The following is a 137,995-nucleotide window of genomic DNA, read 5'->3' on the forward strand; positions in this document are numbered from 1 at the left end:
TCAATCTGTTAGCCGCCATCCATCCTCCAACCGCCTCCAGACACTCACACAGGACCTTCACCGCTCTTTCAGGTCTACCGGGCTGAGGCCGTTGAGGGCTTTCAAGGTCAGCACCAACACTTTGAATTGTGCTCGGAAACGTACTGGGAGCCAATGTAGGTCTTTTAAGACCGGTGTTATGTGGTCTCAGCGGCCGCTCCCAGTCACCAGTCTGGCTGCCGCATTCAGGATTAGTTGCAGTTTCCGGGTCACCTTCAGAGGTAGCCCCACGTAGAGCGCATTGCAGTAGTCCAAGCGGGAGATAACCAGAGCATGCACCACTCTGGCGAGGCAGTCCGCCGGCAGGGAGGGTCTCATCCTGCGTACCAGATGGAGCTGGCAGACAGCTGCCCTGGAGACAGACTTGACCTGCGCCTCCCATCATCCCTGACCACTGGTCCTGTTAGCTAGGGATCATGGGATTTGCCTATGCCTGGCTCAGTTGGCAGAGCACGACAACCCTGTGCCATAGGTCAGAGAGAGAGGCTGTGACCATCCGCCAGGGACCTTCACGGCCGAGTGGTGGAGATTCATCGAATCATCGAATCATAGAGTTGGAAGAGACCACAAGGGCCATAGAGTCCAACCCCCTGCCAAGCAGGAAACACCATCAGAGCACTCCTGACATATGGTTGTCAAGCCTCTGCTTAAAGACCTCCAAAGGTGGAGACTCCACCACACTCCTTGGCAGCAAATTCCACTGGCGAACAGCTCTTACTGTCAGGAAGTTCTTCCTAATGTTTAGGTGGAATCTTCTTTCTTGTAGTTTGGATCCATTGCTCCGTGTCCGCTTCTCCGGAGCAGCAGAAAACAACCTTTCTCCCTCCTCTACGTGACATCCTTTTATATATTTGAACATGGCTATCATCTCACCCCTTAACCTCCTCTTCTCCAGGCTAAACATGCCCAGCTCCCTTAGCCGTTCCTCATAAGGCATCGTTTCCAGGCCTTGGACCATTTTGGTTGCCCTCCTCTGGACACCTTCCAGTTTGTCAGTGTCCTTCGAACCCAGATCTCTCCCAGGTCCTAGTCGCCCACTCCAAGCACCGCACCACCACTGGCTCTCAGTTAATGAAAACAGGCTCCGGGCCTCAAGCCTGCCATTTGTGGAGTGCCGCCCTGCAAAGCGCTCTGCACATGCTCAGATGCCCTCACATTCAGGGCCGAGCCTTGGTGCCCAGAGAACGGTATTCAGACACGAAGCTCCGCCGGGAGAAATGGTTATGTGGGCTTAATTTAAAAAGCCAGGCCCTGGGGTGAGAAGCGGGGGCTCGAACCCTCGACCGGCCGAACCAGTCGGCGGGCCTAATGACGCGGCGGGCAGCTCCTCCTTCGCCTCAGCTGCCCGACTTCGCCTCAGGCCCGGCGGACTACACCTCCCGGCATGCCGAGCGGCGAGGGAGGCGGGCTTGCGGGGCGGGGCCCGGCGCGTCTCCCCGCGTCACGCAGGGCCGCGTCCAATCCGGAGCGGGCCGTTCGGTGAGGTCACTGTGGGTGACGTCAGGGGTCCAGAGAGAGGCTTCGGCAGAGCCGAGGCAGCGGCCGGAGCAGGAGCAGCAATCCGGGAGCGGGAGGGCGCAGGAAGCTGTGAGGGGGGTCAGGAAGCTGAGGCTGAGGAGAGACGCGGAGGAGGGGGGAAGCCCGCGGGGCAGGAAGAGCCGGCTCGTGAAGGGAGGGGCCGCCGAGGCGAGAAGGGCTCGGGCGGCGGGGGGGGGGGAGAGGCCTCCGCGCAGGCGCAGAGCGGGGCTCGGACCCCCACCTCCTGAAGCGCCCCCCCACCTCCCCCAGCGGAAAAGGGGTCCTGACAGGACAAGAGAGGCAGCTCCAGACTCCGCCCGGGAGGGGCCGCCGGCCGGGGGGCCACCATGTCCTCCCCCAGCCCGGGCAAGAGGCGGATGGACACCGACGTGGTCAAGCTGTATCCTTACCTGGAGAGTGGGGGGGGGGTTTCTGAGGGGGGGCGGCAAAGGCAGGTGAAATGGGGGGCAGCCCCCCCATTCTGGAATGTATTGGGGAGCAAGGCACAGACACCCCACCGCACACACAGTTGAGGGGCAGTTAGTGAGAGGCAGGAATAAGGGAGATAAATGAAGACTTTGTTGGAATGGTTGGGGGGCAGGGAGAGACAGGGGGGCCCCCTTAAAAAAACTGGGCTGGGTGTCTTGAATAGAACTTCAGATTGGTGGGTGGGAGTCTAGAGAATAGGTTTCCTTCCTCCACAAGGCCAAGGAATGATGGGGAGAAAGCAGGTACTTTTTTGGGGGGGTGGGTGGGGGGCAGTGCCCTCCACTTGCTGAAGATGAATGCCTATTCCATTGCAGAGAACAGATGAACGATTATTGTTTCTGTTCTGCTTTGCTTCTCTCCCTTTCCCTGCCTCCAGTTCCAGGTGAGGGGCACAGAATCACGGACCCCTTAGAACTGAGGAGTGTACAAAGGTTTTCCTGGAATATGGGGGTTCAGGAGAAAAAGCCCTTCCCTCTCCTTTTCACCAGCAGGAGAATAGAATTATTCTTAGCACCACCTATTAGAAGAAAGCAGCCTTCTCCAGAGTAAGATGTTTAGAATAGGGTTGGAGAGTGAGGGCACCCCAATAATCTTAGGGGAGGGGAAGAGACTTGCAACTCCTGGAGAGTCGTAAATTTTAGCAGCTCCAGGTGATTTTATTTTTTTGTTCTTGTTGGGCTCTAGGAAATGGGGGGAGGAGAGAGATGAGGCACTCCAGGTATAGACAGAGCAAAATCTTTTCTTCCCTCCCCCCCAAAAACCCCAACAACGCCATCATACCATTGAAGGGATATCTCATTTTTAGGTAAAATGAGGCCTTCAGACACCCCCCTTTGAGAAATGAGAACACAGTTGGGGTCCTTTCATTCTAGTATTTTTTAATGGGGGGTTCAGGAACTCATTCCCTACCCTCCTCTTCCTTGCCCCCAAATATAGACCTCTTCAAATCCGTTCTTTCTTCTCTCTCCCCAAAGAAACTGGTTCTTTTGGCGGATTGGGGGGGGGCTGTAGAGGCCTGTGTCTGAAGCCAGACTCTCTTGAGGTGATCAGGACCCCTTGTTGCCTTCAATAAATAAATCCCCTTTGTCTTGGGAGAGGAATCCCAAAATATTTTCGTAGGGAAACAATATAGGCAGTGGGGGGGGAGGGAGAGCACTTATTCTCTGTCTGCCTCAGTAATGATTGTGACCAGAGTCAGTGCTCCCCCCTTTCAGGTATTGTGACAATGCTAGAATAATAATACAACTCCCTCTACACACACTGATTCAGATGTGCTCTCTTTCCCCCTCCCCAACCAGAATTAGTACATGCTTTGTGGGGTGGGGGGCAAGGGGCCAGATTTAGCTGGGGAGAGAAGGGAGGGTAGTTGTTGACAGTTAGCAATCCAGTGATCAGCTTCTGGTGGTGTGTTACTATTTACTCAATCCAGTTTTAGTCTGCTGTTCGGGAAGCTTCTGATGGCAGCTGGGGGGAGGGGGGCAGTTAATGCGGGTGGGAGCACCTGGAGAACAACATTGAAGTAGTAATAGTGGAGAAAAAGAATTGAAATGCCGTAGAAATCCATCACCCATTTTTCCTTTTTTGTGCTGCTGGTTTTGTTTATGTAACACTTCAGTTCGGTGAAGATTTCCTTTTATCCCTTCGTAAAGGATCTGTTTTTGTTTTCCAAATTATGTTTTGTTCTTGCCTCTCAGTAGAATGTTACCTTGTCCCTGTGTGCATATTTGAAGATTGTGAAGCTTCTGAAATAGTGCAGTGAATTTGCGTATAGAATAGGTTTATTAATAGTTCTGTTTATCAGGTGGTGGGGAGGGAAGGAAAGATGGGTTGGCGTTGACATAGCCAACTGAAAAGCGTTCAGATATGTTTATTGAATGTGTTAACCTCCCCCAGGAGAATTTAATCGGGAAGGAATTAACTATGTAGAAGGGTGAGAGGGTTACAAATAGCATTTAGTTTCCAGAGATAAACAAACTTGTTTAGATTAGGCCTGCTGGGGTGAAATTATTATAGTCAATTGTTGACGCTGCTCAGCGAGTTCCCCAGTCTCTTGCTTAACTGTCTGTCTGTACATTTTTAAAAGCACAAAGCCTGTGTTTGATAACTGTCTATAGATTGCCCCTTTAAAAATGTTGTTTTTAATAAATAGGAAGTGGCTTGTGATTGCTGTGGAATCAAAGCTATTTTTATCCTCTGCTTCAGTTGCATATGCATGACATATCCTTCCTCGGATACAAACTTCATTCCATGGTTAATTTTTACTGGTTTGAGGGGGGAGGCTAGATAGAACTCCAGCTGTTCAGTGACAAAAAAGAGAGATTCTCATTATATATAAATTTTGAAAAGGCAGCCGGATTATGGCGCGATGAGGCCCACTGTGACCTCCTGGTAGTGTATCCTTTTTCTTTTTTGCCTCCCCCACCCCCACTTTCTCTTCACTTGGTAGCTGGCATGTTGAAAGATCATAGCATTTTAGGAGACAAAGAGCAGGGGTTGTTTTTCTTAAAAAAATGACTTCATTTGGCTTATTGGTACTGTGGTTGCTCTTTAATTTGATGGTGGATAGGAGAACAGCGAATAGCCTGGCATTCCTCTCCGGTTCATGGTTAGCTGCCGATCCTTCTGTTTGACAAAAGAAACAAACTAAATGGCTAAAAAAAGACCTCAAACCAGAGTTCTTATTATCATTCCTGGTATTTTGAGTGATGTGGACTCACTGTGTCCTGTGAGTGTGATGAACAAATAGGTCTTTTCGTTTCCTGTGGCTTTCCTTCGGCATCTGTGCAGTCAGTGTTTTGGGTATGCAGGCCACAGCAACTGTGACCCAGCCTAGTCCTCACTGTTTACTTGGAAGTCGTGTTGCTTTCATTGGGGGATTGCTCCCAAGTCATTTTGTGCTTAGGAGAGCAGCCTTAATTTATGTCTGAAGTTTGCTCACTGGAATCTAGAGGCGGAGGGGAGCCCAGCGCACCTTCTGGTGGCTTCCAGTAGATGCCTCTTTCCTCCACTTGTGTCCCTTGTATGCTGCTGCTACTTGTAGGAACTGCCTCTCCTGCTTTCAAAGTACCTCTTTGCCTCTCATCTTGATTTGCAGCCTCTGACTAACTTGGGGATATAGGGTGGGGAGCGAAGGCATGGCCCCACAGAAAGTGTCTGCAGCTGTCGACTTAACTGCTCTGACAGGTTTGGTGGGGTGGTGGTGCTGCTGCTGTCATTCCCCCACCCCGTGTTTTGGCCTTGTGTACTCACATCTGTGCAACCCAGAGAGGGAGAGGGAGAGGTTGGTTGGCCAATGTCCTGTATTACATGGGTGAGTTGTTCGCATGCCTAGCTAAAAAGAAACGAACCTCCTCTTGGTAATTGCATGACGGTGATCTGAAACTCTGAGTCACCCGGTTGCTTTTTTGGACGCTTCTCTAAACATTGTGCAAACCTTTGAAAGAAATGAGAAGCTTGTGTGTGTTGCATTTCAACCTTGTGGGGGGAATCGCAGCTCCAGCCTTTTTTTTTTTGGTCTTTGCTGACTTGTTGTTGAGTTCCTTTCTTGCATTGCAGAGTTACTAATAGAATGTGTTGGGGGTTTTAATATAAAAAACAACGACAACTCTCAACACCTTTCTAGTCCTGGCTGGGGTGCCTTTCCTAAATCTCCAAGAACTGGCATCAGTGACCTTAAGTGTGTGATCTTTTAAAGTTCCAAATCTGGAGGGATGCCTCTCTCCTCTTTTTTTTTATGGTTCTTAGCTTCCCTTCTTCCTCCGGAGGAATCCAGGGACTGCTTGTTTTGGAAAAGTGTTTGCAGGCAAAAGGCCTCCGGACAGAGCCTGCGAGTCAGCCGATTGGCTGTTCTGTTACTACCCGGAAACTGAGGCTTGGGCGGAGCAACCCAAACAGCTGATGGAGTGTGTGACAAGAGTCTGTTTATATTCAGGAGCGTGGGGGCTGGGAAGGGGGAGGCCTGGGCTGGAAGGCGTTGGAGAGGAGAGAGAGCAGGACAATCTGTGCCGGGTCAAGGGGTTGCTTGGCGCAGGAAAGGAAGAAAAGTGTCCTGCAAGCAAAAGGAGGTCGCTGTTAATCCAAACTCACGTTAATCCGAGGGACATGACTGGCTGCCAGGGGTGGGACAGGGTTTGGTTTCTCCACTGCCCCCAGATTTGCAATGGTTTTTGAGGCAGTCTAAAGTTTGGGCTGAATGACAGTTCAGCAGTTTTAACAATCTAAAATACCTCTGGGTCACAGCAGTAGTGTGCCTTTAACTTCCCCAGTCTGAACCAGCACCAAGACACGGTTTATTTAGTTTGTTTTTGCCCTTCTCCTGGTGGCTCAGGCTGGTCTTTAAATATATACTGTACAGTGGTACCTCGGTTTAAGAACTTAATTCGCTCCGGAGGTCCGTACTTAACCTGAAACTGTTCTTAACCTGAAGCACCACTTTAGCTAACGGGGCCTCCTGCTGCCGCCACGCCGCCGGAGCACAATTTCTGTCCTCATCCTGAAGCAAAGTTCTTAACCTGTAGCACTTTTTCTGGGTTAGCAGAGTCTGTAACCTGAAGCGTATGTAACCTGAAGCATATGTAACCCGAGGTACCACTGTATATTTGGCCTCATTGACTTGGTCACTTGCAGAGGAATCAAAACGGTCAGAGAGTTCCACAACAAATGGAAAGTTGGTGCAAGATACTGGATTTGTTTTTGCAAGCTTGAAAATGGGGCATCTAGCGTGCCTCGAAAAAGGGCTAGTGCTTCTGTTGCAAAGAAACCGTGCCACATGTGATGAAATGGAGAGGTGTGGAAGTAACTCCACACTCTTGAACTGGCCTTGGATATGGAAATGGGGAGGGGAGCTCACATTGGCAGCTGGGAATGTATCACTGCTTGCAGAATTATGCTGCGTTGGCTATAGAGAACCAAATTCCAGAAGAGTGGCCATGTCAAAGCCTATGAATAGAGAGATTGGGTGTGGATTATGGGAGCTGGAGGCTCATGTCTCATCTCTGGGGTAGTTTTGGACAAGACACAGTTTCTTGGTCTTGGTAACCCCCCTCCATAAAACGGGTGAGAGCAAACACACAGTTTTTGCAAGGGCAAAAGGTTGAAATGTGCTCTGGGAATCTAAAAAATTGAATAAATTACAAGCAGTGAATCCGAAAGGCTGTATAAATGGTAGTTAATATTGAATACCAAACTGCAACTAGAGGTCTTTCTGCCATGAAATCTGTATTATGTCTGATGCACCTGTGACAACTCCAGTTCCAGCAGAATTCCCTCAGATCCTTCGCTGCAGCTTCCCCAACATCAGCACTGTGTTCAGAAAAAATACCTACAGCCTTGAAAAGAGAACACAGGAAACGCGACACTCCATAATTTGTGTGCTTGTGTTGAGCTTGGGTGGACTAGGGAAACCTGAATTCAGACTTTTTGTACGCCACAGACTTGCTTGATAAGCTTGGGCAAGTTTTTTAGCTGCCTTTTCCTGTAATCTAAAACGTTGGTACTAATTTCACTTGGCATTTATACATTTGTGGCAGGTCAGTGTGTTGGATTAACTATAATATATACTTAAAACACGGTTTGTGGTTGTGCAGCCTAATCCTTTGCTTCTCTGCTTGGAAGGATCTCGATCAGTTAGGAACAGAGGAAGCTCTCTTCCCCCTTCAGGGGACTTAGATTTCTAAGGAAGCGTGTGTGAAATATTTTGGGTGGGGTGAATGGCTCTGTCCTATCTGAACCTCACAGGTCTCTAATACAGTGAGGCCTCGTTCTCTGTGAGGTGCTAAATATGTGTCTTGAGTGGTATACTTCAGACCAGAAATGGGGGCTCGCGTGGTTTGATGCTGCTCAGTACAAACAAAAACCCCTTCACATAGAAAACAACTGTTTGGGGGGAGAAGGTAGACTACAATTCTTCAACCTGATATGCTCGTTTCTTTGTGAAGGGAATCTCTTGAATGGAGAGTCATTGAGTCACGTGAGTCCCCATCTGAAATTGTACGAAATGCAATCCAGGCGCACGTTTATTGCCCTGGTGAGAACCTATGCTAGGCTCTAGCATGAACACTGGTTGCTGCTTCATTGCTTCATCTTCCCTTTCCTCCAAGGATCTCAAGGCATACAAGATCTTCCTAATCTTATCCTAGGTTAAGCTAAAAGATGGTGAGCAACCCATGCCAGATCTCGCTGGTCCCAGCCTCTGACACTGAAATTGGGACCCATATGAAATGAAGCGAAATCTTTTTTTGCGTATTAATTTTTAACCCATGCTGGATTATATAAAATACACCCTCCCCCAAAAAATCCCATACCTGCGTAGCCCCCGCATTTAACAGCTGTTAAATTCCTGCCCAGACAACAAGGTCTTTGGTGTGTACAGACTTCGATTCGTTTTGGCTTTCAAAGCTCTCAGGGTACATCCATGGCATTTAAAGCAAACAAACTGTCTGCCTTCAAAGGCAGTGTTATGCTGAAGTTTTCGGATGAACAAAGAAGCCATGGAACAGGAAGCAGTTTACTGAAAAAATAACTTATCCTGGTTGTTATAGGGTAGTCAGCTCTGGAAATCTCCTGATTCAGAATGCAAAGTTAGAAACCTGGTGGAATGCTTGTTGTTGTGATTGGTCTTTTTATGAACAGATGCAAAGCTGGGGAAAGGAAAGATTGGGGTGGGGGGAGTCATATGTGTGAAACATCCTTTGAAGGCTTCATCACAGTTGAGGTGTTCAGAATTAATGTTCAGATTCCCCCCACCTCCCACCCTTGTGTGGTGCTATAGTTGATTGTGGTGACACAAGATACCCCTCTTAACGCACAGTTTGAGTGAGTCACACTTTGCAATCCGGTCTTTATTTTTATTTTATCCAGGAAAATAACCATGTCACTCTGTAGCTGCAGAAAACCCCAAAGTATTCAGAATGCTGGTTATGAATACCTTCCATAAACACTGGAGCCTCCATATCTCATTTTGAAAATACCGATATTTAAATGAACTGCAATTTGCATAGGTTTTATATATACCAGGCAATTTTAAAAGCTTATAGTTTGTTTCATGGAACAGCCCAAGTAAGGATTTGTTTTGGTAGTTTTAATTTAAGTCATTTAAACCCATTTTTTCTTGTCCAGACACAGGCAAATCACATATAACGTGGCAAATCTTAACTGTATTATCTGAGTCGTTGTTTACAACAATATCATAAGCATTGAACACCATTTCACAGAGGGACAGCTGTGATTAAAAATTCATATTTTTAATCTGCAATTAATGAGTTGCCTGAGCATGTTGATTAATTGCTTATGTGATATCCGCTGTGCATAAACGATAGCTTTCCAAGATCTTACCTTGTTGCTTTCAGAAATAAACTTACTAGGCTGTGCTGAGTTCCTTGCTTATGTGGAAGGCACAGGGCTTTGATTTTAAATTCACTGTCTCATTGTTGCTTTGTCAGTTTGATTGCATAGCCCATTGAAGCTTAGTCTTGTAACACAGACTTGAAAGAGTGCTGCATCTACTTATAATATCATTAAAATGGTTATGTGGTGCTGGAGCTGCCTAATATGAATTGGCTTAGAACAGCTTGCAATACAAGGCCTTAGCAAGGCTTTTCATTCTGGTCTGCCTTATAATAAGGGCTTGTTTGTGTGGATTCAACTTAATTAACCAGTAGAGCTGAAAGCAAGAACTGAGTTAGCGCAATTAATGCATTAAGCAGATTTCAGAGATATGAAATCTGTTGGGTTTTTGTGGTTTTTTTAAAAAAACCAGTTGGAATTGAAGGGTCTCTAGCTAAGACATTACTCACCGAAAGAGTTGCACAGCTCAAGTTGAACAATGTTTGCTGTGAACCACGCTAAGATCTACAGATGAAAGGAAGTATACAAATTTAATAAATAACAATAATCATAATAACAAGTAATTGCAGATTGGACTCAAAATACATGACCACTAATATCCTAATATTCTTTCTAGCGGGTGGGTTGAAAGCTGGCTTGACCAAACAGTATTTTTACCCTGTTGTCTTCTTATTATGCATTAAGAATTAACATGCCGGGTCTAACCACTCACTGACTTGTTGGCAGATGATGACTTTGAGAGGCTCACATGCAAGATGTGGCAGCATCAGACTCCTGTCTCTTGGTAAGCAGAGATGTAAAGAAAGCCTGCCATTTTCTGTTCGCATTTACTGGGGCCAGAAGCTGTCTGCAGATCCATCTTTTCTTTTCTAAACAAGTGGTGGTCAGGCTTCTTCCAAGGAATGATTCGGAAGCTTTTTGGGGGCGCGTTGGCAAGGTCACTTAAGTCGGAAGCTTCTCCGAAAGAGAGACTTGTTGTCCATGCAGTGCCCTATTGCCTTTGAGCTAGAATTTGGATTATTCCGTGGTGTAGCCATTCCTTTATCAAACTGAGGACGAGGGTGAGTCCCTGGGGGAAGGCAGTTGTTCCATTCTGCTGTGCTCACAAACATGGTCATGGGCAATGGAGACAGGACAGATTCCTGGTGAATAATGTAATGGATTGTCCTGGGTGCCACAGAGAAGCGAGTAGTGCTGATAAGAACAAGCAGAAAAGTTTGGACTCGTGGCTTAGTGGGTGAAGTGGAGATCAGTTCTGCTTTAGCGTGTTCTGGTATTACCTGTATGGCTCCTGAAAACTAGGAAAGACCAAACTGGAATTAAATAGCTTGGAATGGAGACAGTTAAGTCCAAGTCTCATTGATTAAACAGATCAAGTGCACTGTTGCCTTACCATTAAAAAAATAAATCATTCAATTACACATTTTTTAAAAAGCTGTGCTGCTCAGAGCCCTTATACCAGTTAGGCTCTGGTTACGATGCGAGATCTGCCTCTAAGCTTGTAAAGCAGGGGTGCCCAAACTTTTTCCAAAGAGGGCCAGATTTGATGAAGTGAACATGCATGAGGGCCGACAAAAGTTGTGGGGATTTTTTTAGGATTTTACCCCAGGACATATACTGCCATGGGATTTAATCGACCGGCAGGCCGGATCAGGCCCCTAAAGCAGACTTTGGACATAGCTGTTGTAAATCATTTGAAGTTGGCTGTGTCAATGACTTTGCAGCTCAATCAAACTTCCCTCTCCTGATGGACCTAGTGATTTGGGCAGCCGCTGCTCCTTAAGAGGGCACTCACTACCTTAAAGGTAAAGGGACCCCTGACCATTAGGTCCAGTCGTGGCTGATTCTGGGGTTGCGGCGCTCATCTCACTTTACTGGCTGAGGGAGCCGGCGTACAGCTTCTGGGTCATGTGGCCAGCAGGACTAAGCCGCTTCTGGCAAACCAGAGCAGCACACGGAAACGCCATTCACCTTCCCGCCGGAGTGGTACCTATTTATCTACTTGCACTTTGCCGTGCTTTCGAACTGCTAGGTTGGCAGGAGAGGGACTGAGCAACGGGAGCTCACCCCGTCGTGGGGATTCGAACCGCCAACCTTCTGATCAGCAAGTCCTAGGCTCTATGGTTTAGCCCACAGCGCCACCCACGTCCAACTCACTACCTTGCCTGTGTATAAACACGAGTTGTTCTGGAGCAGTGGTGGGAATTATTAAAAAAACACACAGTTTAATACTAGTTAGATGACCCACTTCGTGGAAGCATTTGTCTCGCATCTCTTTAGGGTCTCTGGATTGTGTTTCATTGCCCGTGAACATCCTCTTTAAGTCCTGGGACCTGATTGCAAAGCTCAGCGGCTTGGCTTCTGTTATTGCTAATGTAGCTGTGTTAAGGTGGGGGGAAATGGGGGACGGGTGAGAGAAGAGAGGGGGGAAATAGCTGAGCTCACTAAAGAGAGACTCCTGAAAGGCCTATTCATGAAAGTGAGGCCTTGAAGTTTTCTGTGTCCTTGCCCTGTTGCTATTATGGTGGCTTTTCCCATGCCTCGCATAATGATGCTGAAGTGGTTTTGCTAAGACGCTCTCTTGCTCTCAGGCTGTGGGTGTCAAACGGCTTTGCCAGCCCCAGCGCTAGTAGTCGGGGCACGGTCACAGTGTGGTGACCTTTGGTCAACAATATGGTAAGGTTTTCGAAGCACTGGAGGGTTTTCAGGGGGGAGAGATTTCTAGAAAAGAGTAGTTTAGACTCCCATCATTGTGGGTACCTAAGTAAGATAGGGCTGCGTCTGCCAGAGCTTATAAGCTGAACCATTGTTCTACCAGTGGTAATTGGGGGGCCCCAAGTTGATCATTAATCTGAAGGCCTGGGTGCCAGAACAGCACTTTTTTCAAGTGCTGTGTGCCCTTGGCTCTCATTAATTGGGGGTGGGGGTGGGAGGACTCTAGGCAGGGGTGTGCCCACAGCAGATTTTAATGTGATATTGTCACAGTTGATCTAGAGAACAAGGGAGCTATAACAAGGTGAAATGAAATTGCATTTGTATGTATGTGTTGTTTTTAAATGGTCCTGTTCGGGAGTGTGCAGGTTTTCAAGCTATATACATATTTTGTTCACCAGGCCAGATTGAAAGATGGTGACTGCTTAACTAAAACGTACTTCCCATGTAGCTAAAGGTAAAGGTAAAGGGACCCCTGACCATTAGGTCCGGTCGCGAAGGTCTCTGGGGTTGCGGCGCTCATCTTGCTTTATTGCCCAAGGGAGCCGGCGTACAGCTTCCGGGTCATGTGACCAGCATGACTAAGCCGCTTCTGGCAAACCAGAGCAGCGCACGGAAATGTCGTTTACCTTCCTGCCAGAGCAGTACCTATTTATCTACTTGCACTTTGATGTGCTTTCAAACTGCTAGGTTGGCAGGAGCAGGGACCGAGCAACAGGAGCTCAACCCGTCACGGGGATTCAAACCACCGACCTTCTGATCGGCAAGTCCTAGGCTCTGTGGTATAACCCACAGCGCCCCATGTAGCTAGAGATACTAATATACAGTATTGGCCCGAATATAAGCCACACTCCCCCCCCAAAAAAAAAATTCTGACAGTGAAAAGTTAAAGTGCGGCTTATATTTGCGATCTTACGCTGCCGGGAAGGCGGTGTGTCTCCCCCCCCCCCCAAGGAAGCAGCCCAGAGTGTGGGGTGATGGCGGCAGTCCGCCGGCCGCTCTCAAGCCTCCCCCGGCACCGGCTTGTGGAGGGAGTGCTGGGAGGCGGTAGTGTTAGAAGGCGAGTGTGCGGCACACTCAGAAGTCGGCGCCGGCCCCCCGCCAGGGCGGTAAAGCCGGGAGACGGGCCACACCCCCAAATAAGCCTTGAATTTTAAAAATGCGGTTTATTTGCGGGTGCGTCTTATATTCGGGCGAGTACGGTGTTTGATAATCTAAGGTAGTGAACTGAATGCAAATAGTTTGGCTTGTAAAAGCGCCCAGTAGCCTCAGGAGCTGGAGATTTTGGGTCGTCAATTGCCCTTGCTTAAATACAGAATAAATGATGACAGATTATTAAGCTTTGTGCAAGTTTACGATAAAGAAATGGGGAGTGTTGCAACCCTTAAAACCCCAGGTACTGCTTGTGAGTAGCGATAATAACTTGAGTCAGAAAGCTGGGTTACAGTACTCGTTTCTCCTCCAAAACAGCACTGGGTGGGGGGCAAGACCAAGGTTTCAGGGTGTCTCTGTGTGATGGGGTGACTTGGGCAGGCAGCCCCCACTCACGTTGCATCATCTCGGAAGTAAGTCGACCCATTTCCTCTGTGGACTTGCTGCCAAGTGAAGTCTCAAGAGTGCGTATCTGCAGCAAAATTCCCACAAGGTTTCCCCACGTTGCTTGAAATCAAAGCTGAGGACTCAGGTTTTGTGCTTCCTGTAGCCTTTGCTCCAGGGGTGTATGTTTAGATTACTTTCTCGGGTGCTCAGGGTGAATTCTTCATTTCTTCCTGCAAAGCTTCTGTGATGGAAGAATACTGAAGGCTGTGGCTGAAAAGGCTTTGTACAGACGGAACCAGATTAACCACCCTCCTTGAACCAGTGTGATGCACACTTCTGAAAATTGTTGCTCTGTGGCCCTTATTGGCTACTGAACAAGACAATTATTACTGCTGCCTTCTATTTACTGATTTTATTTTATTTATTTTATATTTTACTTTAATTTTATGCCACCCTTCATCCATATATCTCAGGACAGTTTACAGTATAAAAATACAAAACTCATAATAAAAACAAGAACCATTCCTCTCCAAACCCAATAACTCCCCCCCTAACCCCAGCACTCGCAATTTGCAGTCTTTTATTGCACTTTCTCAATAACTGTGACATAGCTGTCAACTTACAGATTTGAAAATAAGGGATCAGCAGCCAAAATATGGGATTTTCAGGGCACAGGTATGTTCAACTTCTGAGCCCCTCCGAGCCAAAGGCAGAAAGCCCAGCCAGCAGCCGAATGAAACCTCATCAATAAGGGACAGCAGCGGGACATGGCGCTGGTATAAGGGACTGTCCCGCCAAATAAGGGACACTTGACAGCTATGCTCTGTGAGGCAGCCCATGTTCTCATCTGATAGACTTGGGGTGTGATGGCAGAGGTGGAAGTTAGTTAATCTTCCTGGACTGGACCAGATGACAGTCCACTTAGTTCAGCATCCTACTGTTCAGTTGCTCCTGGGAAGCTCAAAACCACTTCTTGTTCTTTCCAAACATTGTAGGGGGAAATGGAGGGGGCACATACCCTACATATGGATGCTCCATTTATAGCTACCACGGGGAGTATATTGATCATAGCTATGCTTTGATTTAATTAAAAAAAACTTAAATCCGAACTTGAAAGCCCAGGTCTCGCAGGTTCAAGTCTGTCTCTGTATCCACTGGACTAGACTGGCTGAACGACTCGGAAGCCCTCCAGCTGATTTCTTTTCCTGACCCGGCTTCATTTTCATTCAACTTTGCAAAAACAATGGAAACTGGCAATTGGAGGAGGGGCCCTCCTGATATCGAAACGGGAGGCTCTGGGCTGGCCGTGGGGCAGTGGCCGCCTGTTGCTAAGTAACGGCATTCTTTGCACCTGTTAATCTTTGTGCTCTCCTGAAATCGTGCTTGACCACACGTCATCATTAAAGGGGACTTAAACAAAAGGTGTTTGCAACTTGTACACAGGGCAACCAGTGAAGCCCTTTTGAACCTCCCCAGTGGGTTTTCCCTTTCTTGGGGATCCAGAGGTGTATCTGAGAATATGGGGTGAGAAGAGGAGAAACTGTTTCGAACCGAGTAGGCTGTTTTCTCTCTTAATTTCCTGGACCTCTGCCCATTCTCTTGGCAAGAAAGATGAAAAGGCACTGTTTACTGAATTGCTTGTGAAGACTGGATAGGGCTGTACAGCTTGTGTGTGTGTGTGTTTTACCAGGACATTGTATACCTTTATTGTCTGTGTGCAACCCCCCTGCTGCTATTGTTTCTTGTTTTCTTGTGGACTCTGGGTATACAACAAGGACACAAAGCACTCACTGGGTGTCTCTCGCGTGCGCAACTAATTCTTTCCTTATTGCTGCTTCTGTTTGGTCGTTTGACCGATCCTAGCAGAGCACTTGAAAATCAGAAAATGCTCAGGGGGACGGTCTTCTGCCGTGTGCCTCTGGGAACCTGTCCCACAGCCGAATAGATGCTGCTATTTCATAGGATGTGCCTGAGATGGTGCAGCCACAACTTCGGCCAGTTTTTTTCTTGGCTCCGATACCTGAAATTCTTCAGTGCTGTCACACCACCGATTTTTCGTCTAGCCAAGACTGTTTGATTTATTTGCCCCAAGACCTTGTAATAGAGGAAGCCATTTGCTCTAAATGTAAATATTCCGATGACGGTGACTTTTGCAGTGCTCCTGTGCATTTCAGCAAGGATAACTTGGGTCCTCATTGTTGCTGAACTTCAAGATCAAAGTCAGATTAATTTGTGTCCGACGCGCTATTGATGTCACCAGTCACTTGTGTTTTGGCTGAGGTGGTGAGTCTCTGTGCCTTCTATGCAACTTGCACTTTTATTAGTCTATACGTTCTGGATAGAGCAATAGGTCTAGGATCTCTTGAGTGGATCACAGAACTGCAGCTCTAGAAGGATCACCTAGTCCACTCCTACCCCTTGCAGCAAGGTATCTAACGCAACCTTTCAGCAAAAATAATCAAAGGCACCCATCTTGGTCCATCAGATAAAAATCCAAAACCCACCATCAGACAATATCTTTATTAAGACAAAGCAAAATTTCGCAATGCTGTGGCAAGCTTTTGAGTTCTTCAGAGCTCAAGATAACAGGCAAGATAACCTCGTGGCTACAACACGCAGCTTAACATTTCGTACGTTCTAAAAATTTTCCATGTCCACTCATTTCCTGCATTGTGTAACATCTTTGCCTCAGCCTACCTACTGCTACACAAACCAAATTCATTCCTGGTTTTGTTAAATGAAAGGCTGCTATGTTTGTCTTCTTCACCACTGTGTCTGCCCAGGAACCCGTGTTTCTCATTTATAGTTTGGAACAGATCCAGGTTACTAGTTGTGCTGTCAAAAGCAGGGAGGAAACATTGCTTCTTTGCCCCAGAATCCTTGGTGCAGCACCTGAGAGGGACGTGTTATCCTACAATCTCCATCTTGGAACTGAATCTGCAGCCTGAGCTCATGGCTACAGCACCCGTCATAATTTCTGCACTTGTTCTATTTTTCCTCATCAACCCCCTGCTTTTTGTAACTGGCACTGCTTGATGCAGAGTGCTGGAGAACCCGAAAGCTGGGTTTGTGACATTTTGGTTGGTCCACGGATGCTTTAGTTGAGATTCCTGCATTGCAGGGAGTTGTACAAGGCTCTACAATTCTTTGATTCCATGATACAGGTATTTTTCCAGGTGTGGAATTCAGAATTCCAGCAAGACATCCAGTTCTCTAGATAAGTGCGAAAAAGGTTCATTTTTAAAAAGTCAAAGGTATGCTTGCATTGTATTTATATTCCGTTCCTTCTCTGTGAAGCTCAGAGCAGCTTCCCCGAAGCCTCTAGCAGCCTATTTGCAAAGGAAAATAAGCCCCTGTTTTCTTGTGACTTCTGCTTGTGGAATCAATTTAAATTGCAGAACTGTCATGAATTGGGAGTAAGTGCATAAACACTTGTGAGTTTGGCTTTTAGCTACTTCAAAATGCTGCTGGAATGTTTTAATGAAGTAGGTGCAGAGGTTGTAAGAAAATGCCCTCTTTCTGAGTCTCGTAAAGATTCAGGTAGCTTCGGAAATCAGACAAACAGCTTCCTGGCCTTGTTCCAGAAGAAGTTGTTTAATTAATTTTAATAATTTCATCTGTTTTAAATGCTGCTAGTTAGAAAGGGTCGCGCGACCTGAAAATCATTGGAGCACCAAGGAGTTATTACGATACGGACATTGACTTGCTTAATTATTGCTTCATATCTGTGTTTGTAGGACAGGTGTCCAGCAGTCGTCTCCCATCCAAGCCTTGATCAGGTCAACACCTGCTTAGCTTCAACAGTGCTGTAGCACTAAGATGTGCTCCAGTCAGCGTGGCTCTTTCATTTGCTTTGCAAACAAGGGGAAATTTAATTGGAAATGTTCTAAGCTGAGGTGGAAGTAGGAAGAATTGTGAGGTGATACTAATCATCATTAGGGACTCGGGTGGCGCTGTGGGTTAAACCACAGAGCCTAGGACTTGCCGATCAGAAGGTCGGCGGTTCGAATCCCCACGACGGGGTGAGCTCCCATTGCTCGGTCCCTGCTCCTGCCAACCTAGCAGTTCGAAAGCACGTCAAAGTGCAAGTAGATAAATAGGTACCACTCCGGCAGGAAGGTAAACGGCGTTTCCATGCGCTGCTCTGGTTCGCCAGAAGCAGCTTAGTCCTGCTGGCCACATGACCCGGAAGCTGTACGCCGGCTCCCTCGGCCAATAAATTGAGATGAGCGCCGCAACCCCAGAGTCAGTCACGACTGGACCTAATGATCAGGGGTCCCTTTTACTAGTCATCATTAATTGCAGGACTTCTTCTGTGCAGATTTGCTTCACGGTCTTCATTTTGTGGGCCTTTGCAATGACTCTGTGAAGTACGTCAGTGCTCCCATTATACAGACGGTGCACTGAGTCGCAAAGAGTCTAGTCCAGGGCCACACAAGGAGGCCATAGTCTCCAGGTGCAAAACTCCAATATTCTGGGGAAGTTTATTCTTCGATGAATTGGAAAAGAGAAGTATGCAAACTCACCATCTATCTGCATGAGCACATCCCACTCTGTTTATGCCGGGCCAGGAATGCAGGTGACATATTTGCAGACTTGAGTCTCAAAGAACGCTCATTCGGCCTATCTTATTTCCAGTGTGAGTGACAGCTTGGTAACGGCCTTTTCTAAACAAGTTGTCTTACCCATTTTATTGTAACTTCCTTCTTTTTCTTAGGCAGCGCTTATCATTGCAGCAATCTCATGTAGACTACTTTGTGAGGTCTGCCTGAAAAGCGGCATATAAATTAAATAGAACAGAATAAAGCCCATATATGCTTGGAAGAAGAGTGGAGTATAAATGCAAGAAACAATTAAACTCTGGTGACGGAGGCTTGTGTGCATGCTATGGGTTACCCATGAATTTTGGAGCTAATGAGAGATGGGATGGCCATCTGTCATGGATGCTCTAGTTAAGATTTCGGCATTGCAGGGGCTTGGACTAGATAACCCGTGGGGTCACTTCCAACTCTACGATTCTATGAGGTTAGGGACCCAGTGGTTCCATAATTACCAGCAAATTCACTACTGACGTGAGATTTGAACCTGGTTTGGTCCCCCCCTTTCCATTTTTAGCTGTTGGGATTATTACAGCTAAAACCACGACTCTTCCACAAACACCTTCCAATCAGGTGTTTGTGAGCTCCGGATTTTGGCTCTCTCTTGTATTTCATTCATGACTTTCACCGCTTAACTGGTCTCCTTTTTAAACCCACGCTTGGGGAAGGTGTGGATCTGTGGGGGGCGGGAATGCAATCTTGCTGACCTTTCCGAAAACCTTCAAACCTGGCCATGCCAAAGATTACACCTGCCAGGTATTGATTACATGAAGCGGCAAGGAGAGGATTAAGCCATACAATGTCTTGGCAGCCTCGTTGCTTAGCTAATGTCTTGGGCTAATGATCTGTCCAGATCAGAGGCGCTCTCGGAATACGCACCTCTGGGTTTGCTTCTATATTTGCGTGAAAGGTTATCTGTGGAAGGGGTGGGTGGTGTAGCAGCAGGGAGCAAGTGGCGTAGGACAATCTGTGTGACTAGGGGCAGCTCACATAGCTATGAGAAGCTAAATGAAACGAGAGATGACGCCGCTTTAGCTTGTCCCATTTCCAAGGAAAAAGAAGGGTACCAACTCTGGTAGCTTCAAAGTTCAAACCTTGACTGAACCTTGACTGAATCAATTCAGACAAATGTCAGACTTTCCTATCCCCCCCCCCATTTTTTAAAAAATAATTTGCGAATTCTGGTGGCTCCCTCACTGTAAGAAGCCAAGTTACAGGGAACCAGATAGAGGGCCTTCTCGGTAGTGGCATCCGCCCTGTGGAATGCCCTCCCACCAGGTGTCAAAAGAGAAAAACAACTACCAGATGTTTAGAAGACATCTGAAGGCAGCCCTGTTTAGGGAAGCTTTTAATGTTTGATGCATTATTGTATTTTAATATTTTGTTGGAAGCTGCCCAGAGTGGCTGGGGAAGCCCAGCCAGATGGGCGGGGTATAAATAACAAATTGTTGTTGTTGTTGTTGTTGTTATAATATCTGGACTACATTTGCCTTACCCTCTTGATTTATTTTGACATTCAGATACTTGAAAACATGCCCTATAAACGCTCCATGTTTTTAACGTGCAAGTACATCTGTACCACCCAAACTACTGGAGTAGGGAACACACCATTAGATTACATTGATAGGCTTGACCCAAAAGCCCTTTCCCCCACATTTCCTGGAAATATTTGTCAGAATTGAGCTGCATTGTTCACAGCAGTGCAGGGCCTCCCCTTCGCTAGGGGACATTTGCAGCACTCTTTGTTGTATGCTGGCATAGTGGCGAATCTAGCAGCTCGACAGCAGGTGGTCTGCCTTTCTTGGATCACATGATTCATGGTGTCCTGGCTTGAACTGACCGCAGTGCAACGGAACAGTGGCCCGAGGAGTATGGAATTAGGTGCCTGAACCTCAGGGGCTCCTGACACACACACAGTTGTGCTGCCGCTTCAGAAGATAATCTGCATCGAAAAGATAACGTTTGCTAACATACGACGAAGAACCTTTAGACTGCAGAGGGGCTTGCCGTTCCACTCTAATTATTTACTTAATCCCGTTCTGTCTGGTATATGTGAGGCACCTAATTCTCTCCCCCCCCCTTTGAATCCAGGACAAAATCATCTGGATATCCCTGAACTAAAATGGGAGCAATTTCTTTGGATGTTTACAAGGCTTATTAAACTGCTGCTGTGCTGTCTTCCTCTGTAGCTACTGCAGACTAATAGCTTAGGCTGGCATCCATCTGTCTCGAGAAACAGTGGAGGTGAAGCCTTTGGGGGTGAAGTCAGATGATTGGAGAGTTGCAGCATCTGCGGTGTCTGTACAGACCAATACGGAGGAGACATGTTTTTTTGCAGCTGTGGCAGATGAAGGTGTCCAGTTGTGCTAATGCACATGCACCGTGACGTTTCTTCTCTGCATTCCCAGTGGCCATTCCTCCTCTGGTCACTGCTGCGGATGCACGGCTGACTGTCTCCAGGTACTGATACCAGGTTCCATGTTTGGAATGAGCTGCCTGTTGAGTGCAACCTTCTCCAACCTGGATTCTCTCCAGATGTGGTTCAAAACATCTGGAAGCCACCATGTTGTGGAGTCTCTGGGACCTGGTGGCCATTTACCTTCAGGCAGTCCTGCTTGTGACCTTCATTTGTGGGACGTTGTGAAAAGCCAGCCTGGTGAATTTGTGTCCGCAGAAGGCTGCCCCAGTTGAACCAGATTCAGGTAGGTAGCCGTGTTGGTCTGACACAGTAGAAATACATTTTTAAAAATTAAAAAAATTGTCCAGTGGCACCTTAAAAAGGTAAAGGTACCCCTGCCCGTACGGGCCAGTCGTGTCCGACTCTAGGGTTGCGCGCTCATCTCGCTCAAGAGGCCGGGAGCCAGCGCTGTCCGGAGACACTTCCGGGTCATGTGGCCAGCGTGACTAAGCGGTGTCTGGCGAGCCAGCGCAGCACACGGAAACACCGTTTACCTTCCCGCTATAAAGCGGTCCCTATTTATCTACTTGCACTTAGGGGTGCTTTCGAACTGCTAGGTGGGCAGGAGCTGGGACCGAACGACGGGAGCTCACCCCGCCGCGGGGATTCGAACCGCCGACCTTGTGATCAGCAAGTCCTAGGCACTGAGGTTTTACCCACAGCGTCCCCACCTGCGTCCCCACAGTAGCACCTTAGAGGCCAGCTAAGTTTGTTCTTTGTATCTTGGTCTTGGTATCTGAAGAAGTGTGCATGCACACGAAAGCTCATACCAAGAACAAATTTAGCTGGTCTCTAAGGTGCTACTGGACTATTTATTTATTTATATATATATATTTCCAGTTTAACCAGGCATGGAAATGCCTCTTGTTCAAGAGTGCACAGAGCTGAACTCAGCTCAGGGTCGTCTTGTGCTACTTTCTCAGGCTCCTTGAAAGGAAAGGCATGTGACGAGCACCAGCTTAGTGTTAACTCTGTGAAGACCCCCTTGCAAGTAATGGTAGTCAGAAGTCAACTGCAAACCTGAAGCAGTGGCCAAAAAAACTTCCCAACCTCTTAAATGTACTCTCAGTGGCAAAGCCAACTTGGCCTTTCTGTAACGAGGAATGCCCGTTAATGTAGTAGCCCTTGTAGAAGTTTCTAACAGTAGCCTTAGAAATAGGTGTGTTTGTTCTTATATTGCAGATTGGCACTTCTTTAATGGTTTCATCTTCTGCAAAACCTGGAAGCTGTCTTGTGTTCCTCTTACCTAACTAAAGCTGCAATGTTCTGCAGCCCTTAAATTTTATAGACTGCCTTCTACAAATCAGCTTGTTAAGGTTGTTTTCTGCTGCTCCGGAGAAGCGGACACGGAGCAATGGATCCAAACTACAAGAAAGAAGATTCCACCTAAACATTAGGAAGAACTTCCTGACAGTAAGAGCTGTTCAACAGTGGAATTTGCTGCCAAGGAGTGTGGTGGAGTCTCCTACTTTGGACAACCATATGTCAGGAGTGCTCTGATGGTGTTTCCTGCTTGGCAGGGGGTTGGACTCGATGGCCCTTGTGGTCTCTTCCAACTCTATGATTCTATGATTCTATGATTCTATTCTAAATGGTGCACAGATAAAAACTTAACAAATTACAAAGCTAGACATGTATTACATAAGTAGGGCCTGCAACAAAGTGTTGCAGTTTGTCCTCCATCCTGAAAAGAGAGCTCCTGTTCAGTATTCCAGCAAGCACCCCCGGGTCTGTTTTTCCTTTTCCATTTGTCACATGGCCTAGTGGGCATGATTGGTACTTATTGTGTTGTTTGTGGCTTTGTTTGGTTTTTAGGTCCCCCTCAGGTATATTCCATGTTTTTTATACTTCCTCCAAGCGTGCCAACGCCGCCCTCTTGTTTCTTGACAGCCCTGCCTTGGCTGCAATCCTGGAGGTTTGCTATTATAAGGAGTTATAGTTCCAGAGAAATACACAGAGTTAAACAGGAAAACAGCAGTGGTGGTTCCTGTTCCGCTAATCGCAGCATTAAGCACCTAGGCCTGGTGAACAAAGAACGCTTACATTGACAGAGCAGTACTGACCAAGAATGGTCAGTGCTGCTATCAGCCAGAGCGGCCTCTCCTGTCCCTGCCATGTGGTCCCTTGAGAACTTTATGCGCCAACACTGAATTTCACTCTGTTGTCATGTAAGGAAGTTTAGCTGCAAGTATTTTTAATGGATTGCGCTATAAAAGTCATACCAATGTTTGGGATAAACTTAGCAGTGAGTTTGCCTTGTCTCAGTTTGGGATGAGTTCTCCCAAGAAGGGAGAAGGGACCCCTGACCATTAGGTCCAGTCGTGACCGACTCTGGGGTTGCGGCGCTCATCTCGCTTTATTGGATGAGGGAGCCGGCGTACAGCTTTCGAGTCATGTGGCCAGCAGGACTAAGCTGCTTCTGGTGAACCAGAGCAGTGCACAGAAACACTGTTTACCTTCCCGCCTATTTATCTACTTGCACTTTGCTGTGCTTTCAAACTGCTAGGTTGGCAGGAGCAGGGACTGAGCAACGGGATTTCACCCCATCGTGGGGATTCGAACCGCCGACCTTCTGATCGGCAAGTCCTGGGCTCTGTGGTTTAACCCACAGCACCACCTGCGTCCCTTTTAAGAACAAGATACCTTGAGCTTAATTCAGGTTGGGGCTGAATCGGCTCATTTTAAAGCTTGCCCCATTCTGAACTCCAGACCTTGCTGTGTTCCTAGGGGTGTCATTTTCCAAATTACCAGGTCTGTGGCCATTTGTGTGTAACCCCCCCCCCCCGTTTTTGCAGGCCTTCTTCCACTTCCGTAAAACATATCTTCTTGTAGCCGCAGTTGGGAAGGGCCGCAGTGAACAGGCTGCTCCTTAAACCTTCATCAGGTCCTAAAGCCTGACTGGTACCCAGCACAAGGACCCTTGCCAATGGATACCAAGCTACAATACCAGGGTTCCTTTCTGCTAGAAAGGTAAATGGGTTTCTCCCCCCATAGGGATGAATTGAAAAGGAGCCATACTTGTTTTTGAGCTGAGCTGGAATTCAATAGTATTTTGGCTTTGATTGCAGTAACCTTAACGTTTCCCACCTGGGAGCATGTGGGGTGGGGTGGGTGCTTCCAAAACTATTCATCAGCTTTAGATTTGGCAAATCACACGCTGTGTACTGGCAGAGGTGTGTGTGGGGGGACAGGGAAGTATAAAAACAAGCAAGAGCACAACTGTGTATCTGACAGCAAGAGCCGAAATCCCTATAGAAAAAGCTGTACTTGCCCCACACCCCTTCTGGCGCTCGGTATGGAACTGGCTAGGGCAGAAGGCTCTCGGCTTTCGTTTTTAAAAATAGCATGTTCCTAGAGCTCATGCTTGGGGGTCCTGTTGCAGGTGCTGCACTTCCCAATCTCTGGAAAGTCCTGTCAAAGCCCTGTGTAAGCGTTGTGTATTTTCCAGTTCCCAGCACAGCTACGAGGCTCATTGCAAAGTACCCACCCGGGCCGGATTGTTGTGGGCAGGTGTGGCGCAGACCCTTCTGTGGAATCCCGTGTCTTGCAACTAAATGCTGCGTTTTATTTGGCTTGGCTTGGCAGCCCCCCTACTAATGCTTCCAGAGTGTGCTGAGCAGCTCTCGGAGGCAAGTCTGATTTTGACAGAACTGTTGCCTCGCCATGGGGGCTCCTTGCCCGTCATTCACACAGTTTTTCTTGAGCGGTGCTTGTGTAAGCTGGTCACATCTACTGGCTTACGCAGGTGTGGTGTAGAATGTTGGACTAGGACCTGGGCGGGTTCAAACCTCCACTTGGCTATGTAGCAACCTTGCGCCAGTTGCAGTCTCTCAGCCTAAACTCCCTCAGGATTGCTGTGAAGATAAAATGGGGAGGGAGGGGACCTGTGTGCCACCTTGAGCTCTTTGGAGGTAAGGTGGGGTAAAGGTAAAGGGACCCCTGACCATTAGGTCCAGTCGTGACCGACTCTGGGGTTGCGGCGCTCATCTCGCTTTACTGGCCGTGGGAGCTGGCGTACAACTTCCAGGTCATGTGGCCAGCACGACTAAGCCGCTTCTGGTGAACCAGAGCAGTGCACGGAAACGCCGTTTACCTTCCCACTGGAGCAGTACCTATTTATCTACTTGCGCTGGCATGCTTTTGAACTGCTAGGTTGGCAAGAGCAGGGACTGAGCAACGGGAGCTCACCCCGTCACGGGGATTCGAACCGCCGACCTTCTGATCGGCAAGCCCTAGGCTCTGTGGTTTAACCCACAGCACTACCCTCATGCCAAGGTGGGGTATTCATGCAATAAATAAAAATAACCTCTGTGTCTTATTGGCAGGCCTGTCCAGGGTTTATGCAGGAAGGCAGGGAGACAAAGCGTGTCCTCTGTTTCCCCACTGTTGGGGAATGGATAATGTTGGTGATCAGCCTACATCGGGCGTTTGCTGCCCAGCTATTAGAGCAAATGCTTGAAGGCCATCTTGCAACTGCTTGGCCTGAGCCATAAATGCCTACACACCTCTCCTCTTGAGCTTACTGGGTTTTGTGTGGTTTTTTTTTTTATAAAAAAAGGATCAGTAGCATATTGAAAAACATTCCTTTTCTTGTCAACAGCTCTTCCAAAGAGGAAGGAAGGGAGGCGGTGTGATGCCAGCGTTCACTCTGACCTTGGAAGTTCAATAGCTATTCTTTTTAGGATGCTGGTCAGGAGAAGAATGTGTGTCTATGTGTGTTTTTCTCATGTTGTGCCAACTTCCTGCCTCCAAACAGTGAGTTCAGTCTGCTTGGCAGGTGCACTGAAGGTCCATACAATCTGGGGGTAAGCCTACATTTTCCAGTGGAACAGCTCCACAGAGGTCTTGGAGAAAAGGGGATTATATCTGTCCATAGAGAATAGGCCTATCATCAACTATCAGCATGGTAACACAATGGAGCCTCCGTCTGCAAGGGATGTATACCCCTGAATCCTAGCTGCGTAAGGGGCAGAAATGTGTGGTGGGATTAGGACTCCATGCTCGGCTTGTGAGCTTCCCAGAAGCACCAAACTGGCCACTATGGGACCCCGGGGCTCTCTCCTTCTGCTCCTCTCTCTCTTCTCCGCTCTAGCCTCACTTCTGTGCCTGTTTACATAGTTGTCCTGAGATAATGCCGCCTTAATTCTCTGCAATCTGCCTTTTTCCGTGACCAGAGGGTTATTCAGGGCCACTTCAGGCATTAATATGTTTATCAGAGCTGCTCTTCAGGTTTCCCAGGCTGGCCCATTTTACGGGAGATATGAGCATCTACTGCTCAAAAAGCTCTGCGCTCTGAAAGGCACTCCACTCCTCATGGACCAAAGGGGGAATGAGAAGGCAGCCATTAATTGATTGGACCTTAAAACGAGGAGCAACTGGAAGCAAACCACTTTGATCTCCTCCCCTCAAATCCTTCATTTTGGAGTTTCTATTAAATATGGAGGCAGGTGATATATTTGGAGCTGGTTTGCTAGAGCCATATCTCGTGTGCACGTATTTTTCCTGTCCCACTGTTGTCGTAGGCTAATCAGGTTTTGCAAGCTCTTCCCCAATAGGGATTCGAAAGCTTGTAAGACCTGTTTGACCAGAGACAAAAGAGATGAGTGTGCACACCATGGAAAACAGTGTCTGAAAAACACTACCTCCAAATAACTCTTCAGGGAAACAAATCATTTGCTTCCCATGATAGCTTTCGGGAAGAATGCATCATTCTTGCATGAGCACTTGGTGGGTTTCCATGAAAGAACCAGGTGTTCACCAGGGCTGCCATCTTTATCTGGAGGTGGGCTCTACGGAGCTGAAACTGCACATTTAATCCTGACTAGTAGGGGGAAAGGGACACGGGTGGCGCTGTGGTCTAAACCACTGAGCCTCTTGGGTTTGCTGATTGGAAGGTCAGGGGTTCGAATCCCCGCGACGGGGTGAGCGCCCGTTGCTCGGTCCCTGCTCATGCCAACCTAGCACTTTGAAAGCACGTCAAAGTGCAAGTAGATAAGTAGGTACCGCTCCGGCGGGAAGGTAAACAGCGTTTCCATGCTCTGCTGTGGTTCGCCAGAAGCGGCTTAGTCCTGCTGGCCACATGTACGCTGTACGCTGGCTCCCTTGGCCAATAAAGTGAGATGAGCGCCGCAACCCCAGAATCAGCCATGACTGGACCTAATGGTCAGGGGCCCCTTTACCTTTTAGTAAGGCAAAAGGCTCTGAGACACTGCCCGGCAGGATTTAAGAAATCTTGAAAAGCTTCTGGGAGAACAGAGGCGCAGAGTGGTAAAGGTAAAGGTACCCCTGCCCGTACGGGCCAGTTGTGTTTGACTCTAGGGTTGTGCGCTCATCTCACTTAAGAGGCCGGGAGCCAGCGCTGTCCGAGGACACTTCCGGGTCACGTGGCCAGCGTGACGAAGCTGCTCTGGTGAGCCAGCCCCAGCGCAGCACACGGAAACGCCGTTTACCTTCCCGCTATAAAGCGGTACCTATTTATCTACTTGCACTTAGGGGTGCTTTCTAACTGCTAGGTGGGCAGGAGCTGGGACCGAAAGACGGGAGCTCACCTCGCCACGGGGATTCGAACCGCCGACCATACGATCGGCAAGTCCTAGGCACTGAGGTTTTACCCACAGCGCCACCCACGTCCCTGAGGCGCAGAGTGAGCTCAGCACCAGTGTCCCCCATGGGTGGGGTGAAGAGACTCTGCTGCTACAAAAGCCCACATCCTCTGTGAACCCTTGTCACTGGGTGGTGGGTACCAGGGTCAAACTAGGCACGGGATGGGGGCCATCTCCTGACCCTTTACCATTTGATATTGAAATCATAACCGTGGGCAGCTTCAGATGTTGTCAGAGCAGTGACGGGAGGTGGGGCAGTTTAATTCTTTCCATCTGAAAGCAGCACGGGAAGGGCAGTTTTAATTAGAGAGAGAAAATGCCCCATTGGGAAAGGCTCCCTCCCCACCATTCTCTACTACTCTGATCAAATTTGCAGTCCCACCACCCCCAAGCTGCATTTCAGATTTTAAAGATATAGGGCGACTGCCTGCCGTCCTTCAACTGTACCTCTACTCTTGAGCAGGAAATGAGAAAGCCGCGCCTCACAGGCTGCTAAGAAGCAGCTGCTCCCCTGCTCAGCTAGAATCTATGGACATTTCCCACAGGTCTCCATGGAGGGGGTATTTGTGTTATTACCATTTATTAAGTTTTGTATCCCTCCCTCCCTTCCTCCCGAAGGAGCCCAGGGCGGCAAAAAAACAAAGCAGCGAAAACAGTGCAATTAGAAACGAAAACATACTCGCGGCATTCGAAACTGTTTAAGAACATCTGCAAACGTGTTAGATCGAAAACATTCTGCTCAGAATAAGAACAATATTCTGCTATAAGACGCACCAGCTGGCTAACTCGAGGTGTCCGCGGACGTTTCACAACAGCCGTCAGAACGTTATCCAGCCGTCGTCGGGCAGAGTTGGAGGCAAATCAATGAGAGCAAGAACCGGGCGGGAAGGGGGGGGCAAGTGAAGGTTGTCCCTGGGAACTGACTTGCAGTTGTCCCCCAGATGCTTTGGGGCTACATCAGCCCCAGCCAGAGCAACCAATAATAATAATAATGGAAGTTTCGTCCAAAACATCTGGACGGCAGGCACCAAGTTGGGGGAAGCCGTTGCAAACAGAGGAATTTGAGGACAGTGACTCTCCTGGCATTGTATTGCATATTGCTAAGAATTTTAGCGATCTCTTTCCTTGGCAAATGGCAACAGCTAATGTAGCAAAAGAATGTTACTGGGGAATTCAGTATGTAGATTCGGTCTGTTTTTGATATCTCCTACCTTGGACAAAATGTACTTTTGTTTCGAGCCTGCAGAAGTTCAGCTCCCCTGGGATATCTCTCTCTCTCTCTCACACACACACACACACGCTTTTCTCCCTGATGTTTCCTTAAAAAACTATTTGTGCATGCATGTGTTTGTTCCCGTTCTTTCACTATTGGGATTCTCCTACCTGCTAAGAATGAGGAAATGCCTCTGAGTTGGTCAGTTTGTGCAAAAGGGAAAAATGCCCAGAGTATCCTGCTGCTCCCACAGTCCCTTGTCCAAGACTGTGTTGGAAGTGGGATGTTGGGTGTACACAGTTGCCCTGAGGCCGTTGGCACTGTTCTCTGGATGAGCAAGCAAGTGGCATATTACAAGGCTGAACCAACTCCCCTGGAGCCGTTGCTCAGGACCAGAGAGGCATCAGGATTAGGAGAACGTCCAGGTCTAAATTCAGAATGGAAAACCGTCTGCTAAAAGCTTGCAGGAAACCTAGTCTTAATTATACAAATCTCCTATTTAGCGCTTAAGATACGGTGGTATGAAATTTATTTAATGCTGTTTTTTTTGTTATTTTTAACCAAGGCTGGCAGAATGAATCGACTCTTATGTTTCCAGCACTTGACAAAGCTGAAGAAATATTTCAGAATCCATTACATTTCTTAGCAGCTAGGTATCTGGGATTTTCCCAGTTCTGGATTTATGCCTTTAACCTGCACTTAGGACTCTCACTTGGATGAATTTAAGCCTTAGAATGGTTGAACTGCTGGTTTTTGGCATGCTGGTTTCGACTTCCCTCGTGGGTTCGGGTAGGGAAGGGAACAGAATCACATTGGCTTAGTCAGATAGTACTGTGCGCAATCAGATTTGCCATTTTTTGTATGTTGTGTTATTACCATGGTTGCCTGTGGACTGTTGTGGCCCTTATGGAAAGACAGTTTATAAATAGAGAAGGAGAGCTTTGTATTGCCCTCGCTGGCTCTGTGGTACAGTGTGGTGGAAGAGAGTAAAATGCAGTTTGCAGTAAGTTTTTGGTGTGTATCAGTCAGAGAGAGAGCGTCATTCAGAGGCTCACACCCCTAGGAAGTCTGCTCGTAGCAAGGACTTGGGTGGGATCTGCCAAGGCAGTAGAAATTATTTGCTGTATCAAACCTCTTGTCAGTGAAAGCTACTCCCTTCAGTGGGGAAGTGGCCATAGCTCATTGGCACTTCACTTACTTTGCATGCTGAGAATCCAGGAATCTCAGACAAATTGAAAGATATTTGTTAGCAGGGCTAGGGAAGACTGCTGGTATGACTATTAATATAATTTCACATAGATCATGGGTGGGAAACCTTTATGGCTCCACAGACTCAATCCTTAGCTTCCCGCCCTGACCCCTTCTTTAGGGCTGCCATCACACCCACAGTTTGTACGCGGCCCAGCAACCACTTGGGGGAGGCACCTTATTGCTGCTGGTAAGACAGTTGCCCTGGCTTCTGTGCCCAGCGCTCTGCAATTTGCCTGTCTGTCTCTACACCCTCACCCGGTGCGCAGAAGTTTTTGTGTCACTTACTCTATTTTTCCTGCTTCCCCATGATTTGATCCAGCAAACCCAACGCAGTTTCAGTTTCTGGGCTTTTTGGTACAGTTTCTGAGCTTTTGGGAGTTGGGCAGTCTGGAGCCAGTATGAACACACCTTGTATTGAATTGGACTGTTGAGCCTTCTAGCCCACTTCTCTGTCTTCTCTGACGGGCAGTGGCACACGCTAAGGCCTCCTCAAAAAAATAATAATAAAATTCTCAGCTCTGCTACCTGAGAACTTTTAAACTGCAGGTACCACAGATGCATACGGGACGTGGGTGGCTCTGTGGGTTAAACCACAGAGCCTAGGACTTGCCGATCAGAAGGTCGGCGGTTTGAATCCCCGCGACGGGGTGAGCTCCTGTTGCTCGGTCCCTGCTCCTGCCAACCTAGCAGTTCAAAAGCACATCAAAGTGCAAGTAGATAAATAGGTACCACTCCGGCGGGAAGGTAAACGGCGTTTCCGTGCGCTGCTCTGGTTCGCCAGAAGCGGCTTAGTCCTGCTGGCCACATGACCCAGAAGCTGTACGCCGGCTCCCTTGGCCAATAAGCGAGATGAGCGCCGCAACCCCAGAGTCGGCCACGACTGGACCTAATGGTCAGGGGTCCCTTTACCTTTACCACATATGCATAGCTTATGCACTCCCACTGAACTGTGGCTCCTCACCTAAGGTTGAGTCTTGTGCTGGCTCCAGCATGATGGAAATGGGATTTGAACCCACGACTCCATGGAAGCAAGCTTGGGGCAGGGACCCTAAATAAGGCACTGTGGCATAGGAGCCGAGTGCTTAGTATAATAGGGTCTTGTGAGAACTGGGGCGAGGAGGCTTGTGCTTTCATTTTAAGTTATGGGTCAGTTTCATGGGGTTCTGTTCAAAAGATGTTGGGGTATAGGGGTCCTTTGGGCACTAATTACACATGCTGGGCTTTTGAGGGTGCTAGCTCCGGGAACTTAGAGCAGGGCACAGGGCTCCCCCCCCCCTTAAAAAGGTAAAGGGACCCCTGACCATTAGGTCCAGTCATGACTGACTCTGGGGATGCGGCGCTCATCTCGATTTATCAGCCGAGGGAGCCAGCGTACAGCTTCCGGGTCATGTGGCCAGCAGGACTAAGCCGTATCTGGCGAACCAGAGCAGCGCACGGAAATGCCGTTTACCTTCCCGCCGGAGCGGTACCTATTTATCTACTTGCACTTTGAGGTGCTTTCAAACTGCTAGGTTGGCAGGAGCTGGGACCGAGCAGCGGGAGCTCACCCCGTCGCAGGAATTCGAACTGGCGACCTTCCGATCAGCAAGTCCTAGGCTCTGTGGTTTAACCTACAGCGCCACCCGCGGCCTCCCCCCCCCCCTTAGGAATGCACAAAAATACAGAGCTCTGGGCTTCCCCCTTTAGTTGCCTTTGCTTCAGCTACCGGAAGCCAGCCTGTGTCAAGTCTTACAGCACTTCTGCGAAATGCACTTTTGCATTCTCTCTCTATTCCCCCCCCCAGCAAGATAAAAAAGGGGGGGATCATCTCAAAGAAACTGAAATCAGCAGCTGCCTTCTCTGAAAATAACACATCTATTGTCTCATGGATTGCTTCAGATTTGGCATGATCTGTACTTTTGGAAAAGTCTCTTTCAACAGGTTATTTGAGGGCAAAGGAATTTCTTAGTCTTGCAAGCTTAATTCTTCCTAGCTCAGCTTAACTGCTGCTTTCTCCTGCCGACCCTTTACGTGTGGGGTGGGGGGAGCTGTGTACTTCTCATTTTTTTTCTTTGTGTGTTAAGGGCTCAGGTTGCCTGGGGGGGGCGTCTCTGGGGATTTTGATAGGTCTCTGGTAGAAATCTCAGCAGGCAGTGAAGTGCATTTGCTTAACGTAATGTAGAAGTCATGTCTTGTAATCCGAAGAGAGAACAATGTACACAGCAGCCTCATCGTGCTTTCATCGCTTTGAGCACCTTCCTCCTTGGCCCTCTTCTTTCTAGATCGGAGGAAGAGTGACACAGGGCCTTTTCCTGCTCCCTCCTCTAGCCGCTTGGGAAAGCAGTGGAGTGGCAGCCATGCCGTGCGTCTTCCAGCCTGGGAAAAAAGCAAAGCATATTTTTCCTCATTGGTTGTTGCAAGGCTTTGTGGGTGAAAATCCTTTCTGAGCTGCATCTGCAAAGGGTCGAGGAGACGTGTGGCGTCTGGAGCACAGTTTTTAGACCTTGGTTGCATCTTGTGGTTTGTTGGGCTTGTGGTTTGTCTCACCTCAAGCGCATTTCAAGCTGTAACCATGGTTTGCCTTGCCATGCATTGTTTGTTAGGAAGAAAAACCCTGAGCCTGGGTTCGCTTATACTGCTAAGCATGGGTAGGCAAACTAAGGCCTGGGGGCCGGATCCAGCCCAGTCGCCTTCAAAATCCGGCGCAGGGACAGTCTGGGAATCAGCGTGTTTTTACATGAGTAGAATGTGTCCTTTTATTTAAAATGCATCTCTAGGTTATTTGTGGGGCATAGGAATTTGTTCATCCCCCCCAAAAAAAATAGTCTGGCCCCCGACAAGGTCTGAGGGACAGTGGACCGGCCCCCTGCTGAAAAAATTTGCTGACCCCTTCTGCTAAGCTATACAGTGGCTTATCTTGTAGCGCTGCAGGAGTGGGCGAGAGGAGCAAAGCTTATAGGTTTTATTTTACAGACTCTCTTAAATAAACTCGCCACGGTTTTCTTGCTATTTGTGCTCAGCCTCAGTTTGGCTTAGCATTATGTGTAAACAAGGCCAGCCGGTAGCCAGTCCACGTATGGAGGTTCCCTGTTGATGGAAGGTGCGAGGTGACGAAAGCTCCCAGGGTGGAGCTGAAGGAGTAGGAGAAGAAAGCTGTGAATTGAGCAGGGGGCTTTTCCATCCTTTGGACCCCCCGGGAAACTCAACATACCTGCTGCTCCTGGAACTGGGTGGGGAGAGGCTGCGGCTGAATGAGACACAGCTGAAGGGAGCCTGAGGAATTGTCATCCACCTTGGGCCTGCCCATCATCATCATCATCATCATCATCATCATTTATTATTTATACCCCGCCCCTCTGGCTGGGTCCCCCCAGCCACTCCGGGCGGCTTTCAACAAAACACTAAAATACAGTAACCTGTTAAACATTAAAAGCTTCACTAAACAGGGCTGCCTTTAGATGTCTTCTAAAAGTTTGGTAGTTATTTTTCTCTTTGACATCTGGTGGGAGGGCGTTCCACAGGGCGGGCGCCACTACCGAGAAGGCCCTCTGCCTGGTTCCCTGTAACTTGGCTTCTTGCAGCGAGGGAACCGCCAGAAGGCCCTCGATAAAAAAGCAAGTCTAGAGTGAGAGACTAGGGTGATGGCTGCTGTTTCCACAAGGTCTTTTCGTTGTGAGACTTCTGTGGGTGAGCTTGCTTGGACCTTGGGTGAGAACCTGGAGGCGGAGAGAGAGGCTGCGTCAGAAGGAAAATTAATTGATACTCATTTATATACATTAGTAAGTTGATATTAATGTAAAGATGTTATATGTGACTGTTTATGTTTGTAATACTTAAGTATTTTCTGTTGTCGCTTTGTTTTTTTGTACACTGCTTAGAGATATTTTTAATATATCATGCGGTATAGAAATTAAATAATCAGTCAATAGCTATCGTTAGTGCAATCAGAAGAGCTCTGAACTGGAAAACATGGTCTCCAAAGGCAAAGCAGTGCCGTAACATACCCCAGTTGGCTGACCTGGGTCAGAATAAAAGGAAAGGACTGTCGTTTGAATGGTGACTCTGGCAATGAGAGAAATGTAATACAGTGGTACCTCTGGTTGTGAACGGGATCCATTCCCGAGGCCCGTTTGCAACATGAAAAGAGCGCAACTCGCAGCGGCACATCTGCGCATGCGCGGGTTGCGACTCGCCGCTTCTGCACATGCATGTGACGTCATTTTGCGCATGCGTGAGCGGCGAAACCCGGAAGTAACCCTTTCCGGTACTTCCGGGTCACCACGGGACGTAACCTGAAAGAATGTAACATGAAGCAAATGTAACATGAGGTATGACTGTATATTAGATATTTTGCAAGGGGTCATGTTCTTGAGTGTTTATGTTCCTGCAGTGCATTGTAAATACGGACTTTGATCAAAACTGTAAAATGCTTCTCATTGAGGGGGTGGGGGTTAGTGTTTTCCTTCTCACTGGCAGTCCCTCATCTAACCCTCATCTCAAAAAGAAAAAGGAAAAAAGGGTTCATTGGAACAACATGCTGTGTGGCACAAAGGACTGCAGCTGCAATAGGGGAATATCAGAGTTTCACACATGCATGCATGAACACACGCATCCATGCATAAGTTTAGCTTCTACTCGCACAAGCATGCTTTGAGCCATAGTTATGACGTCCGGCTTGCAGTTGTGCGGGGCCTGGTATCTCTTCCCCCTCGTCCACAGCAGAGCGAAACTTTTCCCAAGGTCAAGAGACGGTGGCTTACAATCTAGTCAGAATTCATCTGGAGTCTCTTCCAAGAGCCGTACGTAGATCTTCTCCTGCCGGCAAATATTTGCACAGGCTTTTCTGCATCCTTCCGACGGCATCAGAATCCTGGCTGCATTGCGTTGTGCAGACACATTTCTCGGAATAATGTTTGGCAGAGGTGATGTGGAGAGCTAGAACAGGTTTGGGTGCGAGAGTCGAGCAACGCCACAGAGGTGTTTGCACCAAGGCTGCCTCGTACGAGCACTTTTCTCCTGAGAGGCTGAGGCAGCCTAGTCAGATGGGCAGCGTATAAATAAATTATTATTATTATTATTCTCTAAAGCTCTGAGTAAATCTGTACTCTGTTGGTTTCTGTTGAGACATTTGATTTGTGTCTGAATTTCCACTTTCTCCAGATTTGAGTACTGCTTTCTTAAGCGGACTAAATGCAAAGGGGGGGGGGGAGCCAGGATACACAACTTTGTTCTTGGAAGTTGCACATTCAGTTCCCTTTCTGGCAAATGGGACACCTTTTAGAAGGAGTTGTGGCAGAACTGAAGTCGCTCACCCCAACCTGGCCCAGAACCAGTTTGTGGTTTTATTTCGAGCTCCTGCAGCGAGTAAGAGATCACACAGAGAAGCTGTGCAACATTTGATTATCTTCCTCTCCTCCCCTTTTTAAGAATATCAGTTAATAACTTAGGTATGTTTGACAGTGGAATTTGCTGCCAAGGAGTGTGGTGGAGTCTCCTTCTTTGGAGGTCTTTAAACAGAGGCTTGACAACCATATGTCAGGAGTGCTCTGATGGTGTTTCCTGCTTGGCAGGGGGTTGGACTCGATGGCCCTTGTGGTCTCTTCCAACTCTATGATTCTATGAAAATAAAAAAATTCCTTCCAGTAGCACCTTAAAGACCAACTAAGTTAGTTCTTGGTATGAGCTTTCGTGTGCATGCACACTTCTTCAGATACACTGAAACAGAAGTTGCCAGATCCTTCTATATAGTGAGAAGGTGGGGAGGGGTATTACTCAGAAGGGTGGTGGGAATGGGAGATTGGCAGGTAGCTGAGATGAGCCTGTTGACGACTCTTAACGACTGCAATAGGTCTTACAGGAAAAGGCAAGGGGTGAGAAGGTGAGAAATGGCTTAGTCATGTATAATGAGATAAGAATCCAATGTCTTTGTTCAGACCAGGTCTCTCCATGGTTTTGAGTTTGGTAATGAGTTGCAATTCAGCAGCTTCTCTTTCCAGTCTATTTCTGAAATTCCTTTGTAGTAAAACAGCTACTTTGAGATCTTGTATAGAATGTCCTGGGAGATTGAAGTGTTCTCCTACTGGTTTCTCTGTTTTGTGATTTGGGCAGGCAGCTTTATTTGTTTTAAGGCTTGCTTATGCAGTAGCCAGTTGTTTCTCAAGACTCAGGGCAGTGGGCATTTTATTACTATTATCATTCTAACTATTAAAGCACAATATTAAAAAATAATAATTTAAAGTAACGCGTACAAGGATCAGATGCAAAGGATGACTGGATAGTTGGCTTTCTTTCAGGGGACTGAAAGTTGTATGGCGTGTTTTGGGTGTTCAGAATTTCTTGGCTAAACAGTGTGTTGCCAAAGGTGACTTCTAGTATTTGCATTTAAAACATTTCCTTTTATTGCCTTTCCACAGAAAGCTCAGATATACCTGCACAGTCAGAGAGATGACATAATGTGGTCTCTTCCTTCAAATTCCACCCGCCTTTCCCACGAATGAATGGGCAGTAAAATGGCAAATATAATTCATTGTGAACAGGAGTAAGGCGATGCATGCTGAGGCAATAAATAAATAAATGAATCTTTATTTCACTGGTGGTGATTGACCAGGGATCATAGTGGCGAGTTTGATGAAGCTGACGGCCCAGTGTGCGGCAGCTGTCAAAAGGGGAAATTCCATACTGGGGATCATTAAGAAGGAAATTAAAATAAACCTACAGGTACAGTAATGCCGTTACACAGATCTGTTGGAATACAAATCCCATTTGGAATAGTATGTCAGCTTCTTGAAAAAGGTTTGGAAAAGAGACAACCAAATGATTTCTCCGCAAAGAAAGCTTGCAGCATAGGAGATCCTTTAGTTTAAAGAAAATGCGAGTAAGAGGTGACACGATAGAATCTTGTAAAATTATGCATGGCATGGAGAAAATGAATACAGTGGTAAAAAGGTAAAGGTAAAGGGACCCCTGACCATTAAATCCAGTTGTGGCCAACTCTGAGGTTGTGGCTCTCATCTCACTTTACTGGCTGAAGGAGCCGGCGTTTGTCCGCAGACAGCTTCCGGGTCATGTGGCCAGCATGACTAAGCCGCTTCTGGCGAACCAGAGCAGCATACGGAAACGCCGTTTACCTTCCCGCTAGAGTGGTACCTATTTATCTACTTGCACTTGACATGCTTTCGAACTGCTAGGTTGGCAGGAGCAGGGACCAAGCAACGGGAGCTCACCCCGTCGCGGGGATTCGAACCGCCGACCTTCTGATTGGCAAGCCCTCGGCTCTTTGGTTTAACCCACAGCTCCACCCGCGCCCCTGAATACAGTGGTACCTCGGGTTAAGAACTTAATTCGTTCTGGAGGTCCGTTCTTAACCCGAAACTGTTCTTAACCTGAAGCACCACTTTAGCTAATGGGGCCTCCTGCTGCCACCGTGCCGCTACTGCGCAATTTTTGTTCTCATCCTGAAGCAAAGTTCTTAACCCAAGGTACTATTTCTGGGTTAACGGAGTCTATAACCTGAAGCGTCTGTAACCTGAGGTACCACTGTAGAGAAAAGCTTCTCCCCCGCCCTTTCGTAGCACTGGGAACTCGTAGGTACCCAGAGAAGTTGAATGTTGGAAGATTCAGGACATATAAAAAATAAAGTGCTGGTTCACACAGCGGATAGTTAAAACTCTGGGATTTGCTCATGCGGGAGACAGTGATGGCCAGCAACTTGGGGTGGTTTTAAAAGAGGATTTGACAAATTCATGGAGAGGGCTAACGAGGGCTGCTAGCCGTGATGACTTTGGTCGGCGTCCACAATTGGAAGCAGCAGATCTTCTGAAGACCAGTTGTTGGAAATCACAGGAGGGGAGAGTTTCTCTTGTGCCCGGGGTCCTACTAGTGAGTTTCCCCCAGGCGTCTGGTTGGCTACTGTGAGGACAGGATTCTGGACTAGACGGGCCACTGGCCTCATCCAGCAGAATCCTCTGATCTTAAAGCTCTCCATACAGAAATGAAGCCAACACTAGAATCTGTAACCTGAAGTCATTTACAGGTTTCAAGCCTTTATATCCTGAACTGTGTTTCATCTGTGTTGTCTGGCCAGGTACTTTGGTTCTGCTTAAACCACGGCAAACAGCCTCAGACGTATTTTGAACGGGCTTCAATTATGAGAGGATTATTTCAGATTTGCCAGTAAAGGAATTCTAACAATCCGCTGTTCCCGGGGTGCCAGGGTTCTCGAGGAGCAGGTTTGATGAGCCTGGCGCACGTGACAAACATTTCCTTGACTTGCATGCATTTAGTATTGAAAGTAAACATGAAGTCACCATCCTAGGAGGACTCAACGAATTTGTAGTGAAGTTCTATGGACCACAAGGAAGTAAGTATGCAAATATTCCCCACCATTTGTGATACTTAAGGTGTGTTTTTGGGGTTTATTTAAAGCACTTTCTACATAAATTGTTGATTTGCCAGGAAAGCGTACCATTGAGAAGAAAGGAAGGGGCTTGGGAGGGTTTTTGGCTTTTCCCCCCGTTCCTTTTTTACAAAAATGCCCATCCCCTGTGCCTCTCATGAAACATGTCCTGTCTTACAGTGAGGCTGGGGCTAACACTTTGGCACCTGCGAGTGTTTTGTCTGGCACCTACAAAAGCCTCCAAGTTCCCATGCCCTCCTGCTTACTGCCCTGGTCACCATGAGGTGGCAAGGGTGGTTTACTCCCCAACCACCTTGGAAAAGTACACAGAACTGGAAGAGGAAGCTGAAAGAGTAATAATAATAATAATAATTTATTTATTTATACCCCGCCCATCTGGCTGAGTTTCCCCAGCCACTCTGGGCGGCTCCCAATCAAGTATTAAAAACAATACAGCGTTAAATATTAAAAACTTCCCTGAACAGGGCTGCCTTCAGATATCTTTTAAAGATAGGATAGCTACTTATTTCCTTCACATCTGAAGGGAGGGTGTTCCACAGGGCAGGAGCCACCACCGAGAAGGCCCTCTGTCTGGTTTCCTGTAACCTTCTCGCAATGAGGGAACCGCCAAAGGGCCTAGGCGCTGGACGATGGGGGTGGAGACGCTCCTTCAGGTATACAGGACCGAGGCCGTTTAGGGCTTTAAAGGTCAACACCAACACTTTGAATTGTGCTCGGAAACATACTGGGAGCCAACGCAGATCTCTCAGAACCGGTGTTATGTGGTCCCGGCGGCCACTCCCAGTCACCAGTCTAGCTGCCGCATTCTGGATTAATTGCAGTTTCCGGGTCACCTTCAAAGGTAGCCCCACATAGAGCGCGTTGCAGTAGTCCAAGCTATACCTTAGTAGTAGTAGTCCAAGTTACACCTTTCCCCCACTTTTCAAAGCTCAGGTCAGCACTTGAGCTGTTGGATGGAAGGCAGAGTGACCAAGAAGATGGCGGGGAAGGAAAGGAAACTGGGACTTAAGGTGGATGAGGAAAAGGAAAAGGAAACAGTTGAGGAAGGGAGAGAAAATTGGATGAAAGAGAGCTGGAGCACCTGCACGCACTTTGGACCAAGCAGAATGCATCCTCTTAAAGTGGCATACTATTTTCCCCACCTCCCATCAAATCACAGGTCACCTCTAGCTCCACTGACCAAACCGTAAGAATCATGGATCTGGGGAATCATGATCCCCTCAAAAGCACCATCAAATCGTAGGTCACCTCTGCATACACGGTTGTGTTTTGTGATCTGGTAGTTTTGCTTTCACAATCCTTTGTCAAAATCATGACGATTCATGAGGATCCGTGCTGTGGATCAATATTTTTATGATGCTAGCAAGCACCAGAACTGATCTTTGTTGTGTAGTCCATCACTATAAGCTTTCATTTGATGGTGAGTTTTGGGAGGGCCCTGTGTAAATACGGAAATTCACAAGGCTCTGGATTAGTTTTTTACCCAGGCCCCTTGGAAAAGCCAAGTATTTGTGTGTGTGTGGCCATTAAATATAGGGTAGTCCAAAAAGCTGAAGGCACAGTGCCATTGGGAAGGTCTCCTGCAAAAGCCCCATTGGAAGCAAATGGGTTATCATTCAGTCCTTTATGTGCCTTTATGGGTAAGAATGCAAACCATGCTTGAAGATGTTTGTTCAGTTTGTGTTTGTGCGGCTAACACCGTTTTCCTTCCCTGATTGCAGCACCGTACGAAGGTGGTGTGTGGAAAGTTAGAGTGGACCTTCCTGACAAATACCCCTTCAAATCCCCATCTATAGGTAACGGATTCAAATTTTTACCGTTTTTCCTGCTTGTTTAACTCCTAGGAATTGCACAGTCCTTTCCAAATTATCGATAACACTCTGCCAAGGTTGCTGCTGTTGTTTAAGTAAAGAGGTCTGAACAATGTCTGAACAATGGTCAGATGTTCCATAGCTTAGACCTACCCACCCAGGAGCTGAGAGATCGAACCTCTGGTCTCTAGACTACAAGCTTCATATATGTAGCTGGTGTGCCCTACTTTTTTATTTCTCTGTGCTCTTTCTACTCACCCCTGCCTCTGCATTTGAGCAGCACCAGGAAGCTCCAGACTAAGAAATTGGAAGTGGTATTTAGCACTACTAATCCCCGCAAAACACACACACACACACACCATCAGAACGGTGCAGGTGTGTTGACTGGTCCATGCGTCTGAGCAGGACAATCAGTCCATGTGCAGTCCGCACAGCTGGCTTTCTGCAGTGAACATGGCATCGTCCAGTGAGCGGGGAAAGCGCTTCTGTAGGCCTGAGAACTAGAAGCTTGTATTTCTAGGAACCATGCATTTTTCTCCAAATGGATGCAGGAGATATTGTCTCCCTGACTAACCAGGCTCTCTTAAAGGTAAAGGGACCCCTGACCGTTAGGTCCAGTCACGGACAACTCTGGGGTTGCGGCGCTCATCTCGCTTTATTGGCCGAGGGAGCCAGCGTACAGCTTCTGGGACATGTGGCCAGCATGACTAAGCCGCTTCTGGTGAACCAGAGCAGTGCACGGAAACGCCGTTTACCTTCCCGCCGGAGCGGTACCTACTTATCTACTTGCACGTGCTTTCGAACTGCTAGGTTGGCAGGAGCTGGGGCTGAGCAACGGGAGCTCACCCTGTCTCGGGGATTCGAACCGCCGACCTTCTGATCGGCAAGTCCTAGGTTCTGTGGTTTAACCCACAGCGGCACCCAGATCCCAACCAAGCTCAAGTATTGCCAAAGTTGAAAGCTCAGTGGCTCTATGCTTGCTGAGGATGGGGTTGCTTCCTTGCGGTAAATGATACAGGTGTTAAAAGTATATGGTGTTTGTCTCACTCTCCCCAAAGGGTGTTTATTCTTCCAACAAAATTCTCCTCCATGTGACCAAAATAAGAGCCCATAGAATTCAGGGCAGGGCACAGTGTGGATGTTTCTCTACACCCCCACCCCACCCCCATCACTTGAAAGAGAGCTTTCCTCCCCCCTCCTTGGTGCCCCCCACTGCCAGACCTCCTGTATGAGTCACCAGCTCCTGCGTACTTGAGTGGGAGAAGGCAATATGATGATATGTGGGTGCCACCTACAGGACAGGAGGGCACAACAGATTGGAAGCCAGGGGTGATCAGGCAGTGAGAAGGCTCACCCCTCCTCCCCGTATTGAAAGTAAAGGAGTTCATCTAAGGACACAAGTGGGGCACAGTCTAAATCTTCTCTCAGTCCACAGTGACACAGCACCTGAGCATCTACAAATTCTCACCCTGGGTTCTGTGTCTTGCTCGGTCCCATTAGAGCAGGCATCCCCAACCTGCGGCCCTCTAGATGTTTTGGCCTACAACTCCCATGATCCCTAGCTAACAGGGCCAGTGGTCAGGGATGATGGGAATTGTAGTCCAAAACATCAGGCGGGCCGAAGGTCGGGGATGCCTGAATTAGAGCATGACAGAGCACTGGGACTTGCTTTCATTGTTTTCTTAGCAGATGCAACTTTGAGTCTGGGACAAACCCACGTTTACAGTTTCCAGGCAGTGGGTTTTGTTGCTAAACCTCAGTTTTAAAACATGAAGTTGGGAGGCAGCAGTGAATTGCGGCAAAGTCTCGACATGCTTTTCCTGGAGTTTTGAAAAGGGAGGTGCTAACTCAGCAGTGACTGTGCATTTCCACTTAAGGGCAGGTTTATATGTCAAGCCACAGAGGTGCTTATGAGGACTCTTCCATCTAGGGAACAGGAGACGCTTGAGGGAGACGCGTTGTGGAGACGTCCTGCGTCTCTTCAAGACGCTTGGACAAGACAGACGGCCTGCTCTCCCAGCCGAACATCCTGGTTTGAGTCAGCAGGCCGTGGCTGTTTTCATTACTTAAAATAGACCTTTGCATAGTGTATCTGCATTCTATTTTCAGTGTGCTTTGCTTCTTCCCTAGTTTGCTTTTCAAGTACTGTCAGCCCACTTAACACACAGCATTCTCTAGGGCGGGCCCGGGCTTGTGTCCTCAGGCAACTCAAGTGTCGCCACTTGGGAGAAAAGTCCACCTATTGTGGAGCTGAGTTTGCGCAGCTACAGGAAAGCTGGCCGCACATCTGCCTGTTAACAAACCCAGCGCTGCATTTGTCGAACGGAAATGTGTACACATGCCAGACTTTTAGTAGCACATGGAACTAACCGCTCAGGTAGATAGAATCATAGAATTGTAGAGTCGGAAGGGACCCCAGGAACATCTAGTCAAACTACCTGCAATGCAGGAATCTCAGCTAAAGCGTCCATGACAGACGGCCGTCCAACCTCTGCTTAAAAACCTCCAAGGAAGGATTTCCCACCACCTCCCAAGGGGGTCCGTTCCACTGTGAAACAGCTCTTGCTGTCAGAAAGTTCTTCCTGATGTTTAGGTGGAATCTTCTTTCTTGTAGTTTGGATCCATTGCTCCGTGTCCACTTCTCTGGAGCAGCAGAAAACAACCTTTCTCCCTCCTCTATGTGACATCCTTTTAGGAGAAAACAAGCTTGCTCCATCTTCCATGTGACAGCCCTTTGGATATTTGAAGATAGCTTTCACAGCTCCTCTCAGTCTCCCCTTTTCCAGGCTAAATATCCCCAACTCCCTCAACTGTTCCTCGTTAGGCTTGCTTTCCAGACCCCTGATCATCCAGCTTGTCAACATCCTTCTTAAATTGTGGTGCCCAGAATTGGACACAGTATTCCAGGTGTGGTCTGACCGAGGCAAAATAGAGTGGGTCTATTACTTCCCTTAAGGGACGCGGGTGGCGCTGTGGGTTAAACCACTGAGCCTAGGAGCCGATCAGAAGGTCGGTGGTTCGAATCCCCGCGACGGAGTGAGCTCCCATTGCTCGGTCCCTGCTCCTGCCCACCTAGAAGTTCGAAAGCACGCCAGTGCAAGTAGATAAATAGGTACCGCTCAAGCGGGAAGGTAAACGGCGTTTCCGTGCGCTGCTCTGGTTCGCCAGAAGCGGCTCAGTCATGCTGGCCACATGACCCGGAAGCTGTACGCCGGCTCCCTCGGCCAATATAGCGGGATGAGCGCCGCAACCCCAGAGCCGGCCACGACTGGACCTAATGGGCAGGGGTCCCTTTACCTTTACCTTTTAGCAGGCACTTTACAGGTGCGACTCTGCAGAATCTTGGGAATTTTCCACTCAGCTGTCCCCATCTCGCATCCAGTTTCTGAGTTGTTGGCACCTACCGCTCAGTATGCCTCGCACATCTGCAGGAGACTAAAGGATGTCCCCAAGCCTTTAGCTCCTGACAGAACCTGCATTTCAGTATTCTTGCCACGTTCTTCCCAACAAATACAAATGGTAGTTCGGCAACCTAAATGGAGAGGTGATTTGCATTGCTCTGTGGTAAGGGCAGCCTGTGCAGTTACCCTCCCTTGGAATTCCACCGTCTTTGGAATTGCTTGCCTGCCCACCAACTTTAGCAAACGCAGGCCAGGGAACCAACTGATGTGTGTAAATGTCAGTTTTCTCTTTTTAGGTGGGTTATTAGGGGTCAGTAAAGTTTTTCAGCAGGGAGCCAGTCCACTGTCCCTCAGACCTTTTGGGGGGGGGTCCTGACTATATTTTTTTGGGGGGGGGAATACAGTGGTGCCTCGGGTTACATACGCTTCAGGTTACAGACTCCGCCAACCCAGAAACAGTACCTTGGGTTAAGAACTTTGCTTCAGGATGAGAACAGAAATTGCGCAGTAGCAGCGTGGCGGCAGCAGGAGGCCCCATTAGCTAAAGTGGTGCTTTTAGGTTAAGAACAGTTTCAGGTTAAGAACGGACCTCCGGAACGAATTAAGTACTTAACCCGAGGTACCACTGTAATGAACAAATTCTTATGCCCCACAAATAACCCAGAGATGCATTTTAAATAAAAGTACACATTGTACTCGTGTAAAAACATGCTGCTTCCTGGACTGTCGGCGGATCGGATTTAGAAGGCGATTGGGCCGGATCCAGCCCCCGGGCCTTAGTTTGCCTACCCATGGTTTAAATACAGGAATTGCCCAAGGGAGAGCATTCGTGGTTCACTTCCCTCTGCTGATCTTCCTGCTATTCACTTGGTCTGGCTTTTTAAAGAACCTGTAGTCTTGGCTTTTCTTGCTTTCCAAAAACGTACCTGTAGAAGTAGCCGGATAAGAGCACCAGAAACAAGTCTTAGTAATATGACAATGGTGAGATGGAACCTCGTTCAGCTCCCTTAGTGGCTCTCCTCTCTGTCCCCCCTTTCTGGCACCATCAGGGCAGCTGAAGGAACATCAGGAAATCAAGACGATGCCATAGCAGCTTTTTCCAAACAAGTTGTCTTCTCCATTCCGTTGTAGCATTTTAAAGTCATTCTTACCATTGTAGTAATCTTACGTAAACCTCAGCTTTCTGAGGTCTGCCTGAAAAGTGGTAAATAAATACTCTAAACAGAATAAATAACAAGGAGGAAAGTCTTCCTCGGGGCTGGACTTAATAATAATTTATTATTTCTACCCCGCCCATCTGGCTGAGTTTCCCCAGCCACTCTGGGCGGCTTCCAACAGAACACCAAAATACAATAACCTATTAAACATTAACAGCTTCCCTAAACAGGACACTGCTTTCAGATGTCTTCTATAAGTCTGGTACAGTGGTCCCTCGGGTTACATACGCTTCAGGTTACATACGCTTCAGGTTACAGACTCCGCTAACCCAGAAATAGTGCTTCAGGTTAAGAACTTTGCTTCAGGATGAGAACAGAAATCGTGCTCCGGTGGCGCGGCGGCAGCGGGAGGCCCCATTAGGTAAAGTGGTGCTTCAGGTTAAGAACAGTTTCAGGTTAAGAACGGACCTGCGGAACAAATTAAGTACTTAACCCGAGGTACCACTGTACTGTACTATTTTTTAAAAAACATTAATGTGAGAGCAGCTCTGTGGGAAGCAGCAAAGCCCGTGTGGAAGCACTGAGGAGTAGCGGCCAGAGCAACAGCTGGCGCTGAAAGCCTGTGTTAAGAGAAACTGCCAGAGGGTTCAGCCAGGCCAGAGAATAAGATTGTAAGGACAGCCTTGCTGGGTTAAGGCCAGTGACTCATCTAGTAAAGGTAAAGGGACCCCTGACCATTAGGTCCAGTCGTGACCGATTCCGGGGTTGCGGCGCTCATCTCGCTTTATTGGCCGAGGGAGCCGGCGTACAGCTTCCGGGTCATGTCGCCAGCATGACTAAGCCGCTTGTGACGAACCAGAGCAGCGCATGGAAACGCCGTTTACCTTCCCGCCGGAGCAGTACCTATTTATCTACTTGCACTTTGATGTGCTTTTGAACTGCTAGGTTGGCAGGAGCAGGGACTGAGCAACGGGAGCTCAGCCCGTCGTGGGGATTCGAACCGCCAACCTTCTGATCGGCAAGTCCTAGGCCCTGTGGTTTAACCCACAGCACCACCCGCGTCCCATCTCATCTAGTACAGCATCCTATTCTCATAGCCCAAACAACACAAGCAGAAGCTGGGTACACCTGCACCCCTTCTATTTGTGATGCCCACCATCTGGCATCCAGAGGCTTCTTGCCACCCGAAGTGGTGGTAAAACTTAGACATCGTGGCCAGTAGATGTGAGAGGCGAGAGAGAGGAGCGAAACCCTCCAGAGTGTCAGGCCAGGGAAGTGGTCCCAGATGTGTTGCAGCCAAGAGGAGGACGAGGTGGCAATGAGGAGCAAGGATGCAGGATTCGTGTTGGAGGGTTTCTTAAGAGAAGGCAGGGACGCCGAGCAGCGATGGCTGCAGGCAAGAATCAGTGCCTGAGCAGGAGAGGGCAAAAGCCACAGGAGCCTTATAGCCAGGGTGAGGAGCCTCAAGACTACAACTCCCATCATCCTTGACCATGCTTGCTGCTCTGGCTGATAGGCTTTGGAGTCCTAACACTGAGTGAGCGCCAGAGTCCGCAGGCCTGGTTGATGCCTATAAACCAGTGTTTCCCAAACTTGGGTTTTTCTTTTTGATCCTCTGTTCCTAGTATCCTATCACCCCTGGGAGGAGGGGAGCTATTGGTGCTCTGTTTTCAAAAATTCTTAGTAGCTCCATCCTTTTGTTTTTGAATAGATTTCTTGTTCTAAAAATAAAATTTGCCAGGTTATGATCTAGAAACGTGATCAGAGCTCGTACCGAGTGACTGTCTTGATATAAGTACTCTGTGGCAACTATGTCAGATGTTTTTACCTGGTAAAATACCATTTAAAATGGACAGAAGGTGCTTCATGTGATCCACCCCAGCCTTTGGATAATTGGCCAAAACGAGCTTTTGAGGAATTAGAACCAAGTCCCATCCCTTTTTTTGTACACAAAGCTAGCCGATGAATTCCCATCAATGTTTAGGGCAGCGCGTCTTCCCCGCTGTCCCCGGACCTCTTTTGAAGCAAGGGGCGGCGGGGAGAAGATCACTTCTCCCCGTTGCCAGCCCCGCAATTTCCGTTGCCTTCCCCTCTCTCCCCGGACCCCTTTTGAACCAAGGGGCGGCAACGGGGAGAAGCGATTCTCCCCGCTGCCCCTGCCCTTACTTTAAAACAGGTCCGGGGACAGAGGGGAAGGCACGCGGCGCTTCCCCTCTGTCCCCGGACGGTCTCCATAGGAACGCATTGATTGATTTTCAATGCATTCCTATGGGAAACTGTGCTTCGCAAGACGAAAAACTCGCAAGAAGAAAAAACTTGTGGAACGAATTAATTTCGTCTTGCTAGGCACCACTGTAGAAGGAGTGTACCGTTCTTTGGTCAAGGGTATACGATAGCTGCGCTCCCCTGCTAGAACCTCCAAAGCAAGCTCAAGGTCCATTTGTAGGAGAACGTAGGGTAGTCAAGCCAAACTTGGGTTTCTAGCTGGGTTTTTTTGGAATACAACTCCCATCATCCCTAACGAGCAAAACCAGTGGTCAGGGATGATGGGAACTGTAGTCTGAAAAAACAGTCAGATACCCAAGTTGGAGAAACACTGATATAAGATTCAGGGTTGCCACCCTTCTTTGCAGGAAGGCAGGTGGTGACGGAGGGGCCTTGTGACGTAGAAGAACTTCCTTGGGGAATTGTGGCCCCCGCGGCTCAGGTGTCTCCCCCTCTTATCTTCACCGCCTTCAATAGTGTGACACATTCATTGCCTGAAGCCATTGCCCTCCATGCAAGACTGCCTCTGGCTCCAGCATCGCTGCCAGGACGGCTTGCCCTTCTGCAAGTTTGGCTTTGTGCCTCTGCTTGCACCTCTCAGAGACTCGGCAGAGTCGCCTGCCTGCCTCCCAGAGCCTCTCTCTCCCTCTCTCTCCCTCCATACGGATTCTATAAAAAGATCCTTTTATTTATTTTTCAAAACAGCTCTGATAACAGAGGAGGTTGGGAGGCTGGTGGCCGGGAAGAGGGACGGCGGCGTGAGGCTGTGTCTAGACTCCCTGAAACAGCCTCGGTACCTCATTAAGAGAGGCGCCACCAGCTTTTCAGCGAGGGAACCCAAGGTAATCGGGCAGAAAAAGGTGGCAGGTCTCCGTGGTGACGAGATGCTAATTGCTTCCCAGGCATTGCTGCTGCTAATTACTGTTTGTGCTGCAAATGCCTGTCATTGTGATGAGCGGCTTGTCAAGTGGAGGTGTCCATTGAGAGCTTTGGGAGTGCAGTGCACCTCTGCACAAATGCACATTCTCCCACCCCATAACACACTTCACAGGTTCTGTGTGGGCGCAGATCCAGCATCTAGTTGGTGCCGGAGGGCTGGTTTTGCCCTTGGCACAACAGCGCCCCCCCCCAAGGGTAGCAGTCCCCTTGGCAGCCACCCCACGAAATTCCTAGAATGGAGGGCTACCTTCCCTGATTGATCCCAGCCCTTGAAGACTGAACCTTTTTCTCCTTGGTCACTCTGCGTAACCAAGGGATATAAATGCATATAAATATGTTGCCGCTTAGTCGTGTCCGACTCTTCTTGACCCCCTGGACCAGAGCACGCCAGGCACTCCTGTCTTCCACTGCCTTCCGCAGTTTGGTCAAACTCATGTTCGTAGCTTCGAGAACACTGTCCAACCATCTCGTCCTCTGTCGTCCCCTTCTCCTTGTGCCCTCCATCTTTCCCAACATCAGTGTCCTTTCCAGGGAGTCTTCTCTTCTCCTGAGGTGGCCAAAGTTTTGGAGCCTCAGCTTCAGGATCTGTCCTTCCAGTGAGCACTCAGGGCTGATTTCCTTCAGAATGGACAGGTTTGATCTTCTTGCAGTCCATGGGACTCTCAAGAGTCTCCTCCAGCACCAGAATTCAAAAGCATCCATTCTTTGGCCATGAGCCTTCTTTATGGTCCAGCTCTCACTTCCATACATCACTACTGGGAAATTTGTATGCCTGTTGTCTTTGTCCATTGAGTTTTCTTGGCAGGGATACTGGAGTGGCTTGCCGGTTCCTGCTCCAGGTGGATTACGTTTGGTCAAAACTCTCCACTATGACCTGTCCGTCTTGGGTGGCCCTGCACGGCATAGCTCATAGCTTCTCTGAGTTATTCAAGCCCCTTCACCACGGCAAGGCAGTGATCCATGAAGGGGGCATATTAATATATATGCGTTTAAATCAAGGGATTTATACCCCACCTTTGGACTTTAAAAGCTCTCAGTGTAGCTTACAGAACCAGATTCACATGACCGGATGGTTGGCATAAACATCAATTATAAAAAGTGCCTTTCTGCTGCTTTTTACATTTTATTTTTTTGTAATAGGAGGACACTCTGTGAATTACCCCCTATAGAAAAGAATAGGAGTATGTTGTGTAAACCGTGGGTGATGTGCTAAACCATGGCTCTGTGTTATGTGCGAAAGGAGCCCAGCAACTTAACCATGGTTCATTGGCCATGGCTAAAGATCGCTTCTCAACCAAGCTTTGTACTTGGATTATAAACCTTAGTTAACGATACTTATAGCATATTGCAGAAGGCGGGGAAAATAATGCAGGTACAGAAGTCTGTTTGCTGGGTACCCTGTCAGCCAGAAGCAGTGAGTGAAAATAGGAATATTGAATTCTAATATTCACTGTATTTAATAATGAGGCCTAGTAATACTGAAGTTGGAAGGCTGACTGATATGCCCACAAGCTTTGGCTGACTGGCTAATAAAATAGTTATAATTGTGTAATCCCACCAGGTTTCACCACAAAACCCAGCTTCTTTTTAATGTTTGTGGTTGGCAATTGGTGGTGATAATGGTTATAATATTGACATCAGAAGGCTGGCTAATATGTCCACAAGATGTGGGTGGTCTGTTGTTCCTCATAATTATTATTTTCAATGAGAAGACGAGAAAGCCGTGCTCTGCCTCCGGGCTGTTTTTCTGCCAGGGCTAGCAATTCTGTTTATTATTTGTTTATTTCAACAATTTGTATACCGCTTAATCCGCCTTCTCTAAGGGGTGTTCAGGAGACCGGATGCATCAAGACTGAAAATGAATACTTGCTGTTTTAACTTACTAAATTTCTTGGTCGCCCTTCATCCGAGGATCACATGGCAATTTACAATATAAAAACACAAAAATACACATCCTGTTCACAAGCAGTAACCTCCCCTGCCTCCCAGTTGAAAAGGCCATAGATTGTTTAATAAGCCAAAGAGAGAGGAATGTTTTTGCCTGGCGCCTAATGATTTGTAATGAAGGCACCAAGCGAGTCTACCGGGGGTGAGCGTTCTACAAAAATCAGTTTTAAAAGCCTTCTTATTTATTTATTTATTAAGTCTTGAATAAATGGCGGAAGTTCAACAGGGAGGGAGACCTCAGTGTGACCTCAGCTAGAAGCGAGTTCCATAATAATAATAATAATAATAATAATAATAATAAATTTTATTTATATCCCGCCCTCCCCAGCCGAAGCCGGGCTCAGGGCGGCGAACAACAATAAGATAGTACAACATTCTAAAATCATTTCATTCTAAAATTAATTCAAATCAAATTGATGGCAACCATTGGGCTAGAGTTCTGTGAAGATTGCCAAGGAGGGAGTCAGGCTGTGCCTTGGCCAAAGGCCTGGTGGAACAGCTCTGTCTTGCAAGCCCTGCGGAAAGATGTCAAGTCCCGCAGGGCCCTGGTCTCTTGGGACAGAGCGTTCCACCAGATCGGGGCCACAGCCGAAAAAGCCCTGGCTCTAGCTGAGGCCAGCCTAACCTCTCTGTGGCCTGGGACCTTCAAGATGTTTTTGTTTGAAGACCGTAAGTTCCTCTGTGGGACATACCAGGAGAGGCGGTCTTGTGGGTATGAGAGTCCTAGGCCGTATAATAATAATAATAATACTGCAATAATAACTGCTCTCTCCATCTGGTGCATCTGAACTGGAGGGGACTGCCAACAGTGGCAGTGGGAAGGTTTTGGCTGACCTCTGTAGTGCTGTAGAGCTTTTCCCCATAGGGCTGGATGCCAGCCCTTGTTGCTTGTAGGGCAGGAAGTAAAAGAGCCCAGTCCAGGGCTAGAAGGAGGCGGGCCTGATCCTGAAGCCCTGAGCACACCCTCGCCTCCAACCTGGCAATTGTACCCTGTTGTGCCAGTTCAAGAGTTTCAGTCGTTATTGTTATACGGTAAAAAAATTAAAAAATGGCTACCTTTCCACCGAATTTGCTTCTCCAGTGTTCCTGCTGAGGCTGTCTCATCCTCTTGATCCAAGTTTGGAATATGAGAAGCCTGTTGGTGGATGGGTTAAGTTTTGCAAGGCTGTTAAAGGTAAAGGTAAAGATACCCCTGACCATTAGGTCCAGTTGCGGATGACTCTGGGGTTGTGGCGCTCATCTCGCTTTACTGGCCAGTGGAGTCAGTGTACAGCTTCCAGGTCATGTGGCCAGCATGACTTAAGCTGCTTCTGGCGAACCAGAGCAGCACATGGAAACGCCGTTTGCCTTCCTGCCGGAGTGGTACCTATTTATCTACTTGCACTTGATGTGCTTTCGAACTGCTAGGTGGGCAGGAGCTGGGACTGAGCAACGGGAACTCATCCCGTTGCGGGGATTCAAACCACTGACCTTCTGATCGGCAAGCCTTGGGCTCTGTGGTTTAGACCACAGCGCCACCCTCGTCCCTTGCAAGGCTGTTAGCTTCCTTTAACTAGAGGCAGGATCTTGCCTTGCTGCCGGAAGCTGGTGAATTGGAAACTGGATGTGCCTTGCTGTGGAAGGGGCATGCTAGATTTCTGCCCAGGTAGTCTTCCACCTGTGAGAAATCTCTCAACATCCGTGGGGGTAGGGTGGGGAGACAGAACCACTGTTTGGGGTGGAGGGAGGAGAAGATAATATAATAATATGTGCAAGCAGAGCTGCTTGGACGCTCGTAGCAGGTCACAGGGCAGCCAGCCAGTCCTCCTGATCATCTGATGAGGCTGTTGGAACATCAACGGCCGTGCTTGCTGTGATTTTGGAATGAGCTGGCAAGAACATGTCCAGCACTCCCGAAAAGTGTCTTCCTGCTTGTCAAAAGCACAAGGCAAAATGCCGACACGATTCCACGGGAGGGTGTATGCCCTTCACCCTGTTCCATTGCTCGCGAATTCTGTTCTGGATGGGGATTGAGGGGACGTGAAACCAAAACAAAAAACCCAGTGCAGGGAAGAACTTGACCTTCAGCTCCCAAGAGGTGTATAGCAGGTGCCTCTGGCTCACCCAGTGAGCTGGACTCTTGCCCCCCCCCCCGTGCCATGGCAGTTGCGGGTCAGGCCGGGAAGTCCCAATGGCAAGGCCTTCAAGCAGTATTCACTTGGCACTGGATCCTAGGGGACGAAGCAAAGGTTCAGGGAGCTTGTGTGCACATTTCACCTAAATAGCGACTCAAGTTGGACAGAGCCCAAGGGGTGAACCAGTTGCAGGCCGAGCTTAATTGGAAGTCGGTAGAAGAGGATGCGGGTGGCGCTGTGGGTTAAACTACAGAGCCTAGGACTTGCTGATTGGAAGGTTGGCGGTTCGAATCCCCGTGACGGGGTGAGCTCCTGTTGCTCAGTCCCTGCTCCTGCCAACCTAGCAGTTCGAAAGCACATCAAAGTGCAAGTAGATAAATAGGTACCGCTCCGGCGGGAAAGTAAACGGCGTTTCTGTACGCTGCTCTGGTTCGCCAGAAGCGGCTTAGTCCTGCTGGCCACATGACCCGGAAGCTGTATGCCGGCTCCCTCGGCCAATAAAGTGAGATGAGCGCTGCAGCCCCAGAGTCGGCCACGACTGGACCTAATGGTCAGGCGTCCCTTTACCTTTACCTAAAAGAGGATGGAGGACTGGAACGAAGATGTGGCAGTCAAGTCCTCTACTCTTGAATGTTTACATCTCTTACAAGGCTGCTGCAGCCTCCTCCTCCTCCCATGTAAAGGGAGGTTACTAGCCTGTGATGCCTGCATCCTGCTCTTTTGCTTTCTGTTGCTACGTAAAGCTGTGCACCTGCCAAATGGCCTGGAATGTGGTCGATTTGGCAGTGGCCCCTGTCTGATAACCCTCAGGCCATGGGTTCAAGGCGGACAAGAATTCTGAAACCCCAGGTGCTTTCCTGTGTTTGTGAGCCAGGAATTCTAGAGTTTGGCGGCGGCAGCTCCTGTGATTTGGAAGTGACGTGTAGGGGTGTGTTTTCCAAAAACAGAGGAACAAACGCACCTTTCAGTGGCACAAGTCTTGAGTCTTTCATGTTTTGACCCTGCCTGTCGGCTTCTCGTTAAATCAGCATCAGATTAGCACATAGCCATAGTAAATATTCAGCCCAGGAGAGTTAAGTTCATAGAGCAGGCCCACCTGTATTCAGTCACTGGCTAATGGTTTTCAAGGGACGCAGGTGGCGCTGTGGGTTAAACCACAGAGCCTAGGACATGCCGATCAGAAGGTCGGCGGTTCGAATCCCCGCGACGGGGTGAGCTCCCGTTGCTCGGTCCCTGCTCCTGCCAACCTAGCAGTTCGAAAGCACATCACAGTGCAAGTAGATAAATAGGTACAGCTCCAGTGGGAAGGTAAATGGCGTTTCAGTGTGCTGCTCTGGTTCGCCAGAAGCAGCTTAGTCATGCTGGCCACATGACGTGGAAGCTGTACGCCGGGCTCTCTCAGCCAGTAAAGTGAGATGAGCGCCGCAACCCCAGAGTCGGTCACGACTGGACCTAATGGTCAGAGGTACCTTTACCTTTACCTAATGGTTTTCATGGAAATGGGCACAGCTGCTGAGCCTGCAGCCATTTGGGGTCTTCAGACAGGGTCAGCTACTTAGGTTCTGGGAAGCGCAAATCAGTGAATTGTGTCTCTTTTATTAAGCCTTGGGAACTCCCGACCATTGCATCTCAGCTTGATGTGTTAAGATGGGCTTCATGAGATGCAGTGAACATAACGTGGTGATTTCTGATTTCTTGAGTGCCTCTAGTCTGCGGCAACTTCTCCAAAGCCAGCGTCCATCCGCTTTGGTGGTGCTTGGCTGACAGTAGGTTTTGCTCAACTTCAAATGGGAAACTGTAGTTTGGGATTCCGCCACCCTTCCTTTCCATGTGTGAATGACGGAATTCAGGAGCGGAGCAGCACACTGTGCTTTAGGGACCAGTGGCTTTCTACCAGAACAAAACTAGGGACATGCATGCCATTTTTTTTAGTTGTTCAGCGCAACAACATTCCTTAAAATACTTTCATTTAGGCAAGCCTGTCCGGAAATGTAGATGTTGATTTATTTTGATCTTCTTCTTTTTTTACAGTTAATTTTAATTACTTTTAAGTGTTTTCAACTTTTTTTATTGATCATTTTAATATTTCTTGTAAACCACTTAGAGGCTTCACTACAATCATATATAAGTTTTCTTAAGTAAATAAAAGATAACGGTGATGAAGGTTGCTAACATCTCCTTTGTTTGTCTCCATTGCAGGATTCATGAATAAAATTTTCCATCCCAATATTGACGAAGCGTAAGTGATTGAAGATGTTTTGTACTAAACAAAATTATTTAGGGGGGAGGGTTATCTCTTAACCTCAGTGCATAGCTTCTTTTCTAATTCAGGAAGGGGAAGAGAATGGATATGTGATGAGTTAAGATATTTTTTTAAAAAAAGAAGGAAAGATGGTGAAGACCAATTTATTCACCCTCTCTGTTGAGGATAAGGCAAGAAGTCAGGGGCTTATGCAAGTTTTCAAACACCCTGCCCTTAGAGAACCCTTTCCATTTTCTGTTATCTACTGGGGAGCTCCTTAATGTTTTAGAAGATTCTTGAGACTCAATTTAGGGTTCCAGCACCAGGCAGGTTACTCAGCCCGGGCACAGCTTTGGATAAACCCTGTGCCCTGCAGGGCTAAATGGAAGATGAAGCGCTATGGCTTAAAATGGTAACCCAAGTTCATATTGTCTGGATTTATCCGTCTGTGTGGATAGGCATTTATATGTAATCCATGTAAACTGTGGCTTTGGGGGCCCTCTTGGTTAAGACTGGGTCAAATGCTCTAGCGTACCTGTGGGCAGGCTTCCAGCTTGCAGGATCAAAGTCTACCAACTGGAGCCAGAGGCAATAACAGCACATTCTCAGCCCTGGGACTTTTTTCAGTACCAGAAGTGAGCTGTCTTCTTACACAAAAAATCTACTCCTGAATCTTCCTTCCTTCCTTCCTTCCTTCCTTCCTTCCTTCCTTCTTTCTTTCTTATTTTTCACCCCCCCAAAAAAAACCTTTACAGATTTTAACATAGACCATAAATTACTTTATCCGTTGTCTTCCCATCCTCCCCTTCCATGGTTCCCATATTTACCCTTGAATGCTGCGTAATTTCACGTAAACTATTCAATACATCCATTTTAACCTATTTATCTTAATAATTAACACTGTTGCTCATATTTCAAGTCCTACATCTTTCTTTTTTCTTTTCTTCTTCTTCTTCTTCTTCTTCTTCTTCTTCTTCTTCTTCTTCTTCTTCTTCTTCTCTCTCTCTCTCTCTCTCTCTCACACACACACACACACACACACACACACACCCCTTTCTGTGTTTCAGCAACTTAATTTAGGGGAAGGAAACTAGGTAAACCATTGGGTGCCATAAATCTTTCCAGTCTCCCAAAGGTCTTCCTGTAGATTCCAGTCTGCTTTTTTTTTGCCCGCTTCCATGAAACGTACTGGGTGTTAATAGGGAAGGGAAGATCTGAACTCGTGTAGCCGCTGTACCAGACCAGCACTGCCTAACTGCAAATGGAAGTCAACCCTTGTTTGTCTCTTTCAGGTCAGGAACTGTATGTCTAGATGTAATTAATCAGACTTGGACAGCTCTCTATGGTGAGTCAAGAAATGCATGGCGTCGGTGGTTTTGTACTATACAAGGGGTGGATGTGCGCGCACACATATTTTAGCTTGTTGTCTGAGAGCACAGTCTTGCACATGTGCTTTGAAGTGTGCAGATTGCAAGAGTCCCCGCCCCCTTGCAACGCTGGCACCCATTTTAGGAACTCTTTCACCTTGAACATAGCACACTCTAGAATTTGGCATCCCAGGGGTTAATGCTCTCAAGGACAACGAAGATTACTTCAGCTACTTCTATAGTACCAAAACAGAGTTGCCATATTCATTAAAATTCATTAAAATGGTGTTAAACAAATTCAGCTGACATGCAGACCTTCACAAGCGGTACTCTAGCAATAGGATAGTTTTAAAAGAGTGAGCATTTACTCCCCCCACGTACAAAGGATGAGCAAATCCCTAAGCCTTGAAGCTCGCTGGGTGGCCAGTCACCAACCCTCAGCCTAACCTACCTCTCAAGGTGGTTAGAATCATAGAATCCTAGAGTTGGAAGAGACCACAAGGGCCATCGAGTCCAACCCCCTGCCAAGCAGGAAACACCACCAGAGCACTCCTGACATATGGTTGTCAAGCCTCTGCTTAAAGACCTCCAAAGTAGGAGACTCCACCACACTCCTTGGCAGCAAATTCCACTGTCAAACAGCTCTTACTGTCAGGAAGTTCTTCCTAATGTTTAGGTGGAATCTTCTTTCTTGTAGTTTGGATCCATTGCTCCGTGTCCGCTTCTCTGGAGCAGCAGAAAACAACCTTTCACCTTCCTCTATGTGACATCCTTTTATATATTTGAACATGGCTATCATATCACCCCTTAACCTCCTCTTCTCCAGGCTAAACATGCCCAGCTCCCTTAGCCGTTCCTCATAAGGCATCGTTTCCAGGCCTTTGACCATTTTGGTTGCCCTCCTCTGGACACGTTCCAGTTTGTCAGATAATAGTTTGTTGTGTGAGGATAATATGGAGATGCACATGCACCACACTGAACTCCTTGAAAGGAAGGCAGGAAATAATAGATTGATTGATCGATGGATAAGATTAGCTAGCCAGCCGTCTGGGTGAGCAGGGCCATCTTACTGGTTCCATCTTACTGGAATGGTAAGTCCTATGAGGTGGGGGCACAACCACTTTCGCCGAATAGATGTTGTAGTGGTAGTAGAGATAATGGCAAATGGCTCTTTTGAAGGCCAGCTTCAGACATTACAGTGGTGCCCCGCAAGACGAATGCCTCGCAAGACGGAAAACTCGCTAGACGAAAGAGTTTTCCGTTTTGGAGGTGCTTCGCAAAACGAATCTCCTATGGGCTTGCTTCGCAAGACGACAATGTCTTGCGAGTTCCTGCGGGTTTCCCCCCCTCCCCCCTTTTTCTAAGCCGCTTAGCAGCTGATCTGATAAGCCGCTAAAAGCGCTAATAGCGCTAATCCGATAATCCGTCAATGGGCTTGCTTCGCAAGACGAAAAAACCGCTAGACGAAGAGAATCACAGAACGGATTCTTTTCGTCTTGCGAGGCACCACTGTACATGTCAAATTCTTTTTGTGTCTTTTTCAGATCTTACCAATATATTTGAGTCGTTCCTGCCCCAGTTGCTGGCGTACCCCAACCCCATAGATCCCCTTAATGGTGACGCGGCAGCCATGTACCTTCACCGACCAGAAGAATACAAACAGAAAATTAAAGGTAAGGGCTTTGGAAGCGCGAGAAACCATTAGCAGCCTGTCTTGGATCTTTGTCGCGGAAAGCATTTGGGTCTGAAGAACTCGGCACCGTCTTGCTTATGCTGCGGCTTTGGCAAGCCAGTTGCTAACCTCCCAGGTGAAGGGAAGCAACGTCTAACTGAGGTGTCCATCTCACTTGGGAGAGGCCAGCTAGCCTTAAAAGGAACGGCAGGGTGGGGAATCGCCAGGCCTTATTTTGGGGAAAGGAGGCTTATTCAGTTACGAAACAAGCAAAACAGGGCAACAAGCTTCGGTTTGGTGAACCAGTGTCTAGCGTGGTGGATTTCTTGTGTAACCACACCACAGTGATGTTTAAAGCAACTTTATTTGGTCGTAGCAAATAAATAAATTCAATTCAATAAATAAATAGCAGTGGCCGCTGGAGAACCCACAGAAGGGGAGATCTCAGCACACCTCCTTCCAGCAACTCCTGCAGCCAAGCTGGAGCCAAACGTCTTCCTCTGCTTTCCTTTGGACCACATCAGTGAGGCTTGGGGAGTCTATGCAGCCCAGGACCTCCACACACGCTGCCCAGGCTTGCTCCCGGGAGAGGTCACTTCAGTGCTGCTGATGCAGCGGTTTGACTTCATCCCCAGAGGCGCACTCCCTTGTCTCTCGAGACAGACAGATGCCAACAACAGGCCTATAAATTGCATGGGCTTGTAGAAAGGCATTCCTTCACCTTAGCCTTGCACACGTGTAGGAATTTTTCACCCTATAAGACGCACCAGACCATAAGACACACCTAGTTTTTGGAAGAGGAAAACGGGGTGGGGGAATTCTGAATCCCATAAGCCAGAACAGCAATCCATAAGCTGGCTGTCCTGGCTTCTTGCTTGGCCACGCGCAGCCTCTCGTGGGCAGGGGGAGCCTTCATCCCCTGCCCGCGAGAGGCTGTGCACAGCTAAGGCTCCCCCAAGAGCCACGCTCCCTTTAAAGAGCACGCGGAGCGTGTGTGCGGCTCTTGGGGGCTTTTCCCTGAGGAGGGAGAAGGGCAGTCCTTCTCCCTCCTCGGCGAAAAGCCCCCAAGAGCCACACACACGCTCCACGCGGCTCTTTAAAGGGAGCTCTGAGCAGAGCCTCCCACCTGCATTCGCTCCATAAGACGCACACACATTTCCCCTTGCTTTTTAGGAGGGGGAAAGTGCGTCTTATAGAGCGAAAAATACGGTAAGTCACAATCTCAGAGGCAGAGTAGGCCTGGATTGAGCTGAACGCTCAGTTCAGTGCGGATAACAGGGAGACCGCTTTATCTCAGGCTAGCTCAAGGCTGGGATTTTCCCGCACAAACCTTCTTGACGCATTCGTAATAGAGTGTGAACAAGCAGATTCTTCCAAGGATATCCTTTCACACTCCCTTTGATGGGTTTTACAGGTTGTTGGTTGTGGGACGCGGGTGGCACTGTGGTGTAAACCACTGAGCCTTGGGCTTGCTGATCGGAAGGTTGGCGGTTCGAATCCCCTCGACGGGGTGAGCTCCTGTTGCTCGGTCCCTGCTCCTGCCAACATAGCAGTTCAAAAGCACATCAAAGTGCAAGTAGATAAATAGGTACCGCTCCACCGGGAAGGTAAACGGCGTTTCCATGTTCTGCTCTGGTTTTGCCAGAAGCGGCTTAGTCGTGCTGGCCGCTGTCTGCGGACAAATGCCGGCTCCCTCAGCCAGTAAAGCGAGATGAGTGCTGCAACCCCAGAGTCGTTCACTACTGGACTTAACTGTCAGGGGTCCTTTACCTTTACTGTTACTATCAAAAGCAGGTGCTATAATTTCCACTACACTAGCTAGGGGAGAGAGAAGAATTGCTCCCAGCCCGAGATGTGTGTAAGACTGGTGAGAGAAGGAACTAATGGACAGCTGTGTCCTTTTCCCTGCTACACCGCTGAGTATGCAACATCAAAATCAATCTGGGACTTCCACATCAACTCCCCATCACCACCGCCACTATGAAATATCCCTTGTTTTAGCTTTGCTATGCATGACATCGGCTGGTAGACCTGGGATGCCCTGCCACACCTCTCCCCACACACCCCAGTTGCGTGACAGGCAGGCAGCTACAAGTTGGGAGTTGCTCAGGCACTGACAAGATGCAAAGAGCTTTCTGGCAACAGTGGCACTTAAAAATAGCCTCCGTGCCGATGCCTTGAGTTGCAGCAGCTCCTCTGCGCTGGGAGACAAGGCTCTGTAAATGCATAATTTATCTCGTCTTCCCTTTTTAACTGACGGAGCCGTAGAAGTCGTTCTGGTGTACCCCTGGGGGAGGGACTACAAGGCCCCGTTGCTTTAGCGGAATCAGCCCACAATGTGTTGGAGCTAGAATTCAAGAAACCTGCCTCTTAACAGGTCTCAGCAGTAGATGGTCAGTGACAAGTACTTCTGTGACGGTTGCCTTCTCCAGTTCTCTAGAGAGAGGCAATTGCACTTAGGCCTGCTCAGACGGATTCTGACACAGCTGCGCCACATTTTGAGTAGCCGTTCCTCCTCCCCCCGGGTCTCTCTCAGCTGTCCCACCAGCACTGAGAGGCAGGCTGTGAGATTTAGGCCTCATTTGCGTAGATACGACACCCACAGGCCGCTGAGCATCTTTTCCTAACATGGAGCTTTGTAACACACATCCTTCCTGGGATATATAGTAATTGCTGCAGCTTCCTGAAACTGGAAGCCCTTTTTTGCTGAATGGCTTTTTTAAAGAAGGGATACGGGCTGTGGGTTGTTCTGACACACACCAAAATGCATATCTGAGAGTCTGAGGCGATGAATGGAGCTGTCCTAGGAGATTTGCACCCAGCAGCTAGTTCTGAGCATCACCCAGCGCATTGAGAACACGCAGAGAGCCCTGCTAGGTTACTTGACGCAGAGGGAACCGGTGGACTGTACCACTTCAGAGCTCAGGGGGAGGGTGCGTGCCACTTTTCTGAATGCTCTCCTGTGTAAAACAAAACACAGAGTACAGATTTTCTGGGAGCTCCCCTGTCTGCTCTCCCACCATTGGTGCTCCTAACTTCCTGGAATCCATCCTCCCATTTTTATAGTTAGACACCAGGCTTTAAAAAACTCATGTCTTGACTCTGTCGTTTTCCCGCTAACTGGTCTCATTCCACTATCTCTTCTGCCCCCCTCCTCTCCCCAGTCCTTGTGTCTCTTGGTCTGTCTTAGCCCCCTCCCCTGAGGCTTGCAATCTCTGCCTTCTGTCCTGTTTGACGTCCAGCACCCAGAACACGTGTGTGCTTTAGAAATAATTCAGAAACATGTTTCTGCACCTCCCTACACTTTTGAAGGTTTCTACCCTCTCCATTCATTTGCGGTGTGCTCTGCTGAGCCTTTCCTCGCTCTTCCCACCCCCTCCAGCTTCAGGACTTTTCTGTGCTTTGCACAGAGATGCGTTCCCAAGCCGAGCACGTCGTGAGAGTCCCAGCTGTCTTGCGCCAGTGGTGGTGTACTGGTTAGCGCATCAGATCAGGACCTGTGTACTGGTTAGCGCATCAGATCAGGACCTGAGACACCATGGTTGAAATCCCCACTCTGCCACAAAGCTCGCTGGGTGAACTTGCAGGGACCTTAAGCCTAAACCAGCCTTTCTCAACCTGTGGTTCCCCAGATGTTGTTGAACTACAACTCCCATCACTCCTAGCTAGCAAGGCCAGATTTCAGGGAAGTTGGGAGTTGTAGTCCAACAACATCTAGGGACCCACAGGTTGAAAACCGCTGGGCCCCAACCCTACCTGGCCAGGGTCAAATAAGGAGGGGGAGAACCAGTTACAGGAACTCTTTGGAGAGGAAGGTGGGGTTATAACTGCAGTAAATAAATAAATACACCGGAAGGCACTAAAGCACAGAAAAACGGGTAAGATGATCACAGGTGCAAATGTTGACTGTTGTTTATTATTATTTCTTAAATCTTGCTTTTTAAGATTTTTCAGACAAGTACTAATGTTTGAGCAAGGGCTTGTCCTTGCTGAAATCTGGGGGTCATTTTGGTGGTGGGGGGCATGTGCAGGCATGTCGAAAAAGCACATTAAGGTGTCGAGAAGCAGTTTGTGGTCTGTTGCTTTGAGGGACCTCAGGGTGTTCCTTGAGTGTGTATGTTGATCGTCCCTCTTTTTCTTCCCCTGCCCCCACCCCCCACCTTTCTCTTTCCCCCCATCCAGAATACATTCAGAAATATGCAACAGAGGAAGCGCTAAAAGAGCAGGAAGAAGGCACTGGGGACAGCTCTTCGGAGAGCTCCATGTCTGACTTTTCAGAGGACGAGGCCCAGGATATGGAGTTGTAGTAGAAGCAGCACCCTGCTTTTCAGAGAGACTGACTTCCTAACCACGCGCTGAGAAGCAGACTATAATATTCATATTTAAACAAAGCAATTTTTTATTACTAAACAAGGTTTTTATGAATAATAGCATTGAGATATATATACATATATATATATCACCCTTTAGATCTTGATTTCTTTTGGTCATTTCTCAGAGCCCAAAAGTGCATCGTAGCGCATTTCCCACATTCCACTCGGTAGCAATATGCAGCCCAGATGCATGCGAGGGGTCCGTTTATAATTCCATTTGAGCAAGGGCAACTTGTGGGCTACTGAACTGTCAACCTAAAAAACAAAACACAAAAAAGCTGCTTTGCTAGGGAGAGGGTCTGGATGTTCCCTTTCCCCCCCCCTCCCTGCCCCCCACTTTTATTATCATTATTATTATTAATGGTTCCAAAGATGGCAGGAGACCCTCAGATGCAAAAGCCGAGCAGCGCTTGCAGAACGTCGGAGAAAAATATTGGGGGATAAACGCAAGAGGCAGTGAAGTCGGAAAGGTGCCCTTTCGATTCAGCCCGGCCGCTTTACACTTTAAACGGAGTTGCATTTTTAAGAAACGAAACACCGTCGCCAGAATACGCCGAGTTCTTCGAAGTGGTTCTGACAAAGGCGCCTTCCTTTGGCTTAAAGAACATTTTGCGCGGACTTCCTGCCCTGCCGCTAGAGACTGGCGATTGGTCCGGTTTGCTCGGGGGACCTTTTGAAAACCTGCGACTGGACAGTCAAAAGTCAACTTTACTGGTCTGGATCCCCAGTGTCCGTCTGCCTCTGTCGCTGTTACTACTCTTAAGGGACAGAAAGCAAGCAGAGTCCAACTTTGGCTTAGCTTTCCTGGAGCGCGTCACACCCAATCCATTTTTGGCCCCGCTGTTAAAACCACTGGCAGTTGTGATTATTCCACTCATTGATGTCTCTTCAAGCACTGTGCCCATGACCTCCTCCGGAGAGGTCTTCTTACAAGTCGGATTTGTCAAGAGCGTTGCAAGCCCATGGACAGTTTCATCGCCCCCCACCCCACCCAAGTTGCCGCTGATCACAACTCCATCGGTGGTCTCCCAAGTTTGCTAGTTCCTTCCTTCCTTTGCTCACTTGTGGCCCTTCTATAAAGCAGGCCAGACAATCTAGGAAAATCCAATATAATGCTCTTAGGAAGTGGGTCTGGTTTTTTGTTGTTTTGGAAGGGGAATTGATAATAAGAATGCTGGTTTCAGAGATTTTCTTCCGAATTAGATTCTTCCTCCCTTTTCATTTCTTGGGCGTTTTTTGAACACACAAATGTTCCTTCTCTCTTCCCCTCCACCCCGTCCCCCCTCCCCCAAAAACGGAATGGTAAGAGAACCCCCTCATATGTTGAATGCCTACCTGGGATGCTGACGTTACTTGAACATGGATAACGGCAAGGAAAACGCCCGGCAAGATGTGGATTTTGCAATCTGGACATTACCTCTGATGTATTTGTAAAGAGTTTTTTTTTTTTCTTTTTCTTTTTGGACAGGATGTGGGGAGGGCAGTTTTGGTGCAATGTCTGTGGGTGGGGTGGGGTGGGGGCAGTGAACGGAATTGGAACTCGGGTGACGTGAGCAGAATTCTGAATATCAAGCCAAGCCCCAGTCCGTTGTATTTCCTCCCCAGATTCCCCTGAAACGCCGTCAGAATTTTGTGGATTGTTCTGGGGTGCAAGGGGAAGACGCGTCGAGAGAGTACAATCTTAAAGCCTAATCAGTTTGCTCCCCCCCCCCTTTTGAAAAGATCTTATGTAAAGTAGAATTTAACTTTGGCATGATCATTTTCCTTTAATAAAGCAAAAGCATACCAAGAAGTTGAATTACGGGCATGAAGAAAAAAAACCAACAACAACCAAGAACCTTTTATTTTCTTTCTTTCTTTCTTTCTAAATTAAAAAAAACAAAACAGTAATGTGGTTATAGTAGCTGAGCTGAAGTTCTCTCCTTTAAGCAAGTATGGCTTGTTTAGGGGGGCAGGAGGGTTAGTATTAATATGGAACATGTAACTCTGTGCCATTTCCTTGACTCTGGAGGAGCGTGGGGAGAGCTCTGTTACTGCTGCAGAGCTCCTGAGACCAGCCTTCAACCTCGTGCCTTCCAGAGGTCGATGGACTACAATTCTCATCAGCCCCCGCCAGCTTGCTGGCTGAGGCTCATGGGAGTTGTAGTCCCATCAACCTGCGAAGGGCACAAAGTTGGCGAAGTTGGCCTTAGAGATGCCCTCTGCTTGTGTGGTGGCCTCTTAGGTGCTATTTAGGTCTAGATTTTGAGTGCTAAGGTGGCAGTGGTGATGGTGGTACCAATTTAAACAAAATAAATTGTATTTTTTCAATATTGTATATACAAATATTAGTGTTCTAATTCCCTTTACGCAGGTAACTTTTTCCTTGGGGGGGGGGGGAAGAATCTCAATCCTGGTGCACAGTTTTTAACAACTCTGACGTACACAGCTCTTTTCTCCTAAGCAAACACCCGTTCTTGATTTCAACAGTCCTGGCTTTTAAATTGAACGCACGGAAGCGGTTCCAAATGCAGACATGGTCCGTGTTAAATGGAATCCCACCCACCCCAAGAAAAGGCAGCACTGACTCTCCTCTCTACCCCCTCCCAGCATCCACACACTTTGCCCCTGGGGTGCAGAAGACCCATTTTCGCAATTCCTGTTTGATCGGACCCCTTGTTTGTGCGTTGCAGTTGCAAAGATCTCTTCTTCTGCATTTACTTTCCGGGTGTCAGGGAAGGCTGGCAAAACGCCCTTAGTGGAATGGGATCCACCTGGAAAGAAGAGTTTGTGAGGACCGACTTTATGAGTTAACTAGACCAGGCTCCCTTCTCCTCTGGTACCACTGATCTAAGCGCAGTTCCCTCTGTCCCCCTCTCTTTTTTTCGGCCTGCCCAGATCCCCTTTGCTCGCAGAGGTGCTCCGCTCTCAGCCAGACCAGATGGAAAGGCCACTTCCAGTCGCCAGCTCCCTTGCCATCCCTTCCGAAGTGCCAGCGTTCCTTTTGAAAACCACCTTTCAGGCTTCAGACCCAACTCCCAACGCAGCCGCCCCTGGGAAGCTGCAAAGCTGTGTGTGTTTGTTGTGAGTTGCCTTGTTAACGTGAACACACTCTGATGGGATCTCAATTGCTTGCACCGGCTGTTGCCCTTCTCCCTCCCCACCCGTAAAAGTCCGTTGTGCTTTTTGAGTGTTTCGGCACCGGTAGACGAAACCTCCCACATCGACCTTGGCGTTTGACCTGCTCCTCTTCCTCAAAATGCCTCTTAAATCACCCACAGAGACGTACTGCCGAAGCACACTTTTTATCCCACTCTGCTCGCCGTGCCGGTCTCCCAAGTCCACCTGTCAACCTTCTGTTAGTTGTTCTTGCTACACAATCTTGTGCTTTATATAAGAGAGAGGGGACCTGGGAAACAGAGGCAGAGAGCAGCATGGATCAGAGTGGCGCAGGGTTTTACCCAGGTGACGGCTGGTGGCGAAAGCAAATGGCCCTGGAGCTTTTCGTTGGCTAGGTCAGCTTGTAGAAAACCCCCAAAGCTCCCCGGCTTTTGTGGTCGGTTGATATTTTCCTACCTTTGGGGCAGCGGGTGGGAACTCCCACAAAGAAAAGGGGGTTCGTAGGGGAGGGGGTGAAGCTTTTATCCTCTTGGGGAAGGGTCCATGCTAGCTAGATCTGGAACAGATAAAGTAGTTAAACGTGTGGAGTGTCCGAAGGCGACTCCTGTGATCTGAGCGTGCGCTGGTTTTATATAAATATATATATAATATTTTCTCGCTCGCTCGCTTCCTTTTGTTCGTCTGAGTTGCTGTGGCACCTTGGAGCCAGAAGTCTCTTGCCGCATGAGAAAAGGCCATTTTCCTTCTCTCCTTTTTCTTTTACTGACTTGTGTTTGGTACATATTGTGTGAATACTTGAAGAGGTAAGCTGGGCCTCCAGCCGCTTCCATTCGAGTCCTTGCTTTTTTTCTCCTTCGGGGTTTTTTTTTTGGCTGGTTTGTCCCCCCCCCCCCCGTTTTCGTTTCCGCTTCCTCTCTTATACACCTGCCCCCCCCATCCTCTTTGCATTGTGATGATGTTAGTGGGCATGCCTGGCGCCACGGCAATTGCCTCTTCTAAGAATTATAACCTCTCAAAATAGTTGTGTATAATTAAAGAAACTGTAAACTTTTTTAAAAAATAAAATATGTATATACCTTGGCCCCTCGACTGGTAATTGCCCCAGGAGATATATATATATATATATACTGGGGGTGTGGGTCACTGCTGCTGCTGCCGACGCTTCGTAGGGCTTTTAAAAATTTGGAATAAATTGCATCTCTCCCTCTCCCGCCCCCCCAACCACTTTCGGATTTTGTGGCACCTATTCTCTCCTAACTCGATAGTACTGATATACGCATCCCCTAAAATGAGGTCCCAATCGGAGGGTTGGGTGTACTTTTTGTGACAAATCCACATTTGCGCCAGCTCTGCCTGTGACCTTACAAAAGGAGGCAGGAGGGCAATGTGGAGGAAACAGTTTGGGGAAATGGGATGGTGAAGACGATGAATGGATTTTTGTATATTGATTCCCAAGTTGCCAGCACAGAACTTTCATTGCCCCCCACTGTTGTTTTTTTTTTGGGTTTTTTCTTTTGAAGAATGTAGAATCCTAGAATTGCAGAGTTGAAAGAGGCTACAAGGTTCGCAGGAATCTTTTGCCCGACATGGGGTTTGATCCGACGTCCCTGAGATTAAGAGTCTCATGCTTTACAGACCGAACTATCCCAGCCCAATATGTAAGTGACCGCTTAAAAAAGCAAAACAAATTGTTACTTGTTATGGTCACAGATGGGAACTGGCAGGACGCAAGCTCAGGGGATGATGTGGTCAAACTGCAATGCTGGAATTCTTAAGAGTTGTGCTAGCCCAATGCTCAACAAAATGATAACTCAAAATCATTTGAACAGCATCTCAACATCCGCTTTGCTGGCCTGGGCTGATGTGGGTTGTTGTCATTGTTGATTAACAAAAAAAAAAAAATGGTTTTTTGCCACGGTAACTCAAAGCGACTTACATACACACATTAAACCACCATAAAAATATCTAAAAGGCAAATTTTTAAACTGCATAAAAAAAATGCTGCCCGTGCAAAAAGGCCTCAGTTAAAAGCCAAAAGGCCTGATGAATATAGTTTTTGCCTGGTGCCTAAGTTGTGCATTGATGGTGCCAAGCGGAAGGCATTCCATAAGCTCGGGGCCACCACTAAGAAGGTCTCTTCTTGCCAGGTCACCACCTAGACCTCTCACGGTGGAGGCCTCGGATGACAATGGCAGGATCTGGGTTGGTTCCTGTGTGGAGAGGCAATCCCTGGGGTACTGGGATCCTGAGCCACAAAGGACTTTAGAGACTCAAACCAGCATTGGAAACTCACTGGCAGCTAGTACATCAAGACCAGGATTGGTTGCTGTCTAAAATAATCTGGATGGCATTCAGTTTGAATGACCATTTGAAGCCACATCTGCCGTCCCTTCTGGTTGGTTTGCTTTTTCAAATACTCAGTCCTCCTGCCTTCACACTCCTTAGGCTTCGATCGCAGGAGTCATGCTGCTTCTTTCAAGAACAGCTGTGTTTTCTGCAGAGACCTTTCCTTCCTGCCGGAAGGGCAGTGCGCTGCACTTCTCTGTTGTTTTTGACTCTGCACACGTTTCTAGATCTTGCGCCACCTGCCTGAAGAGGCATGACCTCCGGAAGGAGCACAGGAAGATGCCTTGCATGTGATCAGGCTGTTTGTCCCATCTAGCCCCATGTTGTCTGGCAGCAACTATCCTGGGCCTCAGGAAGAAAGAAGACTCTGCCATTGCCAGCCGCCTGAGAACGTGTGCTGAAGGTTCCAGGGGTTGCTAAGTGGGATCTTCTTGGGTGTCCTGAATGGGGTAACTGTGCCCCTGAAGGACCAGGTGCGCAGCCTGGGAGTCATTTTGGACTCACAGTTGTCCATGGAGGCGCAGGTCAATTCTCTGTCCAGGGCAGCTGTCTCCCAGCTCCATCTGGCACGCAGGATGAGACCCTACCTGCCCATAGACTGTCTCGCCAGAGTGGTGCATGCTCTGGTTATCTCCCGCTTGGACTACTGCCATGCGCTCTATGTGGGGCTACCTTTGAAGGTGACCCGGAAACTACAACTAATCCAGAATGCGGCAGCTAGACTGGTGGCTGGGAGCGGCCACCGGGACCACATAACACCGGTCCTGAGAGATCTGCATTGGCTCCCAGTATGTTTCCGAGCACAATTCAAAGTGTTGGTGCTGACCTTGAAAGCCCTCAACGGCCTCGGCCCTGTATACCTGAAGGAGCGTCTCCACCCCCATCGTTCTGCCCAGACACCGGGGTCCTCCGGGGGCCTTCTGGCGGTTCCCTCCCTGTGAGAAGTGAGGTTGCAGGGAACCAGGCAGAGGGCCTTCTCGGTGGTGGCGCCCTCCCTGTGGAATGCCCTCCCATCAGATGTCAAGGAAATAAACAACTATCTGACTTTTAGAAGACATCTGAAGGCAGCCCTGCTTAGGGAAGTTTTTAATGTCTGGTGTGTTATTGTATTTTTAATATTTTGTTGGAAGCTGCCCAGAGTGGCTGGGGAAACCCAGCTAGATGGGCGGGATATAAATAAAATTATTATAATTAAAGACAAGGCTTCTAAATCTTGCCATTTGGCATTAGCGGAGCCCTGAGATGGCTGAATTGTAGTCCCTCTACAATATCTGGAGGACTACAGATGAGCCACCCTTGTAGTTCAGGATCTTAAAAGGTGGCAGGGACAGGCAGGGCCGGATTTCGGTTTGATGAGGCCCTCAGCTACCGAAGGTAATGGGGCCCTTTATATGTCCAGCTGTCCTTTGCCAACAACAAATTGCTGCTGTTTTTTGTGTTGAATATATGCTATATGGTGATTTATGGACCTGATAGGTATCTAAAGCCATTTGCACATAACAAAATATGTATTTTATCATACAATACATATTTTATGTAGGCACCCTAGATATAGAAATGAGCAAACCAGTGATATTTTAGGGAGCAGGCTAGCACATGACCCGGAAGCTGTACGCCAGCTCCCTCGGCCAATAAAGTGAGATGAGCGCTGCAACCCCAGAGTTGGTCACGACTAGGCCTAATGGTCAGGGGTCCCTTTACCTTTTATCCATGTAAGAAGCACTAGTGTCTTAAATCCCTAACTTGGAGCAGGCACAAATGAGGGTGGTTTGCCACCAAATCTTCAAGCAGAAACTATCAAAACAGAAACTAAAACGCAGCAATAAATAGATCAGCACAAGGGGAAAAAATTAAAGACTTTTGCCTGGTGCTGTAACAACATTGGCGTGGGCACCAGGTGGGACTCCCAGGGGGAGGTGAAATTCCTAAATGCAGAGGGGGGGGGTTGCACCTCATTTTAATTTTATTTCCTCCTCTTGTCAAATCTATACACTGCGTGGAAACCCCCAAAGCAATTTGCAAAAGGAAGAAAACAATTTATCAGCAAAAACGGCTAAAGCATTCCAAAAATTCAAATTGGCAATAAATTAAAAACAAATTAAAGCACCATCAGTGTTCTCAATGTCTGTTGAAACGGTAAAGGGACCCCTGACCATTAGGTCCAGTCGCGGACGACTCTGGGGTTGCGGCGCTCATCTCGCTTTATTGGCCAAGGGAGCCGGCATACAGCTTCCGGGTCATGTGGCCAGCATGACTAAGCCGCTTCTGGCGAACCAGAGCAGCGCACGGAAACGCCGTTTACCTTCCCGCCAGAGCGGTACCTATTTATCTACTTGCACTTTGATGTGCTTTTGAACTGCTAGGTTGGCAGGAGCAGGGACCGAGCAACGGGAGCTCACCCCGTCGCGGGGATTCGAACCGCCAACCTTCCAACCAGCAAGCCCTAGGCTCTGTGGTTTAACCCACAGCGCCACCTGCAGCTGTTGAAAAGAGTATACAGTAAAGGACCCCCGTAGCTCAGTGGCCTTGCAAGCAGAACATGCCAGGTTCAATTTCTGGCATCTCCAGGTCGGGGGACCCTACCTGAACCCCTAGAGAGCTGCCAGTCAGTGTAGGCAGCCCTGGGCAAGAAGGACCAATAGTCTAAGGAAGCTTTCCTATGTTGCTGCCTTATACAGATTTCTTGGGGCGTGCAGATCCTTGGAAGCAATTGCTTCTCACCACCACAAGGTGACTCACTCTCCCCACTGCAGTCTTCGCCGCCAGCTGACCAATTAGGTTGTCAACATCTGGAAGATGGAGATTTAAAGCTTGCAGAAGTGTGTTACAAACAACAACCAAGAGCCCTGAAGTCTGCCAAACAGAGCCTGGCGCACAGTTTGGGTGGGTGGGGCCTTGGAGAGACTGTGGCTTGGCTGGTTATTGACGCAGCCTGGAGAGGGGGTGTCCAGGTTGGCAGAACCTAGGGAGGGTCCTGAAGGCTGCATGAAGTTTGGGCTGGGCTGCCAGGCCTGAGGATCCCCACCCTGGGTCCTTTGGGCATCCCTCGGAGGCTCCTGTGCCCTCCAAGGGGGCGGGCAGTCTTCCAGTCAGCCGATAGATGGTGCTCACGCTCCACCTGTGCCCAGGTAAAATGTGTGTTTTCGTTCATCAAAAACAAACAAAAAGGAAAACGTTTGTTTTCTAGTGTGAATGAACATAATAATAATAATAATAATAATAATAATAATAATAATAATAATAAATTAATTAGTATTTGTACCCCGCCCATCTGGCTGGGTTTCCCCAGCCACTCTGGGCGGCTTCCACAGAGACCAAAAATACACTAAAATGCCACACATTAAAAACTTCCCTGAGCAGGGCTGCCTTAAGACGTCTTCTGAATGCCAGGTAGTTGTTTATCTCTTTGACATCTGGTGGGAGGGCATTCCACAGGGTGGGTGCCACCACCGAGAAGGCCCTCTGCCTGGTTCCCTGTAACCTCACTTCTCATAATGAGGGAACCGCCAGAAGGCCCTCAGAGCTGGACCTCAGTGTCCGGGTTGAACAATGGGGGTGGAGACGCTCCTTCAGGTATACAGGACTGAGGCCATTTAGGGCTTTAAAGGTCAGGACCAACACTTTGAATTGTGCTCGGAAACGTACTGGGAGCCAGTGCAGATCTCTCAGGACCGGTGTTATGTGGTCCCGGCGGCCGCTCCCAGTCACCAGTCTAGCTGCCGCATTCTGGATTAATTGCAGTTTCTGGGTCACCTTCAAAGGTAGCCCCACATAGAGCGCATGGCAGTAGTCCAAGCGGGAGATAACCAGAGCATGCACCACTCTGGTGAGACAGTCTGTGGGCTGGGAGGGTCTCATCCTGCGTATCAGATGGAGCTGGCAGACAGCCGCCCTGGACACAGTATTGACCTGTGCCTCCATGGACAGCTGTGAGTCCAGAATGACTCCCAGGCTGCGCACCTGGTCCTTCAGGGGCACAGTTACCCCATTCAGGACCAGGGAGTCCCCCACACCCACCCGCCCCCTGTCCCCCCAAAACAGTACTTCAGTCTTGTCAGGATTCAACCTCAATCTCAATCCAGAATTCTTATAATTTTTTTTGCATCAAGAAATAATGTTTAAATTTCATAGCTGCTGTCATTGGGTCTTTGAACTGTGATAATCATGAGTCTTGCTTTTGTGCTTGGAGGATGGAGAGATGCAAACCTCAGTGTGGTGTAGTGGTTAAGAGCGGTAGTCACGTAATCTGGTGAATCGGGTTCGCTTCCCCGCTCCTCCACATGCAGCTGCTGGGTGACCTTGGGCCAGTCACACTTCTCTGAAGTCTCTCAGCCCCACTCACCTCACAGAGTGTTTGTTGGGGGGGAGGAAGGGAAAGGAGAATGTTAGCCGCTTTGAGACTTCTTTGGGTAGAGATAAAGCGGGATATCAAATCCAAACTCCTCCTCCTCTTCTTCTTCTTCTGAGTTTTGCACAGACGGAATATGGGGAATACAGTGGTACCTAGGGTTACAGACGCTTCAGGTTACATACGCTTCAGGTTACAGACTCTGGTAACCCAGAAATAGTACCTCGGGTTAAGAACTTTGCTTCAGGATGAGAATAGAAATTGCGCGGCGGCAGCAGGAGGCTCCGTTAGCTAAAGTGGTGCTTCACGTTAAGAACAGTTTCAGGTTAAGAACAGACCTCCAGAACGAATTAAGTTCTTAACCTGAGGTACCACTGTATAGAGTCCCAATGTACGGCACAGCACAGCATAGCTAGTCTCTGGCCCCACTGCTTTCCATCTCTGGCCATGCCTTTTACTGATATGGGTTCCCCTCTACACACACACACACACACACACACACACACACACACACACACAGGCTCCCATTGCAAGTGAAAATAAAACAAAGTGTGTTCAAGAACATTTGTGGTCTGTATTACTACAGACTAAATTCACTACAGTGCTGGACTCACATATACCGTATTTTTTGCTCCATAACACTCACTTTTTTCCTCCTAGAAAGTAAGGGGAAATGTCTGTGCGTGTTATGGAGGGAATGCCTACGGGTGGAGGGGGGGATCTGCTGCAGTCGCGAGCAGAGGATCCATGGTTCCCCTTCCTTCCCTCCTCCGTGGCTCTCTTTGAAACAGCAAAGCGGGAGAAGAGCCGCTGAGTGGGGAGGAGAGAGGGACAGAGACCCTGCTTGCTTTAAAGGAGCAAAGCGGGAGAGGAGAGGAGCCGCTTACACGAGTGTAAGCGGCTCCTGTCCTGTTGGCTCCTTTAAAGCAAGCAGAGTCTCTGTCCCTCTCTCCTCCCCACTCAGCTGGCTAAATAGCAGCAAAGTTTTTCCAGGGAGGAGGGAGAGAAGCAGAGCCTGCTTGCTTTAAAGGAGCAAAGCGGGAGAGGAGAGGAGCCTTCTCCTCTCTGCATTATTAACAGCATCCTTCTCCACCCACCCCACGCATGTTCCTTGTCCCTTGAGTGCTTTTCCTTCCCTCCCCACTTAAAACGTGGTTACAAAGCATGGATCCACATGGATCCTCAGGACTTTTGCATTGGGTCACCCCAAACTCACCGTCAGATCACATGTCTGTGGCCACAGCATGAACCACAAAAATCATACATCCACTGTTTCGTTTAGAATATTTTTTTTCTTGTTTTCCTCCTCTAAAAACTATGTGCGTGTTATGGTCGGGTGCGTGTTATAGAGCGAAAAATACGGTACCTAAGCTAAAACAAGCTATAGCTTAGGGCCCCACTCTCTTGGGGCTGGGGCAAAAAAATTAAAGGAAAAAAACTGGGTGTACATTTCCTAAATATAAGATAAAATAAATATTACTTTAATAAAATATTTTATGTGCAAAAGGCTTTAGGTCCATAAATTACCATATACAATGGCACCTCAGGTTAAGTACTTAATTCATTCCGGCGGTCCGTTCTTAACCTGAAACTGTTCTTAACCTGAAGCACCACTTTAGCTAATGGGGCCTTCCGCTGCCGCCGTGCCACCAGAACACGATTTCTGTTCTCATCCTGAAGCAAAGTTCTTAACCCGAAGCACTATTTCTGGGATAGCGGAGTCTGTAACCTGAAGCGTATGTAACCCGAGGTATCACTGTAGTATATATTCAACACAAAAAACAGTGACAATTTGTTGTTGACGAAGGACAGCTGGACATATAAAGGGCCCCATTACCTTCAGTAGCTGAGGGCCTCATCAAACTGAAATCTGGCCCTGATTCACTATCACAGTTACAGAAGTGGGACAACTCAGGGACATCCGTCTCCTCAAGGACTTTTGCTCCTGACCTCCAAAGGGAAGACTTGCTTTTGGTTCTAACCCTTCAGATCCGGACAGAGGGGATGGTTTCTTCTTTCACTACAAATGCTCGTTTCTTTAGCAATGCTGAGATAATGGAGGCAGAACTCTGCACAATTTCTGGCAGATGAAGGTGATAGACTATATGGGACTGGCTGAGATGACTGGCAGAATCCGAGACCAGGGGAAAGAGACGGAGGAAGAAGATTGGAAGAAATTTAAAATTTATCTTAAGAAATATTGTAAAATTAATGAGTGCTAAAATGTCGTGGTTATAGAAAGCAGGGGACTACAGCTGTAAAAGATTAAGTAAAAGAAAAGGAAAGGAAAAAATTAGACAAAATTAAGGGGGAGGATTTGCTGAAATAAATTTGGGAATTGGGATGCAGAAAGGGGAGGTACGGGGAAGTCGGTGAAGTAAGTTTTAAGAAAAAAAGGACTCGAAATTATACATGTTTGTTTTTGTGTGTGTATGTTTGTATTGTGTATTGTGTGTGTTTTTATAATTTGTGAAAATCCAATAAATATTTATAAAAAAAAGAACTGCACAATTTCAGTGAGGGGAAAGACGCACGTCTTAAGAGCAGAAGAGCGAACCCGTCTGGATCAAGCCGTCGGCCCACCTACGTCCAGCACCCTGCTTTTGCAAGGGCCAACTACCATATATTTCGCTCTATAGGACCATAGGAGGGGGAGAACAGGGGGAAAAAATTCTCCCCCTCTCTGCGCAGCGCCCCTTCAGCGAAGCAGGAGGAGAAATGGAGCCCCTTCCATTTCTCCTCCCGCTTCGCTGAAGGGGCGCTGCGCAGAGAGGGAAAACTGTGCAGCGCCTCTCCAGCGAAGCGAAGCCTAGAGAGCAAGAGGGATCGGTGTGCACCAACCCCTCTCACTCTCCAGGCTTCAGGCAGCTATCTGCAAGCCTTCCGGGCACAGTGGGAACTCCTGCTGCACTCACAAGGCTTGCAGATAGCCTGCGCAGTGCTCCGTCTCCCTGTTCTGGCTTTGGGCTTAGCCGCGCAGCCTGCATTCGCTCTATAGGACGCACACACATATTTTTTTTTAAAAAAAAAATTATTAGAAGTTTTCCATTTTCAAAAGCCAAAAAAAGAAAAAGAAAAATTGAAAACACATACAATTTGAAATCCTTATTTTCTATTAACATCTTTCCCTGACTTCCCCGCACCTCCCCTTCTTATATTCCCATTTAGATTGTAAATTCAACAAGTTCTTATCCCCAATTTTTAACCTTTTCACTATATCTATACGGATACAGAAAATACAATAGTTAACCTTTTCATATTTGATTCATTTTTGACGAAAAGAAACCAATTTTACTTTATGTACCTCAAAATTTATACCTCAGAACTCATTCTTAAATCCTTTTTTTCTAAAGTCAGGACGCACACACATTTCCCCTTAATTTTTGGAGGGGGGAAAGTGCGTCCTATAGAGCGAAAAATACGGTAGGTCCAACAAGCAGGATTCGAACGCAAGAGCGGAAGTGAGTTCCACAGTTTAACTTTGTGCTGCAGTTTTGCGTTCCCTGTCCCCCACCCACCTAATTGCCCTAATTCCTGGTTGCATAAGAGATGGGGGCCGTGTGTGTGTGTGTGTGTGTTGTTGAGCTTAACCTGCTTCCTTTGACAGGGCTGTCTCCTAATGAGCAGCGGGAAGCCAGCAGGCGGCTTAGAGGCTTATCAGGGTGATGACAGGTTGCCTTGGCTGGGTCACGGATCCTGAGAGGGAAGGAGAGGTGGGTGGTGGGGTTAGGAGGGGGGGTGGAAGAGAGAAGGGGGGCAATTCGTCTTGGCAAAACGGAGCCCTCCCCTCCAGTTGGAAGCTGCCCAGAGTGGCTGGGGAAACCCAGCCAGATGGGAGGGGTATAAATAATAAAATTATTATTATAAATTATTACTACCATATTTTTCGCTCTATAAGATGCACCTGACCATAAGACGCACCTAGTTTTTAGAGGAGGAAAACAAGAAGAAAAAAATATTCTGAACGAAACTGGATGTATGATTTTTGTGGTTCATGCTGTGGCCACAGACATGTGATTTGACGGTGAGTTTGGGGTAGCCCAGGGACGTGGGTGGCGCTGTGGGTAAAACCTCAGTGCCTAGGGCTTGCCGATCGTCAGGTCGGCGGTTCGAATCCCCGCGGCGGGGTGCTCTCCCGTTGCTCGGTCCCAGCGCCTGCCAACCTAGCAGTTCGAAAGCACCCCCGGGTGCAAGTAGATAAATAGGGACCGCTTACTAGCGGGAAGGTAAACGGCGTTCCGTGTGCTGCGCTGGCTCGCCAGATGCAGCTTGTCACGCTGGCCACGTGACCCGGAAGTGTCTTCGGACAGCGCTGGCCCCCGGCCTCTTAAGTGAGATGGGCGCACAACCCTAGAGTCTGTCAAGACTGGCCCATACGGGCAGGGATACCTTTACCTTTACCTTTGGGGTAGCCCAATGCAAAAATCCTGAGGATCCATGTGGATCCGTGCTTTGTAACCATGTTTTTGCATCATTGTAGCCCCACAAAACAGTGGATGCACGTTTTTTTTTGGTGCAGGCTGTAGCCATGGACATGCTATGTGATCTGACGGTGAATTTGGGGTGACCAAATGCAAAAATCCTGAGGATCCATGGGCTTTTTCCTCCCCACTTCCAGGCAGCTTCCTTTATCGCTAGAGTCCCTTATCTCCTTCCCGATCGCTTGCTGATCAGCGGCTTCGTTTCAACACCCCCTTCCCTCTTTCTAAACAAAAAAAGCGCGATCTGCTTTTTGCCCCTGGGCAATTCAGCTCCAGGAACCACGCATTCACTCCATAAGATGCACAGACATTTCCCCTTACTTTTTAGGAGGAAAAAAGTGTGCCTTATGGAGCGGAAAATACGGTATTATCTGGGACCTTTTACCTGGAAGCCCATCAGCTGAGGGCTGCACGATCATTCATTTGATCAGCTGGAGAGGGCAAAACTTCCACATAGACCCCCACACGCAGGCGACGCAACGTAGACTGTAGGCTTGTACGCTGCTTAGATTTCCTGTCAACTGCTTAGAGTTTTTACTAACAGGGGCGTAGTGGTCTGGGGTCTCAAGAAGGGTCCCTGCAGGGTCTCCAGCCTCCGAGTTGACCGATTAGTATGAATGGAGAGCTTTTTTGAAATTATTTTTTACCCACCTGATGCTCCAAAAGAAAACTGAATACTCCAGGCATTTCACTTTGAAGAGAGTGGGGAGCAAGTTCTCTGGCGTGCAACGGAACGTCATGGAAAGTGCAACCCAAGTCACTTTAAGAAAGAAGATATTGGTGCACTCCTAAAAAGGGGGGGGTGTTTGTTTATTTATTGACTGATTTATCTCGCTCTTCTTCCCGGGGTATAAATAAATTGTTATTGTTATTGTTATTATTCCTTTTACAGTCATACCTCGGGTTACAGATGCTTCAGGTTTTGTTTTTTCGGGTAATGGACTGCCCAAACCCGGAAATACCGGATTGGGTTACTTCCTGGTTTCGTCGGTCGCGCATGCGCAGAAGCGCCAAATTGCAACCCGCGCGTGCGCAGATGCGGGTTGCGAACGTACATCCCGCACGGATCACGTTCGCAACCCGAGAGTCCACTGTACTTACCTGCATGGAAAACCAAGTAATGTCTCCCATCATCTCGATTCTTATGCAGTACTCACTGTTGACATGCCTTTTGGGATGTTCTGAGAGTAAAAAATACAGTGGTATCTCGGGTTACAGATGCTTCAGGTTACAGACGCTTCAGGTTACAGACTCCGTTAACCCAGAAATATTACCTCAGGTTAAGAACTTTGCTTCAGGATGAGAACAGAAATCGCGCAGCGGCAGCAGGAGGCCCCATTAGCTAAAGTGGTGCTTCAGGTTAAGAACAGTTTCAGGTTAAGAACGGACCTCCGGAACGAATTAAGTTCTTAACCCGAACTGTAAAAGTTTTTACCCATGCAATTTACCAGCTTGTTTGGGTATTCCTTTTGCAGTTGTGGTGGGCTTTAGCCCCCTTTAAAACAATAAATAAAAAATAAAGACGGTATTAGAGCACTCCCAATCATTTCTGTGCATGTTGTACATGCACAGAAAATAGCAGGATTTAGCTAAAAGGGCAGCACAGGAAGTTCTACCCTGATCATTGCAATGTATCATTGAATTATAATTCTTGTATAATTACAAGTTTATTGTGGAATCTTGGAAGGCAGCTCAATCTTCGAAGGGGCCGTGGCTGCGACTTTTACATAGCGACACTGCGCTGCTGAATTTGCCACTGCCCTAATGTTTACAACAAGCAAGCCTCACATTGAGATGCAGAGAAGCTCACTTGGGTGACCTTGGAGGCCAGTCACTCACTCCCTCCCGGCCTAGCCTACCTCGCTGGGCTGTTGTGAGAACAAAATAGGTAGGAGAAGTGCGTGAGTCCACCTTGAGCAGTCATACCTCATGTTACGTTTGCTTTGGCCTAGATCAGGGGTCTGCAACCTGCGGCTCTGGAGCCGCATGTGGCTCTTTTACACCTTTGCCGTGGCTCCGGGGCGGATACTAGCGAGGGGAGGAGGCGCATTGTGCGCCCCGACACTCCTCACTGTGGCGGGCGCTGTACTGTCTGTGATGTCGCATGGGGGCGGTGTGTGCGTTAGTCACGCACTGTCCCGACGTCACCTTCCTGCCCGCTGTCAGATCGCGGCTCCGGAGATATATTTGTTTTAAATGTCACAATGGTTTTGCGGCTCCCGGTTTTTTTTTCTTCGGAAACGTGTCCAAGTGGCTCTTTTTGTCTTAAAGGTTGCAGACCCCTGGCCTAGATGAACCTGGGAGTCCCTTCCTGCAACTCTGCGATTCTATGATGCAATCATTTCAGGCAGCAAAATCCAGGTTATGCAAGGAGAAGAGAAATCAGTACAGATAGCAAGAATGCACAAAACCGGTTCAAATATATGTTGGAAATGTAAGGAAAAAAGAAGGGACTTGTTATCATATGTGGTGGGATTGTAGTGAAAATTATGGGAAATGATATACAATGAATTGAAGAAAATGTTCCAATTAACATTTGTAAAAAAAAAAAGACTGAAGCATTTTTGTTAGGGATTGCAGGAAAAGACCTGCCAAGGAAATTGAAGAACATATTCATGTATGCGACAACGGAACAAGAGTCTTAATAGCACAAGGATGGAAGAACGAAGAAATCCCGACCAAAGAAGTGTGGCAAGGGAAATTGATGGACTGTGTGGAATTGGCGAAATTGACACACAGACTCTGTGATAAGGACAACTGTGACTTTAAAGAAGAATGGGAACCTTTTACAAAGTACTTAAAGAAACAACAAAATGAACTGGACTCCTTGGCAGGTTTTGAATAAACAAACACAAATTTATTATTGGTAACATAGAGACAGATAATTTAAGGATCTTTACAATTTTATAATATGCAGAGTATAATATGTGCTGTAAAACCAGAGAGAGGAGCGGAGGGCAGTCCAGGTGGGGGTGGGAGGGTGGGTTTTTCTTGGGGAGGGGGAAATAGGGGGAGAATGAGGATAATATGTCTTTGATAAATTGTTATGCTGAAATTCTTAATAAAAATTATTCAAAAAGAGAGAGAAATCGCAATCCCTTTGCATCACCTGCAGGGATTTTATTCCATCTGCTTCCAGCAAACACACAATAGCAGCCATTGTGGCTTTTGGCAAATTTACTGTATGGAATTCGGACTCTGGAAATTTTGATTCTTTGAGAACATAACGATGTGCCTTGTATGAATTGTTCAACAGTGAAATGGGCACCCTTCCGGAAGGTAACGGACTGTCCTTCTTTGGAGGTTTCCAAACATAGATTGGAGGGCTACCTGTCAGGGGTGCTGTAGCTTCAATTCCTGCATTTCCTGGGTTGGTCTAGATGACCCCGGGGTCCCTCCAGGCAGTCCTATGATTCTAAGGGGGTACGACTCTGCCCCTGCTGCCGCAGGCCGCTGGCACGCCAGTCCCGCCTGTTAACACTCGCCTTGGATCAAAACCAGCCAGGAAATTGAGACCTGCCATGATACCCGAGCCGGTCCCTGAGCCACGAGTTCGGGTTACGTCTTCTAACCTTTCCGCCAGCTGGAAAAAAAAGGCTGTCAGAGCTGGGCCAGATCAGTGGCTGTTATTAATGCATGATGTTCTGATGGAGGGGAGGCGGTCGAGAAGAGGGGGGTGGAAACTGGAAAAAAAGAAAAAAACCGAAAAGAAGGGGAAGGTTGGAAACCAGTTGCATTGTTCAGCCTAGTGTTGGAAGAAAGATGCATATGGCGGAGCTGAGAGGGTCCCTGATGGATGGGGGAACATTATGCAAGCATCTCCTCTGCTGCCCCCAAAAGCTATTGCACCAGAAATTCAGCTTCCGCAATCAGAATAAATGATGCGCCGGAAGCAAACATAACACTTCAAGGTGTTGGCTGGTTTGCAAAAAAATAAAAATGGTTATATTACCTGCACAATTGGGGGGGGGGCGGAATAATATTGCACATCAAGTGCAAGTAGATAATTAGGTACCACTCTGGCGGGAAGGTAAAGGGCGTTTCCGTGCGCTGCTCTGGTTTGCCACAAGCGGCTTAGTCCTGCTGGCCACATGACCCGGAAGCTGTACGCCGGCTCCCTCGGCCAATAAAGGGAGATGCGCTGCGCAACCCCAGAGTCGGCCACAACTGGACCTAATGGTCAGGGGTCCCTTTACCTTTACCTTTGCCCCTCCTCCTTGAATCCCCACAACAAGCCTCTTGCCCTGCAACTCAGGCAGCAAAAGGTTTTGGGCCAGCCCTGCTTAATATCGGGCTGCCAACTTGAATAAAATATTGGGGGGTCTAGGTAAGCTCCACCCCACATAACTGATCACAAGATGTGTCATGCACACACGATTTGAACGGCAATGCCCATTCGCTTTAGAGGGGCCCTGGCCCTCTCAAATATTACCGTATTTTTCGCTCCATAAGACATACCTGACCATAAGACACACCTAGTTTTTAGAGGAGGAAAACAAGGGGGGGGGAATTCTGAACGAAACAGTGGATGTATGATTTTTGTGGTTCATGCTGTGGCCACAGACATGTGATTTGACGGTGAGTTTGGGGTGACCCAATGCAAAAATCCTGAGGATCCATGTGGATCCATGCTTTGTAACCACGTTTTTGCGCCACGAAACAGTGGATGCGTGTTTTTTTTGGTGCAGGCTATAGCCATGGACATGCTATGTGATCTGATGGTTAATTTGGGGTGACCCAATGCAAAAATCCTGAGGATCCATGGGCTTTTTCCTCCCCACTCCCAGGCAGCCTCCTTTATCGCTAGAGTCCCTTATCTCCCTCCTGATCGCTTGCAGATCAGCTGCTCAGCGGCTTCGTTTCAACACCCCCTCCCCTCTTTCTAAAAAAACCACACACACACACACAAAAACCACGATCTGCTTTTCGCCTCTGGGCAATTCGGCTCCAGGGACCACGCATTCGCTCCGTAAGTGTGTCTTATGGAGCGAAAAATACGGTATATTTGGGGACCAAGGGCCCTCGGGTGTTGGCTCCTCCTGTGCTTAGTATAATCATAATTTAGCATCTCTTGGGTTGATGCACAGAGACATCTCTGCATTTCGGAGTGGAGATTTTATAGAAGGAATGAACATGGAGGAGGGAGAGCTATCAATGGCTGCTCAATGGAGGCAGCGATGCCCATTTCTGGAAACCACAGGAGAAGAGAGTTCTGCTCTGGTGCTCGGATCGTGCTTGCGGGTTTCTCAAGGCCACCTGGAGGGTCTCTGTGAGAACAGGGTGCTAAGAGATGGTACTTAACATCAGTGAAGTTAGCAAAAATATATCGTACTCATGATAATAAATGCTGGCAATGTAAGGAAAAAGAAGGAACTTTTACCACATGTGGTGGACGTGCCCCAGGGTAAAAGACTTCTGGGAAAGGATTTATAATGAGCTGAAAAAGGTGTTGAAAAACACATTTATTAAGAAACCAGAAGCGTCTTTACTTGGTATAGTGGAGGGTGAAATCCCCAAAAAGGATGTTACTTTTTTTCTGTATGCCACAACAGCTGCGATAATATTACTAGTGAAGAATTGGAAGAAACAAGATTTACCAGCTATAGAAGAAGGGCAGATGAAGATGATGGACTATATGGAACTTGCTGAACTGACCGGGAGACTCCGAGACCAGAGAGAAGAGACGGTGGAAGAAGTTTGGAAGAAGTTTAAAGAATATTTGAAAAAATATGTTAATATTTAAATCTTAGAATAGCTCTGGAAGTGGATATAGGCTGTAGGGTTAGAAGATAGTGTATTTTAAAACAGTATTATTTGTAAGTGATAAAATGTGAAGAGTTTTATGGTAAAAGTAAGCGTGACAAAAAAAGGCTAGAAATTATGATATATGTAAACTGCTAAAGATGAGATAAAATGGAAATCAGATAGGAGGGACTTGGGGAAGCGCACCTAAGAATTTGTATTGTTTGTTTTTCTGTTTGTGTTGTTTAGTTGTGTTATAAAATGAATAAAAAATTGGGGGGGGCAGGGAACGGGGTGCTGGACTAGATAGGCCGTTGGCCTGATCCTGCAAGTCTCTTACGTTCTTAGCTTGCCCATCCATCGTCCGTCGCCAGCAGAGACCATCTCTTTCTCCCTCCCTGGCCTAAGCAATACGATAGCCTTGCGGTCGTGAAATATTGATGGCGGCTCCGTTGCACAGAGAGGGAATGAAGTCACTGCCTTGAGGAGGCAAGGGAGATGGGGAGAGGAAGGGGAAAGAGGCAGGCTGCAAAGGATGGAGGGTCCAGACCGGCCGGCCAACCAACCAGGCAAGCTCTTGCAAGCGAGGAGAACCGGGAGCATCGAGGATTGGAAGAAATTTAAGGACAATCTCAAGAAACATTGCAAAATTAATGAATGTTAGAATGACGTTGGTTTGAGAAAATTAAGTGGTTAACAGTTGTAAGAGTTAAGTTGAAAGAAAAAAGGAGGTTATAAATTAGATAAAACTAAGAGTAAGGATTTGTTGAAACAAATATTTTTAAAATGGGATGCAGAAAGGGGAGGTATGGGGAAGTCGGAGAAATAAGTTATAAGAAAATAAGGATATGAAATTATACTTGTTATTTGTTTTTGTGTTTGTTTGTGTTGCTCTGTCTGTTTAAAAAATTGGTGGAAATCGAATATATATATATATATATTTAAAGGAGAACCGGGAGCATCGTGCCAGAGGACGGGGTGGTGTCTGGTCAGCTGACCAAGGATTCAGGAGGGGATGGACAAATTCACAGAGGAATCGTACTGTCAGAGGGTGACCCCAGAGGTCATCCAGTCTAACCCCGCTGCCAGGGAAGAGATTCCTTCAGCCTCAGCAAACTGCTTCATGGGGGCGAGCCCTACCGGGGATACGATAAACTTTATTGTCATTGTCCTATACAGAACAACGAAAATGAAAAAATCTACACCAGACATTCAAAAACCAACAAGCCTGCTTATCCCAGCCTAGTTAGCCCCCTAAAAAATTTATACCCCATAATTAAATACAATATACTCCCATAGAGACTACCTTAAAGGTAAAGGTAAAGGGACCCCTGATCATTAGGTCCAGTCGTGGCTGACTCTGGGGTTGCGGCGCTCATCTCGCTTTACTGGCCGAGGGAGCCGGTGTACAGCTTCTGGGTCATGTGGCCAGCATGACTAAGCCGCTTCTGGTGAACCAGAGCAGCGCACAGAAACGCCGTTGACCTTCCCGCCGGAGTGGTACCTATTTATCTACTTGCACTTTGACGTGCTTTCGAACGGCTAGGTTGGCAGGAGCAGGGACCGAGCAACAGGAGCTCACCCCGTCACAGGGTTTTGAATTGCCAACCTTCTGATCAGCAAGCCCTAGGCTCTGTGGTTTAACCCACAGCGTCACCTGTTTCCCTAGAGACTACCTTACCCTGCGTTTAAAACCAAAATCGCATTTGGATAGAAACTGTTTCTCAGGCGGCTAGTCCTAGTCTTTATAACCCTGGACCTTCTTCCAGAAGGCAGAAGCTGAAAGAGATCATTTCCGGGGTGCGCACTATCCTGCGCTATCTCTGCACCTGGAAGCATAGATTTGATCCAAGGTGGGAAGATTGCACCCAATTATTCTCTCCACAGTCTTTACAACCCTGGGGGTGAGTTGCTCTGCTCATTAGGCCTGCCAGTCCTGTGCAAATCCTGCTTTTGCTAGTGAAGCGTAAACTCGTAACTTGCTTGGTGTGATTTAATGCTGGCTCCGTCAGCTTGTCTTGTGGGCAAGATGGTGGTCCCCCTTTCTGTGGAAAAACTGAGGTGCCCGTTGAATTTAATTTCTGTGTAAGCAGGAAGGTTAGTTTATAGAAATTGCCTCAGTTCACCTCACAGTTGCTGTGGGAGGCAGAGCATAGCACAAAATGGCTTCCGCAACTGAGCAGATTAGAGTCACAAAATGAGCAGACTGAGCTCCGCTTTGCAGCTGGAGTGGCGCACATCAATTACATTTTGAAGTGAGGCGAAGTCCTGTATTATCTGGGACCAGGATACCTAAAAGATCACCTCACACACACACCCCATCCTCTCTCGGCAAGAGAGGGCCTCCTGCAGTTACCATCTTATCAGCAGTTCTATACCATATGGTATAGAAACAGGGTCTTTAGTGTGGTGGCTCCCAACCTTTGAAAGTCCCTCCCATTTCATAGGCTTGCAGGCTTCTCATTGGGGCAGCTCCTTGGCCACTGTGGTAACACGATGCTGAACTAGATAGGCACCTTTTGGCCTGAACCGGCAGTCAGACACTTCTGATATTCTGAAACACCAAACAGGCAGGTATCGTCTTTTTTTGGTGTCTACTGAAGTTTTTCCTTTTTCCCCAACAAGCTTTCTAAGTGGAGGTTTTTATCTCAGTTCATGGGCCAGATCCAGCTAACAGTGTGGTAGTGGAAGGTCGCTATCCTGACAGGGCTCCCCCCTTCCTGCCGTGTCTCCCCCAAATCAGCTCTGGGGGGGGGGAATGTCAGGAGATGCACCCCCCAAAAAAAACAATACACAGGGCAAGGAGAAAATAGATTGTTCCGTCTTTCAAGCAGAAATCTTTGCACCAGTGAAATGATTGTCATGGCACGATGTTGAATATCTGTGGGATGGGTTTTAATAGGAGAGGATATATTAATTGCAAATTTTCCTTCCAGGCACTCACAGATGGGTGCTGAACGTATGAAGAGATCAGCTAACCGCTTTGTTGGAAATGTAGAGCTGAGTTCAAAGTCCCATCCTTAGCAGAAAAATTGGAAGCGTGGGAATTAAGTCCAACTGTGAAGCAAACTGGCTCCCCCTTTCTTAGCCTGCTTAACAAAGAATCAGACAACAGATTGTGAAGGAAGTTTAAAAGAGGATTTACTTACTCATAAATAATAAATATTTTTTTATTTATACCCCGCCCTTCCCGGTTCAGAAAACCAGGCTAAGGGCGGCTAACAACAAATTTAAAACACTTAATTGATGCATTTGTTCTCAGCAGCAACAGCAGTAAAATAAATGCAGGAAAAATGCTTATATTTGCAGTATAAGCAGCCTCAGGCATGCTGCAGGAGTTGGTTATAAGTCTGGTCCCATTGCTGGTTGAAGAGAAAAGGAGAAGGAACAGGAAATACTTCTTCGATTCTTCCCGCCCAAGAGAAGAGGGGAAATGACGTCACACAAAGACTTCTCTATCAACTACATTTCTATGGCCTGTCTGCCTATCCGCAATGTGGCTCTGTGGTCTTAACCCCTTCACATACTAACTCGCAAGAATACGCATTGCTAGATTTCTCTGCAAATCTCCCACACAACTCAATTTGGAATTGTATTTGTATATGAAGTTAATTCCTTTTTTTCAAATGTGAAATGGTTTCAATTGCTTTCGTATGTGAAATGGTTTTACGTCTTTTTTTACACATGAAATTATTGCTCTTGTTTTCCTTGCCAGGGTTTTTGTTGTCAAATGGCTTTGAGATATTTCACAGGAAGCGTTTCATAAAGGGGATTACAATGAAACCCGAATAAGTAAGGAAATAATACCCGTCGTCCATCTAAAGAGCCGGGACCTATACAGGATCTATAGTCCAGAATCTAAAATTATCTGACTGTGACACTGGCAAAGAACAAGTATGAACAATTGATACTGAAAAGGGGGAAAGGAGGAGTGCTTGCAACCTCTAACTCTCCTTTAAATCAGAACCAGTGAAGGCGGTGAAGGTCCTGTGTGAGTGTCTGGAGGCGGTTGGAGGATGGATGGTGACTAACAGATTGAGGTTGAATCCTGACAAGACAGAAGTACTGTTTTGGGGGGACAAGGGGCGGGCGGGTGGGGGGGACTCCCTGGTCCTGAATGGGGTAACTGTGCCCCTGAAGGACCAGGTGCGCAGCCTGGGAGTCATTCTGGACTCACAGCTGTCCATGGAGGCGCAGGTCAGTTCTGTGTCCAGGGCAGCTGTTTACCAGCTCCATCTGGTACACAGGATGAGACCCTCCCTGCCCGCAGACTGTCTTTCCAGAGTGGTGCGTGCTCTAGTTATCTCCCGCTTGGACTACTGCAATGCGCTCCACGTGGGGCTACCTTTGAAGGTGACCCGGAAACTGCAATTAATCCAGAATGCGGCAGCTAAACTGGTGATTGGGAGCAGCCTCCAAGACCACATAACACCGGTTCAGAGAGATCTGCATTAGCTCCCAGTAGGTTTCTGAGCACAATTCAAAGTGTTGGTGCTGACCTTTAAAGCCCTAAACGGCCTCGTTCCAGTATACCTGAAGGAGCGTCTCCACCCCCATCGTTCAGCCCGGACACTGAGATCCAGCGCCGAGGGCCTTCTGGCGGTTCCCTCATTGCGAGAAGTGAGGTTACAGGGAACCAAACAAAGGGCCTTCTCGGTAGTGGCACCCACCCTGTGGAACACCCTCCCTTCAGATGTGAAGGAAATAAGCAGCTATCCTATCTTCAGAAGACATCTGAAGGCAGCCCTGTTCAGGGAAGTTTTTAATATTTAACGCTGTACTGTTTTTAACACTTGATTGGGAGCCGCCCAGTATGGCTGGGGAAACTCAGCCAGATGGGCGGGGTATAAATAAATTATTATTATTATTATTATTATTATTATTATTATTATTATTATTATTATTATTACCTGGACAGAGAGCTGCTCCGAGGCCTTTGCAAGCGAGCCCTGAAATGGCCGTTGCGGATGGGATGGGCATTGCCACCTGAGAAATGTCATCAGTATAGTTTTCTATCCTCGCCCCATTAATATTATATCCCTGCCATCTCTGCCGCCTCGCTCCTTCCACTTGAGCCCAGCGAACAGGCTCAGCGGCGGATTTAATCCTCTCCCTAATGGAAACAATGGCTTAAAAACTGGGGGACAGATACACACACACACAAATGCAACACAACAAATCCACCCTCATCTTCTCTGTAGCAGCAACGCTATCCTGTGGCATCTGCCATCCATTCAAAAGAGGAGAGGGAGAGGGGCAGAGAACAGAGAATAAAAGACTCTTGAGAGCATGGCAGTAACATTATATGATCATCACTCAGACCAGGAAGGGGAGGAGGGCTGGGGGGCTGACAGCGCCGTCAGGAGACCCACTCCGCAGCCGAGTCCATTAATCCGTTTAAATTTCTGCCTTCTCCTGCTAGCCTGGTAATAGCCTGCCCTTTATTAAAATCCAAAACGACAGCATTCAAATGCCATTTTACACACACACACACACACCCAACACACACACACACTTTCTTCTTACATAAGGGTAGGGGAATGTAAGTAGAGCACCTGTTGGATCGAGCCAAGGGACCACACTGCATCCCTGCTCTCACAGATGCCTGTGGGAAACCCGCAAATCAGGATTCGAACACAAGACCAAGTCAAGGATAGACAAAAATGGAATGAAGAGTTAGGGGTACAGATAACAAATGGTTATTAAAGTTATTAAAGCCATGGTTTTCCCAGTAGTGATGTATGGAAGTGTGAGCTGGACCATAAAGAAGGCTGATCCCCGAAGAATGGGTGCTTTTGAATTCTGGTGCTGGAGGAGACTCTTGAGAGTCCCATGGACTGCAAGAAGATCAGACTTCTCCATTTTGAAGGAAATCAGCCCTGAGTGCTCACTGGAAGGACAGATCGTGAAGCTGAGGCTCCAAGACTTTGGCCACCTCATGAGAAGAGAAGACTCCCTGGAAAAGACCCTGATGTTGGGAAAGATGGAGGGCACAAGGAGAAGGGGACGACAGAGGACGAGATGGTTGGACAGTGTTCTCGAAGCTACCAGCATGAGTTTGACCAAACTGCGGGAGGCAGTGGAAGACAGGAGTACCTGGCGTGCTCTGGTCCAGGGGGTCACGAAGAGTCGGACACGACTAAACGAGTAAACAACAACATAACAAATGGTATATGGGAGTCAAGTATAAAATCAACAGGAATAGTCTCTATGGATCTAAAACTTATTCAGCAGAAAATAATATTCAGATCCCACTGGACTCCAGCAAAACTATACCAGAAGAAAATAACAAGTGCAGACAACTGCTGGAGATGTGGGAGTAAAAATGCGAACTTAGTACATATGATGATTAACAGCCCAATGATAAGATCATTTTGGTGCGAGGTGAGGATATATATAGCAAGAGTAATAAAAAATTATTATTGAGGGGAATTGAATTCCAAATTATATTCCGGAAACGTGGGAGATTTCAAGGGGTCAAAAAAAATGGATGTACCGTGCTATATTAGAAGCAAAAAAAACCTTGTTTTGATGAATGGGAAGAGCCACAAAAAGATTCCATTGAGCACATGGATTGATAATATGGACAGATTAGCTGCATACGAACGAATTGCATGTCGACGCAAAATAAGAATGGATAAATATGAAGAAATCTGGAAGGAATATTTAAGCGATAAGGCGGATAGTGGTGGGAAGTAGAGGGAGGAGAGAGAGGTGGGGAAATATTGTTAAAAAAGGTGTAGTCGTAGGTATATCAGTGTATTCAAATCTGAATTGTCAAAGAATTGTGGAGTTGGAAGGGGCTTACCAGAGGTCATCTAGTCAAACCCCCCCACAAAGAGCAAAGAGACTTGTGACAGCCGGTAGCTGGCTGAGTTAGTGACTTCACAGGCAAGAGCCGACTGCGACAGATGTGGAGAGAGCTCTTTCCCCTCTGCTTTTATTGATTTCTGCTGAATTGCAATTGCCTTTTTCTATTTCTGAGTTTCTCCCACAGGGGTTAGCAGGAGAGCTGCCGCTGCTTATGTAAGAATCGTTTTGGGGAATGCAGTGGTACCTCGGTTCTCAAACTTAATCCATTCCAGAAGTCGGTTCCAAAACCCAAGCGTTCCAAAACCAAGGCGCGCTTTCCCATAGAAAGCAATGCAAAACGGATTAATCCCTTCCGGACTTTGAAAAACAACCCCTAAAACAGCAATTTAACATGGATTTTACTATCTAATGGGACCATTGATCCATAAAATAAAAGCAATAAATGATGTACTGGAACCCAGTTCAGTTCCTGATTGATTGCGTGACTGCAGTCATCAAAAAATTGTACATCAATTTTTTGATGTACAGTGGTACCTCGGGTTAAGTACTTAATTCGTTCCGGAGGTCCGTTCTTAACCTGAAACTGTTCTTAATCTGAAGCACCACTTTAGTTAATGGGGCCTCCCGCTGCTGCCGCGCCACCGGAGCATGATTTCTGTTCTCATCCTGAAGCAAAGTTCTTAACCTGAAGCACTATTTCTGGGTTAGCGGAGTCTGTAACCTGAAGCGTATGTAACCTGGTGTATGTAACCCGAGGTAGCACTGTACTGCAGTCACACAATCAATCAATCAGGAGCTCAACTGGGTTCCACACAGTCACAAAAACAAAACAAAAAGAGCGCATAAACAAAAATGGAAAATAAAGAGCAAAAATAGACAGACTTCGGCGTAACACTCAAGACGAAAGCGCAACACTCAAAACGGAGCATGTTCGGCTTCCAAAGAAAGTTCGCAAACCAGAACACTTACTTCCCGGTTTTCAGTGTTTGGGTTCCAAGTTGTTTGAGAACCAAGGCACCACTGTATAGGAACTCACTGCAACTCAGTTGTCAGAGCAGGTGCTTTGCATCAGAAGACCCCAGTTTCCATCCTCATTCCATCTCCAGGCAGGGCAGGGAACGTCGCTTTTTTGAAACCCCAGACAGCTGCTTCCAGTCCGTGTAGGCAGTACTGAGCAAGATAGACCGGTGGTTGGCCATGGGATGATGATGATGATGATGATAATAATGATGATGATAATAATAATAATAATAATAATAATAATAATAATAATAATAATTTATTATTTGTACCCCGCCCATCTGGCTGGGTTTCCCCAACCACTCTAGGCAGCTTCCAACAAAGATGAAAAATACATTAAAATGTCACACATTAAAAGCTTCCCTAAAGAGGGCTGCCTTCAGATGTCTTCTAAAAGTCAGGTACCGTATTTTTTGCTCTATAACACGCACCCGACCATAACATGCACATAGTTTTTAGAGGAGGAAAATCCATAGGCATGCCACCCGTAGGCATTCCCTCCGCAACACGCACAGACATTTCCCCTTACTTTTTAGGAGGAAAAAAGTGAGTGTTATGGTGCAAAAAATACGGTAGTTGTTTATCTCTTTGACATCTAGTGGGAGGGCCGTTCCACAGGGTGGGTGCCACCACCAAGAAGGCCCTCTGCCTGGTTCCCTGTAACCTCACTTCTCTCAGTGAGGAAACCGCCAGAAGGCCCTCAGAGCTGGACCTCAGTGTCCGGGCTGAACGATGGAGGTGGAGACGCTGGGCCAAGGCCATTTAGGGCTTTCAAGGTCAGCACCAACACTTTGAATTGTGCTTGGAAATGTACTGCCAATGTAGGTCTTTCAGGACCAGTGTTATATGGTCTCAGCAGCCAGTCCCAGTCCCCAGTCTAGCTGCCGCATTCTGGATTAGTTGTAGTTTCCGGGTCACCTTCAAAGGTAGCCCCATGTAGAGTGCATTGCAGTAGTCCAAGGCTCAGTGATAAAGCAGACTTTGGTAATACGGCGCCCTGAACAAGGACAGAATTTGGCACCACCTCCCTCAATATTTATTATTTTCACACCAAAAATTGCTTTTGGTACGGTTGCTTTTTTGTGGATCTTCTCAGCAGCTCCTTCTCTCCTTCCTTGTAGGTTTTTAAGCAGAGCTTGGATGGCCATCTGCCATGGATGCTTTAGCTGAGATTCCTGAAGGAGCGTCTCCACCCCCATCTTTCAGGCTGAGGTCCAGCTCCGAGGGCCTTCTGGCGGTTCCCTCCCTGCGAGAAGCCAAGTTACAGGGAACCAGGCAGAGAGCCTTCTCGGTAGTGGCACCCGCCCTGTGGAAAACCCCACCACCAAATGTCAAAGAGAAGAACAACTATCAGACTTTTAGAAGACATCTGAAGGCAGCCCTGTTTAGTGACACTTTTAATGTTTGATGTCTTATCATGTTTTTAATATTCTATTGTGAGCGGATCAGGGTGGCTGGGGAAACCCAGCCAGATGGGTGGGGTACAAATTAGTAATAATAATAATAAATAATAATAATAATAATAATTTATTGTCTTGCATCTTGCATTACTCGTTTGAAAGGGATTCTTAATAGCACTGTCCTGTTTTTATCACCAGTTTTTAAAAACAGATTTTAAAAATATTGTTTTGATTATCTTACTGTTTACTTTTTAGCAATTATCTCTTATACCTTTTCCGCTTTCTGTATTTATTTTGTGTAAGCCACCCTGAGTCCTATCTGGGGGAAAGCGGTAGGGGGAACAAACAAACAAACAAACAAACAAACAAACAAACAAACAAACCATGCGCTAACCAATGGAGACCAGCGCTCTGTGCATGTCTACTCGGGAGTAAGGCCCGCTCTGAGCTCACTGACATGCCCAGGTAAGTGCGCAGTAACACCTGCCTGTACTTAGCTGAACAGCCGTGATAGGCAAATACCAACCAGAAAGGCTAGAGAAAAATGGAAATAATTATTTAATTTTTGCGAACAGGTGGACCAGTTTTCTTCAGCCGGAAGCCCATCAACCTGTTTGTTATCCGGGTAAAAATATCGCATAAATGTCTGTTTTGTTGCTGTTGCTGCTGTTGTTGTTGCTTTAAACCTTCCTACACTACGACCTAGGTCATTTACAAAGTATTTTATTTTTCTGCCTCTTATTTTGTTTTCTTAGCATTTTATTTGTTTGGATTCCTTCTGCTGCAAAAACCTCCTCGACGTCTTTCGAGGGGAGGGAAGCAAAGGATCCTTCAGTGGCGAAGGGGGAGGAGGAGGAGGGGAGAGAAGAGAGATGCTTCCCAAATAATCGAATTATTTGTCTCTGCAGCGGATTCCACCCCCGCCCCCCCCCCGCGCGCGTCTGATGCTTTTCCGCTTTAATCCTAAACGGCAGGTCAGGCTTTTAGCAATCCGATCCCTCCTCGGGCAGCGCGGCCGCCTCTCCCCGCCGACTGGTTCGACTGGTTTGCTTTTCCTGAATTCCCAGGGCCTTCCTGGACACATTTCTATAGAGACCAACACAAACCAGGTTCTCTTCTCCGCCATATATTCCTCTCTCTCCCCCCCAACCCCCACCTTGCCCAAGCGCGCACAGAGGCCAAAAAAGACACTCAGATTGGCGAGACGCAGACGCGCAACGGAGCTAGACAGCTCTCCAAAGCATATCCCTTCTCTTCCAGATAAAAAGCGACGAGGCTGATTCACACACCTCAAGAGCTATCAGAGCCTTTCATTTCATATTTATGTATTTATTTTACCTTTTTAAAATACATATATAATACAGATTTGCTTGCTTTTTCAGGTTTATCCGTCGCCAACACGTTGTTGTTGTTTAGTCGTTTAGTCGTGTCCGCCTCTTCGTGACCCCGTGGACCAGAGCACGCAAGGCACTCCTGTCTTCTACTGCCTCCCGCAGTTTGGTCAAACACACTGTCCAACCATCTCATCCTCTGTCGTCCCCTTCTCCTTGTGCCCTCCATCTTTCCCAACATCAGGGTCTTTTCCAGGGAGTCTTCTCTTCTCATGAGGTGGCCAAAGTCTTGGAGCCTCAGCTTCAGGATCTGTCCTCCCAGTGAGCACTCAGGGCTGATTTCCTTCAGAATGGAGAGGTTTGATCTTCTTGCAGTCCATGGGACTCTCAAGAGTCTCCTCCAGCACCAGAATTCAAAAGCATCAATTCGCCAACACAGAGCTCACCAAATCCTTTATTTAGATACTTCCATGTTGTTGTTAGCATCGTTCTTAAAATACTAATACCGTTTTTCATGTAGGCAATTTGGGGGGCGGGGTGTTATCTATTTATTTCGACATTTGTTTGGTCATTTGGGGAGGTTATTTATTTTTTTCGACATTGCATTGTTTGGACATTTCTGTACGGTCACAGGGCGCGGGTGCCATCGGTTAAAAAAAAGCACAGCCTGCCCCTAAAATCAATTGGGGTGCGTGGAATCGGCGCGGGGTCATAGGATGGGAGCCCGGATAGGATGGGACGTTTTCCTTTGCAAGACGAAGGCAGGTTCCTCGAGAGAAATGATGAGTACAAAATATAAACCTTCATAAATCATGATAAGCAGGGAACAGACCGGAGCTAGGCAGGAAACCGTTCCACGTGGCGAAGTGTTGGTATGAATGCTATGACAAAAAGGGGAATATACATTTTTTAAAATAATTAAAATACATATCGGGTTATTCTTGCTCTCCTATTGTGGAGCAGCGGCTGAAACATTATGTAAAGTTATTACTGACATTGTTATTATTTGGATACCGCTTATATAAAAACCATGGCCCTTAAGCGTTTTACAGCTATAAGAGCTATCCATAATTAAAATATACAAAATATTTAAATAAAATATATAATAAAACGGACAATTAAAAGCAATGAAAATCCACAATTAGAATATACAAAATCATTAAAATACCCTTAATCGAAATATACAATTGACCAAATATACAATAAAACAGACAATTAAAAACTTTTTTTAAAAAACAACAACCCGCAATTAGAATATACAAAAACATTAAAATATCCACAATAAAAATATGCAATAAAAATGCAAACAATAAAATCGAATGTTCAGTTCAGGTGTGTATTTTATCTGCAGACGATGAGATCAGAGGCCAGGGGAACCTTAGAATAAGAAGCTGTTTATTATGTATATATAATTGTCAGTAGCACTTTAAGTGACTGGCTTTCCATGGCGAGTGGCGCTTTGAACCAGGGTCTCCCAGGTCCCACCCTGGCTAACTCTCACAGGCAGCAGCTACCTCAGAGAACGGCCAACTCTCTTCACGCGCCGTGTTTGGGAACTCAGCCCATTCACACGTGCGCCGAGCCCTGCATGCGCGCACGTGTGAATCGGCCCAGTTCCGTGAACGGGAAGGGAAGCCCTCTTTTACTCGAAGTACTGGGCTCCGCGGCTCTCTGGGGTGGGGTGGCGTCCGAAGAAAGCAGTAGATTGAGGAGGAACAGCGAGGAGGAAGGATCTCAGGCTGAAGGCTTATCAGTGTCAGAGAAGTCACCCCATCCCGACGCAACTGGGCTCACTCCCTTCCTTCCTCACCTCGGAAGGACCTGATGAAGGACTTCAGAAGGAGATCTCAGCAACCCTTGGGAAGAGGTGGTCCTTTAAGCATCCGAGGTTGACCACTGCGGTCGTTCAAAACAGTACACGTTTCATTAGCATCGTCAGGATCCTTGATGTAGCCCCACGATCGTGCGTGGCAGTATAGTGTGAGGGCTGTTTGCGTGTCCTGCACTGACGAGGAGCGAGATCAGGAGAGACAAGCCGTCTGTCAGCCTGAGGGCCGGACGCACAACTCGACCACCCTCCGCGGACCACGTCCCCATTTAATGTAAAGTGAAAAGGCATGGCTTTTTAAAGGGAAGATTAGGCAGACCCAAGGAGGACAGAACTATCAGTTGCGCTACTAGCCAGGATGCCTTACATGATCCGCTGCTGCTGGGGACCACAGGAGAGGAGAGTGGCTGTGGGGCAGAAATCCATTCTTGGGGTCCCCTGTGGGGGCATCTGGCTGGTCCTTGAGGGAACAGGATGGTGGGAATTGATGGGCGGCCTTCGGTCTGATCCAGCGGCCAATCTCGTCTGATGGAACCTCCAGGTACAAGAGCAGTCTATCTTGATCTCTAGGTTCTTGGGGGCGTTTGGACACTGTGGAGACGGGGTGCTGGCTTCGACGGGCCACAGGCCTCATCCGGCTCGAGGGCTGTTTCTGCTTTCTTCCACCACTGCTCAAAACTAAGCCCCAGATTCCCAGGGAAGTGGACATAGGATGGCAGCCTCCTAGACAGCAGATTTTTTGGAAAAATTAGTTTTTATTAATGGTTTGTTTTTTGTTTAGCTACAAAACAGATAGACGGGTACATCTATCGTTTCCACATTCAACGCATGGAGTCTTTTTCACAATTCATTTCCATTTAGTGAGATGCACTTTTTAAAATCAACTATTATTTGGGGAGGAGGGGTTTGCATAGACTCTGTATGTAGATAATGGGGCAGCCTTCGAAAGCCCGCGGCTCCTTTCCAGATATTTTAGAGCACAGCAGCTTATCTGCTATGATCTGATGATCGCTCTCTCACACACAAACTCTCTCTCTCTCTCTCTCTCTCTCTCTCTCAGAAATACATTCATTCTTCTTCCTCGATATGGTTCCCCTCTCTTACCCATGGACAAAATTTCCTTTCCCCCCATCCCTCTGTTCTCGTCCTTGATGGGAGAAAGTGAGGAGGAATTAAAGAACCTTTTAATGAGGGTGAAAGAGGAGAGCGCAAAATATGGTCTGAAGCTCAGCATCAAAAAAACGAAGATCATGGCCACTGGACCCATCACCTCCTGGCAAATAGAAGGGGGAGAAATGGAGGCAGTGAGAGATGTTACTTTCTTGCGCTCCATGATCACTGCAGATGGTGAGAGCAGCCACGAAATTAAAAGACGCCTGCTTCTTGGGAGAAAAGCAATGACAAACCTAGACAGCATCTTAAAAAGCAGAGACATCACCTTGCCAACAAAGGCCCGTACAGTTCAAGCTATGGTTTTCCCAGTAGTGATGTATGGAAGTGAAAGCTGGACCATAAAGAAGGCTGATCGCCGAATAATTGATGCTTTTGAATTCTGGTGCTGGAGGAGACTCTTGAGAGTCCCATGGACTGCAAGAAGATCCAACCTCTCCATTCTGAAGGAAACCAGCCCTTAGTGCTCACTGGAAGGACAGATCCTCAAGCTGAGGCTCCAAGACTTTGGCCACCTCATGAGAAGAGAAGACTCCCTGGAAAAGACCCTGGTGTTGGGAAAGATGGAGGGCACAAGGAGAAGGGGACGACAGAGGACGAGATGGTGGAACAGTGTTCTCGAAGCTACTAGCATGAGTTTGACCAAACTGTGGGAGGCAGTGGAAGACAGGAGTGCCTGGCGTGCTCTGGGGTCACGAAGAGTCGGACACGACTAAACGACTAAACAACAACTGTTATCCTCAGCCCCTCTGCGCCCCTCTCCATCCCTCAGGTTCCTGCGCCTGCGACGGGGGGGGGGGCTTGCGAAGCGGCCCGCCACGTCCGACGGCAGCAACTATCCCACCGCCCTCCGTCCCTCCGTCCCTCCCCCTCCCCCCTGGCCCCAACAAAGGAGTTGGGTTGGGGGTCCCGAGGCCAGACGGGCGGTGGTGCGCTTGTGTTTCTGGCGACGCCTCGGGGCGCACAAAGGCGCTGCCCGGGCAGCCTCTGAAATATTCAACGCCTTCCCAGCCGCCCTCCTGGCGCGCCGCCTCTAAGGTTGCCCGACCCGTCGGGGGTAGAAAGAAGGCAGCCTTAAATTTTTAAACACCTCCCTTTTAGACAAAAAAAAAAAAAGGATGGGGGAGGCAGAAGATCTCGTTTCCATCCTGCCCCCCTCCCCGGTTTTGCTCCAAAGAGACGGAAAGTGGTCCACAGCCCCGTCGAGGAAACCGGATCCGCCGGGCCGGGCCGGCTCAGGTGTCAGCCGTGGGGATCTCTTTTCTCCTGCCAAAGGTGTCCGGTTTGCGACAGCAGGTAAGTGGACACAAAGCGGAGCAAAGGGGAGGAGCGGGCCCCCTCCTCGGGCTTTGGAGAGCTGTATAAATTCCCCCTGGACCGAACCCCGAAGGCAGCCCGGTCAGCGAGCCGCAGGGACGAGCAAGAAGGGCCGTCGGGGGCCGTTCCGGAGATGGCTCCGGCCCTTGACTGCTCTCTCTCTCTCTCACGCTCGTCTCCCTTCTCTCCCTCCCTCCGCACGCACAAGGGCCCCTCGGGCCGCCCTCGGGGGCCACCCGCTGGATCCGCTGCCCAGCATCTCCCGGCTCGCGGGGGCCACGAGGCGGCCCGCGCCTGCCCAGGGACAGGTAAGACGCGTCCGCCTGTGGGCAGGTGGCTGGGGACCCGGGCTTTTAGAGAGGCCGCTGAGCGCAGGAAGCAGCGGGAAGAGAGACGGGCCTGAGCAGCTTCCGGGGGGGGTCTCTTTGGTCGGTGGGGCGGGAGGAGGGCTGGGCGTGAGGTGGAGCCCAGTGCCAAATGGGAGGGAGTCTGGACCGCGTTGTTGCTGCTGCGGCAGAGATGGAGCCCTAGGGAAAGAGAGAAGAGGGGAGGGAGGGAGATGAGGAATGTATGGGGGGGCGGGGGGAGAGGAAGAAGCGTGGGAATAAAAACGGGTAAATACATAGGTGCCAATTCCTAGGGGCCGAGGTCCCTTGGCACCCCCATTGCAATAAAATATTTGAGTTCCCCACTCCAAAATTGAGAGGCATCGCCATTCAAAAGGTGTGTGTGCTGCGTCTGGTGATCGATTATGCGCGTGCGGGGGGGGATGTTACCTGCCCCCCCCCGCAATATTTTCTCCAAATTGGCACCCTTGGGTGCATATGGATGTGGAGAAGGAGGGAGGAAAGGGGAAAGAGAACGAGCGCGCTGATAGTTTAAATATAATTTTGTATACTTCTTCATTGTGTTTGTGTTGTTTTTTTGTAAAAGTAGGCAAGACAAATAAACTATAGAAACCGGCAGGAACTCACGCAGCATGCGCCCCCCCCGAACAAAGCACATATTAGGTTTCTCCCCCCAAACCAGCGTCGCGAGGAAAGCAAGACATTTGGGGATCATTTTACGCGCCCGCAGTGACCACCCACAATCCCCGCGCGCTGCTTCTGTGCCAAAGTCTGTGTCCTTTCCAAGCTAGCGCGCGCGACAAATCCTGCGTGGAGCCTTTGGTTCACGTGGGCTGGGGCAAAACGTTAGCCGAAGAAACGAAGGATGGGGATGAGACAGGAAGGGGATGGATGGATGAAGACTGGAGAAGATGGATGGAGAGAGGGGGGAGAAAGGGATGCGTGGAAAGAAAGTGGAAAGCCCCCCCCCCAACAGTCAAGAGAACACGCGTGCCAGGAGCGTGCCCGAGCAAGGCGCCCCCTGCAGGCCACACGTTTGAAAGAAAGGAATAAGCCTTCGCGTGTACGCGCTTCCACACGATCAGGAACCCATCAGGGTTTGGGAAGGCGAAGCGTCCGTGACCCGCAGGCTAGCCGGGTGCCTTCCAGATGTTTTGGAACACAATGATTGGGACGTTTTAGTCCACAACATCTGGAGGGCACTGGAATGGCGACGGCTGCGCTACGCTTCTGGTTAAGCAGGACGCGCGACAGTGGCTCCGCAGAGCGCGCGACGGCTCCCTCCTTCCCTGTACTGAGAGAGGGCAGCGGGAGAGCCGTGTTCTCGTGAATGGCGAGCTGAACGTCTGAAGGGGACTGTCGAGGAAACCTGGGAATAAACCGAGGGTCAGGCAGGCATGGAAATAACATTAAGGAGTCTCGCAGTCCGGCGCACTGTGCGGAATAGATATTCCAGAGCTGCGGATTTAATTCCTATTTCAGAGTTAATTGCGGGTGGGGTGAAGGTGCGTTTGCGCGTGTCCCGCTTTTCTTCTCTCTCCACCGCAGACTCCTTTCCAAACAGCGCAAGCTTGGTGCGGGTACCTGCATTCACACGTTCCCCGCAAACGCGCGTTCATTGCCACCTGAAACACCCTCCCGCTTTAATTGGTGTTCCCAATTAAATTGGGGTTCCTACGCTGTGTAGCCGGTAGCACAAGAGAGGTTCTGAATTCTCCTGGGTCTGGTAGCAACATTAAATCACATCTACCGGTCTGGAGCCCAGCAAAATCGTGGGAGGTATCCGTGTTTAAGCTTTTAAGAACTGCTGCGTGGCAAGGGGTTGGACTAGATGTCCGCATGAAACCCTTCCGACGATTCATTTCTATGGTTCTCTAAGAGCTCTTCAGCCACCAAAACCAGGAAGAGAAGTATTGAAAGATAATATATATATATAAGCATCAACCATGAGATCCACGTAGGATCAGAGGTCCCTGATTCTCAGAGGGGCTAAGCAAAAACAACAGTTCTCTTCCTCTCTGCCTTCCTCAAACATTGGAATTCTGAAGTACACTGGAGGTGGAGGTTCACATCTCGCCATCCTCACCAGTAGCCATTGCTGGACTTTCGCTCCGTAGATCATACAGCTCTTGCTCCACTGTTAATTGGTATAATTTGGTATTAATACAGTATAATTAATAATCATGTTTTAGGAGCGCTGTTATTAAGATTCAGCCCGGTCTGTCTGGTGGTTTTTGTGGGAAAGCTAGTCTGCAAGTCGATCCCACGGAACTCATCGGGGCTTAATCGTAAAACGGTAGAATTGGAAAGGGACCCGAGGGTCATCTAGCCTGACCCGCTGAAATGGAAGGAGGCGAGGCGATGATCCCGCTGGTCAACCTGGGCAGGGGGCTGCAGTCCTCAGGGGGACTCGAGAGACTCGCTTCCGGGGGCAACCACAGCGGAATTTTGCGCTTTTTTTGCACCTCTCTCCCGCTCGCGTTGTCTTTTAAACTACGGAACTCCCTGCCACAGGAGGAGGCGATGATGACTAACCTCTATGGGGTGAGACAAATTCATGGAGGGATGAGAGAGCTGTGGATGGCCCGCAGGAGGCGAAGTTGTTGCTCTTGCGCACGGATTCCCCTTGGCCAGAACAGGATGCTGGGCTAAGATCTTCTAACAGGATCGCGCGCAAAGCATTAATGACGGCGACATTAGAAAGGACTGCATCAAAATAATAAATATACATACTATTCTGATTTTTTTTTAAAAAAATCACTATTATTGTCGGTAGAGTTGCAGCTGAAACGTATTAATTCGTAGCCCCGGCTTTAGGGAAGGCGCGGCTTGCATCTGCTGCGCGCCCCCTCCCCCCCCGTCGCGCGCGCGCGCCCCCACCACCTGGCTGCTGCTATTTGAGCCTCCTAAATCCCCGGAAGGCGGAAGGCTGTCTTAAAGGGCCAGCCGCCTACTGATGGCGCGGCATCCAGACCAAGGCAAGGGCGCTACGCGCGCCCTTGGAGAGGGGCGCTTTGGTGTGCGTGTTCGTATGGATGTGTTCGTGTGTTCCTCGCCGCCTCTCCCCAAAACTCCATCCTTCTCTCCCCCCCCCAGACCACTAGATTGGTGGGATTCCTTCCTCCAGGGTTAGCCAGCTGGAAGTCCAAGGAGATTTAGGAGGAGGGAGAAGAAGGGGCGGAGAGGGACCATTGTTGTTGAGTCGTTTAGTCCTGTCCGACTCTTCGTGACCCCCTGGACCAGAGCACGCCAGGCACTCCTGTCTTCCACTGCCTCCCGCAGTTGGGTCAAACTCATGCTGGTAGCTTCGAGAACACTGTCCCACCATCTCGTCCTCCGTCGTCCCATTCTCCTTGTGCTCTCCATCTTTCCCAACATCAGGGTCTTTCCAGGGAGTCTTCTCTTCTCATGAGGTGGCCAAAGTCTTGGAGCCTCAGTTTCAGGATCTGTCCTTCGGTGAGCACTCAGGGCTGATTTCCTTCAGAATGGAGAGGTTTGATCTTCTTGCAGTCCGTGGGACTCTCCAGAGTCTCCTCCAGCACCAGAATTCAAAAGCATCCATTCTTCGGCGATCAGCCTTCTTTATGGTCCAGCTCTCACTTCCATACATCGCTACTGGGAAAACCAGAGCTTGAACTATATGGGCCTTTGTTGGCAAGGTGATGTCTCTGCTTTGTAAGATGCTGTCTAGATTTGTCATTGCTTTTCTCCCAAGAAGCAGGCGTCTTTTAATTTCGTGACTGCTGTCACCGTCTGCAGTGGAGCCCAAGAAAGTAAAATCTCTCACTGCCTCCTTTTCTTCCCCTTCTATTTGCCAGGAGGTGATGGGCCCAGTGGCCATAAATGGAGAGGAACCATTATTCAGGTGCTTAACTTGGCTGACCTAGCAAAACCCAACCAGCCTGCGACCCGATCCTGTGCAGGCTTACGTTACGCGCCATCCTGAGTTCGACGGGATTGTCTCCGAAACCACATAGGATTTCAGCCTTTCTCACGATATGATTGGTAATAGTGGTGATGAAAAACTTCCCTTCATTTTAGTATTTAATGCACAAAAAGTATATATTTCCTACAGGAGAGACACAAAACTTTTGATCTCTGTTTTACTACACACACACACACACACACTTATAATTGTGTGTCTGTGTGTGTTTAGGCAAATAGTGATGTAAAAAGATTTGGGGGGGAACGCGTACATATTTTTTCGTGTAGTTAAACCTATGCGTTTAATTTATTTTAAAACCTTGCACTGATTTTATAAATGTTATCAAACCTTTATTGCAAAAAATAGCTTTTATTGCAAATAGCTCTGTCCCCTAAAGGACGTTGGGGGGTGAGTTAAGTGTCTTGCAGCCCAAAGGAATATCCCCAAATAATTGTGAGTCAATCTGTAGGCCTACTTCGATAGAACTTACTTAGACGGGTGGTTTTTGTTTGCAAGCTATAGATTGCTTAGAATCAACGATGCAACGCTTTAACCCCTTCTAAGTAGCTGAGGCACAATCACCATCCGAATATTTCGTATTTTTTGAAATCAAGACGCGTTTGATTCATTTGCACCATGGATCCATTCTTTGTACCTCTAAATGCGAGACAGGGAGACGTGGGCAGAGAGACCCAAAGCCCCGCTTTGCAAATGGAGGTCTGAGCAGAATTTAATCATCTCTTTGCATCGAAGTCCGAGGGATTAAAGTGGGAAAATTGAGGCGGAAGATAAATAAAACATACCTAGGATTTCCCGGCCCCCGAAGGCTGCTGGGCTGAGGTTTGGGACCAGGAAGACACCCCAGGACGAGCAGCCTGGTGGTCCCAATTATGTTTACTCGGAAGCAAGCCTCTCCCATTGATGTCAGTGGGAATTTCCTTCCGACTCACTGGGGTTTCGCTAATCAGCAAACGTGCCCAGGATCGGGAGCAAGCCTCGTTGAACCCGGGGGGGGGGACTTTTACTCTCGAGGAGGCTTACCTAGGATCGGGTTCCAGCCCTCCGTCTTTCCCACGGATTGCGTGAAAGGATTGGTGCTTGGCTGGGTCGTGCCCCCATCCGGTTTGGGCCCCGTGTAAACGCAACGGGAGATTCCTCTCTGCGTAAAAGGATCCTCGTTTGCAAGGCAGCAGTGAGGAAGAGGGGGCGCCTTTTTTTCTCCACTCCGCCCCCCCCAAAAGCGGGGACCACATCAGAGTCTTTCCAAGACTAAGGAGCTGCTGCTGTGTGTTTGCACCTAAAGGGCCCGATCCACTGGGTTAATTCTCCAGAAAAAGACCCTTGGAAATCAATCTCAACGGGGAAGGCGATTACCTCGGTCAAATCCTGCTCCATTCGAATGAAATCTAGTTCATGGATGCTTGGTTTTTATTTGGTTAAAAAAACAGAGGGAAGGAGAAAGGCCCTTAAGACGCCAAGATGGAAATAGGAAGATGATGATGATGATGTCTTTCTTATTATTTTAATTTATTTCCCCTCTTGACATGTTACGGGGTCATTCTCCAGACCCCATGAACCACATCACAATACAAAAGCGTTTATCTGAACTTTTGAAATAATAATAATAATAATAATAATAATAATAATAATAATAATAATAATAGATTTTATACGACACTGCCGCCCTAGAAATAATTAATAACGTGGCGGTAAAGGATTCTACAGGATGATAATAATAATAAGAGTAGCAATATTATGATTTACCCCATCATTGCTGCTCGACCTGATGTAGATGAGCCTAGTGAATGCCAGTTTTTATTCATTTTTATTTATTTCTCTCCCACCCCCGCCGCCGCTCGGTGACTTGCTTTTATTTCTCGCACATAACCTCCCTCGCCCTTCTCGGTTGCTGCCTGCGAATTCCTTCCCTCTGCCCCCCCCCCCTGCCAAATCCTTCCACCACTGCAGCTGGTGTGTCGCGGGCACGACGCCAGCTAAGCCCTTTGCAATTACTGGCATCCAGTAAGCCCCAGCCCAGTAAGGAACTGGTGGCGCAGTGGGGCGAGGCGGGCTCTGGAAGCGGAGCGCAAGGGGCGAGGAGAGGTGGGGATGGTGGGGACGCGTGGATCGCGACCACGAAAGGAGCCCCAGGTCGGGTTTTTATTTTAATTTTTTGCGCAAGGGAGAGAGAAGATGGGGAGAAGAACCGTCTATAACCTTGACGCGTAGGGAAAGCAGAGAGAGGGGTGTGTTGTTTAATTTTGTGCGCGTGAGTTTATTTATTGTGCGTGCGTTTATAGCACACACACACAATAATATATTTATTTGCTGCCTTCAGTTCAAGGCTGGGGATGGGGGCAAAGAGGGAGAGATCTAGTTCTGCAGACACAAAACTACTCTTTGTCTGCCCACTGTGGAGCAAAAAGAAAAATTCAGGGAGCGAGCGAGCAGCCGGGCTGGATCTTTCTCTCCCAAATTCGTCTCCCGAAGCGATCCGGAGCTCAGCTTTGCTTCCCGATTTCCAACAGGCGAGTGAAACCTTTCCCCTCCTCCTTTTTTGTTTGTTTGTTCGTTTGTCCTTTAAAAAAACCGAAGTAACCGAAACGTAGAACCTGGAAAGGGCGGCTGTCCCTAGGAAGCCTGCCCCACGGCAGCGAGGAAGGGTTGCTTCCGAGTAGACCTGGGATGTGGGAAAAAAGCTGGTGGGTGTCACCCAGTTAACGAGAGCCCAGTTATTTGCAAAAAACTTCGAGGGTGGCGGCTTAATTGATCTGAAGATCAACCAGCCGAACTCTCCAAACACCTTGAACAGAACCAGCCCCACATCCGGGGGGGGGCAGCGCCCCCAGCATCCTTTGGGGCTCTGCAAACCAAATTTAATGGTGGTATAGGTTGGGAGAGACAGATGGGGAGGGTTATTGGGGGCTAAATCGCCCAGGCGAGAATGTCTCCCCCCCCCATTTCAAGTGTCATGATCTAACAAATAAAAACCTCCACCGAAAAATGTGCGCCCTGGGGAAATTCTCCTGCGCAAACGTCTGGAAGGCTTGCGTGGGAGAACTGCCCGGTGGATCGTGCCCTTGACTCGCCAAGGAGTGAATAAAACCCTTTTGTCCCCCCACGAAGCTCAGAAACAGCCCCTCGCCGTTCCTCTGGCTTTGCTTTTGCAGCGCGTTTTGCAGAGAGCGCGCCCCTTTGAAACGCCACCGCTTTCCAAACAATGAAAAGAGCTGCACACCTGGGAAGAAGAATGTGGGGCTGGGGTCGCCCCCCGAGGCAGAGGGGGAAAGGGGACCCCAAGAGGAAAAGAGGGAGAGAGTCCAAAAGAAATCTTTGTTTTAGGAGGGGATGGGGCTGCGCTGGCTTGCCCCAGTCCCGGGAAGCGCCAAAAATACTTAACAAAAGCTTTGGAAAGGACATCAGGCCAGGAAGGGCCGGCTTAGGGCATCGCATGTTAAAAGCCTTTGCTGCTCCCATCGCTCGGGGCTGAACCTGCAGAGGCCCGTTTCGCACTGAAGCCAACGGCGTTTACTCTAGTGTAAAGGCACCTGGTCTTGCAGGCAGCAAGCCTCAAAAAACTGGAGGTGAAGCCGCGTCTCCACCCCAGCTGCTCTCTCTCTGTGTGTGTGCCTTACTTCCGAGTAGACCTGCTATGGAGGGGGCCGGGCTGCCGGCCTCGTGGGAGCGGAGGAGGAGGAGTCTCCTGCTTTCTCCCCCCCTCCACCCCACACAGGTGAGCCAGCCAGCCAGCCAGCCAGCCCCTTGGGCACCTGAGCCTATGGCAAACGCCAGCCAGGCCCCTTCCAGAGCCGCTCCATTGGATTACTGACGTCCGCGGCGGGGGAGGTAAGGTGATTACAAACTAATTATCTTCCTGGCTTTTCCACCCACCCAACCCCGCGCCTCTCGCTCTCTTTTTTTCCTTTCTTTCTTTCTCTCTCTCTCTCTCTCTCCTTTTTTCTTTCTTTCCATTTAGCCAAGCCGGAGCTTTGCAAGCGCGTCTGCTTGGGGAGAGAGAGGAACTTCGGACCCTCCCCAAATTTCTGCGCAAGGAGGGGGGGTCGTCAGCTTGGAGGGAGGGGGAGAGGGAGGAGGAATCTGGGAGAGGCACAGGTAGTGCGCGCCCCCCACCTCTCCTTTCTGTGCCAGAGGGTCGGTCAGCTTGGAGGGAGGGGGAATAATCTGGTGGAGGGGAGCAGGAGAGGTGGGGGAGGGAAGGACTCCTCAGACCCCTCTCCCCCGCCCCAACCTCTCATTTTCAGGAGGCTCTTTGCAAAAGCCCTGGGGCTTTTTAGCTGACATCTGATACCCCGGAAGTCAGCATCTGAAGAGCTCATTTTCTTTATCTCTCATTTTCAACACCCCCTCCAAAACAACCCCACCCTCACCGCTCAGTGCCACACCATAGTCTCTCCTGCAACGATGCGCGTGCGTCCAGGGGACGCGATGCGAAAAATTGTTGGGTTAGGACTCGAGTATATTTTCCTTTGTCGACTCACCTGTGGACTCTTCGCTCCCTTCCTTTTTGTCTCCCTCTCAGCTCTAGGAACGAAAAATCCTCTTACCTGTTTCTCTCCCTCCTTCCTTCCTTCCTTCCCTCCCTCCAAAATATTAAACACTGGGAAAGAATTCGCTTCCATAGCACGACCGCTCGGTTTCACCAACGCGCCGCCGCCTCTCCCCTTTCCCTCTTTCTTGTGTCAGATCCTTTAAAAAATAAACACGTTTTTAATTTTGCCCTGAAAAAGAAGCTATTTTGGAAGATGCTTCTCAGAGCCGCGTAGCAGGCAGCCCGTGCTAAGGAGGATGGCGATTCTCAGTCCGCCTTGTGGAGCTGGTAAGTTCATGTTTCTTTTTTTTAAAAAAAATGAAAATAAATCCGCTTTATTTTTGTTTGGGGAGAGAAGGAGGGAATTGGAAAATGCAGGTAATTGTGGCTTTAAAGGCGTCCCCCCCCCCCAGCAGCCCATTTTATCTAACCGAGCCGGGATGTTGAGGTTACATGCGTTTTCCAGGGAGTAAGTCCTATTGAACTTATTAAAAAGGGAATTACTTCCGAGTAGACCGGCGCTGGGCGTAGGTTTTTGCCGTCGAAGGAGGCTCTCTCCGCCCTCCGTCTCGTGGCGTGTGGGGGTCTTTGAATGTGGGGGAACACGATAATTACCCCTTATTTTTAAAAAAATTGTTTCTAAATAAGTCGTAGTTTGTGGTTTGGCAAAGCTCATCTCTTTGTTATTATACCAGATTTCCTGGGAAATTTGAGAGGTCTCTTCTTCGTAAGAGTGGCCAGAGTTTCCAGAGGGGTGGGGGTGCAAAATGGGGGGGGGGAGGAATATTTGCTTGGAAATAAATGAGAGTTGGAGAGTGTTGTCTTCACGAAATGTGGTCACCTGCCTTTCTCTGCGCTCTGTTCCCCCCATAGATTTTTGTTGTGTCTTTCCAATTTTTTTTTTTTTGGGGGGGGGGCGTATTTAGCTAGATTCAACGAGGTGAATGAATTGCAGCATATCCAAATCACATTCTTGGTGGAGAGTTTTGGATTTGTTTTCTGGTGGGGAGTCTCGGAAAACAATATTTTTGATGGACACTTTTCCTCTCCAATTGAATCCAAATCGGGATGAGTTCTAGGAGAACAAGACGGGTCAATTTCTGGGGAATAATGCGGTGGAATTATCCAGGTTCCGTGTTGTGATCGTCCTAGGAATCTATCCCTGGTCGAGGCTATTTTTCTTACTGGGTTGGTTTTATTAGCTTCGTATTATTCTGCTACCGCGCTAGAGTGACTCAGTTAAAGGGGGGGGGGAGATAATGGTTATTTCCCTCGCTTGATGTCTTTCTGGTTTTGATCCAAGGAGGAGGAATTCTTTACTTTTCCTTCTTCCTCCCTCCCTCCCTCCTTCCTCGGTCTTCTTTCTAAATACCGAAATTGTGTTCTTGTCAGGCGTGCCCGAACCGCGAAGGTATATAAATAGCAGCGAAGCTCCTGGGCGCCAGCCGAGATCAAATTACATAACGAAATATTTCCTTCTCTTCAGAAGTTCGTTTCAAAAATTGCACAAAGAGGAGCCGGAGCACCGTTTCCTGTCTAGCTTTTGTTATAATAATAATAATAATAATAATAATAATAATAATAATAATAATAATAATAATAATAATAAAAAAATACATGGACTATAAACTTAGTTTTAGTGCTTTCCTTCAATGGAACACGCGTCCTATTTCTGCATAAGATACCCACTAACACGTTTATACTTTACACCCACCTACACGCCAGGTATCTGTGATGCGCGTGTGCGCAGGCATCACTCAATAATATTTAAATATTATTTAGCGAGGGAGATGCCTCGGCAAGGATCCAAAGCGCAGCGACGCCCCTACGCACGCTTTACCTGGGAGTAAGCCCTGTTGAAATCAGTGCGCGTTACCTCGGAGAAAACCTTTTTTTAAAATTAGGATTGCGCTGGCAAATAATGCTGGGAGACTTTTCTTAGGGCGGTGACGGCTCCCTAATTGTTTCGTTTCTGCTCTATTTTATGGAGTCCGAGGCAACTTTGAGAAATTAAAACAATAATAATAATCAAGAGGTATATAAATTTTATGAAATAAGGCAAATCTTTTTTTTTCTCCTCCTCACCATTTCCGCCTGGCTCTTTTCTGGCTTAAAATATAACACTGGATTGCAGAGTCCCTGGTCTGCCACCCTTTGTCCTTGTCAAAAAATTAAATGTTCGCCCTCCCAATTCCGAGGCGAAATCGAGCCTGCTGGAGGCTTTTCAAAGCTACGCATCTCATTCTCTCTCTCCTCCTCCTCATTTTCTGGATGTTTCTGAGAAAATACCTTGAAAATAAAATTCGCAGCAACCGAATTTCTAGGAGCTGGGGAATCGGGGCTTATGGAGCCACCCCAAAGATAATACTTACTCCCCCCGCCAAAACAAACAAACAAGAAGTAAACAAACGACCCTGAAAGTTATATTGAGGAGACAGTTCAGCTTAGGAACCTGATCTGATTAGCAGGATGTTGAAGCAGCAATGTTTGCAGGAATAAACGGGTGCATCTGATGCTATGCAAAGCGCATATTCCATCATTCTGCGCAAACCCCACCTGCAATTGAAAGACGAGGCCAAGGTGTCTGGAGTCCGTTTCCCAGGTAGACGCGGTTCTCTGCTTGGGCTATTTTGTTGGCATTAAAAAGGAGCCCACCCTAGACCATACTGAGCAGGAGAGCGGCAGAAAACTGTTTACAGTGGTACCTCGGGTTACAGACGCTTCAGGTTACAGACTCTGCTAACCCAGAAATAGTACCTCGCCTTAAGAACTTTGATTCAGGATGAGAACAGGAATCGTGTGGTCGCAGCGCAGCGGCGGCTGGAGGCCCCCTTAGCTAAAGTGGTGCTTCAGGTTAAGAACAGTTTCAGGTTAAGAACGGGCCTCCAGAACGAATTAAGTACTTAACCCGAGGTACCGCTGTATCTTCTTCTGATAAGAAAAAAAGAGACAGGAGAAGGCTGGAAGAAACTAACCTGACGATTGCGCAGGAGAAATGAAATTGCTTTTCAACTTTGCAACAGACTCCGGCCTGCTGAAATTGACCGAAGGAGATAACAACTCTATACCGAAAGGGATTTTCAGAAAGGTTGGCCGTGTGTTAAGTCTGTTGTAGCTCTTCGCCCCCCCCCCAAAAGAAGTGTGGCAATAAAGCGAGATGAGCGCCGCAACCCCAGAGTCAGTCACGACTGGACCTAATGGTCAGGGGTCCCTTTACCTTTACAAAAGACAGACATATTATTGAGGGTGCCCGGAGTTTTCATAGACTGCAGTCCACGTCACCAGCTGCAAATGCTACTATGACATTCCTGGTGTGTGTCCCCCCCCATCTCCCCCCCGACGCCCAGATTCTTTGTTTGACTCCGGTTAAAATTGCTCAGAGTCTTTTGCGCCATTGGACCTGGAACCAGAAGTGGCCACGGCAAGTTGCCATCTTCTAGAAATCGCCAGGGTTTATTTTATTTTATTTTATTTTTGCGGGAGGTGGATGCTGCTGCTGTTGCAGGCAGATGACAGCCCGCCGTCGCCTCTCCCACAACATCTCCTGACTATGGGCATGCAAAAGAGGAGGGGCGTTTGCCTTGGTGCCACCGGGAGACAGTGGCGTAGCGTGGGTTGTCAGCACCCGGGGCAAGGCAAGTAATTTGCGCCCCCTAACCCGTGGATTTGCGCCCCCTAATCCTAACCCCCAGATGTTGCGCCTGGTGCGGCCGCCCCCCCCTGCACCCCACACTCTACGCCACTGCCAGGAGATGCTTCTCCAAAGATGCTGCAGGGAGGCCTGAGAGATACCGCAGTGCCGTCTTTTTTCTTTGTGATTGATTGGGAGGGTGGAGCTGAGTTTGGGGTGTGGATGGGGGCAGGAGGAGCACAGCCAAGGCTTCTTGCTGGTGGAAGAGCCCAGGGGCAGGCATTGCCAGCCGAGCCTTCCTCCCTGACCAGCTCTCTCTGTCTCTCTCTGCATCTCTCTCTCCTGGCTGTAGAAAGGTTAGTGGGTACCTGCGGTGGTCTTTTGAGTCTCCATCCAAGCCCCCCCTCCCCTCCTCCTATCACCTTCCTTCCCTGCCTCCACGCCAACCCAAAATCTCTTTCCATCTCTGGAAATGGCACCCACCTTAAAAAATAAGATCGAAACACTGATGTAGAGCCCTATTATAATCCCAGTTAAATGCGATTAAGCGCAAAGATGCTTGGAACTGGGATGTTGGGGGTGTGTGGAGGAGAATTTAACCCTTCCGGCAAAGAGACTGAGGTCGGCTTGTATTTGCTTTCTAGACTGGAAAGGCAAAGTCCGATCAAACCAAAGATTTAGAAGGAGGAAGGGGAGGGAAAGGGGGGTTTTGGGGAGGGGAGTTGGGAAGGTGAAAAGGAACTGGTATTCTTAGACGGCAGACAGCAAGCCTCTTAAATCCCACATTTTAAAAAGCCAGTCGGAACAATGTTTATGTGTCTTGCCTCTCTGTGTATTTCAGAAAGCATTTTATGGTTAGCGTTAGCAGTGAAAAGCAAAGCTTCGTCCAACTCTTAGCTCTGCAATGAATAGGCACGTTGGCAGGATAAAATTATTGTGGGTTTTTAGCCCTACAAGGAAGGAAATAAGAACTTGGTTCTGAAGAGAAAGTCGCAGCATATTCTTAAACATTTAAATATTAAGACTTAAATTACAGCCTGTGCTTTTGAAACCCAAACCTATCTGATCAGCTACCAAACCAAGGCTTTTCCATCCTTCAGTTTAAATGCAATTATAAATATAAATTATAAATTATAAATTATATAACTATACTAACACTTGAGTATATTTTATGGCTCAAGTGTGAATTTAAGCATTTTCATTGCTACATACTGGAAGACTGAATTTTTAAAGGTGTTGCTATGATAATAGTAGGTCCATTTTGAATAAAGTATAAAATGATTATTTTTAAATAATCCTCTGAAAACGGAGAACGTTGAGTGAGATGGATGGCAATCTTACCTTGTCTGGCTCAACACTTTCATGAAGCGATGGATCATGCAAATGTTGCCAGTTTATTTGACCTTGAAGCTCTGGTATGAGAGGACTTGTAATATTTCCTTTCCTATATAAAACCCTTTGTACCTTTAGATCTCCAAATGATGAAAAAGGGCTATTTTAAAAATGGGCAATGCCCATTTTAAAGGGTACAGCTTTGCTTTTCAAGTCAGCTCGTGAAAGGTTAGACAGCAAAGTCCAAAAGAATAGAGAACATATCATTTGCAATTAAAATCATTGTAGTGTTTTTTAAATATTGTTGTTGTTGTTATTACTATTATTATTATTTTCAAGAGGTGTTGCCAGCTAAATCACCAGGAAAAACCAAAAGCGGTCCATGTTGCTGTTCTTTTAATAGACCAGGTTGACTTTAAAAAAAATAAATTCAATTTGGCATGAATTCCTTAGATAGCTAGAGGAAAAAATTGTCCTGAATTTGACTGCTTGGGTCTCCCTTGCCTTTGAGGAAGCTTGTGGACTTGCAAGGCTATTAAGATGATTAGTTCATCCGAGATGGATTGTTTTGTAAGACTGTAATCCAGTTCCATTTCAGTCTATAGGAGCCATGCCCTTGACTTCAACAGGGTTACCTGCACAATCCAGCTGTCTATTAAAGCGGCTGTTCTTCTGCCTATTAGAACGCCCCTCCCTCCAAAAAAAAAAAGCAGCACAAAGGACGGAGAAAATGTGAAATAAAATCAAACTGGTTTGCCTTTTGTCTCTTTTGGAATAGGCTTAAGGCAAAGAGATATAAGGTTAGGACACACCTTCAGTTTCGCTGAGCAGGGGCTTAACTCCCATTGAATTAAACGGGACCCAAACTTGCTTGGTCCTATCCTTGGAGGGGTTTTTTCCCCAGCCCAATCCTACCCCCTCCCCACCCTGCGATTTCCCATCTGCTGTGAAATATTCAGGCTCCCTCCCTCCCCGGGAGTCTCAACTGGGTGTTGAGGCCTATGCAGTAGATTTGGCAGAAGATGATGTCACTTCCAAACATTAGCAGCTCTGCCTCATGGGGAAATGTGGGTCGGATTTCACCTGGCTTTGTGTCAGCCTGGGCTTTGAGAGGCAGACTGGGTAGACAAAACCAGCCTGAAATGCAAGCTTAAAACAAGACAGAAACCAAAAAAACAACCCCAAACCCAACCAAAAGTTCCAGCATCCATTTAATTTTGCATTAAATTCATCCATGTAAGCCACACTTGGCGTAGGCAATTGGGTTTCAATGCGTCTTCTTGGAGTATGGCTTTAGCACTGAATATTGCCCGTAGAATATGCCAGATGTCCAGATTTATTTTGGGTGATAGCTGTTTTGCTACTCAGAGTAGACCTATTGAAACCAGTGGACTCAATTTACGGGAAATGCGAGATACAGCGTTGCAACCACCATCACGACCGGTCAGGCTACTGTCAAAATATTTCCTTACCCATCAATTTTTCTAAATTTGCGATTGGCCATCCCATTAAAAGAAAATGGTTTGTTGCCTTTTCACCCAAGGTAATCAGCAGAACCCTCTTGTACCCTGGAAAATCACACACACACACACACACACACACACACACACACACACACACACACACACAGAGTAATAATGTCTACTCAGGAGTAAGCCTTATTGACTTCAGTGGTGCTTGCTCCCAGGAACGTGGGGTTCGGACTGCAGCCCAAACCTGCCTTTTAAGCCCAATTGAATACAATAGGCCTTACTTCTGAGTAAGCATGCATATGGTGGGGATTACTTCTGAGTAGACATACATAAGATTGTGCTGTTGTTTTGGTTATTCATTTTGCAACTCCTGATTATTATTATTATTATTATTAATACTATTTATTGCCCTCCCCCTTCACCAGGGCGGGTTACGACATCAAAGCACATTAGACACAGTTTAAATCAGCGTACATTCATTTAAAATATTGCAGTTCCTTTTTTCTTTCTGTTCTAGCTATGATTTATTTTAAATATTTAAAACATTTTATCTGCAGGTTATAACATTAAAAGAAAAATCACATGATTGTATCCAGTTGTTCAAACACAATTGTGTAATAATTTTTCAGCCCTTAGGACTGGAAGCCTCCCAAGAAGGTAGCAAATTTAAAGTCACCCCCCTCCCCATCACCTCTCAAAGACTTCAGGACTGTTTTTATTGGTGAAGTATTATAAATACCTGGGGGCTAAGGCCAGTCAGGTTTAAGCACTTTTGTGTCCCATTCTTAAATCCTAAACCTTACGCCAAGGCCCTTTGATATATGTGAAATTGACTCCAGTGGAACTGTGTCTAGGGGTGCTGCTTAACAACGCAATTCTCGGCAAGCCTACTCAAAAGTAAGCCCCTCTGATTTCAATGGGGCTTACTCCCAGATAACTGCATACAGAACTACGGTCTTAAGGCTGCAGACCTCTGCACACTGCTTTGGCCATCAGCGAGCATCCCATTGACTTCAGTGGGGCTTACTTCTGAGTAGGCTTACCTAGGCTTGCTTTGTCGGGAAGGAAATCGGGTTGCAACGAATACACTGGGGAATACTTCTGAGTTAACCTGTGCAAACTGGATGAAGTCAAAGTGTCCTTGCTAATGGCGCAGGATTGCGACCTGTGGCAAGGACATGAATGCAATGGCCAACCAGATGTGCACCCTCCAACATTTCTCCAATGAAAATAGGGACGTTCTATTCCATAATTATTATTATTTTTAATATTCTGCCATCTGACTGGGTTGCCCCAGCCACTCTGGGCTGTTTCCAACATACATAATAACATAATAGAACATTAAATATAAAAACCATCCCTCTGCAGGGCTGCCTTCGGATGTCTTCTAATGGTTGCATGGTTTCTTACCTCCTTGACTTGGTGGGTCTCATAACTCCGTACCCTCCAACATTTCTCCGATGAAAATTGGGATGTCCTAAGGAATAGCAGGACATTGCAGGATCAAATCAGGAACCGGGACAGTTTCTGTCCATCTGGGACTGTCCTTGGAAAACAGGGACACCTAGAGGTTCTGCAGAAGTCCACAAATGGGGGCATTGAGGCAACACATCTCCCCTGCTGCTTGCTTCCCAGCAGTTGGCGTTCAGAGGTAGACTGCCTTGGATGAAGGAGGCTCTGTTAAGTTACCATGGCTGGCTAGCAGATTGGTAGACCTCTCCTTTGCCATGAACGAGCCCAGAATCGAGGTTTATGAAACACAAGTCCAAACATCTCAGCTGTGCACTTAGGATGGGTGAGGTAAAGCTCCGTCCAGCACACCATCCGCCCTCTTCCAAGGAGCCTGCAAGCAAGACCCGAGTGCCACAGCGTTCACCTGTGGAACTCCCCGCCACAGGAGGCCACCAGCCCAGAAGAGGATATGGCAGGTTGATGGAAGAGAGGGCTATTTGGATTTAGGGCGGTTCTTCCTCACAGGGTGCCAACCGAGGGGGTGAAAAATGGAGAAGATCTATCATCGAGAAGGACCATTTGGGGGTGCCAAATTTTGACCATATTACGAAAGATTACCAAAGTCCGCCCCTGATGGCTATATAGCGCCACCACAATTGGGGTCAGCAATGCTTTGGAATCCCAGTCCCTGGAAACCAAAGGAGGGGAAAGAGTTGGTCTTGTGTTCGAATTCTGATTGCGGGTTTTGCCCAGGGAGAACAGCGAGCTGGACAAGATGGGCCATGGGCCTGATCCGGAAGCCTCCTCTCATGCTCTTCCGCGTTGTCGTACCTAGAGTTGATCTGAAAACAGGGCCTTTTCGCTAGTGGCACCCTCCCATCAGATGTCAGACAGAAAAAAAACAACTATTTGACTTTCAGAGGCTATCTGAAGGGAAAGCAGTTTTGAATGGTTGATGTTTCATTGTGCTTTTAATACTTTGTTGGGAGCCGCCCAGGGTGGCTGGGGAAACCCAGTCAGAGGGGTGGTAAAGGTAAAGGGTAAAGGGACCCCTGATCATTAGGTCCAGTCGTGGCCAACTCTGGAATTGCGACGCTCATCTCGCTTTATTGGCCGAGGGAGCTGGCGTACAGCTTCCAGGTCATGTGGCCAGCATGACTAAGCCGCTTCTGGCGAACCAGAGCAGCGCACGGAAACGCCGTTTACCTTCCCGTCTGAGTGGTACCTATTTATCGACTTGCACTTTGACGTGCTTTCGAACGGCTAGGTTGGCAGGAGCAGGGACCGAGCAACGGGAGCTCACCCCGTCGCAGGGATTCGAACCGCCGACCTTCTGATCAGCAAGTCTTAGGCTCTGTGGTTTAACCCACAGCGCCACCTGCATCCCTACCAGATGGGTGGGATGTAAATATAAATATATATAATATAATAACAATAACAACAACAACAACAACAACAACAACGTATTGGATTTAAGCAGAACTTCCCGTAAGCATCTAGGCATCTGGAAGCTGCAAGAAGCCAACAGACGTTCAAGTTGTTTCTGCGCATTTTAGTGTGGGGTTTTTTTTTTTTTTGCAAAGGCCCATTTGCGTCAAGGGGGGCACATTAACCCCCCCCTCTTTCCTCCTCTGCTCTGAATCAATCTAAGTGCTCCCAAATCACGACTGCCACCCGGGGAACTGGGCAGGCCAGACCGCTTAGAGGTTGTAAAATATTAATAATCCTTCTAATTGATCTCCCCATTTCGCCCTCCCCAGCTTGCGCCCTTAGGAGATCCATACAAGAAAATAAGTGTGTTGAGAGAGAGAGAGGATTGTGATCTGACACAGCGGGGCATTGGGGGGGGGCAGAGAGAAGGGGGGGCGGTTGTTGTTCTTCTCCCTTTGACCCCGTCCAGATTGATTTTTGCAGAAATGGGCGGCGATGCTTTTGCCAGGAGCCCGCAAAATACTTTAGAGTATTTTTAAAGGGTTTGGGGATCAATGGCGCGCCTGCCAAGTTGAATTTAAAGGGTTGGGGTGGGGGGGACAGGGAAGATGGGGGGGAGGAGGAAAGGAAGTGTATCCTAGAGGCATGGAGAGGAAGCTGGCAAACAGATTGGCCCCCATATACGGTGTCAAGGAGTTCCTGAGGCAGTTTTTGCTCCTTTAGCAGACGGTCCATATGGTGCCAGATTTTAGGACTGGGTGAAAATGGCCAGCTGTCGCTTGGCCCAAATGCTGACCCATAGATTTCCTGGCCTGCAGACCTCCGTGATGCTTTTAAAAAAGACACACACACACACACACACAAACACACACACACACACACACACACACACACACAAATGCCACTTGTTCAGGTCAGATTGTGGCATCTGGCGAGGCAAACCTGTGTCGTTTTTCAAGCCACACAGAGAGAATGGTGCCTTTATTTCGTTTTCCGTGCCTTCTGCGAGAGTTTTGACTCCAGGGTTTTGTCGCTGCTGCTGGGGCTCTTTAGAATCAGGGTTTTTGTTTCCAAAAAATCCAGATTTAATTGCCTGCTTGAAGTCTATAAATGTCCATTATCGACGTAGCAACTGTATTATTTTTATGTAATTCAAATCACGTGCAATTCATATTGTTGTTGGTTTTTTGCATATTCAGGGTGGCTCACTTTGAATATGAGGGCAGTTAATCATGGTAGCAGCAGCAGCAGCATTTATTTATTCAGAGAGATTTATAAACTGCTTCATAAAAAAAAGAGAACCATATCTCTCAAGCGGTATACACAAAGCAATATAAAAAAATATTTATAAAATAGAGGTAAATTATCAAATGCTAAAAATGAGTTTTTTGCCGGCATATAAAATAATATAGCTAGGCTTAATATTACCATAATATTAATAAGTAGCAACCACAATATTAATAATTGTATTGTGGGCAGTCTATCATTTGAGCAAAGAGAGACAATTATCATTTAATCAGTTTCCAACTTTGTAAATAACAGGTCATGGAAGATACTAAGGTCCAGTTTTTAATTCATTTTTTTCTTAAAGCTCAGAAAGGCAGCCTTTGAAAGTGATTTGTCCAAGGTTACTCAGTGAAGGGCCTGTGCGGATTTTAAAAATCTTTAATGCAATAACACACATGTGCACCGGTTCTATAAAATCCACTGAATTATGATGTATGGGAAATGGGTGACATCACTCTGTTTGCCAGTGGAAGGGGTGATTTTGGCAGGCTATAGAGGGGCTGTCAGGGGAAGTCAGAGAGACCTGTTGTGTGATCTGACGTTCAATCATGAATATTTGATTTTGGCAAAATTAACTGCTATAATAAGAAATCGGTCAAATCAAAAATTTAAAAAGGAGTGGAAATGTTTTGATGAATATATGGCAAAATATTGCTCAAAAAAAGAGAGAGAGATACGCTAATATGCGCAGATTAAAATGTGAAGTACTGGATGGAAGAAAAATTAGTAAGGAAAGATACCGTATTTTTTGCTCTATAAGACTCACTTTCCTCCTCCTAAAAAGTAAGGGGAAATGTGTGTGCGTCTTATGGAGCGAATGCAGGCTGCGCAGCTATCACAGAAGCCAGAACAGCAAGAGGGATTTCTGCTTTCACTGCGCAGCGATCCCTCTTGCTGTTCTGGCTTCTGAGATTCAGAATATTTTTTTCTTGTTTTCCTCCTCAAAAAACTAGGTGCGTCTTGTGGTCTGGTGCGTCTTATAGAGCGAAAAATACGGGTAATAAGAATATATAGATGATTTGAGAAGATTGTAGAATTCAAAGATTATTGTAAATTGTATAATGTGGAGGAAATCGAGTGGGAGGAGGGAGAAAAGAATAATATGGATTGAGGAAATATAAATGTAAATGTATGGGGGGATGAGGAGGAAATGGTGTTGGCTTTGGTACATCTGTATTGTAATGTAATATGCGAAAACACACACACACACACACACACACACACACACACACACACACACAGATATATAATTCACACACCCCCAATGCTTTCAGCCTGGGAAAGAGACAACTAAGGGGAGACCACCGTAGTCTGTAAGATAAGGCACATGGAAGCAAAAGCAAATAAGAGGACTTAGAACTTGCAAAACCTCTAAGCGCCCCTATTTTCCAGGGACTGCCCCTGATTCAAACAAGCCGGTTTCTCATTTGATCCCGGATTGTCCCGCTTTTCCTCAGGACGTCCCTATTTCCATCAGAGAAATGCTGGAGGATATGGCGTTATGGGACCCCTCTCCTGAGCCAAGGAGATAAGTAACTATACAGCCTTTAGAAGACACCTGAAGGTTTTTTTAATGTTTAATGTTTTATTATGTTTTTATATATGTTGGAAGCCGCCCAGAGCGGCTGGGGCAAGCTTGTCAGATGGGTGGGGTATAAATGATATAATAATAATAATAATAATAATAATAATAATAATAATAATTATACCCCGCCCTCCCCGGCCAGAGCTGGGCTCAGGGCGGCTAACACCAGTAAAATGACAGTAAAATCATAATAGTAAAAAATATCAGTTTAAAATACAGGTTAAAATGCAATGTAAAATGTAATAATAATAATAATAATAATAATAATAATAATAATAATAATAATGGAATAGGACATTCCTATTTTCATTGGAGAAACGTTGGAGGGTGCGAATTTGGAATGGGGGGGCGGCATGCTGTGTTGAAACTGATGGATCAGCAGTGAATTCAGGGCAGGAGATGAGGTTAAACCTTGTACTTAACTTGCGGGATCTGGTGGTGCCACGGGATATGGCTTTCAGTGGCAATAAATCTCTGGAAAAGCAGTTTCTGTGGGGCAAAAGAGTAGAGGGTGGGAGAGAATTGCTGGTGTGGGGCAGGGACCCTTCCCACTGGGGCAGCCCCCTGGCCAGGGCGGGACACAAGACACTGGTGTGAATGGACTTTTGATCTGATCTTTCCTTGCACTCCTAATGCCTCTCTGACTTAGGTGGCCTTGGAGTGATCCTGCACCCTTGGCCCAAATATATCCTCCGAACGTCTTTGATCAAGTGCTTAATTTCTGAAACGGGAAGTTCTGGGTTTTAAAGCTTACCTGCCATAGGTGTGGGCAGCGGGGGGAGGCTGCCAACATTTTGTGCCACACGGCCGCTAAGGGACAGCGAACAAATGCCCCATTTGCATCTGCAATGAACATTTTCGTGCGCCCTAATTGCGCCTTAGCAAACGGCGGATAATAATATGGCCAGGATGTTCTTCAGTATCTGAACTATTATATACATTTGGCTTCAGAGCCAAGTAAATATAGTGGTACCTCGGGTTAAGAACTTAATTCGTTCCGGAGGTCCGTTCTTAACCTGAAGCACCACTTTAGCTAATGGGGCTTCTCACTGCTGCCGCGCCACTGGAGCTCAATTTCTGTTCTCATCCTGAAGCAAAGTTCTCAACCCGAGGTACCATTGAGTCTGTAACCTCAAGTGTCTGTAACCTGAAGCGTATGTAACCCGAGGTACCACTGTACTCTATGTTATTTATTTTTGTTTTGTTTTGAGAGGTTAAAAACCCCCAAAAGCAACAGTTGCCATAGAGCAGGGATCAGCAACCTTTTTCATCCGTGGGCCGGTCCACCGTCCCTCAGACTATGTGCTGGACCGGGCTATATTTTGAAAATAAAAATAAAAATGAACGAATTCCTACGCCCCACAAATAACCCAGAGATGCATTTGAAATAAAAGGACACATTCTACTCATGCAAAAACACGCTGATTCCCGGACCATCCGTGGGCCGGATTGAGAAGGCGATTGGGCCGGATCCGGCCCCCGGGCTTTAGGTTGCCTACCCATGCCATAGAGGGCGAGTCCACACTGTTCTGAGGCAGGAATCTGCCTTCTTCCTGGTCAGATTATGGCTTCATCCAGCTCAGTATTCCCCACACTGACCTGCAGAGGCTGTCCAGAATTTTTGGCAGGGGGTCATTCCCAGTCCAATGTGGAGGTGCCAGGATTCGAACCCAGGACATTCTGCATGCGAAGCTGGTGTTTTACCACTGTGCCATGGCCAATCCCCCCCTATGAGTATTTCCCCACTCTCCCCATTGGGGTACGCCATCTTGGCCTTTCCTTATTGGGGAAATGTTGCTTCAGTTTCCATCCATTCCACCCCAGCGAAGTCAAGGAAAGCTACTTCTTCGGAGTTGTTGTTTATATTTTATCCAAGTTTTTCTTTTAAAAAAATATTAGGAATTTCAACATAACATTTTATCAAAAATACATCATCCTTATCCCCCCCCCCATTTTTCCCCTCCTCAAAAAGGAGAAACACCCCCCACCCCCCAGACTTTCCTCAGTTCCTCGCTCAGGTTTCTCAGCACATGTTATTCTCTGCATCTTATAAAATTGTAAAAATCCTTAATTAATCTATCAATACGTTACCAATAAAAAAAATTGGTGTATGTTTATTCAAAACCCGCCAAGGAGTCCACTTCATTTTGTTGTTTCGTTAAGTACTTTGTACAAGGTTCCCATTCTTCTCTAAAGTCACAGCGGTCCTTATATCGTGCAGTTTGTGTGTCAGTTTCGCCAATTCCGCATAGTCCATCAGTTTCTCTTTCCACAGTTCTTTGGTCGAGATTCCCTCGTTCTTCCATCCTTGTGCTATTAAGACTCTTGCCGCCATTTGTCACATACATAAATATATTTTTAAATTTCCTTGGCAGGTCTTTTCCTACAATCCCTAACAAAAATGCTTCAGGTTTTTTTTTTACAAATGTTAATTGGAAGATTTTCTTTAGCTCATTGTATATCATTTCCCAATTCTTTTTTAATCTTACTACAGTCCCACCACATGTGATAAAAAGTCCCTTCTTTTTCCTTGCATTTCCAGGATATATTTGAAGCAGTTTTAGACATCCTTCCTATCTGCACTGGTGTTATATAATATTTTATCCAAGTTCTTAAGCAGAGGTTGGATGACCCTCTCTCAGGGATGCTTTAGCTGAGATTCCTGCATTGCAGAGAATTGGACCACATGACCCACAGCGTCCCTTCCAACTCTATGGTTCTGTGATGAAAGATGCTTTGACAATGGTCCTAGTAGAAAAAGGACAGTCTCTGAACCGAGAAATTACACAAAACACATGAAATACCGTGAAAATCCCTGAAACGAGAAGTAATCGACTAGAAATATTATCTTATAGAAATAAACTAAATAATAAAAATAAAAAAGTTTAAGGGGAAAAATTAGAATAACCCAGAATTATACAAAGCCTTAACAGGATGCCGGCTACAAACCTCGTTTCACTGAACGATTCCGTTTCCTCAGAAGGAAATAGAAAAATCATAAACTGTAAATGACCAAAATTCAAAAAATGGGGTTAAAACTCCCAAAAATTCTGAAGTGTTATAATCCTAGCTCAACCTAGGTGAAGCAAAGCGCAGTACTAAAGGATTGAGGACTCTATTACTAAGTTTACAAAAACGGTTTGAAAACTTAAATGGCAAGTTTTAGACACAGCCCAACTTGAAGAAAGCAAAGCACAGTAACAAAGAGTTGAGGACTCAGCTGTGAAGGTTCTAGTATTGCCTTTACGCAAAGGTTTAAAAAACCTAGATGGCAGAAATTCAAGAAAGGAATACAAGATAAGCTGTTTTGGATTTTAAACAAACTCAGGAACAGGGCTAAAACGCTTTCATGGTCTAGATGTTACTGCTGATGTTAAAGACTGGTGACAGTGGTCCTAACTTCTTTTGCGTTGTCCTTCTTCCGTAAGCTGTCTTGCATAAATAAAATTAAGAGGGAGGACAGGGATAGATACCCAGGGATGCCATGGCTAGCAAGAGAAGCTTTCAAGAAGAGGAAACAAGCTTGTTTTCTGCTGCTCCAGAGGGTAGGAGCAGAGGAAATGACAAGGAGTTTCTGAATAAACACGGGTAAGAGTTTTTCTGATGGCAAGAGCTGTTTGGCAGTGGAACAGATTCCCTCAGAATTTGGTGGGCTGACTCTCCTTCCTTGGAAACTTTTATTTTATTTTTTTCAAACAAAAAATATTCATTTTATAACACAAATCAACAACACAAACAGAAAAACAAACAAATTATTGTCTTATCCTTATTTTTTCTAAACATTGTTAGGTGAGCTTCCCCAAGTCCCCCTATCTGATTTTCATTTTACCTCATCTTTAGCAGTTTATATATATCATAATTTCTAACCATTTTTTAAATCACACTTACTTTTACCATAAAAATCTTCCCATTTTATCACTTACAAATAATGCTATTTTAAAATTCACTGTCTACTACTTCTAACCCTACAGCCTATAGCCACTTCCAAAGCTATTCTAAGATTTAAATATTAACATATTTTTTTCAAATATTCCTTAAACTTCTTCCAATCTTCTTCCACGGTCTCTTCTCTCTGGTCTTGGAGTCTCCCCTTCATCTGCCATTCTTCGATAGTTGGTAAATCTTGTTTCTTCCAATTCTTCGCTAGTAATATGTTCTCGCAGCATTTGTGGCAAACAGAAAAAAGTAACATCCTTTTTGGGGATTTCATCCCTCCTTCCTTCGAAACTTTTAAACACCTGCCAAAACTTCTTTAGCTCTGATTCCAGGGCCTGTTCCTGGATCTATGCTAGAACTCACCACTATATCTCATGAAGCAGTACATGGTGCACACACTCACGTGCAGAGTGCTTTTTCCTTCCCCGCCAATTAACCCTGAGATAATGCAGCAAGGTTTCTGGGGCACAGGCTGGAGGTTACAGCAGCGTTGGGTATCCCCTAGCCCCTCGGATGTTGTGGGACTTCAGCTCCCGAACTTATTTTTTATATATATAAATTTTTATTAGTTTTTTTACATACCATTTTCAACAATAATTAAACACACTTTTACATCTTATTCATTTTTTTTTTACTTCCATCAGTCCTATCTGAAAATTTTCCAGTCTAATCTCTCAGTATGCATTTCTTATCTTCCCTATTACATTTCAAACTCAGAACCAATATCTCTATCTTTTTCTACTTTGTAACACTTCGTATACCGTATTTTTTGCACCATAACACTCACTTTTTTCCTCCTAAAAAGTAAGGGGAAATGTCTGTGCGTGTTATGGAGGGAATGCCTACAGGTGGCATGCCTACGGATTTTCCTCCTCTAAAAACTACATGCGTGTTATGGTCGGGTGCGTGTTATAGAGCGAAAAATACGGTATTTCTTCTTGTAGTCCTACTAGTGTAATTTGTTGATTACAGTTGCTCTTCAAATAATTCATATACTACTTCTTCCAATCTTCTGCCAATCTCTGGTCCTGCAGGTTTCAAATCCTTCCTGCCATTTTATCCAATTCTGCATAGTCCATTAATTTCGTCCGCCATTCTTCTTTCGTCAGAATTTCTTCTTGCTTCCATTTCTGGGCTAACACTACTCTTGCCGCTACAGCCCCCGAACTTCATGCTGGCTGGACTTGGTGGGAGTTGGACTCAAGCGACAGAGTGGCTCAGTGGGTAGAAGAATGAGAGTCTTAATCTCAGGGTCAAGGGTTCGAACCTCACATTGGGCAAAAGATTTCTGCGTTCCAGGGGGTTGAACTAGATGACCCTTGGCGTCCTTTCCAACACTACAATTTGAATTCTGTGACATATGGAGGACCACGTGTTCTCCTCCCCTGGCTTATAAATCCATCGTGCTGAAACGGTAATCACAGGAGCGAAATTGTTGAACCTCCTTTCCCCAGCGATGTCAGAACTTTTAGCTTATCTCTTCTGCAAAATTTTCTGCATTGTGTGTTTGCTTTAAATATGAGATGCTGTTTTGGTGCATTTAGGCACTTTATTTATAGGTAAAGGGACCCCTGACCATTAGGTCCAGTCATGGCCGACTCTGGGGTTGCGGCGCTCATCTCACTTTCTTGGCCGAGGGAGCCGGAATACAGCTTCCAGGTCATGTGGCCAGCATGACTAAGCCGCTTCTGGTGAACCAGGGCAGTGCACAGAAACGCTGTTTACCTTCCCGCCGGAGCAGTACCTATTTATCTACTTGCACTTTGATGTGCTTTTGAACTGCTAGGTGGGCAGGAGCAGGGACCGAGCAACGGGAGCTCATCCCGTCGCGGGGATTCGAACTGCCAACCTTCTGATCGGCAAGTCCTAGGCTCTGTGGTTTAACCCACAGCGCCACCCGCGTCCCTTACTTTATTTATGGCAATGTTAAATTTAAGTATCCTAGCCCACGCTCCTACCCTGATGGTTCATAGGGAGGATATCCTATGAGAGTTGTCTAAGTAACGCGATGCCAAATAATTGAAGTTTGAGGAGAGATCGTGAGGAAGTCGAGGAGGAAGTGACTACACCAGGATTTCCCAGGCCTGGTGCCCTCCTCTTGTCTCGAACTACAGCTCCCATCAGCCTCAGCCAGCAAAGTCAGGGGTCAGGGAAGATGGGAGTTGTAGTTTAAAACAGGAGGAGGGCATCAGGTTGGGAAAGACTGGGCTACAGACCCCCTTCAGGACAGGAGAAGAGATACAGGCCCCAGAGAGGCAGGAATATCCGGTCCCAGTTCGCACTGCTTCATTTCGCCCGTTGAGATGGAACAGATTCAACTCATGGGTGAATTTGACTTTGCTGAGTCAGGGCAACAAAGAAGCATGGGAATTCTTTGAAAAATGGGATGAATCAAGATACCGTATTTTTTGCTCCATAACACTCACTTTTTTCCTCCTAGAAAGTAAGGGGAAATGTCTGTGCGTGTTATGGAGGGAATGCCTACGGGTGGCGGGGGGGATCTGCTGCAGTCGCGAGCAGAGGATCCATGGTTCCCCTTCCTTCCCTCCTCCGTGGCTCTCTTTGAAACAGCAAAGCGGGAGAAGAGCCACTGAGTGGGGAGGAGAGAGGGACAGAGACCCTGCTTGCTTTAAAGGAGCAAAGCGGGAGAGGAGAGGAGCCGCTTACACGAGTGTAAGCGGCTCCTGTCCTGTTGGCTCCTTTAAAGCAAGCAGGCTCTCTGTCCCTCTCTCCTCCCCACTCAGCTGGCTAAATAGCAGCAAAGTTTTTCAGCAAGCCGGGGAGGAGGGAGAGAAGCAGAGCCTGCTTGCTTTAAAGGAGCAAAGCGGGAGAGGAGAGGAGCCTTCTCCTCTCTGCATTATTAGCAGCATCCTTCTCCACCCACCCCACGCGTGTTCCTTGTCCCTTGAGTGCTTTTCCTTCCCTCCCCACTTAAAACGTGGTTACAAAGCACGGATCCACATGGATCCTCAGGATTTTTGCATTGGGCTACCCCAAACTCACTGTCAGATCACATGTCTGTGGCCACAGCATGAACCACAAAAACAATACATCCACTGTTTCGTTTAGAATATTTTTTTTTCTTGTTTTCCTCCTCTAAAAACTATGTGCGTGTTATGGTCGGGTGCGTGTTATAGAGCGAAAAATATGGTATGTTGCGGTTTGACGTGGACAAACATCAGCACACCTGTCGGGTCACACCTGTAGGCCAAAAAGGACTGAAGAAATTTGCCGGTGTTGATTTCCTGGGTGGTTTTATGGACAACCTCATAATGGCGGAGTTTTTGGAGAAGCGTCCTGAGTTGGCTAAAGAAGAGAGATGTAATGGCAGAACAGGTCAGCAAGAAACACTTTCTGGTAGTCAAAATAGGAGATGGCAGGGGTGAAGATACAGGTATTTCCATAGGTGTGAGTGAACATCCTAGTTTTTCATGTCCTCTCCTCTGTGCTGTCTTCCTTCTCCTCTCAATAGATGTTGTATTGTGTTTTTAATATTTTTTTGGGAGCCGCCCAGATTGGCTGGGGCAACCCAGTCAGATGGGCGGGATATAAATAATAAAATTATTATTATTGTTATTATTAAAGTAGACGAAATGCTGCTTAGCTTGATGTGTAGGGAAAGACCCTGTAAAAAATAAAAGGAAGAGTCTGGTACTATATTCCTGCATAATTTTATTTCCAGCTGACCAGTTAAGAGTAGATATTATCAGTGTTTCGTATCCACGACAGCCAGTGTTTTAAAGATACTATTTATTGATTCCCCGCCGCTGCCCTTCCCACTGAGGTCCCAGGGTAAGGTCCCAGCATTTAAAACAACTGATAATCTCCTCAAATAAGGTGGTTTCTAAAAACATGCATCTCAGGTGTCAAAAGCCAGGCTAAAGATGTGTGTGTCCAGAAGCTGTATAGCAAAGGTACCAGACACATTTCTTATTTATTTATTTTTCAAAAATATCTGTTTTTATTTATACTTATCCAAAGATGTGCAAAAGTTCATATCCAATACAAAGTATCTTTAAAAAAACAAAAACAATACACCGGAATAAAAGAAAGACTTTAAAAATCAAATCTAAAAAGGAACAGAAGCAAAAAGAAGGGAAAAAGGGAAAACGAAAAGAGAGAGAAAGGAAAGGGGGGGAAAGATGATAAGACTTCTGGTTCTCTGTCCTTCAGCTAAATATAGTATTCACTGGTGCCAGATGCATTTCTGTGGGGAGTTTCACAGTTTAGGGGCCACCACAGAGAAGACCCTGTCAAAGGCACCACCTCCATATCATCTGAGGACAGAGGAACAGCCAAGGGGGTGGTCACTGGCTACAAAATACTGGTGGTGGATATTACAATGATGCCTTCTAGAGACTGGGCACCGTTGGCAGGCAGGACGCTGAGATAAAGGCACCACAAATCTTGCCCAAGACTCTGAGATGCTCAGGGATTTTTCACCTCTCTAGGGTCTGGCATTCCTGTTCCCCAGCGTCTCTGGGGATACAATTGCCAACTATGGCCATTGGGAGTGGGAAAGCCAGTTCAGGATTTGACATAATAATAATAATAATAATAATAATAATAATAATAATAATAATAATAATATTTTATTTATACCCCATCCTTCCTGGTTCAGAAAACTGGGCTCAGGGCAGCTAACAACAAATTTAAAACACGTAATGGATGCAACAAAAAACAGCATAAAATACAGTATAAAACATGAAAAACAATAAATTCAGAATTCAAAAATCAATTTGTTGTTGTTGTTTAGTCGTGTCCGCCTTTTCGTGACCCCCTGGACCAGAGAACGCCAGGCACTCCTGTCTTCCACTGCCTCCCGCAGTTTGGTCAGACTCATGTGTGTAGCTTCGAGAACACTGTCCAACCATCTCGTCCCCTTCTCCTTGTGCCCTCCATCTTTCCCAACATCAGAGTCTTTCCCAGGGAGTCTTCTCTTCTCATGAGGTGGCCAAAGTCTTGGAGCCTCAGCTTCAGGATCTGTCCTTCCAGTGAGCACTCAGGGCTGATTTCCTTCAGAATGGAGAGGTTTGATCTTCTTGCAGTCCATGGGACTCTCTAGAGTCTCCTCCAGCACCAGAATAAAAAAAAAAATCAATTTAGGGGGACTCAAAGCACCCAGGAGATCTCTGTGGCATTGTGAGGAGCCTAACCTTTTTTCTTTCCATATATTTTCCCACCCACCACCTCCTCTGTCTCACTAAGCCTTCATGGTCTAAGGAAGCTGAGACTTCTGGAATCAGGGAAGGGAGAGAGCCTGGCTGCTGTCCCAGCTTGGCGGCAGTTTCCTTTTAAGCCAACCAGACAAATACTCGGATAATCCAGAGGCAAAGTCAAGTGAAGGAGATCGCAAGCCCCAGCTCAGAGTGCGTTGGCTTCCTCTTTTAGATGAGTCTGGTGTGTGTGTGGGGGGGGGGGGCTTTAAAATATTGCTCCACCTACATGGGAAAGAGTTCAGACCAGTAGTTCCCAGGCTTTATTATTATTATTATTAGATTTTCCACAATAAGAACATATTTATTGAAGTTTCCAATAGTAATACAATAAAAAATCAAAAAGGAAAAAAATTAACAAAGATACAAAAATAAAAATAATTAAAAATACATAAAATTTCCATTACTTATTTTCCCTTAACTTATTTTCCCAGACCTCCTCATACCTCCCTTTTTTGTATTCCAATTCAAATTGTTTATTCAACAAATCCTTACCAATAAATTTTAACCTGTTTCTATAGATTTTCCACAATAATAACAAAAACCACAAAGCAGAATTATACACAAAAACAGAAAAAAGGAAAATACACCAATGAACGGAAAAAAGGAACAATAAACAGATAAACAACAACAACAGCAAACTTAATTCTTTACAAATCCAACCTTTTAAACATCTTGGTTGACTTCCTCTAGTCCCTCGCTTCTGAGTTTCCTTGTAGTTGAAAGTAACAGCTTTCCAATATCATCATTAAACTAAAACAATTTCTAATTATAGTCCATCTTATTCACATTTCTTAATATTCTAAATCCCATTTATTTAATTATAACTTAGTTTAATCCTAGGCCTATTTGTTTCTTTCAAGTAATTTCTATTTTTTTATATTACAATATTTGTTCAAATAGTCCTTAAATTTCCTCCAGTCCTCTTGAAACTCCTCTTCTTTCTGGTCGCGGACTCTTCCAGTCAGGTCAGCTAGCTCCGAAAAGTCCCATCATCTTCATCTGCCAATCTTCCACTGTTGGTAGTTCTTGTGTTTTCCATTTTTTAGCAAGTAATATTTGGGCGGCTGTTGTGGCATACAAAAATAATTTAACATCTTCCTTAGTTCCCAGGCTTTTTCCGGCCATCGCCCCCTCCCTTGGTTCCATATGCTCACCCCCCAGAGCCCCCTACCCTATTTTTTAAAAAAGCATTTTTCAGAATAGCGCAATAAAACGAATCTTGGATTTGCAGGAGCTGCTCAGAAAAGAATGTACCCTGTACTGTCAATTTAATGGTGTTTTTTTGGGGGGTGGTGGGTTGTTGTTGTAAAAAGCCGATAAATTGGTTCCCCGGTCTACTTACTTATTCCACCTTTCCTCCAATATTTGCAGTGTCTCAAATATCAGTTGCTGGAAACCACAGGAGAGGGAGAGTTGCTCCTGTACTCGGATCCATAGCTGTCAACTTTTCCCTTTTCTTGCGAGGAATCCTATTCGGAAGAAGGGAATTTCCCTTAAAGGGAAACGTTGATAGCTATCCTCATATCCTGCTTGCAGGTTTCCCGCAGGTGTCTGGTTGGACACGGCGTGAACAGGATTCTGGACTCGGTGGGCCGGTTGTCCAGTCCTTCAAGGTACACTGGCTTTGCATATGGAGGTTCTCTTTTGGCTAACAGAGAGAGGCAAGAGTGGTAAATGTAATATGTAGCACAGAGAAGGGTAGCTCAGTCAAGTCCCCACCTTGGGTAAAAGATTCCTGCCTTGCCAGGGTGGGACTAGATGACCCTCGCGGTCCCACCTTGAGACTGGACCTGGGATCTTCTGGGTGCATTGCAAGGGTTCTGCCAGCCACTCTGCTATCTGCCGTGCCCCAGGGAATTGTGGGACCTGGTGAGGATGCTGAGAAGGCTATTTAGGGACTGCACATTACTGCAGAATCATAGAATTGTAGAGTTGGAGCGGGGCCCATCGAGTCCAGCCACCCGCAATGCAAGAATCTCAGCTAAAGCATCCATGATGCTGATTTGGAAGTGTGCCGTTGAGAACGTTTCCATTCCTAGACCTCACCATAATGAGAGTGCAAGTCCACTGCCCAGTGCCAATCCTGACACGATCACTGCAGATGGTGACAGCAGTCACGAAATTAAAAGACGCCTGCTTCTTGGGAGAAAAGCGGTGACAAACCTAGACAGCATCTTAAAAAGCAGAGACCTCACCTTCCAGCAAAGGTCCGTATAGTTCAAGCTATGGTTTTCCCAGTAGTGATGTATGGAAGTGAGAGCTGGACCATAAAGAAGGCTGATCCCCGAAGAATAGATGCTTTTGAATTCTGGTGCTGGAGGAGACTCTTGAGAGTCCCAAGGACTGCAAGAAGATCAAACCTATGCATTCTGAAGGAAATCAGCCCTGAGTGCTCACTGGAAGGACAGATCCTGAAGCTGAGGCGCCAAGACTTTGGCCACTTCATGAGAAGAGAAGACTCCCTGGAAAAGACCCTGATGCTGGGAAAGATGGAGGGCCCAAGGAGAAGGGGACGACAGAGGACGAGATGGTGGGACAGTGTTCTTGAAGCTACTAACATGAGTTTGACCAAACTGCGGGAGGCAGTGGAAGACAGGAGGGCCTGGCATGCTCTGGTCCAGGAGGTCACGAAGAGTCGGACACGACTAAACAACAACAACAAACCTTGACACTGGCCAATCAGTCAATCCTCCTCAATAAACTTAAGCAAGTTCTGGAAAACAAAAGATCAAAGGTCTGGCATTTTGGGCTTTGCAGAGAAGCAAAGTGGATGGTCTCGTATCAGGAACCTTAGCCAGCTATCACGTAGGAAACCATTTTTTAAAAAAAATTATTCACTTTTCTTTTTCATTCATTACATACATCTCAAATTCTTAACATTTAGTATATATTTCTCCCTCCCTCCCCTGCTAGGCTTCCCCCAACTTCCATTTCTGGTTTGTACTCTTTTCGCCCACTTGGCTACCTATCAGAAAAAGTTACTAATAACATAACATCAAACCTAATAAAAAACATAAAAGTAAAAAATGAATACACCATAATATTTCTCTATCATCTAAACATTTTCTAATATTATTAATGTGAACGTTTATTTAAATCCTGCCATCAAGTCTATTGACTTTCATGTAGGCAACCATTTTAGCCCATTCAGAAGTGTGGTGATGGGTATGCATATGTTGAATTTCGATGAGGGTAGATTTCCCTGACTTGATCAGTGTAAACTCTCGTAATTCCAATATGGGTGCTCTTACACTCTCCTTGAGGAGATTAATCAGGCTAATAATAATAATAATAATAATAATAATAATAATTTTATTATTTATACCCCGCCCATCTGGCTGGGTTCCCCCAGCCACTCTGGGTGGCTCCCAACAGAATATTGAAAACATAAGGCAGGGATCATGGGAAACCTGTGAGCTGCCAAACATTGCTCTCGTTGGCCACTGTGCCTGAGGTGGGTTGATGGGGGCCAGCAACAGCTGGAAAGCCACAGATTCCCCTGGAGAACGTGCCCCAAGATGAACAGGGGAAGCCATGTTCTAAGATGGATGAAATATACTCGGAGTCGAGAGTTGGATTTCATGCTCTTTATTCAGCTCATAGTGGTGAGGAGGAATGGAAGTTCCCCCAGAATGTCTGCTTTATATACATTATTTACACAATGGGCCCCACGTGATTGGATAGTTCCGGGATTCACCTGTAGGCCAATCAGGTTGTGGATTCACTTCCATCTGGAGCTGGATTGGGTGGCTCCTGCAGACCAATCAGACTGCTGCATTGTTCTAGGACCAATCAGACTGCTGCATTCTGAATCCTATTCTTCTAGGACCAATCAGGCTGCTGCCTTCTGGATCCTATTGTTCTAGGACCAATCAGACTGCTGCATTCTGAATCCTATTGTTCTAGGACCAATCAGGCTGCTGCATTCTGGATCCCATTGTTCTAGGACCAATCAGACTGCTGCATTTTGGATCCTATTCAACTCAGTACATAACAATGGACAGGCGTTTTGGGCAAAGTTGACGGGTGACTTTGGTGAACAATACGAAGAGGCCTGTTGGATAAAGCCATTGGCTCGTCTTGACCAGTATCCTGTTCTCACGGTAGCCAAAACCAGATGTCCATTATGGGAAACCAGAGAGCAGGATCTGAGCGCCAGAGCAACTGTCCCTTGCTGTGGTCTCCAGCAGTTGGTATTCAGAAGTGTTTCTGCCTGTGGAACATATTAGTCATTGTGACAAGCAGCCATCAATAGCCCTCTCCTGTTGTTCTGTTAGGTTTGTATTACCGGTAGGCACCTAAACACGTCATTAACATTTCTTCAAATAGCAAAAGACCTTGCAAGGGAAAAACAGAAGAAGATGAAATCTGGTCCCACTCCAAAATGGGAAGGTTTTGAAAAATGCTTTCCTTTTCTTTTGTACCAGAGAAGATCATAACCTGAGCCCTGTTCCAGTGTTTGTTCCTGAAATGGCTGGCTAGATTGGGGAGACTAAATGCTCCCTCTTAGGTGAGATGTGGTGGCAACATTCCTGCTGCCCAGAGATGATGGGGCTTCATGTGAATGGAGTCTCTTCAATGCACAGAGAGTTTCCTCCATGAGGACTGGGACCCTGACGGCACACATTGTCGTCAACAGCGTTAGGGTTCATGTGTTCGGAATTGGAGATCTGGAATGGATTCTAGTTGGGTGGAAGAGGTGGAAGTCAGTGGTGTATACAAGGGCTGTTGGTTTAGTTGTATGAGATGCAGCGAAAGGTCCCAGCATCTCTCCTGGAAGGGCTGTGGAAGATGCCATCTGAAATTCTGCAAAAAGCCACTGCTAAAGGTACCCATGACTTGATCTATGCAACTTCCTGTGTCCTATGTTGGGCTCTGCACTAGGAAAGGGCCAGGTTTGCTGTTGTGCCGAACCCTGAAATAAGTCTTCTGAGAATCATAGAATTGGAGAGTTCGAAGGCCAACTCCCTGCAAAGTAGGAATTGAAAGCAGGACGGGGGGGGGATGGGATGTGATCTTGCAGCCTTCAAGTGGTCCATCTTGTAGAATTATAGCTTTCTCCCAAGCTGGTGCCCTCCAGATAGACTACCACCCCCATCGTCCAGCGCAGCTGCGCAGGCTGCGGATGATGGGAGTTGTAGTCCAAAACTCCTGTAGTCCAAAACAGCTTGGAGAAAGCTATGCTATGTGATTTTATTTTATATTTTTAATGGTAAGTTAAGAACTGGGGAGGGGAGACGAGGAGATGCAGCCGCCTGCAATTGCCAAGTAGGAGGGCGAGTGGAGCAGTACTTCCTAATTAAAATCTAATCCTCCCAAGCTTACAGTTCTAAGATTTTCATCAAGCCAAAAGCCTGCCGGCTTTGGGGAACGAGGGAGGGCCTCCGCCTGCGTCTTGCTAGCTGATCAACAAAGCATATGGCCGGCTCCAGGCTTGCTAAGATGCTCTTAAGGTGGTAGGGAGACGTTCTGAGCCTTCCCCCTCTGATGCAAAGGTTGCCATGGGCTAACCTTCCTGCTGCCCTATTCGGGGAATTTCTGCAGCACCGGTTTTTTGTTCTGCAGAGCTGATGGTGTGCGCTGTTTCATTAACATAGCTGTCAACTTACAGATTTGAAAATAAAGGACCAGCAGCCTTGAAAATAAGGGATCAGCAGCCAAAATAAGGGATCAACAATTACTTTGATAAAATACATATTTTGTTGCGTGCAAATGGCTTTAGCATATATTCTACACAAAAAAGCAGCAACAATTTGTTGTTGACAAAGCACAGCTGGACATAGAAAGGGCCCCATTACCTTCAGTAGCTTATTTAAGGGACATCATCAATAACGGACAGCAGCGGGACATGGCGCTGGGATAAGGGACTGTCCCACCAAATAAGGGACGCTTGACAGCTATGTTCATTAAGCTTTGGGTTTTATGCTTTAGGTTGCAGGAAAAAGAAGCGAAGGCAGTTGATTGCCTTTGCAAAATAGCCCAGTGGCTGCACGACGCATGGGTCTGTTGCATATTCACGTGGCATTTTGAAGCACGCAGTTAAATTACCTACCCTGGAAGGGTAGTAGGGACCTTTGGGTGGTGTCGTGGCAAGAGTGTTGGGCTAGGCTGCGGGAGAGATCAGGGTTTGAATCCTGACTTGGCCATGAGTCCTCTGGGTGACCTTGGGCCAGTCGCTGCTTCTCAGCGTAACCCACCTCAAAGGGTTATTTTGTGGATTAAATGAGAGGGAGAACCCTTTGTGCTACCTGGAGAAAAAGGCGAGGCGTAAATGCAATAATAATGAGAATAAAATGTGCACAGGACGAACAGCCGTGGAGTCGTCTTTCCACTGAGGGGTAGTGGGTCTCCTTTTTTCCAACGGCGGGTTTGAACTGGGGCGAAACTCACTCCTGTCCTGTCTATGGCACTGGTAGAATTCACTGTGAAAAGACTCTATCAGTGAATTACCATAGGGCCATAAACAGAGCAGAGAAAGAACCACAAGATAACCTTCCCCCAGGGACCATTCGCTCTGTTCGGTCGCCCTTTTGCTAAAACTCCCAGTGTTGAAGCAAAATGTGCATAAGGATGGGGAGAGAGGTGGAATCCCAAGAGCCCCGGTTGACTAGCAAAGAGGTTGAAAATGGAAGGCTTGGTGCACTTTGGAGCAAGAAGAAGGTTATATCTGGGACTGATGGGATTTGTAGTCCAAAACACCTGGAAGGGGGCTCATTTCTCTGCTCCGGGGCAATGACCAGGTCTCCCTCACTCCACCCAACGATGCTTTTTGCACAGGGCTAATTAGTCAGCTATATAATATTTGCACCTGCTAGGAAGTTGAACGAGGCCATCCTGCCGTGAAACTCTTGTGACGTCACAAGCAATTTAACAAATCCAATGTCATGGGAAGGGGGCCTTCTGCTTCCTTTTCCAAGTCCAGTTTTGTTGCAAAAGCCGTGGAGGTTGGGATTTCTCGCTGTCGCTACTGGTTGGACTTAAGGTGGGCAGTAGCATCTGACCAAAACGTCCCGAAAGATGTCCATTTCCGCCAAGGTTTCCCGCGCTTTGTGTTGTAGGGAGAACAGGGGTCAATTCTTCCGACTCAGTGTCCTGTTCCAGGGAGGAGATCTGGAACCTGCCGGAAAAAACCTCTGCTTGGCCCTTTTTGGCACTAGCACATTTTTGCTGTTGTATATATACTTTGAGCAATTATGTGTAGTGCCAATATGGGAGAAGATGGAAAACGCAACGATGTTTAGCCCTTGCCACCGCAGCCCTCGGCATTTAGTATTTCCTTCCTTGTAGCTGTGGGTAGCGTGTCTTGCCAGATTCTGCCCTCGGTTCCTTCCTTACTCCTTGGGGTTTCTTTTGCTCTTGTGTTGCAGTTTCAGGTTCAAGTACGACACAAATGAAAGGGTCCACACAAAGGCAGGAATAGCCAGATGCACAAATATAGGGTGGGGGACACTTGCCTTGGCAGCAGCCCATGTGAAATGGATGTAGGGGTCTTAGTAGACCACAAGTTGAACATGAGTCCACAGCGTGATGCAGCAGCAAAATAGGCTAATGCAATTCTAGGCTGCATCAACAGAAGTCTAGTGTCCAGATCAAGGGAAGTTAAGAGTATTGCTCTATTCTGCCTTGGTTAGAACCTACCTGCAGGACTGTGTTAGGTTTTGGGTACCACAGTCTAAGGGATGCGGGTGACGCTGTGGGTTAAACCACAGAGCCTAGGACTTGCCGATCAGAAGGTCAGCGGTTCGAATCCCCGCGACAGGGTGAGCTCCCGTTGCTCAGTCCCTGCTCCTGCCCACCTAGCAGTTCAAAAGCACGTCAAAGTGCAAGTAGATAAATAGGTACCACTCCGGCAGGAAGGTAAACGGCGTTTCCGTGCGCTGCTCTGGTTCACCAGAAGCGGCTTAGTCATGCTGGCCACATGACCCGGAAGCTGTATGCCGGCTCCCTCGGCCAATAAAGCGAGATGAGCGCCGCAACCCCAGAGTCAGCCGCAACTGGACCTAATGGTCAGGGGTCCCTTTACCTTTACCACAGTCTAAGAAGGATATTGACAAGGTCCCAACTAAAGAAGAGTGGCAACTTAAGTTGGCAGTATATGCGCAGCTTGCAGACGTATAAGAGAACAAGAAGAACATACGTTTAGAGAAGACTGGAAAACGTTTATTGAATGTATGGGAAATAACAGCTGAAAATGGTGGCAGCATTAAGATAAAGTCAACAGTGTAAATAAGTTATGATGGATGTAATAATGGAATACTGAATGGTATAGTTTCCGTAAAATATTTAGGGATTTATGATATGTCAAATGAACCATGGAATGAGAAGGGAAGTCATTGATATCTTAAGGATGTTTAAATGAGTACTTTGAATTGTAAAACAGAAAATTTAATGAAAAAAGGGGGGAGGGAAAGAAGGATATTGACAAGCTGGAAGGTGGGCAGAGGAGGGAAACCAAGATGATCAAGGTTCTGGAAACCAAGAACCTTGGTTTCCAAGGTTGATGGTTTCCAAGGTTGATGAGGAATGGTTGAAGGAGCTGGGTTTGTTTAGCCTGGTGAAGAGGAGAGCGAGAGGAGATATGAGAGCCACATTCAAATATCCGAAGGGCTGTCATGTGGAAGATTGAGGAAGCTTGTTTCAGAGGGGAGGAGCCAAACTAATGGATTCAAATGATAAGAAATGAGATTCTGACTAAATATTAGGAAGGATTTTCTGACAGTAAGAGCTGCTCAACGGTGGAACGGTCTCCCTTGGAAGGTGGTGGACTCTTCTTCCTTGGAGGTTTCTAAGCAGAGGTTGGCTGGCCAGTTGCCATTGATGCTTTAGTTGATATTCCTGAACTGGACGGCCCTTGAGGTTCTCTCCAACTCTGCATTTCTGATTCTATGATCAAGTGATACCTGGGGGCCTGTCTCATAGCACTAGAACTTTTGGACCTCCAGTGAAGCTGAATGTTGGAAGATCTCAGGTCAGATCAAAGAAAGTCCTTCTTTATGTGACACTTAAGTTAAAACTGTGGAACTTGCTCTCATAGGCAACACTGATGACCACTAACTTTGTTGTTGTTTAGTTGTTTAGTCGTGTCCGACTCTTTGTGACCCCATGGACCAGAGCATGCCAGGCCCTCCTGTCTTCCACTGCCTCCCGCAGTTTGGTCAAACTCATGCTGGTAGCTTGGAGAACTCTGTCCCACCATCTTGTCCTCTGTCGTCCCCTTCTCCTTGTGCCCTCCATCTTTCCCAACATCAAGGTCTTTTCCAGGGAGTCTTCTCTTCTCGTGAGGTGGCCAAAGTCTTGGAGCCTCAGCTTCAGGATCTGTCCTTCCAGTGAGCTTCCAGGGCTGATTTCCTTCAGAATGGAGAGATTTGATCTTATTGCAGTCCATGGGACTCTCAAGAGTCTCCTCCAGCACCAGAATTCAAAAGCATCAATTCTTTGGCGATCAGCCTTCTTTATGGTCCAGCTCTCATCACTACTGGGAAAACCATACATCACTACTGGGAAAACCAGAGCTTGAACTATACGGACCTTTGTTGGCAAGGTGATGTCTTTGCTTTTTAAGATGCTGTCTAGGTTTGTCATTGCTTTTCTCCCAAGAAGCAGGCGTCTTTTAATTTTGTGGCTGCTGTCACCATCTGCAGTGATCATGGAGCCCAAGAAAGTAAAATCTCTCACTGCCTCCATTTTTCCCCTTCTATTTGCCAGGAGGTGGTGGGACCAAAGATTAAGAAATTTTTTAGACAAATTCATGAAGGATGTGTCTATCAGTGGTTGATAGCCACTGCCTCCCCCTGTGTTCTGCCTCCCCCTTTGGCAGGGTCTTCTTATGTTCTTATGCTCATAAGGAATGTGGATTTCACTTTTGGAAAATTAAGTGATGGACCTCAGGTGGCTTTGGAAAAAGAAAGTGGTTCAGATAAATTCATGGTGGTCAGGTTGGCTGTCCATGAGAGTTACGAGGAGCTTCCTTATTGAGACACAGTCTACCCCTGAATACCACTTTGTTTTTGGGGGAGCTCCTTCCTGTGGAATCTCTGAAGCCACCTGGTTGACTCCAATAGCAAGCAAGATGGAGGACTATATGGATCTTTAATCTAACCCAGGAAGCCAGTTCTTATGATTACCGCAGCAGTGCGTATCTTGCAATCATGCCATCAAGCACAGACGTTTGCATTAGAAATTTCAAAACTGTTGGGTGGCATTTATCCAGAGTGGACCTATTGAAATTGCAAGCATGGCTATGTTAGGTATATTAATTTCAATGGATCTACAGAGAAAAGTGGAATAAAAAAATATTAATTTAGCAGAGGCTGTTACTCTTTGGGGAGGGGCATGTGCCATCCTCAAGTTTTCATCTCTGCACATTCTGAATGGGCAAGCTGGGTATCATTTTATGGCAATGCTCCAAACATTATAATTGACAATGAAAGATTGTTGTAGTATGACATAGGTTTGAACAGCGCACAGAGCTAGATTGTGCACAAACTGTGCATTTAAAGCACACACCCCCAAGAATTCTGGGAGCTGTAGTTTGCTAAGGGCGCTGGGAATTTGTAGCTCTGTGATGGGTAAACTGTGGTTCCCAGGATTCATTGGATATGTGTGGCAGTGTTCTTTAAAATATGTTGTGTATACAACCCTATAGCATTAGGAAGCCTCACAATAGTTAATTTTGCAAAACTGGGACAGAATCTTATTAAATGTGCTTGATAACCTGCAAAATGAGAATGAAATTGGAAGACACCAATCTCACTCCATTACCCGAAACCGCTCTAGCAGCCAGGGAGAGTTGGTACAAAATCATCTGTCCCATACATACACATTTGCTCCCTATATTTCAAAGGATTGGCTGGAATTGCATAAAACCTGTGCACTGTTTTCGGCTGCCCGTACGATTAATATCATATACGGATGTCATGAACGGTTCAGAAAGCTAGACTGGAGCACTCCTGTCTCTGTTAGACAAGAACAGGCAGAGGAAATTCCTGATTGCGGCAACGTACCTTCATCCAGTGCCCGTTCCTTACTGAACTGAATAATGAACACTATCCACAGAACTTATTCTGCTCCTGTTTTAAAATAAGCAATAAATAAATAAATAAACCAGCCCTGTTAAAACACTTGACGGTAAATCGTCAAAGGCTTCTAAATAACTCTGCTGGCACAGGTGATGATCTGAGCCAGCCTTCCCCAACCTCGTGCTCTCTAAATGTCTTGGACCACAACTCTCCCCAGCCCCAGGTAGCCGGGCCAATTGTGGTCCAGATCAGGTGAGGCTGGTACAACATTGATCTTAGTCTTAGAAGATGGCTCAGCAGATGCTCGGTAGATGAATTTGGGTTTCCAGGTGCTACTTGGTGGCCAAACCCTCTCAGCAACAGGAGAAGACAAGTGTTGGTTTCTGTTTGTTCTACGTTTAATCTCTGTGGAATATGATCCAAGCGTTGTTGTTGTTTTCTGATATAGTAACTGGAGTCCTTTCTCCATC

The 137,995-nt window shown here is 47.2% G+C and overlaps 1 protein-coding gene across 1 annotated transcript; it reads left to right on the plus strand.

Annotated features, from left to right (window-relative positions):
* The first annotated feature begins 1,563 nt into the window (after nucleotides 1-1,563).
* UBE2H (ubiquitin conjugating enzyme E2 H) lies at nucleotides 1,564-65,625 on the plus strand. Its single transcript, XM_082239321.1, has 7 exons — nucleotides 1,564-1,957; nucleotides 38,025-38,101; nucleotides 39,880-39,954; nucleotides 53,992-54,031; nucleotides 55,327-55,379; nucleotides 56,946-57,074; nucleotides 61,256-65,625. Exons 1-7 carry the CDS (start codon nucleotides 1,905-1,907, stop codon nucleotides 61,378-61,380), a joined length of 552 nt encoding a protein of 183 aa, XP_082095447.1. The 5' UTR covers nucleotides 1,564-1,904; the 3' UTR covers nucleotides 61,381-65,625.
* Nucleotides 65,626-137,995: the final 72,370 nt, after the last annotated feature.

This window comes from Podarcis vaucheri (genome assembly GCF_965113315.1).
Source record: "Podarcis vaucheri genome assembly, chromosome: 10".
NCBI classification, from domain to species: Eukaryota; Metazoa; Chordata; class Lepidosauria; order Squamata; family Lacertidae; genus Podarcis; species Podarcis vaucheri.

Coding starts and splice junctions, on each gene's coding strand:
- UBE2H (XM_082239321.1), top strand. CDS start 1,905: ATGTCCTCCCCCAGCCCGGGCAAGAGGCGGATGGACACCGACGTGGTC. Junction 55,380..56,945: donor GACTTGGACAGCTCTCTATG/GTGAGTCAAGAA, acceptor TGTCTTTTTCAG/ATCTTACCAATATATTTGAG. Junction 57,075..61,255: donor ATACAAACAGAAAATTAAAG/GTAAGGGCTTTG, acceptor CCCCCCATCCAG/AATACATTCAGAAATATGCA.